General features: G+C 39.8%; 5 protein-coding genes across 5 annotated transcripts; 1 reads left to right on the forward strand and 4 right to left on the reverse strand.

The window, feature by feature from the left end:
* Nucleotides 1-11,683: 11,683 nt before the first annotated feature.
* On the reverse strand, nt 11,684-28,964 carry LOC143541629 (LEC14B homolog). Its single transcript, XM_077034403.1, has 10 exons — nt 28,580-28,964; nt 28,380-28,499; nt 28,221-28,298; nt 27,964-28,149; nt 27,751-27,828; nt 27,514-27,689; nt 27,290-27,448; nt 27,145-27,205; nt 26,967-27,044; nt 11,684-11,809 (listed from the first exon to the last, which is right to left on the reverse strand). Exons 1-10 carry the CDS (start codon nt 28,946-28,948, stop codon nt 11,684-11,686), a joined length of 1,431 nt encoding a protein of 476 aa, XP_076890518.1. The 5' UTR covers nt 28,949-28,964.
* A 17,697-nt stretch (nt 28,965-46,661) lies between these two features.
* On the reverse strand, nt 46,662-49,071 carry LOC143540572 (cytokinin riboside 5'-monophosphate phosphoribohydrolase LOG8-like). Its single transcript, XM_077033597.1, has 7 exons — nt 48,939-49,071; nt 47,670-47,767; nt 47,526-47,556; nt 47,352-47,451; nt 47,198-47,268; nt 46,976-47,119; nt 46,662-46,902 (listed from the first exon to the last, which is right to left on the reverse strand). Exons 1-7 carry the CDS (start codon nt 49,047-49,049, stop codon nt 46,822-46,824), a joined length of 636 nt encoding a protein of 211 aa, XP_076889712.1. The 5' UTR covers nt 49,050-49,071; the 3' UTR covers nt 46,662-46,821.
* A 32,980-nt stretch (nt 49,072-82,051) lies between these two features.
* LOC143542836 (sugar transporter ERD6-like 16) lies at nt 82,052-86,077 on the forward strand. The gene is made up of 16 exons (XM_077035324.1): nt 82,052-82,384; nt 82,655-82,717; nt 82,813-82,902; nt 83,742-83,801; nt 83,909-83,974; nt 84,060-84,125; nt 84,219-84,294; nt 84,375-84,439; nt 84,529-84,621; nt 84,719-84,799; nt 84,871-84,955; nt 85,051-85,097; nt 85,169-85,231; nt 85,317-85,490; nt 85,565-85,679; nt 85,772-86,077. Exons 1-16 carry the CDS (start codon nt 82,184-82,186, stop codon nt 85,885-85,887), a joined length of 1,461 nt encoding a protein of 486 aa, XP_076891439.1. The 5' UTR covers nt 82,052-82,183; the 3' UTR covers nt 85,888-86,077.
* A 13,374-nt stretch (nt 86,078-99,451) lies between these two features.
* Nucleotides 99,452-103,419, reverse strand: LOC143540583 (sodium/hydrogen exchanger 1-like). The gene is made up of 13 exons (XM_077033603.1): nt 103,113-103,419; nt 102,915-103,033; nt 102,065-102,162; nt 101,646-101,705; nt 101,319-101,560; nt 101,188-101,234; nt 101,051-101,117; nt 100,859-100,959; nt 100,692-100,793; nt 100,470-100,608; nt 100,303-100,365; nt 100,129-100,212; nt 99,452-100,031 (listed from the first exon to the last, which is right to left on the reverse strand). The coding sequence occupies exons 1-13, from the start codon at nt 103,344-103,346 to the stop codon at nt 99,690-99,692; spliced, it is 1,698 nt and encodes a 565-aa protein (XP_076889718.1). The 5' UTR covers nt 103,347-103,419; the 3' UTR covers nt 99,452-99,689.
* A 2,962-nt stretch (nt 103,420-106,381) lies between these two features.
* Nucleotides 106,382-111,765, reverse strand: LOC143542845 (serine/threonine-protein kinase PBL27-like). Its single transcript, XM_077035328.1, has 5 exons — nt 111,250-111,765; nt 110,850-111,055; nt 110,577-110,766; nt 108,438-108,826; nt 106,382-107,006 (listed from the first exon to the last, which is right to left on the reverse strand). The coding sequence occupies exons 1-5, from the start codon at nt 111,377-111,379 to the stop codon at nt 106,422-106,424; spliced, it is 1,500 nt and encodes a 499-aa protein (XP_076891443.1). The 5' UTR covers nt 111,380-111,765; the 3' UTR covers nt 106,382-106,421.
* Between the last annotated feature and the right edge of the window lie 28,552 nt (nt 111,766-140,317).

Consider the following 140,317-nt stretch of genomic DNA (forward strand, 5'->3'; position numbering starts at 1 on the left):
TTTAGCATTGATAATAATATTCAAACATGTGGTAAACTTGTCATGGCAATATATGATAGATAGCTCCTTAAGCCTTAAGTGAGCATCTTTGGCACTAAGGAGGTAACATGCGCATTTTAAAGTCTACCCTTTCCTAATGTCATGTCCCCTCAATGATGTCAATTTAAGTTGGCAAGTAGTTTCGTAAAGTAGAAAGATTATGATTGACTTCGATTTCTCAAATACCAATTCTAACAACTTCGGGTGGTTGTAGTTTAGTCACACAACCTCCCCTTGGTTGATTTATGTAGGTTATAATTACACATTCCATTAACATATGATTTCTTTAACTAGCATGATATCCCACGTAAAGCCATTTTCGGATTACCAAGACTTAGAGAAATACATCATAACTTATATCTCATCATTTCTAAGTATAATATAAGGATCCTTGTTTCGATAATGTATCAAAGTATTTCTATCTTTCAAGAATATGAATCGATCATGAACGATTGCCAATAGAATTGACAACCACCAACTTTGAATTAGTGATTTAAGATGGTGAAACATTTCTAATCAAAAGATAATTGTAATATAACCATGTACTTTACTAGACTACACCACATGTTTTGTATAATTATCAAATAAAACAAAGCTTCTTCATAGATTTTAGATGGTAAAGGGAGTTTAGCTCATAATGAGCATGATGATAAACATTAAGATGAATGATGATAACAAATACATGATTAAACTTGGAACAATCTAACCAAATGTAGATGAATCTTCCTTCTTAATGATGATGATGATGGTTGATGGTGATGACCTCCAAGGCTTCAAACTATTCCCTAAATCTTCTATGTGAGTTTTAGTGTGTGTTTTTATAAGAGAAAACCGAATAGAATTCTTTTCAATGCACACTTCTCAAATGACACCAAGAACCTCTATTTATAGGCTGTCTGGAGCTGGAAGCACGGCCCCGTGCTTTATTAAGCACGGTCTCGTGTCTACTGTCCCAGTTGCATGTTGTCAGATCTTACATGATGACTCACCACGGCCCCGTGCATTTTTATGACATGTGCCAATTTCATTTTGTCTTTTCTGAAAGGTGACCACGGCCCCGTGGTTGAGAGGCACGGTCCCATGCTTTTATTCCCAGTTTTTGTCTTTTCTTGTAGATTTTTGTCTTTTCTGGTGTTCAGAAGCATGGGGGCGTGTTTCTTTGTTTTTCTTCAGTTTTTCTTCATCTTTTCGCTTGTTTCTTCGTTTGGGGCTTGGTTTCACCTGAAATTACATTTTATTATGATAAGTAGTCTTTTATGCTATGTTATTTGATAGAAATTGCAGTTTTTAGAGATTATTTGATGCCGAAAAGATGTATAATTTTATGTATATCAGTGACGTTGGACAAGGTAGAGGTGGTCGGTTCCAACCCAGTGAAAATCAAAAGGAAAAAGGTATGGGTAGAGGTAAAGCTCATATCAGATGCTATAATTGCCTTGAGTATGGTCATTTTGTATATGAGTGCCCCAGGCCAAAACCAAAAGAAGAAGTGAAGATTTGCATCCAACACTATTTTGATGAGTAACTAGTCCATATCAAGATTAAGGGGATGAATGAAGGATTAATCTTGATAAAGGTTTAAAGTTTAAAGAGTTTGAGTTTGAGTCGATTTAGTTTATTAAATTAAGAATAAGTTTTGGTTATTATTATTAATTTATTTGGTTTCCTAGTTTAAGTCTAATTAGGTTTCTTGATGAGCAAGTCATAATTTTAGTATAAATAGATGGTTTAGGGTCATTGCATTTGTGTGGTTTTCGTTCTTAATAATATTGAAAGAGACTTGAGGAGTTCTCACAAAATATCGGTGTTGTTCGTGTTGTTCTATCCAATTAAGTCCAACACATAAGAGCCGGAACGGAGCCGTCTATCCTGACTCCTGTAGGTAATTCGGCTATCTCCTAGTTATGGTGGAACCGGTTCTCTGCTTTTTCGGCTCTCCAATACGTAGTCGATTTAGTCCCACATATAGATGTTAATTGGATTGTGTGTATACGTGTTTCTTAATCTGTGTTCCCTATACAAATGCATTCTCTGCCGAACAAGCTTGATTCTAAACCACTAGTTGGGTCTTTTAGAGACACATGAAGATTTGGTATATATATAGATATAATTATATAAATGCATGCATATTCATAATGGTGACATCAAAGATTTATAATTGTTGCCGGCGAGGAATGCACGTCTCAGAATACACAATGGCTGTGACGTTTAACACATCGATGGTCGCCCTTAACTAATTTTGCGATGGTACCCGAGGGAAGTCTATTTATGCAACATATCATTTGCATTCGTTTGAACAACTCAAGCATATGATCTTTCTTTCATAACAAACCTCATTTAGGGTGGGCAAGCTTAAGCATAAGAGTTAAGGTGACAAGCATTCATATTATTAAGTGAATTAATTACTATATGATAGGAGGACGAAATGTTTGTACTCATGGGTATCATCATGTGAAATTAGGGATCAAGCAGGCATTTTATATTAGTCTTCTATTGTTACGTAGCAAGAGAAGCCTGCTTATGTTGCTTCGGCGGCGTTTCGCCTTCTCTTCGCTCTGGACAGGAGCGCTAGTGGACACGGGGAGGGAGCAGGCGAAGCGTGTCGTTCGTAATGGAAAGATAGAGTTAGCATTGATTGGGAAGGAAGGAACTAGTAATCCATTTAAGAGGACTTTACCCTAGAAAAAGTAAAAGGGAGGGAAGGAACTGACTTTTTCTAACTCGGAATGATTTGGAAGTGCGAGATGCACTAATCGGAAAGAGACTCTCTCTTGACCTGACTTTCCCTATTGGCTTTGACTGCGGTAAGTAATTCACTCAAACCGATTCCATTTATGGATACTTGGAGGGTGGGAAAACTCTTTCTTTTATCAGGATGAAAGGCTTAGCCGCCTGACTCACTCCGGATAGAAAGATTGAGGGGGTCAGACACGGCGGAGACTTTCATTGAATATGGGATTGAGACTACGACTGGAATGGAATTGCTCATATAGTACTTCGTTGGCAAAGAGTTTACCAATAAGTATCTATCGGAAAATTTATCACTCTTTGTTGGTGTTATGTGTAAGTCAGTAAATAGTTGTAAATCAAATTACCCACATCCTATCGTAACGTTTAAATAGACGTTATTACATGTGACCTTTTAAACATGCTTATGTTATATCCTTAACTTTTAGTTATCTTTAAATATGGATATTTACGAATCAATTAAGTTCGTGTGTAAGTCACTTGACTTCTTTCCTAGATGCAAGGAATTGGATGGAGATTACGTAAATTAATTATTACCTAATTAGCGAATAAAGTGCAAGCACTTGGAAAAGAAGGATCAATCCCATCCAAAGAACCTAAAAAGAAATTTATGACCATGTGATTCTAAGTAGACAAAAAGACAAGTTGATCACGTACAAGTAATCTAATCCGTGAGAATATTTCATACTTTATGTCCAAAGAATGTGTCAAATGCTTCCATTATTTTATTTCAAAGATTCGTCATACCATATCACTTTGAATAAAAAGTTTATGGAAACAATACAATCAACAAGTGTAGTATTTGTAGTTAAATAATTATGGTTCTTAACTTCTTATACTAATTTCGTAACAAGCTTTCAGAATTAATATCATTAAGCACTTTAACCAAGATTTGTGGGAAAGATATCTGCTATTAAGTCAGATCGGATGGAAGAAGACATAAAACTTTACTTAAGACTAGATATAACGTTAATTTGTTACATACTAATAAATGTGAAGAAAATGTTAGATTCAAGTATTTGTGAGTATATAAATTCTATGAAATCCAAAGTACCTTTATAGTTTAATAAAAATAGAGACAGATGCATGAATAATTTCCAAGATCAAATTATAATATATAATCTTAAAGTATGAAAACGTGCTCCTATAGCACTAGGCCAGGGTATGGGCACCCCACCCACTAATCTTTGGACCACTCAACTAGTTCATATATCAACCCTACAAGGGTGGTGGCATTGTTCTCAAACCCATTCTACACCCTTACCCATTCTTTTTTCTCATTTTTTACAACTTTTTAACACACATTTTCGTTCACGTCATCGTCACATCATGTCATACCACAATCATTCCTAACGTTGCATCCTTGAGTTCATTTAATGAAAGAAAGGAATTGAGAGGAAAAACTTTTCCTTTCCTTCTCTTTCTTTCTCCTCTTTTTTTTTCTTTCATTTCCTTCCAATTTGAAAAGAAACAAATCCTTCTAAATTACCCGTACTTATTCATCTCTTTCTTTCCTATAATAAAATTCGGATACTCATTTTCTTATTTCCTTTCTTTTCTCTCCTTAAATGAAACACAGGAACACGACCGTTCTTTTCTTTCCTCCTTTAAATGAAACTCGGGAACACAACTTAAACCCTTGAACCATCCCTAAAAGTAGGGGTGAGCAATTTAACCACCATAACCGTTTTACCGAACCATAACCGACATAACTAAACCGAATTTAACAAATAACCGACATTACCAATGGGTTGGTTTTGTGAATTTTCAAAAACCGCCAAATATGAGTCGGTTTTGGTTAAAGATAATTCCAAACCCACCATAACTGAACCGACCGATTTATTTAACCAACGATACGTTTGAGGCTAACTTCCACCGAACATATGATCGGAATATACCATTTTGATGGAATTTCATTGTTGGATTATATGTTGCCGCTTTTTTTTTAAATATTTGGTATTAGTATTATGGATTATATATTCTTTTGGACTATGTAATGCCATTTTTTTTTAATAATTGGTACCAAACTTTTAGGCGTAGATACGTTGTTTTTAGGGGTTTATTGGATCGGATAACGGATTATTCGGGTTATTCGGTTCGGGTTATTCGGATTTGAGAATTTTTGGACCCTATCAGAATTCCGATTCGATCCGAATTAGGAATATTCTTATCCGATCCGAATCTATCCGAATTCAATTCGGATCGGATTCGGATAATATCCGAAAATTCCAAAATTATCTGAATAATCTGAAATAAGCCTAAAAAAATTTCCTAATTTTTGTTCATAACATTTAATAGTTTAGAATCACAATAAACATACAAACCGAAAAATACACATTACTCTTAACACAAATTTAAAGTTTAAACTTCAAATAATAGTCTAATTAATATAACCAACCAGAAAATATCACTAAAAACATTTTTTTTTATTCGGATTAAACGGATATCCGAATAATCCGAACAATCCGATTTTTTTAAAATTTCATATCCGAATCCGATCCGAAACCGAATTAGTTATTTGGATATTCGGATTGATCTGATCCGAATATCCGAATAAGAATTCGGATCGGTTTATTTGGACTTCGATTTCGGTTCGGATTTCGGTTTTATTCGGATTTCTGATTTCTTGAACACCCCTAATTGTTTTGGTTACTATTAACCGACCAAACCGACTCGTTATAACCTTCACAACCGAGTAACCGAAACCGCCATAATGGATCGGTTATGGTTATGGATATCCATTAACCGACATATCGGTTATGGTTATGTGTTTAGCTCAAAACCATCCCAAACCGACCAATGCACACCCCTACTTAAAAGTACCATCTCTAGGGGTGTTCATGAAATCCGAAAAAACCGAAATCCGAACTGAAACCAAAACCCGAATAATCTGATCCGAATAACTAATTCGGATTGGATTCAGATATAGATTTCAAATAATTCCGGATAGTTCGAATTATTGTGATATCTGAATAATCCGAATATATAACATGTTATTCGTGTATATAGCCAAGTCCATTAACATTTACAATAACCATATAACCATAACTTTATCATTTGTTCAATCAACCTAACACACCATAGGCAAAAATGTCTTAACGCTCCGTCGTTATACTCTCTAAGACTACTTAACTTCCATGTCCTTGTAGTGTTTTATTTTTATTTTCCAGTTTGTATCTTTATTTAATAAAACTAAAGTTTGTATATTTGTTATACAGATTATTCGGATAATTTCGGATTATCCGAATCCAATACGAATTCATCCGAATTCAATTCGGATCTGATTCAGGTCGGATAGGAATGTCCCTAATTCAGATCGGATCAGATTTCGAATAGAGTTCTGAAATTTCAAATTCGAACAACCTGAACCGAATAACCCGTTATCTTATCTGATAAACACCCCTAATCACAATTCATTTTTCAACCATTTTATTGTTTTTTATTTAATTAAATTAACTAAATTATTTTGAAATTAAAAAACTTAGATATAATATTAATTAAAATTAGCATTCTACTAATTAAAAAAATACAAAATATAAAAAAAACTCATAAACTTAAAAAAAAATTAAAAAACAAAAAATTGAAATTGAAGTCGAGTAGTGGTAAGTCGGTATCACATATATGATCACTAAGATTAATTACAAATCTATATGTGTATCTCGACTATGTAGTACCGTAATGAAGTCTTCATTGGCAACATTGTTGTTTTGAGGATCGGGTATGTATTTCGACGATATCGCTCTACCCTCATCCTTTATGACCATGTTGTGTAAAATAACGCAAGCGTACATGATCTTCCTTATTTTTGTTAGGATGCAAGGGTCGGGCTGATAATCGATTATACCCCATTTTGCTTTCAAAACACCAAAAGTCTTTTCAACGTCCTTCATTGCCGCTTCTTGTGCCTTTGCATACTTCTTTTTTATTTTGTTTCAATCGGAAAAGGTAGTGTATTGACGAACACCAACCATGCGAGTATATACCAACGACTGATGCTTCCTATAATCCCCAAAAATACATGGAGTCTGTCATGCGCCTCGTATAAAAGTTCTACATCATGACTAGTTGGTTTACGATAATATTCTTTTTATATATAAATTAAATATAGCGTTACAAAAGTAGTGTAAAACGCCGTGTGACGTTTTTTCTAACATAGCTTGTATCTATACCCAGTGGCAAATCCAGGAATTTTTCTCACAGGGGTTGGGAATTTTTATGGTCGGTACTAATACAACTGTCGGGTCGAATCGGGTCGGTCGAGTCGGGTCATATATATATATAAAGGATTACCAAACAAAATATTAGATAACAAATACATTAAAGTTGTTCTCTACGATTTTTCATTTTTTGAAATCTAACCATTACATCTTCTACTTTAACATTGATAAGCAAGTTTTTCTCAATGTAACAAATACAACTGTCGCTTAAATTTTCATCACCCATTCGATTACGTAAATTGGACTTCACATACTTCATCGCCGAAAAGGATCTTTCAACGGTTCCGGTTGCGACAGGTAATATGAGAGCTAACTTTAATAAACGATACACCAATGCAAAGGAATGGTGTTTCTTTGTTTGAAGCATCAATTGAACAAGACTTGCTAAACCATTCAAGTTTTTAAATCATGTATCTCCTTTCAAATTATCGATGTATGTTGCGAGTTCAACCGGGAGTCTTCTTTTATCACTTTCATCAAAATCATATGGGTACAACTCGACTAATCGTAATATTTTTGGAATAGAAAATGCCCGAAAATTATCACAAGGAGTTAAACAACTCAAAGAAACAAGTAAGTCGGATGTTACCTCGTTAAAACGGTCCCCAAACTCTTGGATTTGCAAATCTAGAACCGCATTGAAGCAATCATACTCATAATATTGGCGATTTTTCATGTTTGTCTTTTTTCTTGGCGTTAGTATGTTAATGTAGTCATCATCCATATTTACCTCTAGAATATAATGTTTTTCACAAAAAGAGCTAACCTTCTTCACAAACTTGTTATACCCCTCCAACCTAAAGTCTTCAAGTTTCCGCTTGGTTGAAGAAACCATTGAACTCGCGTTCACCAAATGTTGTTATTTCCTTTGAATACATTGAGACAATGAGTTTGTGACGTCTAGAATATGCAACATCAAGTGCAAGTAAAATACAAAGTCGTATTTTTTAATTTTCAATTGAAGTCCTTGCGCTCGGCTCATGATAGCTTTCGTCTTACCCGTTTCTTCAACATATTTAAGCACATCCATAATCATTGGATATAAAGTAACCAAACGATCAAGTGTTTTATAGTGGGAATTCCAACGTGTATCTCTGGGCCTTGTAAGAGATAGCTCTTGATTCAACCCACTTCCGGTAACCAAGACACCTCTCAAGTTTTTTTTTTTTTTTTTACTTTCTAGAAGCTTATCTTGTCATTTGCTAGACGCACAAACGACATTTGCTATAGATGCAACCATTTAAAAAAATCTCCAAATAGGCTTATGTTTGTTCGCAACACCCACAACAACAGGTTGAAGTTGGTAAGCAAAACAATGTATATAAAAAGCCGAAACATTTTCTTTTAAAATTAAAGCCCTTAACCCGTTGAATTCACCCGACATATTACTCGCGCCATCATAACCTTGGCCTCTAATCTTGCCTAAACTAAGTCCATGTCGGCTAAATAAATCATCAATAGCGGATTTTAAAGTTATTTGTGACACCTCGCATTTTCAGGTTAATTTCGTTAACACATGCTCCATAATCCTAGACGTTCATGCATAACATTTCACGAGTCGGTAACGAGTCACACACACACGAGTCCATCCGTACGAGTTGATGATAAATGTCGAACCCGATAGCGGTTACATTATAAACGATTATATATGTGTGTTACTTAATAAATTTCTTTACATGTGTATACTTGTTTATTTTAATATTAATAATAATAGTAATAATAATAATAACAAAAACAACATGTGCAGATCATATTCTTATCCCATACACGTTATTTAAAAAGAAAATTTCCTAAAAACCCTAGATCACTTATAAACAAGTTCAGCCGTTTTTGGGTGAAACCCTACAGCTCTTGGGTCTTTTGGGAAGCTTTGGGTGCATAGGAGGTGCTAGGGTTCGTGTTTTTCATAGAAGTTATCACTAGCTGTAAGTAACCACCTCTTAATTGTTGTTTTCTTGATTCATTGCGTGTTCTTGTGATGTTAAATGAAGCATGGTATGAAAAATATCTTTGATGTACCTGCTATATGACATATATGATCGTGGATTGATGATTTAGAATGTTAGGGTTGATGGAAACATGATTTATTTAGGGTTTATGTTAGATTAGATTCTGGACGAAATTTCACTCGCTTATGGTTTTACATGTAACTTGATGGAGAATGCTTAGTTTTGATCGATTCTTGATTTCATGACGTTCTACTTAGAGTCTAGTTTTCAAAAAGTTATAGTTTGTAATTTTTGGACGAGTTCTTGATAGTTTTTATGATTTTACAAAACCATATGTCGAATCTGACTGGTAAGGTGGGATTCTGCCCTACAATTCCGATGTTATAACTTAATGGTGACAAAGCCAAATGGGTTAATTACACTTCTGAAAGTTTCTACTTTGAGTCAGGAAGTTAACCCAATTGGCCTTGCTTGATTTAGTTTGGTTTGGAGGTCTAGCCAAACTTATACTTTTTATTGCGCATACTGAGTTAAAATCTGTACCTTCTGTGATGATCTGATTGTTGAGAATATTTTACACAAAGTAAAAATATAATAAAAATATATTGAGAAACCAAATTTATACGTGCTTCTGTGGTAATTTTTATGGAATTTATTTCAAAGGGATGTCTGGTTAAATAAATTAGTTTCCGCATGCGAGAATCTGTCTCGTGAGATTTTTGAACAGATTTGAGTTAATTGGTAACTGCTTTATGTTCGGATGATGTTGTGAGATAGGATGCATGTTAGTATAATTGGAAACAGTCGAAATTAATGTCAATCACCAACGAGTCGTCGGGTCAGGTCCATGTTTGTGTGTGTGGGTCGTTACGCGAGTCTTAAGGTGTCGTATTGTAAAACACATCCTCATAACTTAACGCTTGTACTAGGTATTGGTTAGGCGGGCACACTTTCTTTCGTTAAGCTTGTTCGCGGAATCTCTTCTGCATACTTAAGGTGAGTTCATACTTTTCATACATGTTTTCGGGAAGAAAACCAAACCACTTTAATACATGTTTTCGGGGAGAAAACACCAACTATCTTTCTTTTACATGTTTTCGGGGAGAAAACACATACTTGTTTTTATACTGGTTTTCTGGAGGAAAACGTAGTGGCATACTACGGATTTTTGTAATTTCTTATTTATATCACAAGTTTATACTAGATGCTTTTATATCACCGAAAGTCCTTACATTACTTTGAACCGATAGGATGGGATCGCGGGGATATATTAAGCAGTACTACTGGGTTTGACAAACCCCACTCGAGCTAGACGCGCTAGCACGGCTGTGATGTCGTAAAACGAGTGTTTTATTTACCTAACTATTATACGCCAGTGTCAGTGATAGACCTGGTAAAAAGGCATACATACAGTCAGCTTCGGTTCAACCGTCTAGTAGCTTGTAAATGGGCTAGCTACCCCGATAGAAATTTGAAATGCGAAAAATCTACTTAATCATATTATACTTGTTTTATTTTTATTATAACTTATGAACTCACCAACCTTGTGTTGACACTTGAGTATTGATACTTGCCCAGGTCGCTAGGTAGTGCTAGGGAGCACGTAGCATGCTGCTTGGAGTTTTTATTAATTGCATAAACTTCATTTCATATTTCTTTAAGATTTATGGGTTGTGCATGTTTGGGCACGCGTCACTTGTTTTAAAACTGGTTATCCTTTACGCTTCCGCAAGACTTTGAACTATTTGTCTTTTTTTTAAACTCGTGCTTTGACGAGAGTTGTTCCGTGTTTTAAATATTTTATGTTTGTTGGTTTGGTATGACGAATGGTTAAGATCCTAGTGTGTCACGCGCCTCGCGGTAAAACCCCGCTAATGGAAATTTGAGGGTGTGACATTATTGCCGACGTCTCCAAGACATGAACAAGCCCAATAAACCTTTCCTTAACCACCCCATATTAATCCACGTATCGAATAACCACGGACATTTGTTTCTTGTTGGATACATCACATGATTCATCAACTAATAAAGAGAAATAATCTTCACAAAGATCTTCAAAAATTTGTTTTAATACCTCTTGAGCAAAGCAATGTTTAAGATCTTGTTGAACTGTTGGACTTGTCATTTGGATATTCCCGGGTGCATTACCTAAAATAACCTTGCCAAGCTCTTCGTTTAGTTCTCCCATTAATTATAAAATTTCCAAGAAAAGCCCTTTATTTAATGAATCTTTTGATTCATCATGATCACGAAATGGTGCCCTAACTTCACTAGTCTTTTTGTAAGACTACTAGAAGCACCTAATCTAAGTCGATAATTCGACTTTTCCTTCTCACTATTTTTATCAACAAAATTTTGTATCGATTGATCTTGGTTAAGCAAATCTTCACCCATTTTAAAGGCTTTATTATGCAAACTATTAAACTCCCCTTGATGACGATGAACTTTATCTTGTCTAGTCCAACCGTTAAACCCCTCACTAATGAAAGCTTATTGGAGATTTTTAACTTGATCCTTGAACAAGTAGCAATGTAAGCAATAAACATGATCGTTTTTTATACTATACTCTAACCATCCCTTAAAATTAGTATACCAACTAACCGGAAAACGTCTTGAATCATTACCGATCATTCTATATGGAAATGCCACACCGCTTGGTTGACATGGTCCTCTTAGTAGATATGTTCTTCTTATTGCATCTCGTTGATTCACGTTATAACTAGAGATCGGTTAATAAACGGCAGGATCCGAAGGAAGATCATCCAATTCAACAAACTCGGGAGTCTTAGAAGACGATCCTTGATTACCTTTCTGTTTAAGAAATCTCTCCATTATCGGATTCATTATTCTTTCTTCCTATAAGATCAGAAATACAACAAACTTAGCAAGTAATCAAACTTGTCAAGTATCAAACTATTAACCTAAAATCACAAAATTCCCCCATTTTTTAACATAATCTAAACATCATTAACCTAAAAATCTTAAAGTCTAACTAAATTAGACATAAATTAAATGTATTATGTATTTATGTTATACCTTATCAGAACCGCAGAGCGTGAGTCACTGAGTTAGAGGAGGCAGAGCCGCAGAGGTTGCCAGAGGCCGATTTCCAATTCCAGACCTCTGATGAGCTGAGAAAAGACGAGCGGACAGGGAGGCAGAGTGCCTGGAGCCAGGGAGGCCGACAGAATGTTTCAGAATTCAGAGGGTGAGACTTGAGAGGCGGTAAACTGATTTGGTAAAACAAAATATTATTTTAGAATGGGTTGGGTATTGGGCTAAAAATTGAATCGGGTTTGAGTTGGGTCTTGGGCTTAAAATTGGATTGGATACTAGACTTATGGACTTATTGATATTGATAGGAAAAATTGTTTATATAACGTTTATATAATTATATTTATAAAATTTTCATTGTTTTTTTTATTACGGTTAGTCTCAAAATCTCATGGGGGTCGTCTTGAAATTACACAGGGTTCGGCTTCAAAATTTCACAGGGGTCGGGGTCAAAATTTTATAGGGGTCGGTCGGGAATTTTCGGTATATTAACATTAAAAAAAATTCACAGGGGACGGGGGACACCCCCCACTTACTAGTATGTCCGCCCCTGATCTCACCCTATACGTCGGCAGCAGCCCCACATGCAAGTTGTCGAATAGCGGACGTGTACTTTTGAGGGCATGAAATTCCCGATTTCCCCCTAGCATCATTACGTTGCTAAAAATATTCAAAGTTTTCCTCCAACTCGGCAACAATCCGTAAGAATAATGGCTGCAACATCCAAACCTTAGCCTGAAAATATCTCTGTTGAATTTTGGATCTTCGACAAAGTAGTCTCTCGTTAATTGTCAGTGTATGGCTTCGGAATCTCTGTATATATAACATCTTTTTTCTTTGGGTTGACGAATTGTCGCTCGTCAGACTTAACCAACAAATTTGACGACCGTTTGTTCATGATCAATCCGAGCTGGACAATGGAATACTAAAAATATCTAATTTTGATAACATGTGTAGAGAATTTTTGTATATAGAGTAGAGATTTTGATGTGAAGAATGAGTATTTCAGTTGGTTTAAAATTATCAAAATAAGTGTTTGTTGTTCAGACACTCATATCACCGGTAGAAGAGCATTGGAGGATGGATCAATTGGATGGGGTGTGGCAAGTGGCAACTACTTCGACCATCGACAACTTTTTTTCGGTACCGTTGGGGACGGGCAGTGTTCCGCAGGTATCGCACGATACCGATACCGATTATGTCCCTAGCCTCATTGCCACCCTAAGAACAATATAGAGAGCTCCTATTAGTACTGCTAGTAGCCGACATTTACCATTGATTGCACAACACATTAAGCTAGTTCACATATAAATATTAGGTTGATGGCTTTTATGAAGAAAAAAATTGTGTTTTTATACGGTATAACATTAAGAGGTTTGTTATTTGTTATTTGTTAATTGTTAAGATGAAAATATGCATTCAAATTATGCCGGATCCCAAAACGGTGAGCTTTGATTAATAAACATCCCAATTATGTCAAACTCGCGTGGAAGTCCACATATCGACTGCAAAACAAGGCGATATTAACTCGTTACAGCATTGTCGATGTCTCCAAGTTGATCGGCCAAGTCTTTTGAGTCGTTTGTAATAATCATCCAAAGAGGAGCATGCGCCAATGTAATTTATACCCATGTGCCACGTAGCAGGCTCATATACATACCAAAATATTAAGAACCAATATCGAAAAAAAGAAAATGAAATAAGGAATCAGACCCTGCAACGGCAGTTTTCAATTCTCAACCAGTAGGAAGAACTCGCTGAGCAAACGAAGAGGAAAGTACTGAGCAGGCAGAAGCAGTTCTCGATTCTCAACCAGTAGGAAATAATCATGAATCTCAAATCTTGATTGTAACAATGAAAAACTTGATACAAAAAATGCAAATGTAAAAAAATAAATCTCGTTAAATGAAACTCGAGCTACTCGTTTGAATTTCATAAGTGAAGACTATACTCTGAATATCTTTCAAAATGCAACCTCACAAAAAGTGGCCTTTATGGTTAATATTTACTAAATATATGACACTTGTTTCAAATACTTGCTTGAGGCCAAAGGAACTCATTCAACAGAAAATACACCTAATAATTCACATGCTAGTTGTGGGGTTATCATTGTTAATCGTTAAAGAGAAGATAGATTTGATTAGCATTTTGCCGGTTCAAGATGCTGTAGAAATGATATCAAATGGTTCAATGCTAACAAAAGATAACTAGTTTATATGACTATAATAGTTGGTAAAGAAAACATTGACCACATAGGCATACCGCATACAGCAGCAGGCATGCCACAAAACTTAAAAGTAGCAACACTACAACATGCATACAAAAGTATCCAACGACTGATGGACAAACAATATGGTGACGCTACATTAACCCATGACATACCTTTATTTTTAAGCACCTTCATGGGCAATATGGTCTTTTTGTTTAACTCAACTCCCAATTAGCAATCACCCCATCCCATGATGAGCTGCCAAGCATAGGACTAAAAGGATGCTGAAATAACACTAAGTGACCCGGTACAGATTATAGATAATCTGAGGGTTAAGTAATGTTTCCCACGAATGAGGTCTAGCTGAGAAGGCTGTCCTTCAGGAGACCTGCAAAACAAACACCGTAAGCTCGTCACTGAGAAGGGGGGGGTTCCTCCTTGTGACCACCCTCCGGCGTGAGAATCAGACTAGGTTGCTCTGAATATAAGTGTATATTAAGAGATTGCTAGATAACTGGATAGCAGATGATCTTACCATTCCAAGATGTTGGAGTATTTATAGCCGAAGGTAGGTTTTCTAGAAGGTACAGCCGGCTGAATAGTATCCCTGATCAACCAACAGTGGACTATGCACAGGCCATACTGGTTGGTGGGTAGGTTACGGCCAACAGTAACAAAGTCGGCTGCACTATTCCACCAACTGTATATTATGCATGTCCTTCTTACTGTGGATTGTACGCAGGCCATGCTGGTTGGTGAATAGGTTACGGCCAACAGTAACACTATTCCACCAACTGTAGGCCGCGCATGCTCCTTAGTAAGGGTTGGTGAGTAGGCAGCGGCTAATAGTGACAAACAGTACTAGAGGGTGCTCCTCCTCGTCCTGTTGTCGATGAGCTGTCACCCTGTGATTGGCTCATGGGCTGTTCTGGTCAGATCGTCTGTCCTATCCATACTTTAGTAGGTATGGTACAAGAGATCTTTCAGAATCAGACTGGCTCATTTAGGCGGGATTGTTCCCGCCTTGCTCATCCCTTCATGTGACTACTGAAGTAGCTAATGTCTTGTGCGTGTAGCCCTGCTGTCTGCGGGTAGCCTTTCCTGATGGCTTGTATCCGCAACTGCGGGAACAGGCGGGGTACTTCACCATTGGGAGGCTTTCCCTGCGTGTTCAGCTTGTGTACTGCGCGTAAGATCCTATGAGCATGGTGGGTCCTGCGGGGGCAGATGGCCTTTGCGCAGACGTCCCTGCTCCAGGTGAGTCTTGCGGGACCAACTGGTCTCTGCTGGGACCTACCTCTTCAAGTCCCCCCAGTCCAATGTTCTTCTCATGAATGTTTAATAAAGTGAGGTGAACTTTTGGACTTTGAGCAAGGGGTTTTGAAAAGGGTTTCTAGTTTTAAGGTTCTCCGTGAGGATTCTTCCCGCGGGTTTCCTAATGTCACTTGCAAAAATTCCCGATTTTTTTGCTTGATCTTTGGGTATGATGCGGGTAGGTATGTAACCTTCTCGCAAGTCAGGAGCGTTGAGTCTCACTTGTGTGGATTCTCCTTGAGGTTTTAGTGGTTTTGAACATAGTGATCAATTATGTTTAAACCACCAATTCCATCCTGGAGCCTCAAACAATGTAGTTCTCGACGTTCCCGCTATGCGGGGATGTTATTTCCGTTTCCACAAGCATTGCCCAGAAGATCCTTCCTGGTTTCAATTCCCTGCCGAGCGCTAGGTATGTGAAGGGTTTTGCCTTAACACTGTACCCGCGCTCGTCTTACGGTTACTTTACTTTCAAGGTACTCCTGGCGTCAATTCCCTGCGGGTGCTAGGTAAGTGAAGGGTTTTGCCTTAACACTGTATCCGCACCCGTCTTATAGTTACTTTGTTGCCGGGGTATTCTTGGCTTCAATTCCCTGCGGGTGCTAGGTATGTGGAAGGTTGACCATAACACTGTACCCGCATCCGTCTTATGGTTACTTGGTTGCCAAGGTAAGGGGTATTTTCCCGCTTACTTTTGAATCTTTTTGAATTTTGAAATTCGAAAGGTTGGTGAGGATAAGAACAATCCAAACATCTGAAACGTCGTGTGACGGTTTCTTCTGACTGTGTCAGGACGTGCAGGAAGTTATGGTGACGTGACAGAACATGGTCATTCCAGTCGCTTTTTCAGGCGCGTGGGCGTGTTTTTTCAGGCGCGTGGCCGTGAAGTTACTGGCACGTCCTTTCAACAGCTGTTGCCAGCTTGCTTTTTGCCACGTGTCATAGTTTCATTGCACTGTCGATTTCTCTCTCCTCCGCATTAAATTCACCGCATTAATTGCGATTACTATATAAAGGGGAAGAGGGTTATTTGCAATTCACACTTTCACCTCTCTTCTTCTTCTTAGTGATTTCCGGCAAATACTCCCCTTTTTCAGGCAAGCATTTTCCCGAAATCACTTCTTTCTGCAAAAATGTCTTCTCATGATGCTGAAGCTGTAGCCGACGATAGGAGTACTGCTGGCGAGTGCCAGTGTGCTCTACCTGTCGATCAGTACCAGTACATCGTCAGGAAGTTCATGCTCGAGTCTCTCGAGCCTGAGTTTCCTGAATCTCACCAGACTGTGTACGATGCCCCCAGTGGCAAGATCGGGGTATATGCTGCATTCTTTGTTTATGGAAACCTTAGGTTCCCATTGACAAAGTTTATGTACCGTGTCCTGGAGAGGCACGGGGTGCACCTGACCGAGGTGCATCCGATGGCGATTGCCAAGGTCCGGCACTTCGAGTGGGTGTGCCGGATTCTGGGTATTGAGCCCTACGTGGACCGCCTGATGACCTTCTATACTTGGAGGTGCGTCCAAGGGTGGTACACCCTGACAACCCGTATAAAGGGTTTAAAGATCTGCGTGACCGAGCGCAGTCTCCGTTCGTGGAAGCGGGAGTTCTTCTACATCTCTGCCCGCGCCATCCCCATTGCTATGAAGTTCAAGAAGGGCCAAGCGCTTCCGAGCCTTCACGCTTCCAGCTACCAGGAGGCGGAATGGTTCGCGAAGATATCCCGGGTCCAATCTCCGGTTTACCGGTTTGCGGAGTCCGGGATGGTGCTGCTGGGGATGAGCCGGGTATGGAAGGATGCGTCTCGGTTTCCTATCCTTCTCGAATACGGTTTGAACTCTATTCCTTATGGTATGTCTTGTCTTTCTTGCTGATATTAGTTTATTTTTCTAACTGTTTGTTTTCTTTCAGAGGGGAATAATTTGGAGTCGCTCCTGTTCCCGCGGGAGGCTGACCGTCCCGTACGGGTGGGCACTCGTGCTCTGGACGACAATGAGTTGCCCATCCTGGAGCAAACGGCGGATAGGTTTGTGGAGGTCTATCCGCCAGGCCAAGAGATCCTGAGCCACCGGCGGCCAGGTAAGGAGATATTTTTTCCAGAACCCCTCAATGCTGTACCCGCTGTTGGAAATCCTTACATCCTATCTTTTTCTGAGGAATCCGCAGATGGTCCTCCCCTTGTGCGGAAGAAGAAGACTGCTGCCGGCGTGAAGGGGAAGGAGAAGGCCACAGCTGATCCAGTGGTTCTATCTGACACGGAGTCAGATAGTGAAGAGGTGGCGGGGAAGCCCGGTGGTGAGAAGACCACTGCTCCGGAGGCTACGACCGTTACCTCCGGAGAACCAACGAAGACGACGGTGACCGGTACCAAGAGGCCGGCTCCATCGGGTTCCTCCCCGCCCGTCCGTACGTTCAGGGTCAAGAAAACCCGTAAGTATAATCATAATGCCTTTGTAGATTTGTCACTTCATAATTTTCTTTTAACACTTTCTTCTTTGTGCAGGCGTGGATGTTGACGCAATCCTGGGTGAAACGCAGGGGAGTACCTCTTCGCCAATGACGGTAGGCTCGGTCAGCCTTCCTGAGGCGTCGACCCAGTCGCCTGCGCTTGCATCCGCTGGTCCAGTTGCTCGTTCCATCGAGCCAACTGTTCCGGCCGAGATGACGTCACCGCCGGCCGTGAGTGCGATTTTTACAGCATCCTTCACGGAACCGGCGGTTACTGCTGCTTTTAAGGAGGCGGCGACCGCGGCGGAGACCACGACGGCGACCACGGCGGCTGCCACCATGCCCGCGCCACCGGCACCGACAGCCGGACCATCAGGTACGCGCAGGGCTTCCCGCCGATCTTTGCCACCTTCCCATCTGCCTGACCTGTTGGATGGATTTCCTTTAGGTTCAGGTGATGGGTTTGGCGGATATCGGCCTGTCATTGACCCTACAGGTGCGTAGGGTTCCTTTGTTTTTCCCCTTTTTTTTATCATCTTTTCCTTACTGTCTTTGTTTCTTTTGCAGTGTCGGATTCCAATGAAGTGTATGTTCCACGATGGAACATACGCCGAGGAACAACCCTTCGTACCCCTGTGGAGTGCGTGGACTGGGCTCGCCACGCTGCTCCTCATGGTGCGTTGGGGGAAGCCATGGCTAGCTACCAGGAGGGTAGGCTAACCAATGAGCTTCGGGTTCTCCAGGCCCGGATGCAGCCGCGCATCGAGCTGCTTTGTCGTGAAAACGACAAGTTGAAAGCAGCTCGCGCCAAAGACGTATCTGAAGCGCGTGCTCTCCGGGAGGAGAACCAACAGCTGGCGGCAGCTGCCGCCGCCAAGGAGAAGGCCTTCAAGGCCCTCGAGGTTGAAGTTCAGGCGCGACTCGAGGCCCGTTCCAAGGCTGCCCAAGCTGTGAATGAACAGCTTCGGCTGGCCAGGGAAACTGCGCGAAACGCAACCGAGAGGGCTGCCCAGGCTGAAGCCGTTGCTGAGCCTCTGCGTTTGGAGAATGAGGAGCTGAAAGGCAAATTAGAGGCTCTCCAACGCGCTCATGATGCCTTGGCAATGGAAGATGCCAAGAAACTCCAGGAAATCCTGGACCAGAGGGGGGTGCTTGACCAAACCGAGCGGAAGCTTAAGGGCGTCGAAGAGGCTGCCGCTAAGGAAGTTTTACTTGCCAACCTTAACAAGAGCGAAGCCGAACGCGCCCATACCGAAGCTCAAGCTGCCCTCCAATGGCTTCTTCGAGAAGCGTTGCCTCAGGTATGTTTAGATTTATCTTCACGCATTTCTTTTGTAAGAAAAGGTTCTAATACTTGTATTTTTTCTTTGTAGGTTGTGCGTCGGGTCTTTTCAGAGACCTCCTACGATGATGCTATGACCGCAGCCCTCAACGCTTCTCATGATGATGGGGAAAAGGCCGGCTTCATGCTTGGTCTAGGGTTTGTTGAGAAAGGCGTCCCGCCTTCCAACTTCCCTTTGTTCGATGTGGATACCGAAGCCATTTACGACCAAGCATTGAACCAATACGCCGCCTTCCCGCATCCAGTGGTGGAAAAGGTGGATGAAGTAGCTGTTGCTGATGATGGGTTAGCTGTCCTCAAAGCTTTCCTCGAACCACCCCGTTCTTCTGACGGAGCGGGTCCTAGTGGAGGCGGCCCTGAAGCTTGACCCCGAGGATCCCTTTCCATTGCTTAGACTTGTATAGATTCTCTTCTAGGCGGGTAGTAACCCGGCCACTCTTGTAATATATTATTGAAATATAAATCTTTTTTGCGTATAAGATTGTTATTTCCTTCTTTGGATTCCTTGCTTTATAAACTCATGATTTGCATACTTAGTTTAAGTTAGCAATTTTCCAAGTGTTCTAGAATAAGTTAACCTCTTGAACGTGGTTGATGATGGGTTAAAGTTTCGCTTCCTCTTCCGTGATTGTGCGGGTAGAACCGTCACTTGCACTTGGTAGGATGGCTAAACTTTAACCTTTATCTGACCTGCGTGCAGGTTTTCCTCATTTCTAAGTATTTAGGATAAGTTAACCTTTGAACGTGGTTGATAGTGGGTTAAAGTTTCGCTTCCTCCTTCGTGATTGTGCGGATAGAACCGTCACTTGCACTTGGTAGGATGGCTAAACTTTACCCATACCTGACCTGCGTGTAGGGTTTCCTTTTTTCCTTGTATTTTTTTTTTTTTTTTTTTTTTTTTTTTTTTTTTAGGATAACCTTTGAACGTGGTAAATGATAGTTTAAAGTTTTGCTTCCTTATTTGTGATTGTGCGGATAAGACCGTCACTTGCACTTACAAGGGTGGCTAAACTTTACTTACATCATACCTGCGTGTAGGTTTCCCTTATTTTTAACGTTGTGTTTATGCGGGTTTTGCCGCCTTCCACACGTAACGACTTCTCCCCCTTTATGGTAAACACCGGCACCCGCGGGGAGTTCATAAGAATAAAGGTAAACACATTATGAAAGGAGAATCATTTCCATTAGAAGTGGCTCTTGGCCTTTTCTTTACAAAGTATTGGAATTGATCTACATATAACATTTGCGTAATTGAGCTCCATTCCATGTTCTTGGGATGGGAGTGCCATCGAGCCTTTCGAGCCGGTATGCGCCCTTTCCCAGAACTTGTTTGATAACATATGGCCCTTCCCAGACTGGGGCCAACTTTCCTGGGCGTTCTTGGTTCGAAGCCTCGTTGTTACGCAGTATGTAGTCTCCTTCCTTGAAGTTGCAGAGTTTTACCCGCGTGTTGTAGTACTTTTGCATTTGTCGTTTGTAATTCTCTTCACGCACTGCGGCTAAATCTCTGCGTTCCTCGGTTAGCATAAGATCCAACCGTCTTTCCGCATCATTGTCTTCTGGCTGACTCAAGACCCTTGGTGAGGGTAGACCAATTTCGACCGGGACCATGGCTTCCGTGCCATAAGTGAGGCTGAACGGGGTTTCCCCCGTACTGGCCTTCTTCAGCGTTCTGTTTGCCCAAAGGACGTGCGGAAGCTCGTCCACCCAGCCGGATCTGTGTTTCAAAAGTCTTTTCTTGATGCCTTCGACGATGCTCTTGTTTGCTCTCTCCACCTCACCATTACCTTGCGGGTGTGCCACTGAGGTAAAGGTGTGGGTGATTTGAAGTTCTTTCAGCCACTGTTGTAGCTTCTTGTCAGCAAAGTTGGTGCCGTTATCGCTCACCAAATTCTGTGGAAGTCCAAAACGACAGATTATAAATTCCCAAATAAATTTTTTGATATGCTTTGCGGTTGTTTGGGCTAAAGGTTTTGCTTCTATCCACTTGGTGAAGTAGTCGATGGCTACCACTAGGAACTGAACATTTCCTGCTGCTGTAGGAAATGGGCCTGTTACATCGATGGCCCACTTCTGAAATGGCCACGAAGAAGTGACTGGAACCAGTTCGTTTTTTGGGCGATGCGTGTTAGGTGCGTAAAGCTGGCAAGACCTGCATTTTCTGATGTATGCCAGTGCATCCGTATGCATCCCCGGCCAAAAGTATCCCGCGTTGTTTAGCTTGGCTACAACAGCGCGGGGGCCTGCGTGTACCCCACAGATGCCTTCGTGTACTTCCCTTAGGAGGTAGTCGGCATCTTGGTTGTCCACGCATCTCAAGAGTGGGCCAAGAAAGTTACGTCTGTAAAGGATGTCATTGACGAGTTGATAATTCAGTGCTTTACAGCGTAGTTTTCTTGCCTGTGTTTTTGACTCTGGTAGTATTCCTGCTGCAAGGTAATTTATTATTGGTGTCATCCATGTTTCTGTATTGTTCTGGATGACACAAATTTCCTTGTGCGGGACTGATGGTGCTTCGAGGAGTTCAATGCGGATGTCCTTTCCCAAGTGGGTGAAGGCTAGTGATGCAAGCTTGCTTAACGCATCCGCAGATTTGTTTTCACTGCGCTTGACGTGTATGACTTTACAATCACTAAAATCACGCATAAGGGTTTTTGCCTGGGCGAGGTACAGGGCCATGGTGTCATTCACAGCCGTGTATGTTCCATTTATTTGGTTGGCCACCAGCATGGAATCCACGTGGGCTTCTAAGTTTTTCACTCCCATCTTACGCGCAATTCTCAAACCGGCCAAGAATGCTTCATATTCGGCTTCGTTATTCGTACTTGGAAAGTCCAGCCGAATAGCGTAAGTATATTCTTGGCCTGCTGGGTTGGTTAATTTTAACCCTGCGCCTGAACCCTCGTTACTGGCTGCTCCATCAGTGTAGAGTCGCCAGACATCGTTGACGTCCTGTGCTGGGGAGGGTTGAGCCTCCTCCTGGCACTCTTTTTCCCGCGAAACGGGGACTTCTGCAATAAAATCGGCCAAGACCTGGCCTTTTATGGCTGGTCTTGGCTTGTACTTAATTGCATATTCTCCCAATTCAATTGCCCATTTGGCTAGACGTCCCGATAATTCGGGTTTGCCTAGAACATTTAAGAGTTTGAAGTTGGTGAGAATGGTGATTGGGTGGCCCTGGAAATATCGTCTTAACCTGCGTGAAGCGTGTATAAGTGCTAAGACCAATTTTTCGAGGGTAGAGTACCGGGTTTCTACGTCTGTTAGTACACGGCTAACATAATAGATTGGCATCTGGATGCCCTTTCGTTCTACTAGCAAGACTGCCCCGGTTGCTCTATCTGTTGCGGAAAGGTATAGGATTAACTCCTCTCCCGCTTGTGGTGCTGTAAGCGTTGGAAGTTCGATCAGGCGTGACCGAATCTCCTGAAAAGCTGCTTCCGCTTCTGGTGTACAGCGGAAGTGCGTTTTCTTCAGGCAGTTTCTCAGTGTTGACACGAAAGGAAACGACTTATCCGCATGGTTTGCCAAGAAGCGATTAAGTGCGACTAGTCGCCCATTCAGTGTCTGAGCCTGTTTGATGGTGGTAGGTGATTCCATTTTAACAATGGCTTCGACCTTTTCAGGGTTCGCTCTAAAGCCATCTTTAGTAACAATGACTCCCAAGAACTTCCCTTCTTCCATCCCAAATGAACACTTGCTCGGGTTGAGCTTCATGTTTATCTTTCGGAGCGTGTTGAAAGTTTCTTCAATGTCTTTCAACATCGCCTCAGGCTCGAGGCTTTTGATGACCAAATCATCCATATAGACTTCCAAGTTTCTCCCGATTTGGGCATGAAACTCTTTGTCCATTAGTCGTTGGTACGTGGACCCTGCATTCTTAAGTCCGAATGGCATCATTTTATAACAAAATGTACCATCGGGCGTCCGAAATGCGGTTTTGTCCTGGTCATCAATGGCCATGTGGATTTGGTGGTACCCCTTATACGCATCCAAGAAGCATTTAAGGCGAAATGGCGCCAACGAATCCACTTTGAGATCAATTTCTGGTAACGGATAACAATCTTTGGGGCATGCTTTGTTCAAATCTTTGAAATCTATGCACATGCGCCATTGTTTGTCATTCTTCGGTACCATTACGGGATTTGCAACCCATGTTTGATATCTACTAACGCGTACGATGCCTGCGTCAAGGAGTTCCTTGACTTGGGTTCTACACGCGTTAGTTTGTTCAGGCCCCATTACCCTGCGCTTTTGTACGATTGGCGTAACAGCCGGATCGCATTTGAGCTTATGCTCCGCCTTACTTCGGGGTACACCAGTCATGTCAGCTGGTGTCCACGCAAAGATGTCAGCGTTTTTCTGCAGTAAGCGCTTGAGTAAGGTGCGGGTGGGATCAACAATTGTTGGTCCAATGGTAACGGCCTGGTCGGGGTATTTGCCATTGAAGGCCCATTTTTCCGGTTCAGTGATGGTTGGTTTAGCCTTCTTCGGTTTGGGTTTAGATGAGACAGATGCAATGCATACCTGGGGAATGCCAGAGATCATTGCTACACCCTCAGCTGTTGGCCATCCCATCATGCCGTGGACTGAAGATACCACGGCGTTGAATCTTGCCATCCCATCTCTTCCGAATAGGATGTCGTATGTGTGGTGTGGCTTTTTCATCACGACAAAATCCACGTCTTCTGTGCGTGAATGATTCCCATCAGTAAGAGTAACGGGGAAAGATAGGATACCCAGGGGTGTTTCTGTACTGCCATCAAACCCTTCCATTGAAGCGTAGACCGTTTCCAGGCGTTCCTTGTCTTCATCATCCAGCTTATCAAAGAACTGCCTGTACATCACTGTCGACGAAGCGCCGTTGTCAGCAAGAGTGCGGGAGGTGATGTAGTGCCCCAGCTGGCTTCTGATGACGATGGGGCCTTCTTTGTTGGGGCCTCCTGGCACTCGCGGGAAGCGCACCTCAGCTTCCTTCCACGCGCATGGTTCTATCACCTGTCTTTTTCTTCCTCTGACCTTGCCATGAACCATGTTGATGCTGATGTCGACGGGCTTTCGTCCGTTACCTCTGTACCGGTTGTCATTCCTTCCTCCCTTCCTGATCGATGCCACGAGATGTGCAAGCCTTCCATCCTTAACAAATGTTTCAATAATATCCCTCAAGGATGTGCACTCTTCAGTACCATGACCCTTTGTCCCGTGGAAATCACAGGATTTGCTTTGATCCGCATTAGGTTTCTGCCGGATCGATGGGGCTTTGGGCCATGGCAATTTTTCCGTGGCAAATATCTCCGTGACGCTCTTTGTGAGTGGCGTCCACCGGTGTTTTCGATTTGAAGGGTGTGTGTTGTCCCTTCCGCCAACAAGAGGGCGAGAGCTGGATGAGGTGTCAAAGTTTACCCTTGACTGCCAAATACCTAGCCTCCTCTTTTTGTTCTGCCGGGCGATCCGGACATTGTTCTCTCTTGTCCTCTGCGTGTAGAGGTGCGTACTCTGGGGAAGGTCCCTTCCCAGTTGCTTTTCCGTCTCGGCAAAGCGCTTTGCCGCCGTCATGATGGCATCCCATGTGGATGGCATGCCATCCTTACCCGTCAACGTGCGGATAAGTTCTGGGTATTCGGCGCCTTGGATGAAGGCGGCGCGAACCAGATCCTCACTTATGTTGCCGAGACTAAGCTTTTTAGAGTTGAAGCGAGTGATGAAGTCTAGTAAAGATTCATCCTCCTCTCTCACGCAGTTGAGGATCGTCCACTGCTCTTCAGTGTACTTCCTCTGTTGGCTGAAGTGCTGGCTGAACTTGTTCTGAAAGTCCGCCCAGTCATATATGTGGTGGATCGGTAAACGATCGAACCATGCCCTGGCTGCTCCGACCAGAGTCATCTGGAACATGTAGCACCACGTGGGTTCCGTCCAGTTGCTGACGGTAGCCCCCGCAATGAACCTGTTCAGATGGTCGTCTGGGTCGGATAGACCATCATAAGTGCCAATGTTTGACATTTGTTTGGCACTTCTCGGGGCGATTGCCTCCGCAATGTCTCTTGCGAATTTTGACCTTCCTGCATTTGTGGCAATTGGTCTAAAGGTTTTGGAGAAGTCACGCGGGTTTTTTTCCGCGATTGGTTTAAAAGCTTCCCCAAAATTCCTTTTTGGTTGGACGTCCGTGTCCTTACGCTTCCCTTTCGCCTTATGGCGAGGGTTCGCGTCGGTATCAGACTCCAACTCGTCTTCTGAGTACTCGCAGTCACTGCTCATATTGAGGTGTTGGCGAGTACTGGTGAATTCGTCAGCCTGTTGAGCTGAACGCAAGCGTTCATCCAATTCGGCTTGGAATTCTCTTTGCCGTGCTTCGGCCCACGCCTTCACTTGATCTAGTGTTTGGCGAGGGACCTTCGTTCGTTTTTCCAGTTGGGTATCGGTGAACCCCAATGGAATATTTACTCCACTTGCCCCGGCTTGGGTAGTCGGGGTAGTGTTCGTAAGGATTGTATAACCGCCGGTGTTCCCCCCAGTTGCTGGGGTGGTTACCGGGGTTTCTTGGTCAGTTACAGGCCTTTGGACCGGAGTAACGTTAACCATTTCTTCAGAAATTGTGAAAACTAAAATAGTTCTAGCTTTTATGCACGGATGGCGCCAATGAAGAAACACTAAGTGACCCGGTACAGATTATAGATAATCTGAGGGTTAAGTAATGTTTCCCACGAATGAGGTCTAGCTGAGAAGGCTGTCCTTCAGGAGACCTGCAAAACAAACACCGTAAGCTCGTCACTGAGAAGGGGGGGGTTCCTCCTTGTGACCACCCTCCGGCGTGAGAATCAGACTAGGTTGCTCTGAATATAAGTGTATATTAAGAGATTGCTAGATAACTGGATAGCAGATGATCTTACCATTCCAAGATGTTGGAGTATTTATAGCCGAAGGTAGGTTTTCTAGAAGGTACAGCCGGCTGAATAGTATCCCTGATCAACCAACAGTGGACTATGCACAGGCCATACTGGTTGGTGGGTAGGTTACGGCCAACAGTAACAAAGTCGGCTGCACTATTCCACCAACTGTATATTATGCATGTCCTTCTTACTGTGGATTGTACGCAGGCCATGCTGGTTGGTGAATAGGTTACGGCCAACAGTAACACTATTCCACCAACTGTAGGCCGCGCATGCTCCTTAGTAAGGGTTGGTGAGTAGGCAGCGGCTAATAGTGACAAACAGTACTAGAGGGTGCTCCTCCTCGTCCTGTTGTCGATGAGCTGTCACCCTGTGATTGGCTCATGGGCTGTTCTGGTCAGATCGTCTGTCCTATCCATACTTTAGTAGGTATGGTACAAGAGATCTTTCAGAATCAGACTGGCTCATTTAGGCGGGATTGTTCCCGCCTTGCTCATCCCTTCATGTGACTACTGAAGTAGCTAATGTCTTGTGCGTGTAGCCCTGCTGTCTGCGGGTAGCCTTTCCTGATGGCTTGTATCCGCAACTGCGGGAACAGGCGGGGTACTTCACCATTGGGAGGCTTTCCCTGCGTGTTCAGCTTGTGTACTGCGCGTAAGATCCTATGAGCATGGTGGGTCCTGCGGGGGCAGATGGCCTTTGCGCAGACGTCCCTGCTCCAGGTGAGTCTTGCGGGACCAACTGGTCTCTGTTGGGACCTACCTCTTGTGAGAGATTACAACTGCAATCTCTCACAATTTGGTCATGAAATTTGAGTCTTGCAACCTCAGCTCCACTCAACTGAAACAAAAAAAAAACATTAAACATAAACATAACCAAGAAAAAGATTATTTTTTGCAAACAAATTAAAATGGTTCACAAAACAAAAGTTAAAAGTTACCATATCATAAATATAAATGTGCGCATCAGCGGATCCAGTGTATATGTACTTCTGCCCCGTGCTGCAGCAGTAGTGATCAAAGATTACAATATATTAATATATTAACTTCAATCACGTGAAACCGGTAAATAAGTATAAAAAAAACCTGTATGATGGGGAGAAATAGCATCTAATGAGTGTTCGCAAGACTCTGTGACCTCTATATGTAGCAATAGATAAATCATTTGGATGTTTTCGGTTTCTCAAATGTGACGGGTATTCCATCCATCTATAATCCCATTCAACATGTCTAGGCATTACAACTCTGCATAAAACATAACATAAGTAACAGATCTACGATTATATATAAAAAAGATAGATTGACTATACCCGCGAGTATTTGAGGACATTTTCCTAATATCCCATAGTTTAATAGTTTGATCTTTTCCATTTGAAATGAAATATTTGCCATCTCCGTGACTATCAATGAATGTAATTCCTTCAAGATGTCCGGCAAGGATTCCAGATTCTTTCCCTCTTGTACCAAGACATCGCCTATCCCAAACCTAAAGTAAGTTATTAGTTAAATAATACATTGTAATTTAAAAAACATCCTCAAGAGTTTACCTTACAAAGGTGATCATCACTCCCAGAATATAAAACATGACCAGCTTCATCAGCAAAACAAACAGTGTTAACATCCGACTGCAATGTATAACATAAACAAATCGTTTAGGAATATCACCAATACTCAAAATCAAATCCACAAAAGTTTAACAAAAATACATTCTTTGATATTATGTAATAAGCATTTATAATATTTGTAATTTTGTATCATACCCTATGTGCTGGTATTCGAACGTTCAACTTATTGGCTGCAAGATCATAAACATATATTGAATCATCACTACTTGCAGCCACAAGTTCTCGTCCATCAGTTGAAAATTTTACAGAAAAAATCCCAAATGAATAATCATCATGATCATCATCATCGTGACCAGAAAAATCCAGCCCCTCATGTTTCTCCTGCAAAACCCCAAAAAAAATTAAGACAGTAGCAAAAAACACATAAGACACTGCAAAAAATATATATATACCGTAACATTTGCAACCGACTCAGTCATACTTGATCCAGTATCCACAATATGAACAATAGGGAACATACTTGAATAAACCTGCCCGATACGAAATTAAAACATCAAATACGTTAATGATTCATGAAAAATAAAACTAAGATGATACATATTATATATTACAAGGAAACGTTGATCGGGTGAAAGAGACGTGTCGGTGATCGTCCAACGCAAGCTTCTCGCACGGATATTTTTCTTAACTTTCCAATTGTTATCAACACTGTATATCTTAATATCACTGTCCTGTATAGAAAACGATTATAATCAAGATTACGAGATAAACAGAATGAAAAAAAAACTATAGATTAATTTGCACATTATACCTGAAATCCCGCAACAAAAAGAGTACCATCTGCCGAAAACTGTGAAACATAAGCACAACTATCCATCCTATCGATAACAGACGGGCCATTAACAGGCAGATATCTGTTCGACAGATGGCACCGGTCGGAAGACGTGAATCTCGACCTCCCGGTGTAATTACCTTCTCGACGGGCCAACATTTTAACCGGGGAAATGGGTAACTTTTCGAGTTTACCGGATGCCACTCGGGTAAATAACTTATGGGGTTGAGACCAAAGGTTTGTTACTACCGCAATCTCCGGTAAGCCCTCACCGGAAGCGGCCATGCCGCCAATTATACCGCCACCGTCTAACCCGCACTGGCGGACCGACTTTCTTAACCTGCTCATATCCTAAAGGGTGGACTCTCCTACATATATATATATATATATATATATATATATATATATATATATATACATAAGCATTAACAGCATTCAGTTGTGAAATTTGAAATTAAGTTACAGGTAGTATACTATTGCTGTGATATGATAAAATGATAAGCCCTAAATTCAAGTAAGCACAAAATAGACGAATTAATCGGGTTGGATGATCAATTACCTTGTTGTAAGGGCTTTAATTGGATTTGATAGAAGGTGAATTGTGTAGGGTTTAAGATTATGAAGCGATGGTAAAGAGGTGACAACGTGCGATTGATCAGATTATCGATGATGAAAGAATAAAAGGTGGGTTTTATTTTATTATTGATGAGGTAGGTAGTGTGAGTGTGATTTACATATACATATACATATACATATACATATACATATACATATACATGGATCACTTGGTGGTGGAGTTGATTTGCGGTCAGTCTCACTCTTTTGACTATAAAACCAAACTCTTGGTGGAAATTTGTGTCACCGTATATAATTATAGTTTTTTAACAAATGGGTGTGAAATCAATCACTGCATATCTGCGCATTTTATTTTTTTGCACTTTATTGACGGTATAATAGATGAAAAAGGATATGATAGGGCGGAAACGAGTACAATCTCTGCATACGATGCATTTGAGAGAAAGAATATCCCGGTTACAAATAGTCGGTGGGCTCTATGTGACTCAGGATATGAGTCGGTGGATCACATTCAGGGCCGGCCCCTTAGTATAACAAACCAAAGTTAGGACTATGGACCTGATGGTCGGGTAAAAGTCATGTATATTATTATATTATTTTTTTACTTTTAGTTTAAATATTATGTGGACTTTGTTACTTTAAGTGTGTTTATGTGTTTCAGGATACTTGACGTTAAAGACGCTTATCGGGATGAATTACAGGCTTGGAACGAAGATATAGAAGACTCATGATGATTGGCACGTTTTCCTATGCAAAATAAAAGAAGAAAATTATGAGAACGTGTCAGATATCCCTTAGCGCAACGCTAAGGAGCCCTGAGTGTATCCTTAGAGCTACTCTAAGGTCAAAGTTAAGAAATCAGGAAAGTAGACGTTAGCGCGGCGCTAAGGTCTCACCCCTGGATGTCAGCGCCGCGCTAAAATCCTTCATAACGGGAAAATTAACCTAGCTTTGATATAATCAGTTTTTAGCCTATTTTTCGACCTATCCATCATTCCAGCAACCAAGTACAAGCCCTAGGACGATTTTCCACCATCCTGAAGCCTCCGGTTCATCAGTTCATCGCATGCTTTCGTCCTTTCATCGGATAAGTGAATCCTTCATGATGCTAATGTCAGCTAAACCATTGTATTCACTTTAGGATATGGTTTTGTGTAAACTAACTTTGATCAGATTCTATGTTTTGAATTATTATAAACTTGATTGAATGTCTTTAATCTTGTTTTACATTATAAATTGATTGTTTAAACAGTTTATGGTTTTTATTATCAAACTTTGCATTACTTTTCTGGTTGTGTTCATCACATGTAGGGTTAGCTCTTATGTCATTGAACCAGTAATCGTTAGTCATTGCTTATAATTGATTTTCATACATTAAACTGGTAATTGGGTAAACCGGGGTTCAGTTGTGTCAACAATTCGGTTAGGATATCGTTTGTCCTCACAACCCAACTGTTAGGTTTAGTAATTACCGCGCTTTATGAATCTGTGATTAGTCGGTCATCACATTACCAGAACCTGAAGTTAATCATTCTCTTATAACCGTTTACAAACTTTTCCAAGTAATCGTGTTTTACTAAATCATATTTTATAAACCGCTTAACATCATTTGTCCGCTTAATATAATAAATAATAATTGCACTTTCCACTTATTCCCTGTGGAGACGATCTTACCTACCCACTTGTTATTGGTATTTAAGTCTTATAAATACTTGTTATTTATTATAGCACGACATATACATCAGGACCTTCAAAAATTTTGGGCCTCGGTTTCTTATAAAACGTTATATTCCATGTATATAATTATTAAGTTGATAATGTTTTCAATCACTTATGGTCTACTGTAGTGTTAAGATGTATTGTTTGTTTCGTGGACAGCCAAGGATCGAAATCTCCCTATATAGGGAAGGAACAAGCATTATTTCAGTAGTTATAAAATTAGGAATATGGATGGAAAATATATTTGTAAACATGTCCATGTTTAAATTGTCCATATGTTGTTCGCTAAATTTACTTTTAGGTTGCTTTTTTTTTAAAAAAAAATATTAAATATGGCCAAGCTTATGTTATAATGAGTCAACTCGACTAATTTGGTTTTATATTTAACTTATTCAATTTAATTAAATGTGAAGCAAAATAGCAAAAAATTGAAACGTACGAATCCAATTATTTTTTAAAAGGCCTCCATTTTTTACTCGCTTAGGGCCACCAAAATGGTTGGGCCGGGCCTGATCACATTTCTACCAGTTGTATGATTTGTGGTGGTGTGGGATCACATTACACGTTAGTGTAAAGTCCTTCTATATATGGGTTCACGGTTAGAGATTTGTTGGAACTCTTTAATTCTATTGCGATTGGCTTTGTCAAGGAGGCGTGTCATGTGATTGTGATTATGGCTTGTTTGGAGAATTTGGAAAGTTTTTTTAAAGAAAAGAGATCAACATTGAAGACATAATCAGGGATATAAAGTCGCCCAGATTTCTTTGATACAAGCATTGATATAAAAATAGACAAAAAGATTGGTGTAAATTTTTGTTTATGTAGGCCCTCTCTTTTTGTTTTGTTGGTGGCTTCTCTTCAGGTTGTGAGAGTCGCTTGTTGGTGTTTATAAATGTTTACAGCTTAAAAAATATATATACGATGATACGGCTCACATGATATGTTTAACTAATAAACAAATGACTTTATGTGACTAGTAACAAAGTCATATGACCTGAGTTTGTATCATTGTATTTCATCATGTCACACGACCCGTTCACTATTTTTCGTCTTATGATAGTATGATACTCTTCCTATTATAGTGTATACTTTTAGGGATGGTATTTATTTAGTAGATCCCATCTTTCTCATTGTAAATTTACTGTGAAAACATTAAAGTATCTCATAATAACATCTCTCTTTTCTAGTAAACTATTTGTCAAACAATCAATTAAAAAGTAATTAACTTACCTTAGTTATTTTTATTACATTGCTAATTAGAAACGTAAACATAAATGTTTCTAATTATTTTAAAGAATGTCTATTTCACTAAAATATATAAATAGAAAACTGTAAATATGAAAATATATAAATAGAAAACTGTAAATATGTTAATTTTTATAAATACAAATAATATTATTTATATTGTTAAAGTTAGTAAACATAATATGTTATAATATGAAGAAATGCAAGTCTAGTGGCCCCTCCATATGCCATCATAAAATATGTTTATGTTAATTTCATAATTTGTCTTTAAACTAATTCTATTTTTGTTTATTATTATTTTTAACGGGTGATGTTATTCATTAGGTGTTAATTTTGAGTCTTTAAGTGTGTCCAAAGTCGGATTTACACATGCAATGTGTTGAGTTTAACAAAGGTGATTGTGATGCTTGCTCAAATAAAGCATAGTTTAGCTATCTAGTGCACCCTGAGAAAGCAGTGAAAGCAAAACAAAACGATGTTGGTTATAGATTATGAGATTAGGTATGAAAGCAAAGTACATGTACTTATTTTCTTTATATTTGATTTGCATGTATGAGTCCTGACAAGACAACAAAAGGCAAAGAGAATCAATAATTTCAAGTGAAAATCAAAGCAGGATTCAAAAACAGATTGTTACGTATCTTACCATTTTACATAGCCATGTGAACCCCCCCCCCCCCCCCCCCCGAAGGCACGACATGGAAAAATACAATACAAAGACGTGTAAAGTTATGTAAGTTGGAGAAATCAACTCTCTAAACGCGTGGTTGAGTAATTATTTTTACATGGTTATATCAAATACAGTTACTCTACATGGATTCTACATAGATAAAAAATAAAAACACGAGCACATAATTCAAGTGTTTGCTATTACAACTCAAAACATGACTCTGATATTTTAAAATCACGTAGTCATGACTTGTGAATTTGTGATTGAATCATCCCTATAAAGGTTTCTTCTAAGTCACTGAAGAGGTAAGTCCCAGCAGAGCCCAATTGGACCCGCAAGACTCACCTTGAGCAGGGACGTCTGCGCAACGACCAACTGCTTCCGCAGGACCCACCATGCTCAGAGAATACCTTACGCGCAGTACGCCAGCTGTACCCGCATGGAAAGCCTCCCAATGGTGAAGTACCCCGCTTGTTCCCGCAGTTGCGGATACAAGCCATCAGGGAAGGCTACCCGCACTGATAGCAAGGCTACACGCACAAGGCACTATTGCTACTTCAGTAGTCACCTGAAGGAATGAGCAAGGCGGGAATACTCCCGCCCAAATGAGCCAGTCCGTATGCTTCTGGAAGATCTTTTGTACTATACCTACCAAGGTATGGGCAAAACAGACGATCTGACCAGAGACGCCCATGAACCAATCACAGGGTGACAGCTCACCGACAACAGTACGAGGAGGAGCACCCTCTAGTACTGTTTGTCACTATTAGCCGCTGCCTACTCACCAACCCTTACTGTGGGACGTGCGCAGCCTACAGTTGGTGGAACAGTGCATAGCCGGCAGTAAAGGAACAGTATACAGCCGACCTTGTCACTGTCGGCCGCAGCCTATCCACCAACCAGCATGGCTTGTGCATAGCCCACTGTTGGTAGAACAGGAATACTATTCAGCCGGCTGTACCTTCTAGGAAACCTACCTTCGGCTATAAATACTCCAACTTCTTGGAATGGTAAGGACATCATCTGATATCTCGTTATCTTATCTAGCAATCTCTTAATATACACTTATATTCAGAGCAATCTAGTCTGATTCTCACGCCGGAGGGTGGTCACAAGGAGGAACCCCCCCCCCCCTTCTCAGTGACGAGCTTACGGTGTCTGTTTTGCATGTCACCTGAAGAACAACCTTCTCTGCTGGACCTCATCCTCGTGGGAAACATTATTTAACCCACAGATTATCCGTAATCTGTCCCGGGTCACTTAGTGTTTCTTCATTGGCGCCATCCGTGGGACCAAAACTAGAACTAATTCTTAGTTTTTTCAAAATTTCTGAAGAAATGGTTAACGTTACTCCGGTCCCAAGGCCAGTAAGTGACCAAGAAACCCCGGTGACCACAACCCCAGCAACTGGGAACACCGGCGGTTATACAAATTTTACGAACACTACCCCGGTTACCCAAGCCGGGACAAGTGCAGTAAACAATATTTCACTGGGGTTCACTAATGCCCAGTTGGAGAAACGGACGAGGGTCCCTCGCCAAACACTAGATCAAGTCAAGGCGTGGGCCGAAGCACGTCAGAAAGAGTTCCAAGCTGAGTTGGATGAACGCTTACGTTCAGTTCAACAGGCTGACGAATTCGGCAGTACTCGCCAACATCTCAATATGAACAGTGAGTGTGAGTACTCAGACGATGAGCGGGATGAATCCGATACCGACGCAAACCCTCGCCATAAGGCAAAAGGGAAGCGTAAGGAAACGGACTTCCAACCGACAAGGAATTTTGGAGAAACCTTTAAACCAACGAATGCGGAGAGAAACCCGCGTGACTTCTCCAAAACCTTTAGACCAACTGCTGCAAATGCAGGAAAGTCAAAGTTCGCAAGGGACATTGCGGAAGCAATCGCCCCGAGAAGTGCCAAACAAATGTCCAACATCGGCACTTATGATGGTCTATCCGACCCAGACGACCACTTGAACAGATTCATTGCGGGGGCAACCATCAGTAACTGGACGGAACCCACGTGGTGTTATATGTTCCAGATGACTCTGGTTGGAGCGGCCAGGGCATGGTTCGATCGTTTACCGGTCCACCACATCTATGATTGGGCGGACTTTCAGAACAAGTTCAGCCAACAAAGGAAATATACTGAAGAACAGTGGACGATCCTCAACTGCGTTAGAGAGGAGGATGAATCTTTACTAGACTTCATCACTCGCTTCAACTCCAAAAAGCTAAGTCTGGGCAACATAAGTGAAGATCTTGTTCGCGCCGCTTTCATCCAGGGCGCCGAATACCCAGAGCTTATCCACACATTGACGGGTAAGGACGGCATGCCATCCACATGGGATGCCATCATGACGGCGGCCAAGCGCTTTGCCGAAACGGAGAAGCAACTGGGAAGGGATCTTCCCCAGAGTACACACCTCTACACGCAAAGGACTAGAGAAAACAATGTTCGGATCGCCCGGCAGAACAAAAAGAGGAAGCTAGGTATTTGGCAGTCAAGGGTAAACTTTGACACCTCATCCAGCTCTCACCATCTTGTTGGCGGAAGAGATAACACCCACCCTTCAAGCCGAAAACACCGGTGGACGCCTCTCACCAAAAGCGTCACGGAGATATTTGCCACCGAAAAACTACCATGGCCAAAAGCTCCAATGATCCGGCAGCGACCTAATGCGGATCAGAGCAAATCCTGTGACTTCCACGGGACAAAAGGTCATAGTACGGAAGAGTGTACATCCTTGAAGGATATTGTTGAAACATTCGTCAAGGATGGAAGACTTGCACACCTTGTGGCATCAATCAAGAAGGGAGGAAGAAATGATAACCGGTACAGAGGCAACGGACGAAAGCCCGTTGACATCAGCATCAACATGGTTCATGGTAAGATCAGAGGAAGAAAAAGGCGAGCGACAGAACCATGCGCGTGGAAGGAAGCTGAGGTGCGCTTCCCGCGAGTGCCAGGAGGACCCAGCAAAGAAGGCCCTATCGTCATCAAAAGCCAGCTGGGGCACTACATCACTTCTCGCACTCTTGCTGACAACGGCGCCTCGTCAACGGTAATGTACAGGCAGTTCTTCGACAAGCTAGATGACGAAGACAAGGAACGCCTGGAAACGATTTACGCCTCGATGGAAGGGTTCAACGGCAGCACAAACACCCCCCTGGGTATCCTATCTTTCCCCGTCACTCTTACGGACGGGAATCACTCACGCACAAAAGACGTGGATTTTGTCGTAATGAGGAAGCCACACCACACATACGACATTCTCTTCGGAAGAGACGGGATGGCAAGATTCAATGCCATGGTATCTTCAGTCCACGGCATGATGGGATGGCCAACAGCTGAGGGTGTAGCGATGATCACCGGCATTCCCCAGGTATGCATCGCATCTGTCTCATCTAAACCCAAACCAAAGATGGCTAAACCAACCATCACCGAACCGGAAAGATGGGCCTTCAACGGCAAATACCCTGACCAGGCCGTTTCCATTGGCCCAACAGTTGTTGATCCCACACGCACCTTACTCAAGCGCTTATTACAGAAAAACGCTGACATCTTCGCGTGGACACCAGCTGACATGACTGGTGTACCCCGAAGTAAGGCAGAGCATAAGCTCAAATGCGATCCGGCTGTTACGCCAGTCGTACAAAAGCGCAGAGTAATGGGGCCAGAACAAACTAACGCGTGTAGAACCCAAGTCAAGGAACTCCTTGACGCAGGTATTGTACGCGTTAGTAGATATCAAACATGGGTTGCAAATCCCGTTATGGTACCGAAGAATAACAAACAATGGCGCATGTGCATAGATTTCAAGGACTTAAACAAAGCATGCCCCAAAGATTGTTATCCGTTACCCGAAATTGATCTTAAGGTGGATTCGTTAGCACCGTTTCGCCTTAAATGCTTACTGGATGCGTATAAGGGGTACCATCAAATCCACATGGCCGTTGATGATCAGGACAAAACCGCTTTTCGGATGCCCGATGGCACATTTTGTTACCAAATGATGTCATTCGGACTTAAGAATGCCGGGTCCACATACCAACGCCTGATGGACAATCAGTTTCATGCCCAAATTGGGAGGAACTTGGAAGTCTACATGGATGACTTGGTCATCAAAAGCCCTGACGCAGAAGCGATGTTGAAAGACATCGAAGAAACTTTCAACACGCTTAGGAAGATAAACATGAAACTCAACCCGGGCAAGTGTGCCTTTGGAATGGAAGAAGGGAAGTTCTTGGGGGTCATCGTCACTAAAGATGGCTTCAGAGCGAACCCTGAAAAGGTCGAAGCCATTATCAAAATGGAATCACCTACTACCATCAAACAGGCTCAGACACTGAATGGACGACTAGTGGCACTTAATCGCTTTTTGGCAAACCACGCGGATAAGTCGTTTCCTTTCGTGTCAACGTTGAGAAACTGTTTAAAGAAAACGCACTTCCGCTGGACATCAGAAGCGGAAGCAGCTTTTCAGGAGATTCGGTCACGCTTGATCGAACTCCCAACGCTCACAGCACCAAAAGCGGGAGAGGAGTTAATCCTATACCTTTCCGCAACAGATAGAGCAACCGGGGCAGTCCTGCTAGTAGAGCGAAAAGGCATCCAGATGCCAATCTATTATGTCAGCCGTATCCTAACAGACGTAGAAACCCGGTACTCTACCCTCGAAAAATTAGTCTTAGCACTTATACACGCTTCACGCAGGTTAATACGATATTTCCAGGGTCACCCAATCACCATTCTCTCCAACTTCAAACTTGCAAACGTTCTACGCAAACCCGAGTTATCGGGACGCCTAGCCAAATGGGCAATTGAGTTGGGGGAGTACGCGATAAAGTATAAGCCAAGACCAGCCATAAAAGGCCAGGTTTTGGCCGACTTTATTGCGGAAGTGCCTGCATCGCGGGAAAAAGAGTGCCAGGAAGAGGCTCAACCCTCTCCAGCACAAGACATCAATGATGTCTGGCGACTCTACACTGATGGAGCAGCCAGTAACGAGGGTTCAGGCGCAGGGCTGAAACTAACCAACCCAGTAGGCCAAGAATACACCTACGCTATTCGACTGGATTTTCCAAGTACGAATAACGAAGCCGAGTATGAGGCATTCTTGGCTGGGCTGAGAATTGCGCGTAAGATGGGAGTGAAACACTTGGAAGCCCACGTGGATTCCATGTTAGTAGCCAATCAAATCAACGGGACGTACACGGCCGTGAACGACACAATGGCCCTGTACCTCGCACAAGCAAAAACCCTTATGCGCGATTTCAACGACTGCAAAGTCATACACGTCAAGCGTAGTGAAAACAAATCTGCGGATGCGTTAAGCAAGCTTGCATCATTAGCCTTCACCCACTTGGGAAAGGACATCCGCATTGAACTCCTCGAGGCACCTTCGGTCCCGCACAAGGAAATTTGTGTCATCCAAACCGGCACAGAAACGTGGATGACACCAATAATAAAATACCTCGCGGCAGGTACACTACCAGAGTCAAAAACACAGGCAAGAAAACTACGCTGTAAAGCATTGAATTATCAACTCATCGATGATATCCTTTACAGACGTAACTTTCTTGGCCCACTCTTAAGATGCGTGGACAACCAAGATGCTGACTACCTCCTAAGGGAAGTACACGAAGGCATCTGTGGAGTACACGCAGGCCCACGCGCTGTTGTAGCTAAGCTAAACAACGTGCGATACTTTTGGCCGGGGATGCATACGGATGCGCTGGCATACATTAGAAAATGCAGGTCTTGTCAGCTCTACGCACCCAACATGCACCGCCCGAAGAATGAACTTGTTCCAGTCACCTCTTCATGGCCATTTCAGAAGTGGGCCATCGATGTGACAGGCCCATTTCCTACAGCAGCAGGAAATGTTCAGTTCCTAGTGGTAGCCATCGACTACTTCACCAAGTGGATAGAAGCAAAACCCTTAGCCCAAACAACCGCGAAACATATCAAAAAATTTATTTGGGAATTTATTATTTGTCATTTTGGACTTCCACAGAATTTGGTGAGCGATAACGGCACCAACTTTGCTGACAAGAAGCTACAACAGTGGCTGAAAGAACTTCAAATCACCCACACCTTTACCTCAGTGGCACACCCGCAAGGTAATGGTGAGGTGGAAAGAGCAAATAAGAGCATCGTCGAAGGCATAAAGAAAAGACTCTTGGAACACAGATCCGGCTGGGTGGACGAGCTTCCGCACGTCCTTTGGGCAAACAGAACGCTGAAGAAGGCCAGTACGGGAGAAACCCCGTTCAGTCTCACTTATGGCACTGAAGCCATGGTCCCGGTCGAAATTGGTTTACCCTCACCAAGGGTCTTGATTCAGCCAGAAGACAATGATGCGGAAAGACGGTTAGACCTTATGCTAACCGAGGAACGCAGAGACTTAGCCGCAGTGCGTGAAGAGAACTACAAGAGACAAATGCAAAAGTACTACAACACGCGGGTAAAACTCTGCAACTTCAATGTAGGAGACTACATACTGCGTAACAACGAGGCTTCGAACCAAGAACGCCCAGGAAAGCTGGCCCCGGTCTGGGAAGGGCCATACATTATCAAAGAAGTTCTGGGAAAGGGCGCATACCGGCTCGAAAGGCTCGATGGCACTCCCATCCCAAGAACATGGAATGGAGCTCAATTACGCAAATGTTATATGTAGATCAATTCCAAACTTGTAAAGAAAAGGCCTAGAGCCACTTCTAATGGAAATGATTCTCCTTTCACAATGTGTTGATAGCTTTACCTTTATACTTATGAACTTCCCACACTGATGTGTCGGTATTCACCGCATAAATTGGGGAAGAAGTAAGTCGTTACGTGTGGAATGCGGCAAAACCCGCATAAACACAACGGTAAAAATTTCAAGTTTTAAGGAAAACCTCCACGCAGGTCAGATGTAAGTAAAGTTTAGCCATCCTTGTAAGTGCAAGTGACGGTCTTACCCGCACAATCACGAACAAGGAGGCAAAACTTAAACCTATTATCTACCACGTCCAAAGGTTGACTTATTCTGAACACTTAGAAAATTTCAAAGGAAAAGATGAGGAAAACTTCCACGCAGGTCAGATATAAGTAAAGTAAAGCCATCCCACTAAGTGTAAGTGACGGTCATACCCGCACAATCATGAAAGAGGAAGCGAAACAAACTTATAATTTGCCACGTTAAAAAGTTAACTTATCTAAGTACTAAAGAAATTGCTAAGTTAGATCAAAACATGCGTAAAATAAACAAGGCAAGGAATTAACACAATCTTTATTCCATCAAATTCAAATATTACAAAGATTGTTGGGTGCATACCCGCATACAAAAGAAGCTATACAAAAACAAAAATCTACGCTAATGGTGGAAAGGGATCTTCAGGATCATGCTTCAGGACCACTTCCACTTGGACCCGCACCATCAGTAGAGCGTGGCGGTTCAAGGAAAGCTTTAAGAATAGCTAGCCCATCATCAGCAGCAGCGACTTCGTTTACCTTCTCCACCACCGGATGCGGGAAGGCGGCATACTGATTCACTGCTTGGTCATAAACAGCTTCAGTATCCACATCATACAAAGGGAAGTTGGAAGGTGGGATGCCTTTCTCAACAAACCCTAGACCAAGCAGGAAGCCGGCCTTTTCCCCATCCTCATGAGAAGCGTTGAGGGCTGTGCTCATGGCATCGTCATAAGACGTCTCCGTGAAGACCCGATGCACAACCTACAAAAAAAAAAAAATAAATACAAGTATCAAAACCTTTTCTATTTACAAAGAAAAGCGTAAAGACATGAAAAGCTTACCTGAGACAACGCTTCTCGAAAAAGCCATTCCTTGGCAACCAGAGCTTCTTGGAGGGCGGCTTGAGCTTGGTTACAGGCGCGTTCGGCTTCACTTTTGTTGAGGTTGGCAAGCAACACTTCCTTTGCAGCAGCCTCTTCGACGCCCTTTAGTTTCCGCTCAGTGTGGTCAAGCACGCCCCTCTGGTCCAGGATCTCTTGGAGCTTCTTCGCGTCCTCCATCGCCAAGGCATTATGAGCCTGTTGGAGCGCCTCTAATTTAGCTTTAAGTTCCTCATTCTCGAGGCGTAGAGGCTCAGCAACAGCTTCAGCCTTGGTGGCCCTTTCAGTTGCGTTCCTAGCAGTTTCCTTAGCCAGCCGAAGCTGTTCGTTAACAGCTTGGGCAGCCTTGGAACGGGCCTCGAGACGGGCCTGAACCTCAACTTCAAGGGCCTTGAACGCCTTCTCCTTCTCCGCAGCCGCGGCGGAGAGCCTCCTATTCTCCTCCCGGACAGCCCGCGCCTGAGCTACTTCTTGAATGCAAGCTGCTTTTAACTTGTCGTTTTCACGACAAAGCAGCTCGACGCGCGGCTGCATCCGGGCCAGGAGAACCCGAAGCTCATTGGTTAGCCTACCCTCCTGGTAGCTAGCCATGGCTTCCCCCAACGCACCACTGGGAGCTGCGTGACGAGCCCACTCCACGCACTCCACAGGTGTGCGAAGGGTTGTTCCTCGGCGGATGTTCCATCGTGGAACATACACTTCATTGGAATCCGACACTGCAAAAAACAAAAAGCAGTTAGGAAAAGATGATATATATAAAAAAAAATAGGCCAAAAGAACCCTACGCACCTGTAGGGTCAATAACAGGCCGATAGCCGCCAAACCCATCACCTGAACCCAAGGGAAATCCGTCCAAGAGGTCAGGTAGATGGGAAGGAGGCAGAGGTTGGCGAGAAGCCCCATGCATACCTGAAGGATCGGCCGTCGTTGCCGATGACGGAGGAGGCATGGTGAAGGCCGCCGCGGTCGCCGCTGCGGAGTCCGTAGCAGAAGTAACCGCCGGCTCAGTGAAAGATGCAGTAAATATGGCACTGACAGCCGGCGGTGATGTCATCACAGCTGGAACAGTTGGCTCAATGGAGTGAGCAACTGAACCAGCGGAAGCAGGCGTAGGCGCAGCCGCCTGGGTCGTCGCCTCAGGTAGGCTGACCAAACCTACCGTCATGGGCGGGGAGGTACTCCTCCCCGCTCCACCCTGGAATGCGTCAACATCCACGCCTGCACAAAGAAGATAAGTATTAGTGATGGAAAGCTATGAAGTTAAAAATAAAGTTTGTACTTACGGGTTTTCTTGAGCCTAAAAGTGCGGACAGGCGGGGATGAACCCGATGGAGCCGGCCTCTTCACGCCGCTCACCGTTGTCATCCTGGGCTCTCCGGAGGTGACAGTCGTCGCAGCCTCCGGAGCGGTGGTCTTATCACCACCGGGGTTCCCCGCCACCTCCTCGCTCTCGGCCTCTGAGTCAGACCGAGGCACCGGATCGGCAGTGGAGGCCACCTTCTCCTTCCCCTTCCCGCCGGCAGCCTTCTTCTTCCGCACCAACGGAGTACCATCTGCGGATTCCTCATCAGAACATAAGATTAAAGGAATTCCAGCAGAGGTTTCATCAATGAGGGGTCGAGGGTTGAATAACGCCTTACCTGGCCGCCTGGCGCTCAGGATCTCGTGGCCTAGCGGGTAGACCTCCACGAACCGATCCGCCGTTTGTTCTAGGATGGGCAACTCGTTCTCATCTAGAGCACGAGTACCCATCCGAGCAGGACTGTCAGCCTCCCGCGGGTACAGGAGCGACTGCAAGTCGTTCCCCTCTGAAATAAAAGAAAAGCAGTTAGAAGACAAACCTATATAAACAAAGTAAACAGAGCATACCGTAAGGAACAGAGTTCAAACCGTATTCGAGGACGATCGGGATCTTTTGCGCATCCGCATCCTTCCACACCCGGCTCATCCCGAACATCACCATCCCGGACTCCGCAAACCGGTAAACCGGAGATTGGACTCAGGAAATCTTTGAAAACCATTCCGCCTCCTGGTAATTGGAGGCGTGAAGGCTGGGGAGAGCTTGCCCATTCTTAAATTTCATGGCAAGGGGGATGGCGCGAGCGGAGATGAAAAAGAACTCCCGCTTCCACGAACGAAGACTGCGCTCGGTTACGCAAATCTTCAAACCCTTTATACGGGTTATCAGAGTATACCACCCCTGGATGCACCTCCAAGAGTAGAAGGTCATCAGGCGGTCGACGAATGGCTCAATGCCCAGAATCCGGCACACCCACTCGAAGTGGCGAATCTTCGCGATCGCCATCGGGTGCACCTCGGTCAGGTGTACACCGTGCCTCTCTAGGACACGGTACACAAACTTTGTCAACGGGAACCTAAGATTCCCATAGACAAAGAATGCAGCATATACCCCGATCTTGCCTCTGGGGGCATCATACACCGTCTGATGGGGTTCAGGAAACTCAGGCTCGAGAGACTCGAGCATGAACTTCCTGACGATGTACTGATATAGATCGACAGGCAGAGCACACTGGCACTCGCCAGCAGTACTCTTGTCATCGGCGTACACCCCAGCCTCCTGGGCTGTAGCCTCAAGATCGTGAGACGACATTTTGCAGATATGAAAGAAGAAAACGATTTCAAGAGAATGCTCGACTGAAAAGGTGAGTATTCGCCGGAAATCGTTTTGAAGATGAAGAGAAGTGAAAGTGTGGATTACAAAGAACCCTCTCACCCTTTATATACTAATCGCAATTAATGCGATGAATTTAATGCGGAAGAGAGAGAAATCGAATGTGCAATGAAACTATGACACGTGGCAAAAACCAAGCTGGCAACAGCTGTTGAAAGGACGGGTGCCATTAATTTCGCGGCCACGCGCCCGAAAAATCGCGCCCACGCGCCTGAAAAAGCGTCTGGAATGACCAGGTACTGTCACGTCACCATAACTTCCTGCACGTCCTGACACAGTCAGAAGAAACCGTCGCACGACGTTTCAGCAATTTGGACTATTCTTATCCTTTCACCAACTCTTCGAATTTCAAAAATTTCAAAAAAATAAAAAGATTCAAAAGTAAGCGGGAAAATACCCCTTACCTTGGCAACCAAGTAACTGTAAGACAGGTGCGGGTACAGTGTTAAGGCAAAGCTTTTCACATACTTAGCACCCGCAGGGAATTGACGCCAGGAATACCTTGGAAGTAAAGTAACCGTAAGACGAGTGCGGGTACAGTGTCAAGGCAAAACCCTTCACATACTTAGCACTCCGCAGGGAATTCAAACCAGGAAGGATCTTCTGGGCCATGCTTGCGGAATCGGGAATAACATCCCCGCATGGCGGGAACGTCGAGAACTATATTGTTTGAAACTCCAAGATGGAATTGGTGGTTTTAACATAATTGATCACTATGTTGAAAACTACCAAAACCTCATAGAGAATCCACACAAGTGGGACTCAACGCTCCTGACTTGCGAGGAGGTTACAAACCTACCCGCTTCATACCCAAATATCAAGCAGAAAAGTCGGGAATTTCTGCGTGACATTAGGAAAACCGCGGGAAGAATCCCCACGGAAAACCTTAAAACTAAAAACCCTTTTCAAAACCCCTTGCTAGTCCAAAAGTTCACCTCACTTATTAATAATTCATGAGAAGAACATTAGACTGAGGGGACTTAAAGAGGTAGGTCCCAGCAGAGCCCAGTTGGACCCGCAAGACTCACCTTGAGCAGGGACGTCTGCGCAACGACCAACTGCTTCCGCAGGACCCACCATGCTCAGAGAAGACCTTACGCGCAGTACGCCAGCTGTACCCGCAGGGAAAGCCTCCCAATGGTGAAGTACCCCGCTTGTTCCCGCAGTTGCGGATACAAGTCATCAGGGAAGGCTACCCGCACTGATAGCAAGGCTACACGCACAAGGCACTATTGCTACTTCAGTAGTCACCTGAAGGAATGAGCAAGGCGGGAATACTCCCGCCCAAATGAGCCAGTTCGTATGCTTCTGGAAGATCTTTTGTACTATACCTACCAAGGTATGGGCAAAACAGACGATCTGACCAGAGACGCCCATGAACCAATCACATGGTGACAGCTCACCGACAACAGTACGAGGAGGAGCACCCTCTAGTACTGTTTGTCACTATTAGCCGCTGCCTACTCACCAACCCTTACTGTGGGACGTGCGCAGCCTACAGTTGGTGGAACAGTGCATAGCCGGCAGTAAAGGAACAGTATACAGCCGACCTTGTCACTGTCGGCCGCAGCCTATCCACCAACCAGCATGGCTTGTGCATAGCCCACTGTTGGTAGAACATGAATACTATTCAGCCGGCTGTACCTTCTAGGAAACCTACCTTCGGCTATAAATACTCCAACTCCTTGGAATGGTAAGGACATCATCTGATATCTCGTTATCTTATCTAGCAATCTCTTAATATACACTTATATTCAGAGCAATCTAGTCTGATTCTCACGCCGGAGGGTGGTCACAAGGAGGAACCCCCCCCCCCTTCTCAGTGACGAGCTTACGGTGTCTGTTTTGCAGGTAACCTGAAGAACAACCTTCTCTGCTGGACCTCATCCTCGTGGGAAACATTATTTAACCCACAGATTATCCGTAATCTGCCCCGGGTCACTTAGTGTTTCTTCAGTCACCGACTGCATTAGCATCCACGGCAAGAAAAGCCGATTCTTATGCAGATATTTTTTTCTTATAATTGACTTTAAAACTATTTTATTTATTGCTATGGTTGCAATCGTCCCTATAAAGGCTTCTTCTAGGTCAACGACTGCATTAGCATCCACAGCAAGAAAAGTCAATTCTTATGCAGATATTTTTTCTTATAATTGACTTTAAAACTACTATTTTATTTATTGCTATGGTTACAATCATCCCTATAAAGGCTTCTTCTAGGTCAACGATTGCATTAGCATCCACAACAAGAAAAGTCGATTCTTATGCAAATATTTTTTCTTATAATTGACTTTAAAACTATTTTCTTTATTGTTATGGTTACAATCATCCCTATAAAGGCTTCTTCTAGTTCAACGACTACACTAGCATCCACAGCAAGAAAAGCCAATTCTTATAAAAATATATTTTTTCTTATATATAATTGACTTTAATGTTATTTTTTTTTATTGCTATGGCTTTCATGTTTTGATAAGAGTTTTAGTTCATGCAAATAAGCAAATGTTTTCTTTTAGACCACGTCGTGAAGACGACCTAGTATTATAATGCTACATCATTTTACAAATTCGACAATCTCGTTATGTTAGGCATACATCATGGCATGAGCCTTAGACTATCCCTATTCACAAACTAACTCAACCCAATTTTTATTATAAAATTAATTTCTCTTTCTTTCAACTACCCAACTCAACTTAACCCAAACTTTCCTTTCTCATTAACAACTCAACCTTCACTATTATTTATTAAATAAACATATAATTTATGATTGTTGTTTTTTTATTAAAAGTAATTAAAAATATAAAAAACAATAATTTAATTTAAAAATAAATAAAACATTTGTTTAAAAAATAACTTTAATCTAAAAATTCTTACAAACCAATAGAATGAAGACATTAAAATTAATACTTTTTTTATACTTAAAAATACATTTTTTAAACGAACTCTGTTTTTAATAAAATTTATACCGGTGTGTTCATAAAAAAACACCGAACACGACTTTGTTTTTATTTTTTTTAAAAAACTTAATTATTAGACGTTATTAGAAAAAACAAGATTAGAGCTAAAACTAATTATTGTAAAAGAAAAAAGAAAAATAAATTAAAAATGCATCCATTTATATCTTGACATGTGGCACAAACCAAACTTGCAAACTATGTTGTGCTCACAAACGGTTTGCTCCACAACAAATGGTTTTAAATTATTTTTTATTTCCAAACAGTGTTACAAACTCATACTAGATTGCTAATGAGAGTGGTCTTATCGAATTTGTGTTATGTTGTAATTTACCCATACTCAACTCAAGACATAACAATGAAACATACGGTAACTGATCATTTATAGCACAATCAAACCCACACTAATAAAGAGTACACAGAATTGAATCTGCTAATAAGCAGAACTTTATCACACAAAGTTAATGTTTTTAATGTTTCAATTCAAGAATCAATATAAAACTGGTACCTATCAAATGAAGTGAAATCAATTTGGATTATAATTCCCCAGTTGCTCCATCTGCCAGCTCTCATGAGGCGCGACATGTTCATGCTCAGGCGTATATTGCTGTACCACAAAATTAACGTAAATAAACAAACATAAAACGGGTGTCATAACATGATTCCAAATTTCTCAATACCTCCATTTTAGTCAACAACTCTACTGCATTCGAGGCTGATAAAACGATGTCTCTAGCACTTGGCTTGATGAACCCTTCTTTGACTCCAGTGTCAAATAGCGCAAGCAAATTGTTGTAATATCCATCAACATTTAGCAGGCCAACCTGGCAAATAAAGTTTGTATTTTTTCTAGTTTATGTATTTGACCCGTTAGAGATGTAATATAGCCTGAAACAACTCACGGGTTTTTTATGAATTCCAAGTTGTGACCATGTGATCATCTCTAAAACTTCCTCCATGGTTCCATAGCCTCCTGTAAACACCGAAACCATCAATAGTTGATTACGACTTTTATGTACAAAAATCAACAAAATTCGAACATATTTATAAAAATACCAGGAAGTGCAATAAACGCATCGGCTTCTCGCGCCATGTCAGCTTTTCTTTCGTGCATATCTGATACAATACGTACCTCTCCAACGGATTCACCAGATATCTATCAAGATTAGCAAAATGACGCTTAAATAACTTTTTAACTGCTCGCAATTTATAAACTAAAACGCAAAATACCTCAAGAGGTACAAGAGCTTTCGGAATAACCCTGCATGTGAATTAGCAACAATGATTTCATTAAACTCATTAACGCGTTTGAATGACAAAAATCACCAAAAACTCGACATGGAACCAGAATTAATGTTTTGAGTATGTTATTACCCGAGAACTCGACAACCACCATCATAAACTCTCTGAGCTATCATACCCATTAGACCAATACTTCCACCACCATATACCAAGCTTATCTTCCTACTAACCTATAATTAACAAAATAGTCACAAAGTTTAATCAAGAAAACAATTGATGAAAACATCAAGATCTAATTTTTATAAGAAACCAAGTTCTAAGAGGCATTTAATCAAACAGTTGGTGTGCAAACAAAAACAACCATCAAAATACATGAAGAGGTAGGTCCCAGCAGAGCCCAGTTGGACCCGCAAGACTCACCTTGAAGAGGGACGTCTGCGCAAAGACCAACTGGTTCCGCAGGACCCACCATGCTCAGAGAGATGAAGACCTTACGCGCATACGCCAGCTGTTCCCGCAGGAAAAGCCTCCCAATGGTGAAGTACCCCGCCTGTTCCCGCAGCTGCGGATACAAGCCATCAGCGGAGTCTACCCGCACTAATAGTAAGGCTACACGCACAAGGCACTAACTCAATAATTCAGTAATGTCACATGAAGAAGGAATGAGCAAGGCGGGAATACTCCCGCCCAAATGAGCCAGTCCGTACGCTTCTGGAGGATCTTTTGTACTATACCTGCCAAGGTATGGACAAAATAGACAAGATCTGACCAAAGCAGCCCATCACAGGGTGACAGCTCACTGACAACAGTACGACGAGCAGCACGCTCTAGTACTTAATGTCACTATCAGGCGCTGCCTACTCACCAACCCTCATCGTGGCACGTACATAGCCTGCAGTTGGTGGAAAAGGAATAGTACTCAGCCGGCCATGTCACTGTCAGCCGCTGCCTACCCACCAACCACCAGCATGGCACGTGCGTAGCCCACAGTTGGTAGAAAAGGAATATTATACAGCTGGTTGTACCTGCTTGGAAACCTACCTTCGGCTATAAATACTCCAACATCTTGGAACGGTATCATTATCTTATCATATACTATCTTATACCATCACATATCTTATATGCTCTAGCTATTTCTCTTAATATACATTTATATTCAGAGCAATCTAGTCTGATTCTCACGCCGGAGGGTGGTCACAAGGAGGTACCCCCTTCTCAGTGACGAGCTCACGGTGTCTGTTTTGCAGGTCATCAGAAGAATAACCATCTTTGCCGGACCTAACCCTCGTGGGAAACATCTACTTGACCCTAAGATTATCTGTAATCTGCCGGGTAACTTAGTGTTTCTTCAATACAATAATAATAATAATAATAATCCGTAATAAAGAGAAATCAATTAACCAATTCATCTCCCAATTGAGTAGCAGCAACACTGTAGACTTCACGATGACCCGGATGACTTCCACAGAAGACACAGATCGTCTTGAACTTGCTGATTGAACCCTCTTCCATTTCTCACAAATATTAATATTAACAAACTCTATTGAGTTTTTATTTGATCACAAAAAGGTAATCAAAGCAATCTTGCATACTGCAATATAAGAATATCTTTTGAAATAAATAATAATAAAGATAAAATTTGAGTTTTGAAATTTAAATTCTTTTTAGGGAATATGTGACGTGGTGAAACCTTAAAAGAATGCCCGCATGCTTGCTAGATTTAATATTTCAACACCTCTTTGGTTCTTTTAAAAGAACTAGACGAGTGTCCGAGCGATGCAGCGGGTCTTTAAACGCGGAATCTATTAGTCACATAATAATTATGAGTGTTCATGGTTCGGTTTAAAACCTTGAAACTGTTTAAACTGGTCATCGGTTTGGTTTCCCGGCTGGGTTGTTTACTTTCAGTCTTTTTTTACTTCATTTATCCTTTCAAGTATCATATTTTGACTTAGTTGGAATTGATGATACAGTTATATTAATAATCATTTTAAGCAAATTTTATTATCAAAGCTTAAATTCTTAAACCAAACCAGAACCAGACCGTTAATTACAGTTTTGTTTCAATTTTTAATGGTTTAGTTTTCGTTTATATACAATCAAAACAGGCATTGAACACCCCTACGTAACATATTAACTTTTTCAATTGAAAAAATTATAATAATATTATATACAAATTAAAGAGAATAAAATACTCGTTTTTATGGTGCAATATTTTTACAAAATTATTAACGTATGAAAAACTTATTGTCGTTTAAAAATCGTCGGTGAGAAGTTGGTTTAAAATTGAAACTAAAAACATGATGTGGTTAAAGATGAGGGAACAAACTTGTAAGTTGAGTGAATTGTGTTTAAAAGACAAGTTTACCCTTAATTACACATGTACTTCATGCTTTAAGTGTTATAAATTACTTAAAAATAAGTGTCTTAATTTACCCTTGTTTGGTGTATTATATATAGTATAGATATTTGATAAAAAAAAGTAAATAAAAAAAAAAGCAAAACAGAGTGATTTGATGATCTTTTGATGTTACTTGTTACCCATCATTGGCACGTAAATCTTACTCTAAAATCACATCTCAAAAGCCGTAATCAAATTTTCTTTTAACTTTTTTTATATTTGTTTATTATACTTTTTAAAGCTAATTAAATAACTCGTGCGTTAATTTGAATAATAATAATAATAGGTTTAATATTATAGTTGTTAAAAAGTAAGACTATGTGTAGTGACATAACTAAAAAATGAAAAACATCTCATCAAGTAACGTCTGAACAAGCTCCTTGCCCTTGGTGCCCTAGCCAGAGGCTTGGCTATCAAAAGATGGCGAGGTGGCTCTGGATACTACCCCATTATAACCAGTCTAATATATTTATAGTATAACATAAATTTACGTAAGATGTCATGTTAAGTCTTCCAAAAGATGAGGTGAGCATAAAATCAAGTCATTGTGATTAGCTATCTAACCTCAAAAGTTATGTCTTCTCACGAACTTAAAACCATCCTAAATACAACCACGCCCCTCCCTTATCCCCCTCCCTCTCTCTCCCCCTTTCCCTCTCCCCCATTCTCCCATTTCTCCCCCCCCCCCCCTTTCTCCCTATCTCTATTCCCTTACCCCTCGGTCCCTCCCTCTCTCATTCCTTCATTGACGTCTATATGTGTTTATGTATTCTTGAGTTCCACTTAAGGGAATGAAGGGAAAGAAAGGATATGAGTGTGTAGCTAAGTCTTTTTTATGGAGAGAAAAGAAAAAAAAAAGATTGTGTTCTCGGGTTTTATTTAAATGAAGAAAAGAAAAGGAGGGAAAGTGATGGGTTTGGTGGGACATGTTTCCTTCTATGTTATAAAAAAAATATTGGAAAGATAGAAAGAGAAAGGGTAGGAAAAACTTTGCTTTTCTTTCTTTCCTCAAGTGGAACTCGGTAAACGAACTTTGGGGTGGAAACGATAATGGAAACAATAATAAAAAGGGTGAGTTGATGATCTTTTGATGTTAGTTATTCTTAATGGGATTGGCCCGAATCAAACCTTGTATTTGGTGTAAATATTATTTCTGAATGAATGCAATAGGAATAATAGACGACATATATAAAACCTAAAGTTACAGTTTGATACCACCTAGAATACTAGGGTTACAAGAGCCGCCTAATATTATATTGTCTAACATTCACCCGCAAGTTGAGGACGGGGAACGACCTGCAACTTGGACCTTAAAACTAGAAAACGTTGAGATGGTAGTGGTTTCGTAAACACATCAGCAATCTGATCTGTTGTCGAGATGAACTGAACTTTCAGCTTGCCTTCAGCCACCTTTTCACAAACAAAATTAAAATCGACCTCCATATGTTTCGTTCGAGCATGAAACACCGGATTAGCCGAAAGATATGTGGCTCCAAGATTATCACACCAAAGCGTGGGACTGATTTTGTGACAATCCCGAGTTCATTGAGAAGAGCTTCAAGCCACGTTAATTCAGCAACAGTGTCAGCAAGAGCCTTGTATTCAGATTCAGTTGAGGACCGGGAAACAGTTCGTTGTTTTCGAGCGTTCCAAGAGATCAGATTCGATCCAAAAGAGATTGCAAATCCCCCCGTGGATCGGCGGTCATCCAGACAACCAGCCCAATCCGCATCCGAATATGCCTTGAGCGAGCTAGGCCACTGAGAATCGGTGAAGGCATGAAGAGTGGATGCGGAGTCATGGCGAATTAAGAGACCAAAATGTGAGGTGCCTTAGAGATAACGAAGAATACGTTTGACTGCCAACCAATGATTTTCTGTAGGGGCATGCATATATTGACACACTTTGTTGACAGCATAATGTCCGGCCGTGAGAGAGTCACGTACTGAAGAGCACCGACGGATTGACGATATTTAGTGGCATCGGTCATTAGAGCGCTGTCACCGAGAGAGAAAACGTGTGAACTACTCATTGGTGAGGGGACTGATTTACAATCCGCTAAACCTGCCTTAGTGATTAGCTCAGAGATGTACTTGCGTTGAGACAAGATAATATTTTTGCCATTCGGAACGATTTCAATGCCCAAAAAATAATGCAAGTCCCCTAAGTCCTTAACCGCAAAGGTGGTGCTAAGCTTACCGATGATATCATTGATGGCGTTGACATTGTTGCCTGTTACAATGATATCATCGACATAAACAAGCACATACACAAGAACTCCCTTGGTCTTCAGAATGAATAATGATGGATCGGTTTTAGACCCAGTGAAACCGATAGACTGAAGTGTATTTGAAAGCCGAGTAAACCAGGCGCGCGGTGCCTGCTTGAGCCCGTACAAAGATTTATGGAGTAGACACACATGATTGGGCTTGTCTTTGTCAACGAAGCCAAGCGGTTGACGCATGTATACGGTCTCGTCTAAATCACCGTGTAGAAAAGCATTTTGGACATCTAGTTGTCTCAGAGGCCATTGGTTGCTAACCGCCAAAGTGAGAAGTACCCGGATGGTAGTTGCTTTAATTACCGGACTGAAAGTCTCTTGATAATCTGTTCCAGGCTGTTGACGATATCCTTTCGCGACAAGGCGAGCTTTAAACCGAGTAACCTTTCCATCTTGATCCTTTTTCAACCTGTAGACCCACTTTGAATCAATAATAAGTTTTTGACAGGAGGAACAAAAGACCATGTACCCTTTTTAGCAAGCGCGGTAACCTCTTCCGTCATGGCATTACGCCATTCCGGATACTTGTTGGCGATGTTAAAGGAAGAAGGCTCGGAAAGAGAGGAGTGAAGAGAAGTATAAAATAAGGAAGGAGAATAACGTTGGGTAGGTGTAGGATTAGGCCGAAGATTGGCAGGCCTTGAATGTGGGGCTACCGGCTGCGGTTGAGGAAGAGGGTTAAGAATGGACGATTGTGTGGAAGGTTGTTCAGGTGGTGTTGGGTTTGGAACAGTAGTGGGGATAGGCTCAAGGGATTGGGTCATGGGTGATTGGGCTGTGGGTGATGGGTTTGTTTGAGAATGGGCCATGGGTAAAGAGTCATGAGGTTGTTGGGCCGATTGGGCTAGGAAGCCCGGAGGAGAGGTAGGGGCGGGAAAATTGGGAGCTGGGTAAGAAGAGTAATACGGATCAGGTTTGGGAGAGGGATTGGATTGTGGTGCTGTTTCAAAAGGAAAGTGATCTTCATTGAAACGCACATGGCGTGCAATGTAAATACGATCAGTGGATAAGTCAAGGCAGCGATAACCGTGATGATTAGGACTATAGCCAAAAAGATGCATGGGGTGGAGCGAAAATCCATTTTATGTGGATTATAGGGACGTAAGTAGGGAAAACATTGACACCCGAAAACTCGTAGAAAAGAGTAATCAGGAGGGCGTTTGAAAATGTGTTGAAAAGGAGATATGTGTGAGTTAGAGCGGGATGGCATTCGGTTTATGAGAAATACCGTTGTTTCAAAAGCAAAGTGCCAAAATCGTTGTGGAAGGTGAGAGTGAGCAAGGAGAGCAAGACCCGTTTCCACAACGTGACGATGACGGCGTTCAACAATACCGTTTTGGGCACTTGTGTGAGGACACGAACGCCGATGCACGATGCCAAGAGAGGATAGAAGTGAAGAAAGGTTTCTAAATTTTGGTATTAAATTGTCGTTCTACCATTGTGATAAAGGATTTGAAGATTGGATAAACATCAGAATTCTGGGCAAGTGGAAAGTACCACATGTAACACGTGTGGTGGTCAACACATAACAGAAAATAGCGATGACCATCATATGACAAAATGGGTGCGGGTCCCCAAACATCACAATAAATCAAATCCAAGATATTATTACTGCGAAAATTAGAAAGGTTGAAAGACAACTTAGAAGATTTCCCTAATTGACAGGGAGTACATAAAGACGAACAAAGTTTATTCAAAACAGGTAATGAAAAAGCAGAAACAATAGAATGAAAAACATGAGCATGCGGATGTCCAAGACGGTTGTGCCAGATGGTTGATGAAGCTTTAGTAGCAGTGAATGAGACACGTGGAAGAGACTTCAATGTAGGAAGGCGGAGTGAATATAAACCATCTTTAGTTGGATTCGCGAGTAGGATATGTCGTGTAGACTCGTCCTTCACAACAAAAAAAGATGAATGAAATTCAAAGAAAACATCATTTTCGGTACAAAATTGCTGGACAGATAACAAGTTCTTTTTGAGTTGAGGAACATGTAAAATATTAGAAAGATTTAGTGTTTTGTTTGAAATGTAGATTTTAGAAGAACCAATATGAAAAATAGGGAGTGGATTACCATCACCAACGTGGAGTGAGTCATTACCAAGGTATGCTTCAGAGTTATCCAAGTTTGCCAAATCTGGACTAGCATGACTATTGGACCCCGTGTCAGGCCACCAAGGAACACCGCCTGATTGAGATCCATTGTCAGAAATGGCAGAATAGTTAGCTTGTGGTTAAGATCGGTTGGATGAGTTCCCGGGTTGTGTTGGGCATTGAGATGGAATGTGGCCGATTCCACACCGGTTGCAATGTCCGTAGACCATGTTTTGTGTTGAAGCCCAGCCAAATTGTGGTGATCGAGTAGAAGAATTCCGATTGTCATCGCGGTTACGCGAAGGGTTACCACGATTGCCATTTCCACCACGATAGGATCCTCGCTGATAACCGCGATGTTCAGCTCCACGGTTTGAATAAAAAGCATGCGACTGTTGGTTAGGAGAAGCCGAAAGATTCAGTTGAAGCCCTAGTTGCGATGCAAGTTGTTGCAGCGATTGTATTTGAGATGGCTGAATAGCGTTAGGACGAATTAGTGATTCATGGTGGCCGGTTGCTTCAGTAAAAACCTAGGGAACATCTGGAGAGGCTCGGGAGTACGTGAAGTCATGATCAGTGATGAGACCATGCAACTCAACAAAGGTAACCGGTGGAACCCGAGTGAGGAGACCCGACTTATTCTGAGCGAAGGCCAGATATAGCAAGAATCACAAGTTCTTTATCTTTAATAGGCTCATCTATATTTGCGAGAGCAGTAGCATATTCTTGAGCACGTGCAAGATACATTGTAGGAGTTTCATCTCCCTTTTGTTCAATTCGTAGGAGTTAAGTACAAAAAGAAAACTCACGAGATGGATTGGTTGGTCAATATGCACGGGCCAAAGCAAGCCAGACTTCACGAGACGTTGTTCCTTGTACATGTTGGAATGATGCTTCAGAGATGGTGGAGATTATGATCATTCGGACGTGTGCATAGTTTGCGATCCAATGAAAATAACTAAGGTTATCAACAGAGGCGGTGTCAGTTGTGGCTGCAGTTTTTGGTGGTGGACATCTGATGGTTCCATCCACATAGCCGAATAGGTTGTTAGTAACAAGAAAAGGTTGAATCATAGTTTTCCAATACCCGTATTTTGTGGGTGAAAGGCTGAAAGCGAATTTGTGGGAATTATGAGCAGTCTTTTCGACTGTAGAGAAGGGCTGTATCATTGCCATTAGGAAATCCGAAGATTGCAGGTGCAAAAGAGAAAAGAAAAATCCGATTGGATTGAAGAAGAAGATCGCCTTGGTGACGGCAGGTTTAGGGTTTAGGAATGATTGGCTCTAATACCAATCAAACCTTGTATTTGGTGTAAATATTATTTCTGAATGAATGCAATAGGAATAACAGACGACATATATAAAACCTAAAGTTACAGTTTGATACCACCTAGAATACTAGGGTTACAAGAGCCGCCTAATATCATATTGTCTAACAGCCCGTAAATCTTACTCTAATATCCATCTCAAAAGCACTAATTATTGTCGACACATTTTTGTGATATTTGTTTATTATACTTGTGAAAGCTAATTATATAACTTGTGCGTTAATTCGAAAAACATTAGGTTTAATATTATAGTTAAGTTGTAAGAGTTTGTGGTGATTTAATTAAAAAGTGAAAAACCGACACTGTCAGATATGCATAGGGCTCTCGGTAAGGGTGGTCGGTGTGCTTCTTTCTATTGTTTAAAGTTTAAACTATCCTAATACTCGACCAATTATGCATTGTCATCTAAGCTTTACCTTAAACTACTATGGACTACCCTAAAGGGTGGCACCACTCTTTTCGATCACCCTTAGTTATCTTTTTTGTTAATCAAATAAAAAGTAACGTTTCTAAATTTTCTAATTTGACAAGTTGTAAAGGAATGTTTGGAAATTGCAAAAGTTACGGAAATTGCAAAAGTTGGTTTTCGACTTGTATCACTTGCATTTCAAAGCCGAGAAAGGCGAATTGTGGAGTGGTTGCAATATTCCCAATGAACCATGATACCAGCTACCACCCCCACCACCGTAACAGGGTAGCGTCCAAAGGAGCTCCTTACCCTTGGGACCCTAGGAAGAGGTTTGGCTAGAAAAGATGGAGAGGTGGCTTGGGGGGGGGGCACTTTCCACCATAACTGGCCTAAGACATTTGGAGTATAACACTAATATACATAACATGTTATGTTAAACTTTTTCCAAGGGTGAGTGAACCCAAAATCGAGTTCACGTGAACAATTATTTAACCTCAAAAGTTAGGCATGCTTGCTAACATAAAACCATCCCAAAAATACACTCTCTCCCTCATCCTTTCACTAACCAATAAGGACGATGAGTCCAAAAGAGGGCGTTTATAACATCCTAGCCAAATCCCACATCGGCCATGAACATGAGTGATAATTGGTTCATAAGTAAATGTTCTGACTCTTAAATCACCAACACGTTTTGAGCTTAATGCTAGTGGACGAAAGAAGAGCTTTACAGATAAACGTGTGCATGTGGAGTAGTAGCAGGATGGGTGATCTTTTGAGAAGTCTACACTGGGGAAACCAAAAAACAAATCTGTAAGCTCTTCGTGGGCAAAACGGACAATATTTGTGGTCCGAGGGGCTGGTTGTTACAAAAATTCTACAGAAAAATCTACAAAACTCTATATGGATTCTCCATCTTCTTTATATTTTTACAACCAGCTTTTTGGGAATGTCGATGACGACGCGGAGGAAGATTCGATTACGAGTGTTACGCTCGCATAAGAGTGTATGCAATCTTTTCGTTTTGCTCTACACACGGGCTTGAAAATAGAATATATTGAACAAAATCATTTGGGCGCGAGCGCTAGTTTAATGGCATATTACTTCAATGACCTGCCAAAATACAAGAACCTGAAGATTTTCAGTCGTCGCTTTCGGATGTCTAAACGTTTATATTAGCGCATTACCAAATATTTGGAACGCGAGTTTGATTCAGCAAAAACCAGACTCACGGGGGACGCTAGGATTCACCGCTATTCAAAAGTGTACTTCAGTCACCTGCTTGTTCGTCTACGGAAACACGGCTGAAATCACGACGAGTACTTAAAAATGGCAAAAAAAACATGAGACATGTTGGACTACTCTTTAATATGGTTTTAATTAACAATTTAATATAGGATTAATAAAGCTATACGCTTCACATTATTTGAGAAGACCAAATTGGAACGACCTAAAACGAATTTATGAGCCGCATGCCTAGGTACATGGTTTACCTGGCATGATTGGGAGTGTAGATTCTATGTATTGGGATTGGACTATTGTCTAACGGCATAGCGAGTTTAATTCACACGTGGTGACCAAAGAGAACCAACGATCAGTCTACAAGAGATTGTTTCACATGACTTTTGGGTTTGCTCGTTCTTCATTGGCATTCACAGGTCCAAGAATAAATAAATGTTTCGGAGGGGTCGCCGTCATAGAGGATTATGTGACAACTGCCCGATCCGACCCGACCCAGGTACCCGTTTTCTGATCCGATTCTCTTTATGATTTAATTTGTTTATTTAATCTTTGTAAATTTAACATTTAATAAATTATATATATATTTTATATTACTTACTAATAATAATAGTTACCTTCCCGCCGTCCCGCCTCTTCTTCTCTCTTGTCGCCGTCCCGCCTCTTCTTCTCTCTTGTCGCCGTCCCGCCTCTTCTTCTCTCTCGTCGCCGTCCCGCCTCTTTCTCTCTTGTCGCCGTCCCGCCTCTTCTTCTCTCTTATCGCCGTCCCGCCCCTCTGCTTAACCCTTGCGCCTTGAACTCTCTTTTTCTCTTAACTCTTTGCTTGTCCTTTGGTTCTTCCCGCCTAAGGATGTCTGCGCAGCTCCACGCGCCAGACTCCTTACAAGGAAGCCTGCGTGAAGACCAGTTGTTCCTGCGATACGCGAGGCGAACTGTTCTCGCAGCGCGCTAAGAATTGTAGTTCTTCTCGCAGCGCGCTAAGAACGGTAGTTCTTCCCGCGACGCGCTAAGAATTGTAGTTCTTCTCGCAGCGCGCTAAGAATGGTAGTTCTTCCCGCGATGCGCTAAGGATTATAGTTCTTCCCGCGGCGCGCTAAGGACTATAATTCTTCCCGCGGCGCGCTAAGGATTGTCCTCTGTCTACCTTCGCCCTCGCGCGTGCGCTCGAATCTTCTCGCGCTAGACCTTAAGTCTTTTCTTCTGTTTTGGTCAGCCTGTATTCTTTTGCTATCTTATCTTTTGAACTCTTTAGGTCAGTTACAACATCTATCCGAAAAGCCACTTTCGGCGCAGCATGCGCACCAATCCTATTGGTTGACAGAAAAAGTGACTGACATAATCTTTTGATATCTTCTTTTGCATGCCTTGAACAGTGTTTTCTCTGACGCCGCCCATGCTTTGACCTGTAATCTGTCAGCTTTTCCCCATCCCCTGCAGCTGCCGGCATATCTTTTTATATCTTTTGCTTTTGTCTTTTTGTACTTTTATATCTTTTGCTTGATTTGATATGATATTTTCCTCTTTTTAAGGGATTGTGTTCCCTAGGGTTTCCCTATATATAATGCTATTTTTCTTGTTATTTAACACTACACACACAAACACTTAAACTCTCCTTTGCTCTCTTCTCCTTGCCCTCTGCCGTTGTTCCTCAGCCGCCTCCTCTCTCTGCCTTCGTCTTTTCCCTTGTCCTGCCCAGATTTCCGGTAATATATATTATATAATAATTTGTTAAAAGATACATATTACTATGCTAACATATATTCAAGGCATAAAACAAATCGTTAAACCAATAAACTTTTATTTATAGGTTAACTTGTGCTTGTTTCTTGCATTATCTTTCAACACACCTTTTTCAGGTGAGTAATCTCGTACCTAATCCCTTTTTATTTTTAATGTTTTGGGATGTTCATGTGTTCGTACAAACTTGAGTCTTAAACTTGTTTATGAACTTTTGTCGCGCAAAACCCCATGTGTTATGGACGTAGACTTGGCTGTTTATTTGTATGTGTGGATCATTAACCGTCTTGTCGGCCTATTCCGCAGTTTTCATGGATCCATTAGATGAACACGGGAGAACTATCGTTTATGATTTCTCTTTTGTTTACACTTGCACAGTTTTCTTGTTTTTGTGCTCAATTGGGAGCACAGATTGAACTATGAGCTATGATCTAAGGCTTGATCCCGATCTGATTACACCCTTGTTGAACACCAGTTATACACATGATGCGCGCAGATATTGTTATCTATTTATATGTATTACACTTGATTTCTCACCGACACGCAAGTGTTGACGTTTTATTTTAACACATGTTCAGGTTTGCTGTAGCTGCTTTTGGGAATCTCTTGGACGCGTAGGATGTTTTCTTTTTGTTTGGACCTAGATTAAAATGTAACAAGATATATTATGTTATTTGAATATTTTAAGTTATGATATGATTTATGTTACTTTATGTCATGTTCTGCGCGTGCGCAATGAAATGTATTTATTAAATATTGACACCCAAATAGTGTCGCGAGTAATGAAACAATACGTGGCGCCCCGATGTATAATCCGCCATCGGTCGGGGTGTTACAGATTGGTATCAGAGCTCCGTGACTTTAGGATAGGTGGTTAGACGTAACGGCCTAGAATACCTAAGAGTCCCTCCTCGCGCATGAGAAATATCTCATGTTTGCGCGCTAATTGTTATTTACTCGATATTTATAAAATATGCTGGCGCATACGCAGCACTTGATTTCATGTTTTATTCGCGATCTTTCGATTTTTATTAAATTTCAATTTATTTCTTTACTTACATATTCGTTTGTTGTGGAGATTGAAAATCCGAGAAGTCATGGTGGTACATGAATAGTTGATTTTCAATTACCATTAACTTTATGTTTTAAATTGAATATTTGAAAAGTCATGGTGATACATGAATTGTCAATCTCCAATATTTATTTACTCGATATTTTAAATTGAAGATTTGAAAAGTAATGGTGATACATGAATGGTCAACCTTCAATGCTCATTTACTCGATATTTTAAATTGAGAATTCGGAAAGTCATGGTGATGCATGAATTGTCGATTTTCAATTCGAATTCTTTACCTGTATTAAGTTTGCATTTTACTTCAAAATTTGATAGCATTTAACTCCGCGAAACAAGCTTTACGACGATATAACTTGCGCTAAAATGATTTCCCATACCAAGATATTAACAAAAATTAAAACTTTTATAGAATGCCTCCGCTATCTCGCCGATTTCAGAGGAGAGAAGCAGCGCGCAGACGTAGGCAGCAACGTTCCCAGGAAATGGCCGCCGCGATAGCCCAAGCCTTAAACCAAAATAATCCCAACCCCTCCGGATACAATATTAAATCCTTTAATGCGGGTAACCCTCCGAAATTCACCGGACTTGAAGGAGCCACCGTGATGCTCCAGTGGCTCGAGAAAATTGAAAACACTTTCCTCCATACCCAATGCCCTCCAGACCGACGAACCTTATACGCCTCAAGTGTCCTAGAATCAAGGGCGCTTACTTGGTGGAACGGAGTAGCTCACGCGCGTGGCGCAGAGGCTGCTTCTAGCATGCTTTGGGAGGAATTCAAGGAAATCTTGACGCGAGAGTTCTGCCCTCCCAACGAAGTAAAGCGCCTGGAGGAAGAGTTTTGGAACCTGAAACAGTACAGTGGCGAAGCGCGCGAGTACGCGACGCGCTTCCACGAACTTAGTTTGCTTGTCCCACACCTAGTTACCCCTTCCCGCCGAGCCATCGAGAAGTTTCTTGGGGGTCTCCCCATGGAAATTCAAGATTCTGTATGGGCCAGGAACCCAGCAACCCTCTCTGACGCCATCGAGTTGGCCGCTGTGCTCAGCGACAACCATGTCAGGGCAGGAACCCTGTTCCTGCGGGGAGCTGAAAAGACCAAACCCACCAAGACTGTCCCAGAACCAACAGAAACCAAGCCAGAATCCTCAAACCGTAACAACCTCAAGCGCAGGCGCAAGGCCTATGCGCTTACCAGCCCGCCCATTGTCCAGCAACCCGCCTACCAACTCCTAGTACACGCTCCTAACCCACTGTCAACTTACCCAACACCCCCTGTAGTCCACAACTACGCCTTAACCAATCCCGCACTCCCTGCCCCGTCAACTAAGAAACCCTACACAGGAAACCAACCCTTTTGTCCAACCTGTAGACTTCACCACCCACCTCAAGTCCCGTGTCGACTTTGTCACCGATGTGGCCGCGCTGGTCACAATGCGGAAAACTGTAGAGTCCTTCCCTCCAACCCAATTGCGCAAACACCACCAACCTACCTGCAGAACCCACAACCAACATACCCTAATCCACGACCCAGGTCGTGCTATAACTGCGGTGATCCCAGTCATTTCCGGAACGCGTGCCCGAGACTACAAGTTCAGATTACCCAGGCTAATCCGGTTAACCAAATTTCAAACCAAGTGACGCGTGGCCGAGCTTTTAATATAACCGCGCACCAAGCGCAAGCGAATAATGACGTGGTTAATGGTACATTTTTACTTAACGGACAATATGCATCCATACTTTTTGATACTGGCGCCGATAGAAGTTTTATTTCTCGCGCATTTGAGCAGAAACTTGCGCGACCGCGCATAAACTTAAACGAAAACTTTTCAGTTGAATTGGCTAATGGTGAAACTATTTTAATAAACTCCGTAATCAAAGATTGCACGCTTAACCTTAACGAACATGATTTCCTAATCGACCTCATTCCTATGCCGCTTGGAAGCTTTGATGTTATTATCGGTATGGACTGGCTCTCGCAAAATCGCGCCGAAGTAATCTGCGCCAAGAAGATGATTCGCATTCCTCGAGAAAATGGTGATCTGCATATCTACGGCGAGAAACCATCTAACGGTCTTAAACTAATGTCATGCACTGAAGCCCGAAGACTTTTGCGGAAGAAATGTGTTGCATTCTTAGCCCATGTGGTCAAACCCGATGAACGAAAGAAGAAACTTTCTGAAATCCCCATCGTGCGTGACTTTCCTGATGTCTTTCTCGATGATCTTTCTGGTTTACCTCCCGCTCGGGAAGTCGAGTTTCGTGTTGATCTTGTCCCTGGTGCTTCCCCCGTAGCCAAATCTCCTTATCGTCTTGCACCCGCTGAAATGCAAGAATTAGCAAGTCAACTTCAAGAGTTGACCGATAAAGGATTCATTCGCCCTAGCTCTTCGCCATGGGGTGCTCCGGTGTTGTTCGTTAAAAAGAAAGACGGTTCGTTTCGCATGTGTATTGATTACCGCGAGCTGAACAAGCTCACCATTAAGAACCGGTATCCCTTACCGCGTATTGACGACCTCTTTGACCAACTCCAAGGTGCCTCTTGTTTTTCCAAAATCGATCTCCGTTCTGGCTATCACCAGTTGCGTATCCGCGAAGAGGATATTCCCAAGACTGCTCTTCGAACCCGCTATGGCCATTTTGAATTCTTGGTCATGTCCTTCGGTTTAACCAACGCACCCGCCGTTTTCATGGATCTAATGAATCGGGTGTGTAGGCCTTTCTTGGACCGATTCGTGATCGTGTTTATCGATGACGTTTTGGTGTATTCCAAAACCAAGGCCGAGCATGAGCAACATCTTCGGTTGGTGTTGCAAAAGCTTCGAACCGAGCAACTCTTTGCCAAACTCTCCAAGTGTGAGTTTTGGACGGATGAAGTACAGTTTCTTGGTCATGTTGTAAACAAGATGGGTATTCATGTCGACCCATCCAAGATTGAAGCAATCAAGAACTGGATTACGCCGTCTACTCCTACCGAAATCCGTTCCTTTTTGGGCTTAGCTGGTTACTACCGGCGATTTATTTCGAACTTCTCAAAGATCGCTTTGCCTTTAACAGCTTTAACGCACAAAGGCAAACCGTATATTTGGGGCTCTAAGCAAGAAGAAGCTTTTCAGACGCTTAAGCATTTGTTGTGCGAAGCTCCTGTTCTAGCGTTACCTGAGGGTACTGATGATTTTGTCGTGTATTGTGATGCCTCCAACCAAGGTCTCGGTTGTGTACTTATGCAACGAGGCAAGGTTATCGCTTACGCATCAAGGCAACTCAAAATTCACGAAAAGAATTATACGACTCACGATCTCTAACTTGGTGCAGTTGTATTTGCCTTGAAAATCTGGAGACACTACCTCTATGGGACTAAGTGCATCATCTACACCGACCATAAAAGCCTTCAGCACATTTTTGATCAAAAGGAACTTAACATGAGACAACGCCGATGGAACGAACTCATCAGCGATTACGATTGTGAGATCCGGTATCACCCTGGTAAGGCTAATGTGGTAGCCGATGCGCTCAGCCGTAAGCCCTGCCAGCTTAACTGTATCTTGCCGCGCCTGCAGCTTCACTTCGCGCCGATTCAAAGCAATCTTGAATCACGCATTCGTGACGCGCAGCGCGCATCCATCAGCAATGGCAACCTTCGCGCCGAGTTAGCGTGTGGCGCGGAAGCGCATTTTGTCCCTAATCTGAGTGGAATTCTCTGCTATCTAAATCGCATCTGGATTCCCAATGATGAGAATCTTCGCACTGTCATACTGAGTGAAGCGCACAGATCTCGGTATTCTGTTCATCCTGGTGCTGACAAAATGTATAAAGATTTGCGCCTTTCTTATTGGTGGCCTGGTATGAAAAAGGATATTGCTGTGTTCGTAGCTAAATGCCTAACTTGTTCTAAGGTAAAAGCTGAACATCAACGCCCATCTGGTTTGCTCGAACAACCTGAAATTCCTATGTGGAAATGGGAAAGTATAGCAATGGACTTTATCACCAAGTTACCCTTGACCGCAAGCAAACATGATAGCATTTGGGTAATAGTGGATCGTTTGACCAAGTCTGCACACTTTCTGCCCATTCGTGAAACCTACCGTGTTGAACAACTTGCGCATCTGTATGTCAAGGAAATTGTCTGCCGTCATGGTACTCCTTTGAGCATCATATCCGATCGCGATGGCCGTTTTATATCTCGCTTTTGGAAATCTCTCCAATCTGCGTTAGGAACTCGTTTGGACATGAGTACTGCATATCATCCTCAGACTGACGGACAGTCTGAGCGAACCATTCAAACCCTTGAGGATATGCTTCGATCTTGTGTTCTTGATTTTGGAGGTAATTGGGATTCACACCTACCTCTGATCGAGTTCTCTTATAATAACAGCTATCATTCCAGTATCGGTATGGCCCCATTTGAAGCACTTTACGGTCGAAAGTGCCGTTCACCGATTTGTTGGAGCGAAGTGGGTGAAGTTCAAATCACAGGACCCGAACTAGTTCAAGAGACAACCGATAAAATCGCCAAGATCCGTGATCATCTGCTGACTGCCAGAAGCCGACAGAAGAGTTACGCAGATCGCAGGCGGAAGCCTCTCGAATTTCTAGTTGGTGATCTTGTTCTCCTCAAAGTGTCGCCCTGGAAGGGTGTTGTCCGCTTTGGGAAGAAAGGTAAGCTTGCACCTCGTTATGTTGGACCATTCAAGATTCTTGCGAGGGTGGGAAAAGTTGCCTACAAGCTTGACCTGCCGCCCGCGCTCAGCAATGTGCATCCAACTTTCCATGTATCCAATCTCAAGAAATGTTTAGCTGAAGAGAACCTCCACATACCACTTGATGAAGTTCAAGTTGATGAGTCTATGCATTTCGTTGAGAAGCCTGTTGAGATTATGGATCGCGAGGTAAAGCAAACCAAGCGCAGTCGCATTCCGATTGTTAAAGTTCGTTGGCAGTCCAAGCGCGGAGCCGAGTTCACTTGGGAAAGGGAAGATCAGATGAAGATCAAGTACCCGCACCTTTTTTCTGCGCGACCTACTTCGAGATAAATTTCGGGACGAAATTTCTTAAAGTAGGGGAGACTGTGACAACTGCCCGATCCGACCCGACCCAGGTACCCGTTTTCTGATCCGATTCTCTTTATGATTTAATTTGTTTATTTAACCTTTGTAAATTTAACATTTAATAAATTATATATATATTTTATATTACTTACTAATAATAATAGTTTCCTTCCCGCCGTCCCGCCTCTTCTTCTCTCTTGTCGCCGTCCCGCCTCTTCTTCTCTCTTGTCGCCGTCCCGCCTCTTCTTCTCTCTTGTCGCCGTCCCGCCTCTTCTTCTCTCTCGTCGCCGTCCCGCCTCTTTCTCTCTTGTCGCCGTCCCGCCTCTTTTTCTCTCTTATCGCCGTCCCGCCCCTCTGCTTAACCCTTGCGCCTTGAACTCTCTTTTTCTCTTAACTATTTGCTTGTCCTTTGGTTCTTCCCGCCTAAGGATGTCTGCGCAGCTCCACGCGCCAGACTCCTTACAAGGAAGCCTGCGTGAAGACCAGTTGTTCCTGCGATACGCGAGGCGAACTGTTCTCGCAGCGCGCTAAGAATTGTAGTTCTTCTCGCAGCGCGCTAAGAACGGTAGTTCTTCCCGCGACGCGCTAAGAATTGTAGTTTTTCTCGCAGCGCGCTAAGAATGGTAGTTCTTCCCGCGATGCGCTAAGGATTATAGTTCTTCCCGCGGCGCGCTAAGGACTATAATTCTTCCCGCGGCGCGCTAAGGATTGTCCTCTGTCTACCTTCGCCCTCGCGCGTGCGCTCGAATCTTCTCGCGCTAGACCTTAAGTCTTTTCTTCTGTTTTGATCAGCCTGTATTCTTTTGATATCTTATCTTTTGAACTCTTTAGGTCAGTTCCAACATCTGTCCGAAAAGCCACTTTCGGCGCAGCATGCGCACCAATCCTATTGGTTGACAGAAAAAGTGACTGACATAATCTTTTGATATCTTCTTTTGCATGCCTTGAACAGTGTTTTCTCTGACGCCGCCCATGCTTTGACCTGTAATCTGTCAGCTTTTCCCCATCCCCTGCAGCTGCCGGCATATCTTTTTATATCTTTTGCTTTTGTCTTTTTGTACTTTTATATCTTTTGCTTGATTTGATATGATCTTTTCCTCTTTTTAAGGGATTGTGTTCCCTAGGGTTTCCCTATATATAATGCTATTTTTCTTGTTATTTAACACTACACACACAAACACTTAAACTCTCATTTGCTCTCTTCTCCTTGCCCTCTGCCGTTGTTCCTCAGCCGCCTCCTCTCTCTGCCTTCGTCTTTTCCCTTGTCCTGCCCAGATTTCCGGTAATATATATTATATAATAATTTGTTAAAAGATACATATTACTATGCTAACATATATTCAAGGCATAAAACAAATCGTTAAACCAATAAACTTTTATTTATAGGTTAACTTGTGCTTGTTTCTTGCATTATCTTTCAACACACCTTTTTCAGGTGAGTAATCTCGTACCTAATCCCTTTTTATTTTTAATGTTTTGGGATGTTCATGTGTTCGTACAAACTTGAGTCTTAAACTTGTTTATGAACTTTTGTCGCGCAAAACCCCATGTGTTATGGACGTAGACTTGGCTGTTTATTTGTATGTGTGGATCATTAACCGTCTTGTCGGCCTATTCCGCAGTTTTCATGGATCCATTAGATGAACACGGGAGAACTATCGTTTATGATTTCTCTTTTGTTTACACTTGCACAGTTTTCTTGTTTTTGTGCTCAATTGGGAGCACGGATTGAACTATGAGCTATGATCTAAGGCTTGATCCCGATCTGATTACACCCTTGTTGAACACCAGTTATACACATGATGCGCGCAGATATTGTTATCTATTTATATGTATTACACTTGATTTCTCACCGACACGCAAGTGTTGACGTTTTATTTTAACACATGTTCAGGTTTGCTGTAGCTGCTTTTGGGAATCTCTTGGACGCGTAGGATGTTTTCTTTTTGTTTGGACCTAGATTAAAATGTAACAAGATATATTATGTTATTTGAATATTTTAAGTTATGATATGATTTATGTTACTTTATGTCATGTTCTGCGCGTGCGCAATGAAATGTATTTATTAAATATTGACACCCAAATAGTGTCGCGAGTAATGAAACAATACGTGGCGCCCCGATGTATAATCCGCCATCGGTCGGGGTGTTACAGATTACATCTCTGTTACCAGTCGCTTCGATTTGGGCAAATGATAACTATTACCCTCACGATTACTATTTGGGTGATGGAATGTATCCAAAATATTCAATTATCATGAAAACGTTTAGAGACAAAATCGATGAAAAATAGGACTATTTTAAGAAAGTACAAGAGTCTTTGTAAAATGACACCGAGAGGTGTTTTGGGGTTCTTCAACAGCGTTGACATTTTGTAAAAAAAATCCATGTTGCTTATCAACGTTTAAAAAAACGAGAAATGCTATGTATACGGGTATCATATTGCATAATATGATTATCAAAGACGACGGGAGGGCAATATGTCCAACTTACATACCCGACGACGATCCGAAACGAACTCAAACAACTGTGGAGGAAAGATTGGTAAACACACATTTCCCGCGTTCAAGGGAAATACATGCCTTATGTTTGATTTAGTCGAACACGCTTGAATGGTTCGGCCCATTCGAACCAAAGGTGAAAATGAAAATGAAGGTGAGTCGTTCGATAAAACGAACTAAAACATGAAGACGAAGATGAGGACAAGTAGTATTTATGTGTTTCTTTTAGATTTATTTTCAACTTTAGTGTGATTCTTCAATTTTTATTTTGTTTTTAAAATTTTAATGTAGCCTTTTAATTTTAACATAATTTTTTATGTAATGAATTATTATTTGTTTTGTTTTTATTAGAAGAAAATAATCGAATGATGATTTCAGGACAGTTTTATTATCACGCTACTTTTTGTAAAGTTGGTAATTGATGACCGGAATGCTATGTGTGTATAACTTCCCTATATGCTTAGTTACCATTATGCTAGACTAAGAACATGACATGACAAAAACATTGACTCTTGGTCATAAAGGGGACACATGTTGGTATCGACCTTCCCCCAAAGACATCACATGAGGCCTTAAAGAACAATATTACAAGTACTTAAAAAAGGCAAAAAGAAAAACAAGTACTTAATAAACCTTTTCTTTTCTATGAAATATATTTAAAGAGAATGTACTATCCCTTAGTAATATAAAGTTTAATCACGTGTACATAAAGCTTCAATTTGTTGTCTTAGTTTACATGTTATGTATTTTTCGAACAGCAATTTACATGTTATGTATTATTATATATATAATATATTGTAGCAATTAATATAGTATATTAAATATACCTATGATAATTTTAATGTATTTTTAGCATATTTGTTGGTCCGACATTGGACGCTTGAAATTATGTAAGTATGGCCAAATATATCATATTTTAAATACATGTACGATGTATCCGTACCATGTTCGAAAGAAACGACGAAAAATCCTAAGTTGCCAAGCTGTAATATTTATATAATACAAAATGACAAAAGCAATATAGTAGCATTACATCATTTATAATTAACTTTTCTAATAAAGAGCTACAATATCAATAAAACTAATAGCAAGATGCTAGACAAATTAGCATAAGGTACAAAAAGAAGTTAGAGCACAACACCACTCTAACTAGACAAGACACTGTACACAACTTCGCAAACACTATAAAACCATACGTCTATACCATTTGTTTATGCGTATTTTTGTTATTTTTAAAAATTTGTAGAAATAAAATAAGTGAAACTAATTAGGATTTTTTTTAACCCAAAAAGCAATTTTCATTTAACTAAAAAAGGATCCGGTTGCAACAGAGAGGCAGGTAAGCGGGCAACAAGCTGCGCCGCCACCCCTTTAGGATTGGAATTTTCTTTTTGTCGCATTAACCATAATATTGAAGTTCGTTACCGTTTTTAGTAGTATGATACATATTTGACACATAAATCAAAGAGAAAGAACAAGAGTTTTCTTGATTATTTTTTTTGGATGTCTTTTCATTCATATTGCACATATACGGATTATACAAGAAATTTCGAACATAGACTAGAAAATTGGTAACCCACTACTAACAATTTTGAGGATTAAAATAATCTTAAACAAAACAAAGTAATGCATAAATGAAAATTGTTTGTGAAAATAAAAGGGACGTGGGTGGGTGGGTGGTGCACAATGGCGAAGCTTGGGCGAAGATGTCGAGAGGGCCGGACGAATATATACATATAAAAATATTGTAAACGGAGGGGGTCAGGATCAAATTTTCGGTTGAAAATGGGTTAATTTGCACTACGTATTAAAAATGTCGGACGAAAACTGGTAAATTTACACTATTGCCCGGAAAAACGCAGGGGGGCCAAGGCCACCCCTGGCCCCAACTATGCTTCGCCACTGGTGGTGCAAACTATCCAATAGGTTATGGATTCCCTACGTGGATCAGGTTAACCCACTGACCCGACCCATTAAGCTCTCCGGCCCATCATTTTTAACGGCAAGGAAATTTGAATCTCCACCCGTATGGCTGGTTATTAGCTAGGCTGGCCGCTCTCGTAGTTGACCTTCTGTCTCATTAGTTAAGCTGGAGGTAATGTTTGAGGCTTGAGATCTTTATGGGCAGTGTCATTGTTGATGATGGTGATACTCGGAGACTCAGACATGAAGCATCAAAATCATTATGAGCGGTTGACATATCGTTTTAAAAAGATTTACTCGAATATTAGTAATAGTTCCAAACGTTATTAGAAAAAGTTAGCCTGACCATGCAACGTGTGTTTATCATTTTCTTGAGTTTTATAAATATCACTTTATCTAAACATAATGTAACATCCCAAAATTTCGATCAACAATAATAATAATATTGTATATTGACTCTTTATGACAGAAAGGTTTACTTGAGTTAATAAATAACTAGTAAAATGATAAAAGGGAAAGATAAGTAGGCTAATTAAATAGAATTAATCATGGACTAAAAAGGAAAGATGGACCTTAGGTCCATGGGCTTAAGGGAGTATAAATACCCTCTTAAACCCTAAATCTTTCCATTTCCATCCATCTTATCCATTTTTCACCTTAAAACACACACTTAAGCCAAACCATCTCTCCTTAGCCGCCGCCCACCATCCGAATCCAAGCCAAGCATCATAACTTAGGATCTTCAATCATACAAGCAAGATAACAAGTCCAAGATCGTATATCAAGCTAGCCGTAACCTAGAAACATCAAAAAGGTGTGTTCTTTACGTTTAAAGGTTACATTTTTATGAACGATTAACCTTGAAACTTGAACATAGATTAGATAGGGTCTAGATGTTTCATAAAAATACAAACTTGATGATTAAAATGGACTTAATGAACTCATGACTATATACGGTTCTTAAAGAGAAACCCTAGATCTAGCTTAGAACGTTTTGACACTAACGCCTTGTTCTTGAGTTTTTTAACCAAGGAAAGGAGAGGAAAGGATAAGAAAGGGAAGGGGAAGGAAGGAAATTTATTTTAATTAGGTGTGTTCTTGAGTTGGAATGTAATTAGAGGAAAGGAAAAGATAACTATGTTAAAAAATAGTTATCCTTAGTAATCATCCCATTTTTGAGAGGACAACTTTTTGGGAAAATGCATTAATTTAATTCCTCCTAACTCCTCATACTCCTTTCCTTTTCATCCTTAAAAAAACTCAAGAACACCCATTTTTTAACTATCCTTAGTTTTCCTTTCCTTTCCCTCCTTTAAAAAAACTCAAGAACAGGGCGTAAAGGTTGAAACTTTATACCTAGATTTGGTTGAAACTTGACGATGGAATGATAAAGAAGGTAAAACAGTTAAGGAAATGGGATATAGATGATTGAAGGTGTAATCATGGACGTTAACGGTTATTGAGCCTAAAATGGACTCAAGAATAGTTAGATGAACCAGAAACATCCAACCTGGGGGTTCTCGGCCAAATTTGAGAATTTTCGGTCAAACCATATGGTTCTCGGTCAACACAAGACCCCGGTCAATGGGAGATCTCGGTCAACGAGAGTTCTCAGCCACTTAGTCTTCGGCCACTGAGTTCTCGGTGACAAGGGTTTTCGGTCAACGCAAGCGTTCTCGTTCAAACATGGGTTCTCGGTGAGAACTGGGGTTCTCTGCCCAGAGTTCTCGGCCACCTAGGTTCTGTTTGGTTTGGGCCTAGACCCAGTTGGGCCCAGAAGAACAGTTGGACTGACTTAATTAAGCCCATAAGATGCTAAGCCCAACTTAGAGAATAAAATAATAATTTAAAACTCTACTAAAAAATGTGTTAAGACATTTAATGGAAATAAAATTTTCCCAAGCTGACCTGACAGCTCGACCTCAGCCAGGGGCTTTGCCCCTTGGACCCTGCTAGGGGCTGCCGCCCCTAGACCCCGCTGCCAGGGGCGCTGCCCCCAAACCCCCGTTCGTTGTGGGTTATATAAAGATAGAAATACGATATGAGTAGTAATAGTTATTTGATACATGTAAATATTATACAGTTAGCCGTGCACAACTCAAGAAGGGAATAACTATTAACGGTGAATGTAACCACATTCAGGTGAGTTTCTAGCCCCATTTCTGTGTTATGTTTTCGGGGCTGAGTGCATACTCGATGTGTTTGTTAATACATTTATCCTAAGTGATAAATTGTCACACCCTCAAAATCCACTAACGGAGTTTTACCGTCAGAGGGTGTGAACTGGCAGGATCGGAATCATCAGTTATAATCAAACCATAAAATAAAGTTTCAAAACCATGAAAACGTTTACGAGTAATTTAAATGCGGAAGCGTAAAAACCTTTAATCAAAAGTTGCGTCACGCAGGACGACTTAAAACCAAAGATAATCGTTAAAAATAAGTTTGCAGGACAAAGCGTTTTCAATCAATGCATGTTCCTAAACCGCGCACCCGCCTCGGCTACCTGAGAATAACATACTAAAAGTGTCAACACAAGGTTGGTGAGTTCACAAGTCATATAAAATAAATCGTTTAGCGTTTGCGTTCAGCGTTTTACGTTAAGCGTTTTGCGTAACCACGTTACGGCGTTTTGCGTTAAGCGTTTTGCGTAACCACGTTACGGCGTTTTGCGTTAAGCGTTTTGCGTTACTAGATAGTGTTATGTCAAATTATATATCGCTAGGTAGCTAGTCTATACAACAAGTATTACTAAGTGTTCGACACCGAAGCTGACTCGTTTAGTAAGTGCCTTGTCACCAGGTCCTCCAGACCATGGTACGTGTTAGCCAAAATTACACCCGCTCGACCTCCAGTCGAGTTTAGCGTTGGGTGGGGTTTGTCAAACCCAGTAGTACTACTCAACAGTGACTTGCTATTCTAAATATTAACCGGTTCGATGTGTAGGACTTCAAATATTTCGTTTGCCACTTAGCCTTTACAAGTGATATATAATTTATAACAAAATTTTAAATGCGTTGTGGAGTATGTTATCTCCCCCAAGTGAAAAACGTTTTAAAACAGTTTAAAGAGGGGAAAGTGAAACTCACTGTTTGCGAAGAATTTCCCAAAATAAATCACCAAGATGCGCGTCACCGAAAAACTCTCTCTAACGTTCTAAAACAACAAAGAGATTTTTCTAAGTGTCGGAATATTATCGAGTCTCTAGACCCGGCACATAATACCTATGCACATAACATGTTTCGTGTTTCGTTCGTGAATCGTGTGTGACTTTAACAAGTGTTTTTGTGACACATCACATGTGTAAGCAATCATATACGTGTCATGTATTCATAACGTACATTACTAGCAATTTTTCCCGTAAGGGCATTTTGGTCAACAAATAACAATTAACTAGCCATTATTCCCCGCAAGGGCATTTTAGTCAAAACACGACAATTATCTTGCAATCATTCCCCTCAAGGGCAATTTGGTCAAGACACGATAATAAATTAGCAAGTTTCATATTTCATGCATTTTCACAAAACTCAGCAGCTAGTTTTCACCGAGACAGAAATCCTACTAGAAAGATTGTACTACTTCACCGATCATAGCATCTAAATTAATTTACCAAAAATCATCAAAGAAGCACATATATCTTAGGTTTCCAGAACATATTTTATTACATTTTTATTCCTCATAGTTTTCTCACAATCATCAAATCATTACAGCAAACTCATAACAGTCAGATTCATGCACAACAGAATGTTATTTGAAATTCCCGTTAAACGAAAAATCCAATAAATGCAAGACCACTTGGGTTTGGTTCCTAACTCAATGAGTCAACTTCCAGAAGTGGAACCAACCCAATTGGTCTCGTAGTTCATGAGATATAACATTTACAACATAACCTAACAGCAGGTCTAACAGCTCAGCTTTGCACAACGTTTTTATAAAATCATAAAAGTTAACTTCTACTTGTCCAAAAATTACAAACTTATACTTTATAGAAACTAGACTCAACCTAGTTTACTGCAGTACCCACAATCTCAACCAACTTTCAGGTTTACACTTCGTTACAGTCACTTAAACATCGTATACACATTCTGTCCAGAATCTGTTTGCATCCAAACTCAACATAATAACAATCTATGAACTATCATGCATCCATATAACCCTCTAGACCCATAAACACTATCCATGCACATCAATTTCACATTACATACAAGATTAGGGTTTGTGTTTGAACTCAAATCAAAGACACAACAATCACCATACAACAAGATTCAATCTAGTTATCAAATCATCATCCAAATAACAACAATCATGTTAGCTATGTACATACTCAAAATCGGCAGCCTAGGGTTTGTTATTAACCCAACAAACATCAAAATCAATCAACAAGAATGTAAAGGATGATCAATTATACCTTCCTAGCACCTAGTTCTTCAATCAAACACTTGATTTGAGGGTTGTATGTGTGTATAAGATGGACGGCAGCCAAGGAGCAAGGGGATGAGAGCTCCGATCGGGGTTTTTGGGTTTAGAATAATAATAAGTTAGGGTTAAGTTAAGGATATATTTATAAACACACAAGTTACACTCAAGTCCCTCCACTTCTAAGTTTTACTTTTCTAGCCTAACTAACTTGTTTTCATCTTGAGTTAACGTTTATAACCATGTTATCACATAACACATAATTATCACATAATTACTGTTTTGACGTTTTTCGTTTATTCATCAATCGTTTGCGTCAACTCGTTTGCGTTTCGGTGCAAATCCCGAAAGACTACACATGTAGTAAGTGTTAAGCGTCATTTAAACCCTAGTTTAAATGTAATGAAGTGTGCGTTATAGATTTAGTGATCTTAAGTTTGAATTGACGGAGTTGAGTTAACGGAGTTAACCTGAAATTGACGATTGTCACATCATTCCCATGTTAAAAAATCTTCGTCCCGAAAATTTGAGTCAAGTCGTGATGAGTGTCTGAAAGAGTAAGAAAAAAAATTTCAGTTTGTCATATAAATATATGCCTTACGTGAATATGAGAAAAGTATGAATGATTGCTTGTCAGCACGTGAACGATATTCGGATATTGCACGTTTTGTCAAGTTATAACGTTATGTTAAATGATGATATGATATGTATGATATATGAATGAATGTAAATGAGGTAACGAAGAGGGACCGAGACCTAATAATACTCGAGGAAGGAGGGATCGAGCCCTAATAATACTCGAGGAAAGTAGGGCGTAATGCTCTTTATAACGTAAGAAACGAATGTAAGTAAAAATGAAAAAAAGATATGAAAGTATGAATGAAAGTATGTAAGTATATATATGTATTGTACGTTATGTGATTAACTAGAACTCACTCAGCGTAGCTGACTTTTAGTATGAACGCATGTGAGTAGGATGAGGCAGCTCGCTTGAGGGGACACGTGGCATTGAATAAGAGGCTGGCATCGGAAGACCCCAGAACGTTTAAGTTTAATGTTTGTTTATTTTGAAAGACGAGATGTTGTTTTAAGACAAGTTATGGTTTGTTATGTAATATTTTATGAAAGTTTTTAGATTCCGCGTATGTTTTTATAAACTCTGATGAATAGAACTATGTTGATGAGTAAATCCAACGCCCAAGTGTGAGACACCGGTAACGGAGCCTTACACATAAGTACGAAACCATATTATTTTAACACCAATAAAACAATATATAAGGGTATACGTATCTCGAACATGTTAACTAGCTATGACAGATTTCATCACTACAAACTCTTTTACGTGTAACAGTTATAACTATGTTTGTTTAACAGTATGTATCATGTTCATGTATGTGACCATTATCAATAATATACAAACACAAATTTATAATGATCATCTTTATCTAGACCACACGCCATGATATGATTAATCAAACTCGTACTAAGAAATTAGGCGGGCATTTAATATATATCGATCTTTCACACATCTGTCATCATGTACATGCACAAATTAAAATCATTTTGACAAGCCAATCAGCTTTAGCTCAAGTGACATTAGAGTGAAAGTAAAGATTTGGACTGTTGATAATAAGGTCTCAAGTTCGAATCTGATCCCAACCGGATTTTACCACGGTAGACCTTCAGACAACGGGTATTCTCAGAAACTAGAGATGATGGACTTGGGCTACCTAGCATGTCTGCGATCTATGACGTATATGGTCACCTTTTGTCATTGAGTTAAGCCATTATACTCGTTGGTTGTTAACAAAAACAAATTATTTTTTTTCATTTTGACAAGCAATACATAAAAGTTTGTTTTTTGTTTCCTTGGTTAAATTAGTTTCAATCATATACACATATCATGATTCTGAACTGTGAATGTTAAAATATTTGCATTACAAATATAGCGTCAAGTTATTCTACAACGGGTAACAAAAATAAGAAGTGTGAGAAGCCATAAATAACTGACATGTGTCAAGTGGGGACCAAAAGAAAAATGGTATAGAGGTAATTGTACACATTTTCTCTCTCCACATGAAAGACACATGTTAATACCCCCATCATTTTAGAACGTTTATAAGTTTTTCGTATGATCTTTTTTTTTTAAAAAAAGCGTTTTTTTATCTTAAATATGAGTATGATTTTTGTTATATAAAATTTAAAATAAAAATCACGTCATTGTGTCTTTTTTCGTAATTGTGTCTTTTCGCACACCATTGTGTATTTTCGCTTATCATTGTGTCTTTTTTCGTCATTGTGTCTTTTCGCACACCATTGTGTCTTTTCGCTTATCATTGTGTCTTTTTTCGTCAATGTGTCTTTTCGCACACCAGTGTGTTTTTTCCCACACCATTGTGTCGTTTCGCTTATCATAGTGTCTTTTTTCGTCATTATGTCTTTTCGCACACCATTGTGTCTTTTCGCTTATCATTGTGTCTTTTTTCGTCATTGTGTCTTTTTGCACACCATTGTGTCTTTTCGCTTATCATTGTGTCTTTTTTCGCCATTGTGTCTTTTCGCACACCATTGTGTCTTTTCGCTTATCATTGTGTCTTTTTTCTTCATTGTGTTTTTCCGCACACCATTGTGTCTTTTCGCTTATCATTGTGTCTTTTTTCGCCATTGTGTCTTTTCGCAAACCATTGTGTGTTTTCGCACACCATTGTGTCTTTTCGCTTATCATTGTGTCTTTTTTCGTCATTCTGTTTTTCCGCACACCATTGTGTCTTTTCGTTTATCATTGTGTCTTTTTTCGCCATTGTGTCTTTTCGCTTAACATTGTGTCTTTTTTCGTCATTGTGTCTTTTCGCTTATCATTGTGTCTTTTTTCGCCATTGTGTATTTTCGCAAACCATTGTGTCTTTCCGCACACCATTGTGTCTTTTCGTTTACATTGTGTCTTTTTTCGTCACTGTGTTTTTTCGCACACCATTGTGTCTTTTTGCACACCATTGTGTCTTTTCGCTTATCATTGTATCTTTTTTCGTCATTGTGTTTTTCCGCACACCATTGTGTCTTTTCGCTTATCATTGTGTCTTTTTTCGCCATTGTGTCTTTTCGCAAGCCATTGTGTCTTTCCGCACACCATTGTGTCTTTTCGTTTATCATTGTGTCTTTTTTCGTCAATGTGTGTTTTCGCACACCATTGTGTCTTTTCGCTTATCATTGTGTCTTTTTTCATCATTGTGTTTTTCCGCACACCATTGTGTCTTTTCGCTTATCATTGTGTCTTTTTTCGTCATTGTGTCTTTTCACACACCATTGTGTCTTTTCGCTTATCATTGTGTCTTTTTTCGAAATTGTGTCTTTTCGCAAACCATTGTGTCTTTCCGCACATCATTGTGTCTTTTTTTCGTCATTGTGTTTTTTCGCACACCATTGTGTCTTTTCGCTTATCATTGTGTCTTTTTTCGTCATTGTGTCTTTTCGCACACCGTTGTGTCTTTTCGCACACCATTGTGTCTTTTTGCTTATCATTGTGTCTTTTTTCGCATTTGTGTATTTTTTCGTCATTGTGTCTTTTCGCACACCATTGTGTCTTTTCGCTTATCATTATGTCTTTTTTCGTCATTATGTCTTTTCGCACACCATTGTATCTTTAACATGAAACGTAAAACACAATGGTGAATACGTATAACACAATGACCTAAAACATAAAAAACAATGATAAATACGTATAACATAATGACCTAAAACATAAGACACAATGGTGGATACGTATACCACAATGGCCTAAAACGTAAGACACAGTGGTGAATATAATGACTTGAAACGTAAAACACAATGGAAACAACATATTACACAATAACACAATGAACAACAAAAAAAACACAATTAAAACACTCATTAATTTTTTTTATTTTTATATAACAATATGATACTCATATTAAAGATAAAAATACGCTTATTATTATGGTGAATTTTTTTTTAAAAAAATAATGTCGTATGAAAAAGTTATGGACATTTTAAAATGATGGGGGAATCGACATGTGTCTTGCATGTGGAGAGAGAAAGTCAACAAATGTGTGTTATTACCTTCATGCCCTTTCCATCAATTTTTATTTATTAAATTAATCTCACCCATTCAAATCTAAGATAAACGGACATGATTTTCTTCTCACGCTTCTCATTTTTGTCGTCCTTTGTATTTTAACTTTACCCTACAATTATATAAGAATGTAAATTTATTGTTTATGACTAGTTATAAAAATTTAGCTATTTAAATTTTAAATTGTTAGTATTAGTTAATCCCAAGAAGACAAATTTTGTTAAATTTAAAAACCTTTCCTAGGGAACGCTAGGACTTAAGAGAGTTGGTGTAAATTTAATTTTTTGAAATTTCCGTTAGTAATCTTAGTTTGTGGTGACTTATATGTTAATCTTTAGACTTGTTGCTTTCTTGTTAGAAGTTACCGTAAAACCCTCGACTCCTCCATATGGTCTAAGGCATAATCCCATCACACGTAGAAAAACGTATGAATCTTTCTAGAATGGGTTGTATCTAAAAAGGCAAGCTACATTTGTAGACAAAAGTCATGTCATAGCCTCATAGATTAACATAACTATCTGAAATTTTTTTATTAGTTTGATTGATTTCAAGTTAATAAAACTAAGAACGGTCAAAGTGTCTAATCCCACTAGCTTGAATACACGAAAACTACATTATTAACACTTCAAATTGCAACGTCGGTTGCAATAAAATATATTAGCTTTCTTATTCCATAACAATACTTTATTTATATTTGGTCAATTATCGACATCTGGCTGGGTAAAGGTACCACACCTTCCCGACTTTGCTTCGGTAAAGGAGCTACTGTATTATCCGGTGAAGCTTAAAAGGAAGGATGATGAATGCATATTAATACAAGCTATCTATATGGTGACGTATTGGTTGATTTGATGAACGAGGAAGGATAAAATATTCAAAAATATGCCAGTATTGGAGGACAAGGTGGTGATGGATATCAAAACAACCTCTTTCTTACGGGTCATGAATAAGAGTTGAAGATCAAGTGTTGATTGGCAAGATTGGCGCATGTTCAATTATGTTAACTTTTTTTTGTAATTGTTTGGTTGCTTTGCTTGTTTCTTGCTTCTTCTTGTTCTAGTTGTCTCTTTGTTTGTATTGACTCTTGTAAGTTGTAAATTACGAAGTTGCGCCCTTTTTGGGTTTTAGTATGTTGGCTTTAAAAAAAAGGCAACTTAATTCAATTTTTCTCTAATTATCGTTATTAGTATAAAAAGTTCTAAATACACACTTATATTTATTTTTAATTTTTCCATATTTCAAAATAAATTTTTATTGAAGTCGAATTGCATTAAAAATAAAGTAGATTTTTTTATGTTGTAACAGAGTTTCGCACATGATTGGATTAGTAATTTTGACAAATATGACTAAGCACTTCGACTATCTGACGATAGTGGTGAATGATGAATTCCATGTGAAGATGAACATTTTTTTACAAAGTACCACTGCTATACCGCACCACACCGGTATTTATTTTTAAGGTTTTTGATCTTGATATGAACTTATGATTTATATTTCTTGGTATTGTTTAGCATACCAAAATTGAACCAATATCATATGGTCATAATTTGTGCAATATTTGGATACAGTATTTTCGGTACCAATTTGGCATTTGCATTACCAGTATTGAATTAGTAATGTACCGAACCAATACCAACTGAACAATATCGATACACATATTGGTATACATATTTTATGGTTTCAGTATGATTCGGTTTTAATATTTTTTGGTATCTTTCACGTACAGTTCAGAGCCGGTACCATACCGCTTTAATCATAACGATATTCAGTGTGCTTTTTTTAATCATTTTTGTTTTTTGTTTTTTACGGTACAGATTTTCTCCTTATTTACATGGTTAATTTTCTGCAACACTAGCATTTTACGATTTTTTTAGGTAATCTTTTGTGAGCAATAAGATAATATATAGGTTTTCCGCTACATTGAACGAGTAAACCTTAGTTATCAATTTTCAAACCCATATTTTTTTTAACCCGCTATCTGTGTAATAGCCGATGATAACAAATAATATATTTACATGTTAAGTAATTACAATCTATAAAGCTTATGGTATAAGACCTAATGCAAGGGTGATTAGGGCAATTTTATCTTTTGATATACAATTTCTGCATTTGTCCCTAAAAAATTTGCAAATTTTAAAAATACTTTCCCTCTTATCTTTACTCGTACATTTATCTTAAATTTCACTCTTAAGCCAATAAACCCCCCATTCTCCCGATTTTAACAACCATAATGTTTTCATAAGATAATTTTAAAAAAACACAAAAAGAAGCATTTTAATTATTCTCTTTAATTTAATTATAGTATTGCCTTACTTTTTTCCGGTTAAAAGAAATTTAACATGTTACATGATTAATGGGTGTATGTTCTTAGTTGAAGTTGAATCTTGTGAGTAGGGGTGTTCAAGAAATCCGAATAAAACCGAAATTCAAACTGAAACTGAAACCCAAATAAACCGATCCAAATTCTTATTCGGATATTCGGATCGGATTCGGATATGGAATTTTAAAAAATTTGGATTTTCGGATTATTCGGATATCCGTTTAATCCGAATAAAAAACATGTTTTTAGTGATATTTTTTGGTTTGGTATATTTAGACTATTATTTGAAGTTTAAACTTTAAATTCGTGTTAGGAGTAGTTCGTATTTTCCGGTTTGTATGTTTATTGTGATTCTAAACTATTAGATGCTATGAACAAAAAATAGAAAAATATTTTAGGCTTATTTCGGATTATTTGGATAATTTCGGATTTTTCGGATATTATCTGAATCCGATCTGAATTGAATTCGGATAGATTCGGATCGGACATGAATTTTTCTAATTCGGATCGGATTTCGGATAGAATCCAAAAATTCTCAAATCCGAATAACCCGAATAATCCGTTATCCGATTCGATGAACACCCCTACTTGTGAGCACCACTCTAGTCGGTTTATATATAGTGGATAACAAGTACTTTTAAATATAGAGAAAGTCAGTTACATAATTATTTTATATATTACATTCAAAACATTACTCACAAATAAATTATCGTCGTGGTTTTGGAGGTTTTGGATTGGGATGTAAATAAGTTGAGTTGAGCTCAAGCTCGACTTGTTCTGACTTACGAAGGCTCTAGCTCGGCTTGTTTCGAGCTTTTTTTTCAAAGCTCGAGCTTAGCTCGTTTATCATTTATTAATTAGTTTATATACTTTTCTTTTGAGAAAAACCCTAAACAAGACTAAGCTCAGCTTGAGCTCGTTTAGTACCTTAAACGAGCTAAAGGTCGGCTCGAGCTCCACTGTGATGTGTTAATTTAATAGATAGAAGTCCAAAATAGGTAAACTTAAAATTTAAAAATAATGAAAACCCCTTAAGGTATTATGTATTATCATAAACTATATATAGAAATACAAATAAGATAAAAATACAAGGAAACATAATTAAATACAATTTCACACAATCTTCAAATTATGGTAATGACATAATGATCAAAATTTAATAATATATTCTATAATATTCTCTAACAAAAATTACACAACGAGTGTTAAATAAGGATCGACGAGCCCAAACAACTTCTAATACAAGGCTTGAGTTATAACTCAACAACTAAATGCGTTTTATTTTAAGGCTTGACCTTTGCTGAAAACTAAAAAAAACCCGACTTATTTCAAACTTTTTATCAATCCAAACTCAAGTAACCCAGTCAAAATAATTGTTGTTTGTCTCCCTATAAAAACATATTATGAACTTTCTAAATATAAAATATATATTAATTTATTAAAAAAGTAATAGAGAGGTCGAGAAATGATGATGGCAAGAAAAATCCAACATTCAAGTGACAAAGGTCAACATCATCGTCACTGGCTGGAGGCGGGCGTACACGTAAATCCACGTCAGATACAGCTTCATCCCACGTGGAATATATATCTTCATCTTCTTCTTCACTCTCTCATGCACCCTCTATATCTATATATACACTCATCATCTCCCATGTATCTATCTCTCATCTAATCATTATTGCATCTTAATATCCCATAAATAAATATCATGTTCCCCCACTGGGGCGAACTCAACTAATCACACCAACATATCTCATTCATCTGTGTTGTGTCGTATTTTTTAATTAATCCATGGCGATTACGGAGCACAGGGATATCGAGAAAGGTGATAACAAGGGGCTCGAAGATTTGATTGACCCGCTTCTTGATGATGGTTTGAAGAAAGTTGATGATGAGTGTAAAGAAGAAGAAGTTGAACAGAATTATTCGATTTCGATGGTTCTTGTAAGCACTGCTGTTGCGGTTTGTGGCTCGTTGGAGTTCGGATCCTGTGTAAGTTAAACTGTTAATATTTATTTTGTTAATTCGGGTACTCGGTATTGGTCCATGGTGTTTTTCGAACGTTGAACGTGTTTATGTTTGTAGTTTGTACTATTTCCAAAAATAAAAAAAAAATATATTACTTTTTGCAAATTTGATTTAAAAAATTTAAGAAAGGATATCCATATGTGCACTACTAATTTGGGTAGTTTTTTTTTTTTTTTTTTAATTGGATTTGGTTAAAAGTAAGGTGGCTGTCTCTAATTGGTAAGTGTTTTGCAGGTGGGATATTCAGCTCCTGTTCAAACTGATATCAGCATTGATTTGAACTTATCTGTTGCAGAGGTTGGTTTTATCATACATACATATATGTTCTTTGTTGTTTCTAGTGTTTTGTGATTGGTTAGATTGTGATATGAATGTAACATTATTTTTTGCAGTATTCTCTATTTGGTTCAATAGTAACTATTGGTGCCATGATTGGTGCAATAATGAGCGGTAATATTGCAGACACAATTGGTCGAAAAGGGGTATGAGATTTGTTAATTTTTGTTTACTTTTTTAACTTTTTCTCTATCTACTTTTGGGTGGCTAAGAAAAAAGATAGAAAAAAGTTGTATGGTGGGACAAGGATCTAAAATACGAGCTGGCATTTGCTGTCTCACTTTTTACGTCTCCTCTTTGTCTCGTTTTGCAGTAAATAGTTGTATGGTACTATATAACGCGTATTGTTATATTGTACGGTACAAGTCTACAAAGAAATATAAAGTTTTCATCAATTTTATTGTTTTGGACTGTAAATATCTACACATGTAATTTTTAGGTCACATATCATAAGTATGAATATGTTAATTTGTTTTTATTAATATCATTTCCAATAAACAAAATGAAACATGCTCAAAATACTTAGAGATGTTGCTTCCTATTATTTATTTATTTTTTCTTTTTCATAATCTAACAAGATCTTTTTAATTTAATATTAAAACTTGTGTGACGAGCAAATATATTATTCCTAAACTTTATTTGAAAATACTAGGATAGCCCAATTCTTTGACACATGTGTTTAGGAAGTTTATATTTTATTTGTTGTTAAGTGACAGCAAAGTTAAAAAAATACTAATTTTATTATATTATAGCCTTTCAACAATTGACAATAGCCTTAAATTATTAAGCATGTGGATGAGTCATAAGTGTATGACCATCATTCATAAGCATGCATGCATATTGCATTATAATAAAGAGAGAAAGACAGAAACAACCTTTTTAATTTCTGGTTATACTGTCATAAACATGTGTTTCTATTGTACAAAAATACCTACAAGAAGAACAATCTCTTGATTCTGTTTTATATTTTATTATTGGAAAACAGGCTATGGCGTTATCAGCTGTTTTCTGTATGGCAGGATGGCTTGCAATCTTTTCCTCAATGGTAAATTACAAACTATTTGCTATTTTATGACATAACAACAATTCCACATATTTTTTTGTTTTGTCATGTTTATAACTTAACTTTTGGTGATATAATGCTTCATTTAGGGGTCTATTTTACTTGATACGGGTCGGTTTTCCACCGGATTTGGCATAGGGATTTTCTCTTTTGTGGTAAATGGCCAATACTGTATCACGTACACTTGATGATTATATGTCTACAATTTGCAAGAATGTTTATATTGGAATTTATAAATAGGTTCCAATATATATTGCTGAAATAGCTCCAAAAAATCTGCGCGGAGGGCTCACTGCTCTCAATCAGGTTAGATTCTAAATTGAAAGAATGTTTATATTTGACAAATACAAAATAGTTTTCAATATAAAAAAGAGATCATTTCTATGTTAATTTTTGCAGCTCATGATTGTTACCGGTTCGTCTATATCATTCTTGTTGGGAACTGTTGTTTCATGGAGAACATTAGCATTAACCGGTATGTAGAGATTCTAAAATTTAAAAAACAAACAATGTTCTTATGATAAGTCCAAAAACTTAATGTTTATTAATTCGCAGGACTCGTCCCCTGCATTCTTCTGCTTGTTGGCCTGCTGTTCATTCCCGAGTCCCCTAGATGGCTGGTACATTTTAGAAACTTCAAGAGAAATAAGATGTTTTAATGAATTATTGCGTAAGACATAATAACATTATATCGATGTTTTTGTTTCAGGCTAAGGTTGGATGTGAGGCCGAATTCCAAGATTCTTTACGCAAGCTTCGTGGTGCGAAAGCAAATATTTATGCTGAAGCTGATGAGATACATGTATGTTACTCACTTTTGTTGTTATGTTTTTACAATGTTTTTTCTGTTTATTTTTTAAAAAGTACCAGAAGTGGCTAACTGTTTTTATGTTGTATAGGAGACTATATTTACCTTTCAAAGTCTTCCTAAAGTTAGACTGTCGGATCTAATCGATGCCAAATATATCAAAGCAGTTATTGTAAGCAAACGACGATTTTCCTTTACTTTTTGGATAAAAATTAAAAATATTGACACACGCAAGTGTTTTAGATTGCTGTTGGATTAATGGTATGTCAACAATCTGGAGGAATCAATGGAATCGGATTCTATGCAAGTGAAACCTTTCAGACTGCCGGTACGCCTTCTTATTTGTTTTATAAGCAAATTCAGGTTTTATAACTTTTTATGCATAGATTATTAGTTAACTAACTCGAAAACTGTCACACTCAGGACTTGCATCAGGTAAAGCCGGAACTGTTGCTTATGCCTTAATTCAGGTTTGTCAGATTCAAACCAATATACGTTCAATTCATATACGTCTCGTTAACACTGTCATTGTTAAATACAGATTCCTGTAACGATGCTCGGTGTGGTATTAATGGACAAGTCAGGAAGAAGGGCTCTCCTTCTGGTATGTCCCTTTGACTTTCAAATAGTCCACGCAGAACGCGTTTTTCATGAATACTAATTACTGTTTTTGTTCTCCTTTTATTAAGGTATCTTCATCCGGGACATTTCTTGGTTGTTTTCTTGCTGGAACTTCATTTTTCTTCAAGAGTCAAGCTATCTTCCTTGAGTGGGTCCCGCTTCTTGCGGTTTCTGGTGTTCTAATATTCATAGCATCGTTTTCAATCGGGATGGGAGCTGTGCCTTGTTTAATCATGTCCGAGGTAACCATTGTTTAGTGGTTAACTACTTAACCACATCACAACAGTCTGGTTAACATGTTCCTTGTGGTTTACAGATATTCCCATTGCACATAAAAGGTGCTGCGGGAAGTGTAGCCGTGCTAGTGAACTGGTTTGGCGCGTGGGTGGTTTCATATAGTTTTAATTTTCTCATTAACTGGAGTCCTGCCGGTACTAATTACTTATCAATCTTTCGGTTTACTAACTAATCTTGTTTTATATTCTTGATCTAAATGAGACTGATTTGTTTTGTTTTAAAGTAGGTACATTTTGGTTGTTTTCGGGTTTTTCTGTTCTTACAATTATCTATGTAGCAAAACTAGTGCCCGAGACAAAAGGAAAAAGCTTAGAAGAAATTCAAGCGTCTATAAACAAGTAATGGTTGCATATGATTTGTTGTGTTGAGATAAAAAGGTTGTAGTCGTCGTAGGTAGATTTATTATTAATATTGTAATGTGGCGATTTGTAGTTAGTGCACTAGTTTTGATTGTCTAGTTAATGTAGTAATCTATCTCATTTTTTTTATTTTTGTATAAAATTTATGTGTATTATTGCATTACCTTTTTACCGAGTTTCTCTTTTTGGGCATTGAATTGTAAGGCCCCGTTACCTGTGCCCTACATTTGGTCGTTGGATTTACTCATAAACACAGTTCTACAAATCAATAAAACCTTCGCGGAAACGTTAACTTCAATCATTCGTTACAAAACATTTGATCTTTTTTTTAAAACCATAACATAAATCGTCATATTAAAACATCATTTCTTCCATCTTCAGATGTCAGCCGTTCAATCCATGCCATGAGCCATCCTCATGCTAGCTTGTTATACCTATTTACCTGCGTGCATACTAAAAGTCAGCTACGCTGAGTGAGTTCTAGTTAATCAGGTGACATCCAATACATACACATATCATACATACATACATATGTATCTTAACCTTGTATAAATATCCATAAGAGGAACGTCACATAATATCTATTAAAAGAATCATGGCTAAAGCCCATGCTATATATTTTCCATAGAAGGACACTCTGTATAAATTATCCATAGAAGGACACTCTGTATACTTCCATAGAAGGAACATCCTATATAATTCCATAGAAGGAGCATACTATATATTTCCATAGAAGGAACATTATGCTTTCCATTAAAGGAACACTATGCTTTCCATTAAAGAAACACTGTACTTTCCATTAAAGGAACACTATATATATTATCCGTAGAGGAAACCATATACATAATTTATTTTTTAATATCCATATAAGGAGACAATCACTATTCTTGGCAATACATGCAATATCCGAAGATCGTTCACGTATCAACAAGCAATCATCCTTACATGTATTGCTACGTTCACCGGTATTAGTAAATCCTTTCTTTAGCTGGCACTGCAAACTGTATAACGATTACGCGTTTCAATCAACTAGCATTTTCCATATCGTACTTGTAGTCTAATTATAACCCTCAACGAACGGGGGTCCGAGGGCAGCGGGGTTCTAGGGGCGGCAGCCCCTAGCGGGGTCCAAGGGGCAGAGCCCCTGGCTGGGGTTAATTCGCTATTCCATTAGGATTACAAATTATTATCTAATTTGCTAACTCATTCTCTATAACGAATTAAGCCTGATTCGTGGTCTAATTCGCTATTCTGGTTCGTTATCTCATCACAACTTGATTCGCCGTCTGGTTCGTTATCCTCACATAACGAATTAGCAAGTAACAAATCACCTGATTCGTTACTTGATTCGTTATGCTAATTCGTTATCTGAACATCATCTGATTCGTTACCTTAGCATAGCGAATGAGCATATAACGAATTACCAGATTCATTATCTTATCTAACGAATGGATAGATAACGAAATAAGAGCTCATTCGTTATCAAGTCTCACGAATTGGGTCCCATTCGTTATGAACGCGTAACGAATTGGTCAATCACAACGAATCATCTATGTTCTTATCCAGACTTTGACTCAGAGGTCAAAGTCAAAATTGATAAGAACATAAACAGTCAATCTATCTCAGATCTTCAATTAAATCTTCATTTCTTAACGAAATAGCATGATTTAGGTACCGTGGGAATCGTCTATGCAGCGCCTACAAACCCCAAGGGTCCAATCATCCAAATATTCATGTTTGTAGGGTGCGATAAGCATATATAGTACGGGTTTATTTAGGTTAACAATTAACCTATCAAGCGCTAATCAATTTCAGTAAGTTTAGATTCGTTGGATTCGTTTTTATCATACTAGATCAGATCTGAGATTTCCAAACGAATTCGAGTCTAAATGAACGATTTCTAAACATAAACGTACCTTACACGAGTCGGTTCAACGAACACGGTCTAGTCTTTATGTTGTTTTGGTTCGTCACAATGATCTAGCATCAACGGGTTCGGGTTTTCACCTTTGGATCTTGGCTCAGGTTAAAGGATGGTGTTTGTATGTGTTTCTCAAGGTGTAGGCTATGGTGTAGTGATAGATAATAATGGAAAGGATTAGGGTTTAAGGGGTATTTATACTCCCTTAAGCCCATGGACCTAAGGCCCATCTTTCCTTTTTGGTCCATAACCAAATCCATCTACTTAGCCTACTTGAACCATCTTATTATTACGTCATCATTTCTCTACCAATTCTAGTAAACTTTTCCATCATTAACGAATAATACATTAAATATTATTCTTGGAAATTTCGGGATGTTATAAGTCTTCCCTCCTTAAAGAGGTTTCGTCCCCGAAACCTAGCTTATTCCTTGTGAAAGGAACACTTCCTAATCATCTTTGCTTTCTGGGTTATCATTCTTACTCCTGAATTGTAGTCGTCGAGTGATGTTCATGTGTTTTAGCCATTAAGGTAGCTTGTCATTGAGGCCCTCGATGTACCAAGTCTCGTCTCGATCTTCAAGGGGCTTTGTCCTATATCATGTTAACGCTAATGCCTAAGACGACACTTTATCACAACACACAATTTATCATGACTAACATGCATTCAAGAAAATTCATACCATAATTAATAAACACCAGTCTAAACTTCAACATAAAACAACACGCATCGAGTCATCAATAAGTTACACATAGATTTAATACTTATGGCTAGCATCTAGCCTTCTTGAACGGTCTTTTCTAAGCGTACGGAGGAAACTGTTAAACCTCAAGCATTCTTCTCTGCTTCATGTCCTTCCTTTGGCTTCCTGCAATCCCTTTCTAGGTTTCCACGCCCTCCACAGTTGTGACACCTATGATGATCCTTGCACTCCCAAGAGGAATGTCCTGCTCTTCCACACCTGTAGCAAACACCTAATCCTATTCTGCACTCTCCCAGGTGTCTCTTCCCACATTTTTCACAAGCGGTGAACTCCTCCTGCCTTGCCTTCTTCTTACGTGGATCCACCTCATTGGCTTCATTTGGTTCTGGGGTTGGGTTCTTTTTCTTCGGTTCCGTCTTCTCCTCTTCACAGATGGCAAGGTCCTCATAAACCATATCGGCGAATTCTACGGCCGAGTCAAATGTTGCGGGCTTACTAGCCTTAACCAAAGTGCGAACATTCCGCGGAAGTCCTCTCACGTAACACTTGATCCTCTTAGCTTCGGTGTTCACCGTGTCAGGTACCAACCTAGACATGCGGTTGAATTCAGTAGTATACTCCCGTTGTGTCATCTTTCCTGCTTTCAAGTTCAGAAACTTCATCTCCACTCTTTCAACTTCGGTATCAGCGCAGAACCTCTTCATCACCAACTCCTTTAGATCATTCCATATCATCGCCTTAACCTCTTCCTGACCCTTCCTCTGCTCAACCGTCTCCCACCAGTATAGGGTCGGGCCGGGTTTCAAAACACTGCTACCATTTTTGCCACTTGGAAATACCATAGCCCTTCTCACCTTTTTTTCATCCAATTTTCATATATGGTCCTTATCTTTTAAGTCATTTCAATATATGACATAGACAAAATGGCAAAAGACGTCCTTTATGTTTACACGATTTTTCAGTGGATGTCCTTTGGCAAACTTAATGACATAAAACATCCTTTATGTTCAAAAAACGTTGCACGGTTCGTCCTTTTCACTAACGAGGGTTAGTTTTTCTCATTAAATCCAGTCATGTGCACCTCATGTGAGGGCAATTTAGTCTTTTTACCCCCTCAGGGTTATTTGTGTAATTGACTTAAATTTTGGGCTTTAAAAAAAATTCTTTTTTCACCCATCTTCTACCCCATAAATAACACACACACACACACACACTCTCTCTCTCTCTCTCTCACATACACACACACCACACTCCCAGCCATTATTTTCCAGTTCAAGGCCACCACCACTACCATCTTTCATATCCAATGTAACACCCTGGCTAAAGCGGAATACACTCGGGTGCGACGTACAGATTGCTCAAAACACATGTGACACTATTAAGTGACAATAATACCATTAATTGATTTAACAACAAGTACACAAGTTTGAAAGTAAGAGAAATACCAAGGAAAATACAATAACAATTAACAACTTGTCCATTTATTAATATAACCTAAGTTTCTAGTGTCTTCTCCGTTTCATTCTCTAATAATTGTACCTGTAACATATATATAAAATAAAGTCAACTAAATGAATAGTTGGTGAGTTCACACAAGTTTTTATATACGTACATAAAAATCATAAAATTCCATGCATAAGCGTAAATGAGCAAGTAAGATCCTTTTCAAATGGGATTGTGCACCAGCGTACTCAGATAAGCGCAAGTAAGGTCCTTTCCAGTTGGGATTGTGCACCAACATACTCGGATAATGAGGTCATTTTTCAATCATAACAACAAATGTATTGAGTGCAAAGGGGGGCGTATGATCATACTATATTGAAGTAATCCATGTGCAAGTAATTTTGAGCAAGTAACAAGTAAACACACAAGTCCATTTAGCGAATTGTAGTTTGTAAATAATGAATAAACGAAATTGTAATTTGGATAGGATATATATGTTACCCCTAAAAGTAGTAAAAGAGTAAAAAGGGGCTGTGAGAAACTCACCTTGATGTTGAAGACAAACTTGAAATAAAACGAAAAGTACGTAAATGAAATCGAAACAATTGAACGTCACGAACTAGAATTAAAAGCATAAAAATTAATATTAAGTTACTACTTATAAAATGTAGATATTCATAAAAGCACTATAAGTATTTTCTAAGCGATTCCTAGAATCCTTAGTATCCAAACAATCCCACATATTATTAAAAGTCTGACCAAAGTTTGACTTTCGCTGACTTTTGACCAAAAGGTCCATGTTGTTGACTATTGACTAAAAATATTGACCATTGACCAAAATATTGACGCTGACCCTAAATGTTGACCAACGACCAAAATATTGACCGTTGACCCTAAATGTTGACCGACAACCCGTTGGTGGCTTTTGACCAATTATCTAGACTTAAAATAATCATAAGATATTCATAGTCGCAACCTAACAATCGATCATGTAATTTGCAGTTAATCATTTTTCATGCAACCCTATGACTAAGTCACACTTTTACCAATTTCATTTCTCATAAGTAAGACCAAACATTTAGTCAAATAATTTCAAGTTGACCAATAAAGTCAAATTCCAATATAACACAACAATCTTTGTACAAAACTACAACTATTTTTACCAAACAACACCCTAGATAAATTTGGACAGGTTTTAAGTCACCAAAACCTATTTTTCTAACAGCCGAAACATGCAAATAATTTACCAAATAATTCTCACAGATACTTTCAAGTATTAGGAACAACATAAAAGTTTCTTGTATATTTTCAACACTCACAAACATCATAAAAATTCATACACTACAGCAACCTATTTTCAGCTACCTTATCAGCACAACGGAATGTAAATATTTGCTAAAAATTCCTTATATGTCCAATTGATGCAAGAACAATTGGATTGGATTCCTAATTCAATTTATAGCATTCCAGAAGTGGAATAACACCCATATCTATTTTCAATCTCATGTTATACAATTTACAACACAACACATAAAATTTCTCTTTCAATCAGGATTGCAACCCGATTTTGAATTAATAAAAACTAGTCAAACAAAGTCCAAAAATTATGATTCTTGACTTTTTGAAAACTAGATTCAAAGTACTTAATAATAGTATCACAAATCACTCATAAACACCAACGTATCATCAAGTTATACAATCTACAATCTAAAACACAGAATCTGTCAACAAGAAGATTCAAACCAAAAGTCACAAAAATCATGATTCTTATATCCTTATGATCTTTAATCATCAAGGAACCTTTTTTTTATAACCAAATCTCATGTATTTCATTATTTTACTGATTTATAAAATAATATTTATGTACAAAGGGTTTTCATATTTTCTTTTATGACAAGACACACAATTTCTTTTAAAACCATCAACTTGATCATCTTTTTATTTCTTATGGTTACATGTGTTTGGATACTCAATCTCACAATCCCAAATCAAAGAAACGTAAACAAAATATATATTAACCATGCTTACTTACTTGCTTAATCAATGCTATATCACTATTTGTTCTAAGAATCACCCAACTTGATTATGATATATTGAGACTGTTTTAGAAAAATAAAATGTATGTGTGTGTGATGTGATATGGACGAACAAAAGGAAGAAAAAGAAAAGTTATAAACTTAATTGTTATTTACTCATCATTAACACAATCATTAAGACATAATTAATTTTATTAAACTTTAGGTTATGTCAGTTTTTATTACATGTGACATGTTACATTATATTATAAACATTTTCTAGTAACCATATGTTGTGTACTAGTCTTTTTGTTACTTGTCATGTAATATATCATAGGTTATGTTATTTTAATCATTCACTTCACCTACAGCATATAAGTATACAACAACTAATCATATAGCATGTAACACAATTTCACCCACCATATATAATACATGTAACATATCATGTGTGACAAATTTATTATAACCTATCATATATAATAACATGTGTGACAAGTTTATTATTCTAGTTATCAATAACTAGTTACTCTCACTTAGATCACCAACGACACCACTGACTCAATGTATGCATACATGACACTATATGCATGGGAGTTCATTAACTTAGTTAACAGAACTAACTGGGTTTACTGACACAGTCAACATGATTTAGCTGAAAATGTTGGGTGTCACATCGGGGATTAGAAATGTAGAATGTATATTTTATTATGGAGTTGGATATTATAATATGTTTTTATACATATTATAAATAAAAACCGAAAATTTAAAACGGGTCGGATTTTCGGGTTTGAAAAGTAACGAATGTTACATCCAACATCATAGCCACCGTCGCCGGAATCACCTAATTATCCCTCTCTCTTATCCTTTTGTCTCTACACCACTAGGATAGCGGACCCCCTGCCACCGCACCCCACCCCCGCTTAGAACCGAAACCACCCACCAGTCACCAACAAACTAGTTCCGGCTGCTTCTTCCCTTCCGGCCACTTTGTGTTTTCTAGATCTGAACCCTTTCAAGCTTTGTCTGGCACAACGATGGACGCTCTTAGCCGGTGGTTGTTTGATTTAGGGGTAATAAACCGTTGAAGTTGATTGGTCAGGAAGGGGCTTCTATGCGGCAATATTTACAATATCTTTGATTGATTGGTGAGTGGTTGATTTTGGTGGTTTGGGTATCGAATGAGTGTCGTATGATGTTTTACTCAACTTGATGTTGCATAAAATCGGAAGAAGAAGGATGGCGTTGGCGTTGGTGGAGAGCCGACGATGCTGGAGAGTCTGCCGGGGACGATGGTGATTAGTGGTGTGTGTGTGTTGGGGGGGGGGGGGGTGCCTGGCAGTCGTGATTTAGGATAAGAGAGTTAGAGATGGAGATTGTGTTTAGGGGAGAGAGATTTTTAGTTTATATAACGGAGGTCAGGCGGAGGTAGTGGATGGAGACGGAGAGGAGGAGGAGGACGGCGGCGATCAAGGCGTAGATGAGGGTGGTGTAATGAGGGCGTCGACGGGACCGGTAGGTGGTGTTTACGACAGGTGGTGGTTACGGAAGGTGGTGGTTACAGCAGGTGGTGGTTTTTACGTCAGGTGGTGATTACGATAGGTGGTGGTGGTTACGGCAGGCGGTGGTTACAGCAGGTAGTGGTTGTTTGGTGATGGTGGTTGTTGAGAGAGAGAATGTGAGTTTGTGGTGATTATGTTTTATATGTTTTTACAATATAGTTTTGATTATTAAATTAATTGTAAATTTACAAATATACCCTCATGTGCATTGCACATGACCAAATTTAACGGAAATACTTAACTGGGTTAGTGTCAAAGGACGTAACGTGATAGAGTTTTAAGCATAAAGGATGTTTTATGTCATTAAATTTGCCAAAGAACGTCCATTGAAAAACCGTGTAAACATAAAGGATGTCTTTTGCCATTTTGTCTAGGTTTAGTATTCCAAGTAAATCCATTACTGCATATAATAAGTATTCTCCATATGGATTGACAATAGACGATTAGTAAATTTTGAAGTGTTAATTAAAGTGTTTATTATGGTTTATATTCATAATAATAACAACAAACATTATATTCATAATATGTGGAATGAGAACAATCGACTTGGACTAAACCCGAAACCTAGAATTCGGACCCAAGAATCAACCCGAATTACTTCGGTTCAGGTTCGGGTTAGTATTTTCTTGGGTTCGAGTTTCTCAGTTCCGGTTATTTTGGGTTCAGGTACGGGTTTTCTTGGGTTGGGTTTCATGTTACAGGTAAAAGTGACAGCCCTACTTTCAACGATTATAAATAAGAATCACTACCTTCACTTTATGCAACTTTAAATCTTCTAATATTCTTCTAACTCAGAATAATCATTATTATTTGAACATGATTTTAATGTTAGTATGCATTTTTTATTTTCCTGGCAATTACATTCGTATGAAATAAACAAATCTTTGTTATATTTAAATTTTTGGTTTTTATGTTGCTTGATTATACAATTTTTAATTGTAAAATATAAAGTCAGTTATAAATTTGCCATACACAGAATATTAATGACAACAAATTTATCATGATCAATCAATTTCAAATTGTAAAGATTTTAAGGATGATTATATCACCAAAGTTCAAGTAATAGTTTTTGGGATAATCATATATTTTTTTGGATAAACATGAACAGATTTTCTCAAATGACATCATATTAATTGATTTAAAGCTATGATATTTTATGTGTATGAATATTTTTTTATTAGTATCATGGATATGTATTATCATTCATCTAGAGTTGGTATGTACTTGGATAACTATTTTTTGTCACACGGACAACTATATATGGCTATGTCAAGAGTTATAAGCAGGCCTATATGTTACTTTGTTAAGAGTTACAAGCAGACATGAACTAAAGATTTTTAATTTTTGATAAACAATGTATACTTGCTAATACAATCACAAATGTAGTGTAAAATGAAGTTTTTACCTATTTGTAACATATTTGTGTAATCTTAGTTATGTAATTTCTGTAATTTTAATTTAATTGTAATTGTATTAGCAATATATGATCAATTTGTTGACTGTATTTCACTTAATGGTCAAAGTTTAAAATTTACAACAATTACCCGAGTAATATACGGGCCTCAAACTAGTATTCAATAAAAAAAGTCATCTCATGTTAAGGATTTGGAAAAAGGAAACACCATACCACATGGAAAGATGTAAGAAAGTGGAAGCATTCCACATAGGTATAAATAAGAAAGATAGAATCCATCTCATATGGAAAGTGGCAAAGAAATGGAAGCACTTTATAAGGATGAAAGTTTCCATAGTAATATTCTTTTATGCCAAGCATGCACCAAGTGGTCCTAGCAGAAGGTGCGGAGCACCCGACTCGCACGGGCTCGGGCTCGGACGATGGCGATGGCGATGACGATGGCAACGTCGAGGGGCGTTGGACGCAATGTGGCGCTTTGATGGCGCACTTTGCACTTCGCACGCTCGGATCGCCGCGAGCCGCTTGTGTTAGTATTTTTGAACAATGAGAGTTAGACCCGGACGTGACAAACTACCAAAAGACAAGGAATAAAAAATGAAAAATTGTATTCAGGGGCCCATCGCGATACTCGATGAGTCCTACCATAAGGCCATCGCTATACGCGATGGTCCGTTATGACACACCAACGCGTGTCACATCCGGGTGACACGTGGCACTCTCTGGTTATAATGAGTCATCTCTCTACCTCGGTTTCCGTGCCTCGACCCGATAATCATCACCTCATAAACCGTGCCACATACCGACGACACCTCGAAGTTCGTGCCTACCTCGTAATGCGTGTAAAGCTTCGAAGTTCCGCCAATTAAAGTCTTAGTGCGCGACATAGAGTAAAAGTGTTGCTCGTACAAGTTAGGCATATAAACTTCGTATACCCGCACAAGATAGGGGTTCTGCCTAAGTTATTATTTTATTATTATATGGATAAGACCCTAGTCGGGAGTATAGCGTAGACCTTGATAAAGATTTATATATATAAAGGTTAAGATAAAATAATTTTTCTTTAAACTAAGAAAGATAATATACATGAGGATATAGTCAAAATAAAAAACATAAGATTTTGTAAATAAAGGTTATAGACAAATAAAGTTTTTTCTTGAAGAAGAAACATGTCATAGACATTTCTTCTTGAAGAAGAAACATAGCACAGGATTAGCAAATAAAGGGAAATATTTTAGATCTAAATATTTTATTCAAACAAAAGATTAATCAAGGTTTAAAGCTATCAAAACCAGACTAAAGGTCTGTAGCCGGATTAAGAGACGATCCGAGTGTTTAGATAAACCTATCTTATTATAGGTCAATCAATCATTCATTCATAAAGGTTTTCAAACGAGATCACCACATCATTTAGAACAAATAATCACAGGGTAATACGTTAAACCTTTTTCAATCAGTGAAGATAAACGGGTGGTTTATCTTAAACAAAGTCAGTCAAATAAAGATTTAAGGGATTACGTGATCTCTATTTTATACAAGATAGAAAATAAAAGCAACTCAGATAGAGTACACATGTGTCTGGATCCAAACATAATTAATCTAGTCTATCAATCAAGGCTACGTGGCTGCAGACTAAATATCATAATAATAGTTCTCCAATAGGCGTCAGTTCCCGGAGAATCGTAATTGTGTGTGTATGGCAGTGGCACAATCCCAGAAATAAGAGATGTTTCTTATAGGTCAATCAATCATTCATTCATAAAGGTTTTCAAACGAGATCACCACATCATTTTGAACAAATAATCACAGGGTAATACGTTAAACCTTTTTCAATCAGTGAAGATAAACGGGTTGTTTATCTTAAACAAAGTCAGTCAAATAAAGATTTAAGGGATTACGTGATCCCTATTTTATACAAGATAGAAAATAAAAACAACTCATATAGAGTACACATGTGTCTGGATCCAAACATAATTAATCTAGTCTATCAATCAAGGCTACGTGGCTGCAGACTAAATATAATAATAATAGTTCTCCAATAGGCGCCAGTTCCCGGAGAATCGTAATTGTGTGTGTATGACAGTGGCACAATCCCAGAAATAAGAGACGTTTCTGCCGAGTGTGCTCAAGAAAACTATCTTGTCAGTCAAAGAAAGATATAAAATGTTTTTAGAGTCAACGATTCACCAACATATCGCTGACGTATTTTTCCTAACATTTCAGGAAATAAAGTTAGTATAGGTAACAAGGAATTAGTGTCATTCAAGAAGATAGACGCTCACAAGGTAGAGATGGCTCAATTTTAAATCATTAAAATATTATAAACAATATTTAAATATGATTTATAAAATTTAACCAAGGTTTATAAATTAAATACTCGGGTATTTATTATCTTAGAAGCTTTCCAAATAAATTAAATATTTTATTATTATAAATAAAGGTTTTTAATTAAATTGTTATTTCAAAAGTATATTAAAATTTTATTATAAATTAAAGACTTCCGTTAAACTCTAACACATTTACAAAATAGGTACCAACTGGTCACACGCCTATGCCCTAAGTCGGGGTGTGACACATAGGTGATTCCTTTTCAAAAATTACAGGAGAAGGCCTCGTAATTAATTTTCCAAGAGAACAAGATGTACACAAAGAAATCTTATCTGATTGTGGAATCCTTTGATATCTCGATGGATGCCCGTGAGTGTTTTCAATTATTATTTTCATCATTATATATCATATATAGCCTAATTTGTCATGCCATAAATTAAATGTCTCATGATCACAAAAGTTTTCCCTGACTGCCATATGTGCATGAGGCGCATTGATATGTGTAAAGTGTAAACCAAAACGGAGCATTTGTAGTTTTTCCTAAATATGATCTTTGCTAATGATATGCAAATATTTTTCATTACCAACAATCATTGACTAAGTATCATATTAATTATGATATATGTTTTTGAAACTCAACAAATTTTTGTTGATTTTGAGGAAACTAAAACATTTTCTATTATGAGTTTTATACCATTTGGTAATGCTAACATAACTTGAATCGATGATCCGGGTTATAAAAAGAGAAGGGTCGTCAAGAAAATATAATTATTTGGTTTTGAATTATTTAATTACCAAGAAATTCTGATATGACTTAGCATATATGGAAAGTCTAACAATGAAGCAATAGGAATGTGCCAAGTGTTCAAAAAAAAATATTGTGTTAATAGTATAGGTAGATGAGAATGAATATTGAATGATATCCGTATTAGTGTAGCTAATCGGGTATGAGTTATAGAAATCAAAAAATGGTCGCGTGTGTTTTGTTTTAATTGAATTTAATTTAGAATTATAATTATTAAAATTCTAAGATTGCAAGTTATTTTTTGAAAATATTCAATTAAACCAATAGTATGAGTCCTGATTATTTGAATTTTTTTTTGAATTATTTAATTGGGTAGAAAATCAAAGAAATGGTTGTTATATATGGAAGTAATAAGGTTGGACCAATAAAAAGAGGTTATGTGTCCATAAACTCTATTGTTTTAATAGCATATATAAACTAGATGATAAAATAATCATTTTTAATTTGTTAAAGTAGTTGAAATGTGGTGTCTTTGCTGTCGGCAAAAATTTTGGTATACAAAAACTTTACTTCTATAGTAACAACTTGATATGCGTTTTTGATATAAAATGATTGGAGTTGGTTATTGTGTAACATTTTTAGCAAAAACAGAGGGGTTGTATTTATCGGCTGTTTAGTGTAAAGGCCAAAATGACATCCGTATAGTTTAACTAAAAAGGTGAAAAATATGTTATGTGATGTCACTGTCACGTAGGTTTCGCTTGAAAAAACGTCCAGGATCACTAAAGTGTGATGGTTTGATATGGAAATTAAATAAAGAAAAAACATTTAAAATAAAGTGAATACGGTTTAAAATTTTCATTTTACAAGAAATTAAATGAAAAGTCATCCCGGCCCAACACCAGTTTTTCTCCCCACGCCTGCACGAGCTGCACCTAAAAGCGCCCATCCGTAATGATGTGTTGGGCGTTGTTATACTGAGATGGAGGTGAAAGTTGCTCCATTATAAACGGCCTTATTTATCATATTCTCCTGTAGAAAATCTTAATCATATAATTCTTTGAACACAGTTTGACTCGATAACAATTACACAAACAAATTCAATTTTACCAACAAATCTCAACTAAGATACAACAAAATCAAAAGAGTAATGTGCCATTTCTATCCATGAGGCTTGATCACTTACATAACTTGTCCAAGGCTCTTGCCATTTTTGATCAAATTATTAACTCCGTCTATATTCTAACGTTAAGTCACGGGCATTTCTATTTTTTACCTATTCGGAGGAAAGACAATTACATGTTTAACCATTTGAATATACTTTATTAAAAAATGTGGTATATCATTTTTAAGAAATTTGTCTTTCCAAGCCCACTTAATCACTTTAGCTTGAGTCCAAGCTTCTTATCATCAAATCCAGATTCCTTTCTTTTTCTGGTATAACAGCAATATTCATAGACATATTTAACCAGATATAAAAATAACGAAGACTCATGTTGTTTTAGATATATAATTTAAATGAAACAAACAACAATATCCAAATTTCAACCTCATAATTACAAAAACCAAAACTGGATTAAAATATCCAAATCTTCAACCTCTACAAAAACAACATAAACTTTCAGCACCAAGGTATTCAAAAGCCTCCTTTTTTTAGCTACCACCTTCCTCAGGGATCAGATTAGGAAGACTTTGTTCTGTAGGCGATCCCGGAACATACGGTACAAAACCACGACCACCAAAAACCGGACGCATGAAGGCATTATCAAACTTTCTCCAGTAATAGTGAACTGTGTGAGATGGTTTTGACAGGAACACCTGTAAAGCTGACTGGTAACCGGCATGATCAGCTTCTGGATCCCGCATATTTCCTAGAAGAGGAACATTAATGAAAGCTTTTGGGCTTGTTGGCTCAGAGGACTGCATTCGAGATATGTTTCTCGATGATGGTGGCAGCAGCAGTCTCACTAGAGGCTTAGTTATCAATCCAAATACCTGGAACAATTTACAAAAAAGTTAAATTATAAAAACATGAATTGTTTCTGTATATGTAAAAAATATATAATGTCAAATTAAAAAAAAAAAAACTTACCATTGTACTAAAGAGAACAACGGTGATGGTACTTGTTATCATGATCGCGTTCCCACGCAAATGTGTATGACCCGACCTTGTGAACTGCGACGTTAAGAAAGTAAAGTTGTTTAAATGTGATTTTGCTATTAAAAGATATTATTAAACTTTAAAAGTTAAAACCATAAAACTGACCTGGTTATAGGCAAGGGCCATAGAAACAGCACCTCTCATAAGACCGGCCCACCAAATCAAAACCTTAAAAAACAAAAGTTAACATTAAAACGGTGAGGATTTGTTTAATTGTTTCAGATTTGTGTTATACTGAATTAACATGAGGGAAACGTGTAACGAGTTCATACCTGCTGCTTACAAGTGATTTTTTCTCTTTCGTTATTCTTTGTCAAGTTGGATAAATATGATAACGGGAAAACAAAGCATCCTCTTCCAACCAAAACCAATCCCAATAAAATAGAACTCACTGCCACTGATGTTCCCGGGCTGACAGTTAAAAAAACAGTGATTATTATGACCGGTAACAAACAACGTATATAAAGTTAATTAACTTCTTTAATAAAACGTACGTGTCTTGTACAAAGTGCCACTTTTCAATGTCCAATGCATCCATGCCAACATAAAGAAAGATAAATAGCTCTGAAATGAACGATAATGTTGCAAAAGCGTGCCTGAAAGAACAAGTGAGTACATACAGTTGAACTAATCATGTTTAGCTTGTTGATTTGTAACATACTTGGTTGTGACTCTTGATTTCTCTGTGACATTATGCCAAGTGTAGTGAGACATCACAATTCCACAAAAGAAAACCGTAAGAATGCCACTCAAATGAAACAACTGCAAAAAAAAGTGAAAAGTTTTAAGGTTATCTAACCGTACAGACGATAACAATAAACTTTACAAAGTTGAGCATAAAGAAAAGTCTTACTTCAGCTAACATGTATGAAAGGTAAGCCATTAATATCATGATGGCAACTTCTCGGTCCGTTGAATGCCTAATATATAGCAAACCAAATAAGGTATGAATATTCTTCAACTAAATATCATCATTTTTAATAAATATACCTTCCAAAGTATAGTGTTTTAATGACATATGCACTTAGTAGTCCAGCCTGAATAGAAGTAAAAAGTCACATGATTATGCCTTTCGATATAGCTTTTAAATAAAATGGAAATATGTAAGCATGTAGACGTACGCCAACTCCTAGAACTGTGCTTGTGACAAATAAATAAAGAAAATCTCCAAGTAAATGAAACGCATCACTCGTTGTGATCCGAGAAAAATCAAAGTGTTGGACCGCATTGAAAATCACAACTGATGTAGCATCATTCACAACGCCTTCACCGAACACCAAACTGTATAATAAAGGGGTTTCATCTTGATTGAGCACCTGCAAAGTGCAAACAGAATCTGTTGCAGAAAAGATTGCTCCTAATGCTGGAACAGAACAAGGTTGAGAATATTAGCAAATGAATAAATATTATAAAAATGTTATGAAATAAAAGAGTTTAAGTCATGAAACCTAGAAAGTCTCCTAGATCAAGAGAACCGACATTCATTCTTTTGAAAATTTGTGTAGCCCCTGTAAAGAAGTTATTAAAACTAGTTCAGATTGGTAAACCATGCAGTATTCCTAGATACGACATTAAACGAAGAAAGATATTCACGTAAACATAATTAAAGTCAACGATTCCCGTTTCGGGATATGGAATTCGTAATTGATATCCCCTCCTTTTATAAAGGTTATGAACCAAATAGGTCACATGTGTTTGTTGCAGATATAGTTATGATTTGAACATTTGAAATTTAAGCAATCTAGTATAACTAGCAATTTGAAAATGTCAAAGATCAACCAAATGTAGCAATTCAACAATTCTACATACCTTATGATAAAAATAAATAAAGTGAAGATGCATTTAAGTTAAGAAGTTGAGAGTGTACCAAACGATATGATGGTGAAGGATATCACGGTACCAATAGCACCAAATAGCACAATGGTCATGAAGTTGCGAAAAAACTGTTTCTTCTTCACTTGGAACCTGTTAATATATCATTGCAAAGATAACAAGAACAAGGTAATAACTAATAACCATGAAAAATTAAGAATTTACAAATAAAACAGCAACTAAAAGATTGTGCACGTACGTAGTGGTCACGAGCAAATTATTTAAAACACAAGATCAAATTTTAACACACATGTAGTTAAGGGTCAATTGACAAATGCATATTTCATCCATATGACATCATCATATGGTAGACGATGTAAAATTACCAAGTGAATATCACAAACCCTCGACCAACCTAACTTGTCGAACACACCAAGATTTAAACACCACTTCGACTCTTTTTTACATTTTGAAAACAAAAATTTGATACAAGAACAATTAACCCTAACAAGCCTTAGGAAACACAATCAAACTCAAATTTAGATTCAAACTATAATAACTATTAGTTCCTAGACTTTAGATCTCCAAACCGCCCCTTCAGATCTTCCATACGACCCTTCTTTGTTCGACATTGAAACAATTTCAATATACCATGCAAAGTGAATCCAACTAGTTGACCCGCAACAAAGATCATAACTATAACTTAAAAATCAATTATTGCTAACTAATAATACAATTTCTAGTTAAAATTCCATTTCAATTTAAAGCCGACATTACTCAATTAATAAACACTCTCCTAATCTTAAATTCTTGTTATGCCTAAATCCTAACGAACCTAACCGAGCACCGACTATAATAACTGTAAATCTACAAATAAGCATTAAAAGCAAATAAATTAAACTCACCCGGCATTAAAGATAATCGGCGGAAGAAGATAAATGAAGAACAAGTCTTCACTAAACACAAACAAATGTGAATGTTTTCCTCCAGTACTTAATAAAATAATAGCTCCAGTGCATAGACCCTACAAATACAAAACAACAATCAAAATTCAAATAAAACAAATCATTTCATTATAAATCTATTATCACAAACACACTTACAATCAAAAGCGCGGTGATCGATTCATTCATCCAGCGGCTCTCCTCCAACAAATGGCCGATGACAATACACGCGCAAAGAAGAGCAACAAAAAGGTTCATATTAACCACAGCAGCATACTCAGATGCAGCCAGTGAGGTAGTGTTCATCTTGGCCATCAATAACCCTAAATCCGGCAACATTGTGTCCAATCTAACAAATCTCAACACACAAACAATATAAATCTGTTTAATCATATATTCACATAACCTAAAGAAACAAATACATGCAATATTATTGAATCAATGATTTTAAATTACCAAAATGTGACAACAATAGATGGATTTGAGAGAGATGAATCGATGTGTGACTCAAAATGTGAAGGTTGTATGTGAAATGTGAAGGAACATTAATGTTAATATTAATATTAATAATATTAATAATAAATATTATTATTATTAGGTTTCAAATGATGATGTCACGAGAAGAACAAGAGGGAAGGTGTTTATATATATATGGAGGAAGGAGGGACAAAGTTTAAATAATGTTCGATAATTTAGGACCTTGTAGTATTTCACTTTTTTAAATTTGGTCCTAAATATTTAGTTTTGTCAAATCATATTTTCAATGTTTATTCCATAGATAAATAATATAAAAATTGGTGAATTGAGTTTTGGGAAAATATGAAAGTATGAGTGGTAGATTGTAAATAATTGTGTTTCGAGATATTGTCTATTAATTTCAATATTTGTTGGTTTTAATTAGTTTAACAAAAGTTTTCTTACATTATTCAATTCCTTAATTATATAGATTTATTACATCTTTTGGATAACTTAATGTTATTTCTATATGCATCTAAAATATTAACCTTAAATTAAGCTTAACTTATTTAACATTTGTAATTACTTTTAAAATATGAACTTGTGTTGTGATAATGTTAGTTTTAATTTGTGTGTTTTATAAAGTTTGTTACAGCTATTAAAAAAAGTAAGATCGAGGGGGTAAGACATGACGGACAGACGGAGACTTTCATGAACTTGTGTATGTTTACTCTTTATTTTTTATTTTTTCATATAACTTTTATCACAAGTTTTATGTATTTGTATTTAGGTAAATATAGAGAGTATGATATTGTGAAAGTAGTGGTTGGAATTTGGAAAGGTGATAAATGGTTGGTGTGTGAATGGGAAGACGGTAAAGAGTTGTTAAAACAAATAGGAGGACTAATAAAGGAAGAAAACAAAAGTTGGAGGACTCTCTAGTAAGTAATAAATTGTCTATACGAGGATACACGTGCAAGAATCCATTTTTGCATGGTGACCACTCATTGGATGGTTCATACTTTTGCTCTCACTCGCTCACTTTTTGAGGTATTTAGGCACCAACTTTGGCCTTCCTCACACCACTTTTACTAAGTCTACACTTCTAAATCACAATATTAATATTATTAGTACCCTCCACAATCAAGTGTTTTTCATGTGATTCAAAAATATAATTATTAAATAGGTGTAGTGTTATAAATATTTATTGTTTTTGTTGGGGGTAGTTTGATAAATCATAAAAAGTGTGTTTTAAAGAACTATTGATAAATAGGTGTTGTTTTAACTCATTATATTTATATTTTACCAATAAATTATATATTTTTAACATTTTATACCCTTTTTACTTTTTTTTTTAGTATTAGGCTATGTGTTATACTCATAATAAAGGCATGACCGGTGCTTAGATTAGATGGCACCGTGGTTTAAGATCTTTTCTTTTGTCATTTTCTTTACTTTTCTTTTGTTTTTAGTGGGTGGTAGGAAATGCTTAATGCTGAGTTGTTGCTAATGCAACTGACATACTAATTTAAATGATAATTTGTTTGGTTTGGATTTGAAAATAGTAGCGTACCCGTATCCAAAATCAGTAAAACTGGGTATCAAGTAGCATACCGCATTTTATGACAAGGGCAGCGGTACGAGTACTTCGATATTATACCACTTTGTTATTTTTTTACAAATCTCCACTAAATTTGGTATCGGTATCGATACATGTATGAATAACAAATAAGCTGAAATGGTCCGAGTATCGGTACAAGAGGGGTTCCGAATTGACTAAATTGGTATGGTATTGGTACAGTACCAGCATTCAGTAAACTATAATGTCAAAACCACAATACCAAAACAAATAAACCATAATACCAAATATACCCCCCTCCCTTCTCTTTGAATATGCGCACGGGTTGGGTTTCCCAATAAAACTATACATATTTCAAACGGGTACCGGGTACCGAAATGCCCGTATCCCTACCCCGTTAGTAGCGAATACCGAATGTCTAAAATCCCGGTACCGATAACGATACCAATACGTGGGTACGGGTATTCGGTAAAAAAATCTCATCCCTGAATCATAATTTTCAAAGTTAGATAATTTTCAAAGTTAAGACTGAAAACCGAAACTAACTTATATAAAACATTAATCATCTAAATCAAATAATAAACAAAATATGCTTCAAAGTAATTGACGGATTGACACATTAACAAGTTTAACTCAGTTACGATCTTTAACTCATTCAAGACATAAAAAATAGAAACCAAATAGGCTCAAACAACATCACCTATAAATCCCACTTGGCTAAAGTGGTATTCATTTCAAGCTTACGGGTTCACGCGTTTACCCATTTTTACCATTTAACGTCTTTACCTGTTCATAGCATAAAAACTAAAAACCAAATATAGTGAAGTGTACAAATGAGAACACAAACTCAAACGAATAGCGAGTACCGAGTATGTGAGACATTGTACAAACTACAAACATACAAACAGCCGCAAAATCCGAACGTATCATTGGTTACAGTACGAAGAGAAAGGATCGGTACAGGAGAGAACCGTACCCTTTCTACTTCAGCCATAGGGTTTCAAAAGTACAAAATCCTCACCACATAAAAGGCTTGGCAAGAAACCGAGGCTAACCTACCAACACGATTGATCTGACTGTAATACGTGCTTCGGCTAGAAATGTATACATCCATATGAGAGATCATTACATATCATATAGATGCAAGTATGCACATTGTAGTACAGTACATAAAAAACAAACATCTATTCAAATATATATACCTACAACAACAAATACAAATGGATACAGACAGACACATCTCAGTTAACTCAAATCCATGATATAATTACCAACAGTCAAACCAAATATCAACTTTTTTTTACAAAAGTCAACCAGCACTTTCCCTTTTTACCCCCAACCAACATACCACATAACAATCAGCAAGTAACTAACTAACTTGCTCATGAAAAAACACAAACACATGATATTAACCAACCTTAAACTCCATCACATCACTCATTTGTAGCATCAAAACTACCACCAGTACCACCACCCATTGTGTTTGTCCTCTTTCTGTCCCTCCGATTCTCTCCCACCCAAACTTTAGCCTCCGCCACCGCCCGTTCTCTATCAACATCCCGGTTCCTAGCCCGACCCGTATTCACAGGACTATCCTTTTCACAATCAGGGTCATCCACCAAACCCCATTTCCTACCCGACCCGTTACTGCTTTCACCGTTTCCGATATCGGGTCGAGTACTAATTTTTCTGTAATCGGGTGAGTTTTTGCCGGTAGAAGGGGACCCGGTGTCCAGACCAGCGTCGACACTAGGGTTCCTAGTCCGGGTCCTGGGAGTGCCTGACCCACTGCCTCGGGCTCGCTCGGTGCGGACCGCTTCGGGGTCGTAGGGCTGAGAGGCTAAGTAGGTTAAAGCGGTTACAACGTCACCGATTAGAGGACGTGTAGCGGCTTGTTCTTGTAAACACATTGCTGCCACTGCAAGTGCTTGGTAAAGTCCTCTCACTGGGTAGCGTCCTTGTAATAACGGGTCAGCCATTTTTGGGAATTTCCTCCGGTCTTTGAAAAGCGGTCGGGCCTACAAATTATTACAAGAAAATGGTGAAATACGATCTCCAGTGAATTCCAAAAAACTGATTATTATCCTTCTTATTTAGGGGTGTAAATGAGCCGAGGCCGGGCTTGAGCCGAGCCGAACCAAGCCCGGCCTCGGCTCGGGCCTCTGATCGTTTATTACTTACTAATTAATCTATATGCACTTAATTTTACTTTTTAATCTATAATTCAATTATAACTTGTATATATAGCATTATATATGTTTATTTTCATCATAATTTATGTATAAATGTATAATAATAACTATCATACAAATATGTATAATAATACTGAATAATAATTATATAAATAATAGGTTCGTTAAGGCTTGTGAGCCAGCTCAAGCCTGATAAGTGAAGCTCGGCCTCATGCTCGTTTATTAAATAAGGTACTTTTAAGGCTCGAGTTCGCTTAAACTCGTATGTATTTGATCTTTAAGCGAACCAGACTCGAGTACCTCATGAGCGGCTTGGCTCCGTTTACACCATTTTATTCTTTTCGCGAGGTGGCAAACTGAGCGGTTGGTATATTGTAAAGCATGTGTTAAAGTTGGTAATTTTTAATTTAAATCAAGCCAGGTTGAAACAGGTTATCTTTAATAGTCGTTCATGTTGGTGAAAGTTGGTTTGACCCGGCAACACTGTACCTTTTTCCAAAAAAAATAATAATAATGTATTTGGGTGGCGAACTGGCAAAGCTCCCATGTGTTGTAACTACTTAATAGACATCTGAGTATGTATTTGGTTTCATTTATACCAGTTCTGGTGAATGATAATGAAACACGTTAATTACTTTGTAAAAGACCAACAAATATAGCCTATAACACATTGACATCTAATCAAAGGTATACTCATCTTTTCAAAATTTTAAAAGGCATTTTTGTCATATGAAACCAAATACATACTAGAGTGTGCAAGTGGCCTATAAAATACTTTCACTATATAATAAAATAAGTTGAATAACTGGCTACCGCATACATTATCTCAAAGTCTTATAGATAATTAATATATTAAATATGATTATAGAAACTACATTTAAACAATAATCTGACTATGTGTTTGACCCATAGGAAATAAGATGCAACTTGACTCTTAAAAATATAAAAAAGTGAAGGTTCGTAAATTTACACACACATACAAAAGTACAGGGTCAAATGGGTCGTCCAGCATCACCCGAAAGTGTATTTTAAGACTTCAGTGCATAAAGCTCCTAGCTTTTTTAAAAAGAACATTTGCTGAAATAATATTATTCTCATCACAAGTCCTTAGTTTTTTTAGTTATAACAAATAGTATTTTGACTCATAAAACATAAAAATGACTCGTTTTTACGCGTTTCCCATCCCTCCCATTTTACCACCTCTACATGTAGATTTGACAGTTGAAACTTGAAAGTTAATTGCGATATAAAACTTACCCAAGCAACAAGATTATGTTCTCCAGGAGCACGGGTATTGTCAATGGCTTTTCGTCCAGTAATAAGTTCAAGAAAAACGACACCAAAACTGTAGACATCAGATTTTAAAGTGAGTTGACCGGTCATGGCATACTCGGGAGCACAGTAGCCATATGTGCCCATAACCCTGGTGGAAACATGTGTTTTATCGCCTACGGGCCCAAGTTTCGCAAGTCCAAAATCAGAGAGTTTAGGGTGGAATCCTTCGTTAAGAAGAATGTTGGATGATTTTAAGTCTCTGTATATGACAGGCGGGTTTGCTTTGTCATGTAAATATTCCAAACCCTTGGCCGCACCAGCAGCTATTTTCATCCTTGTGTTCCAGTCTAATGGTTCATCTGGTGGAAGATCTGGAAAAAAAAACGTATTATGACTGTATGTTCTAAGCAAGTTTGTTTCAAGTTCATATGATACATATATGAAGTTTAACAGGTAAGAAATAATTCCATAGCACTGAAAAATCTTGAAGTTTATATAGCATGGGTGTAAACAGGCCAAAATCGCTCGTGAGTTGCTCAAGATCAGCTTGCTAGAAGCTCGTGCTGAGCAGAGCTTAGAGGAGCTCAAGAGGTAAAAATGAGTTTCTTTAACAAACGAGCCCGAGTCAAAGCTTCACTTGTTGACCTCAAGCAGGCCCAAAGGTTTAAACAAGCCTACTATTCAGTATTCATGCAACTTTTATATAATATAAAAATATATCTGTATAATAATTAATATCGTATATAGAATTATGATAATAAAAAAATGTAACTATAAATTCATATAAACTAATTAATAAATAATCAACAAGCCAAGCCCGAGCTTGAAAAACTACTCATGAGCCAAGCTTGAGTTATAGAAATAAAGCTCGAAACGAGCTCTTGTAAACTAAACGACCCGAGCTCGAGCTTGAGCTTAGGTGAGCTCTGACTCGGCTCTCCATGATTACACCCATACTAAATAGTATGCGAAAAGGGATGCCATGAGCATATTTTCTTATTCATATTTTGTATGTTAATTATGCAAGATGTAACAGATATGAATAAACAAACAATGAGACGTAAACTGTGCGCGTGTGCAATGAAAGTTATCCAGATTGGGTTCCTCGTATGTCTCCTATTAAATTTTGACTACCAAAGAGAAGTCTTAACTTTTTAACTAAAAGATAATAACACTCACGAAGGCCTATAGGTGCTAGGTGGCAGAATGGGCGGGTCAGGACGGATTTACCCAAAACACATCGTCCAAAAAATATTAAAATGCATGATATGTCAAATCTGATTATAAAATTGATATTATTTCAGTATTAACCTTATTAACTAAGTTATTTATTTTACCCCTTTGACCCATTAGAAATAATGCATAATCCGAATCGAATTGCTATCCTTACTGAGGGCCAACTAAATAATACAACAACCAATGTTGCAGATTTCCAATAGAAGTATATTCCAAACAGAAAGAATCAAGTGAAATATCCAAAACCTATTTTCTTCTCTAACTTCACTAACGGTTATATATAGCAACATGACGAAATAAATAAATAAATAAACATCATGGATGATAGAAAATAATGAAAATACTTATAGAAAAAGTTCTCTAGTTGTTCTTATCAACAATTAAACGACATTAAAGTTATGCATGAATGCTAAAGCAGGATAGCATGCCTACAAAAGCTGTTAATGAATTTAATGATATTAAAAGTCTATCCATTTTCTATTTCTTTTTGTCAGTGGTGTGTTTTTAGCATTTACATAAATATGTTAGTCATTAATAAGAAAAAAGAATTTCGTCAAGTACAATGATATAAAATGCTAAACTCTCCACATGTGTTACATTAGACACCAACTCTACTTCAACACTACACGTTGACTCATTGTTATAAGTTCTCTAAAAAACGAGTTCAAACCAGGTCTCATATGCGGTAATTTGGGCTTTGATGACTTATGAGTGCATTTGTATGCTTACTAGTGTTCAACTTAGAAAACAATGCCATATCATAGTTTCATCTACTATGCGTATGTCACATCTAGAACTTTTTAGTAACAAACTTAACGCCATTGAAAACATTTCTAACGAATAACGATGCATAAAAAAGTAAATGAACAAAGAAAAGAATATGACCATGTAAATGATCCTCGAGCGATCCCAAAGGCATAAACTCATAAACAAGAAGGCGTTGATCTCCATCCGCACAATAACCAATCAAATTCACAAGATTCGGATGATGTAACAAGCTAAGCATCAAAACCTCCACCAAAAACTCTCTATTCCCTTGAAGACCATTTCTATCAAGCTGTTTCACTGCAACCACCTGTAGCAAACTTACTTTCGTCATTCACGATAATAACAATTAATATTAATATTACAACACATGAATTTCAAAATGTAACTCACCTGTCCCGTGCTATCCAAACGACCTTTATAAACCCGCCCAAAACCACCTTCTCCTAACAACGAATCGGGCCTAAAATTCTTGGTTGCTGCAGCCAGCTCACGAAAAGTAAATGTTTGCGCTGCAATGTTTGCAGGCGGTGCGTCTTTCGTAACCGTTTGTTCTTTCTTAGGATCCAAATTAACCTTAGATTGAGATTTTGATTTTCCTATCACAATTATAAAACAAAAAACACAAAGCAGATCTTCAAATTACATTCTTGAACCATCACATTACTCCAAACCAATCCAAAATCAAGAAAATCAAGAATCTAACCAACTCAACAGATCAATTCCAACCCACAAAAATTACACTAAAAAAATCAAAACTTGATGATGAAAAACTGATTAATTACTTAATTACCTGAACTAACCCTACTGACATGATTCAATTGATGACCAGCTGAACCTTCTTTCCCAATATCCTTCTTCACCACTTCTTTCACACCATTTGCTTCGTTTGATGACCCAAAGCATGGAAAACACCCACCCATGCCAAAAAGATGCAAACCCACTAATTATTTCAGATAGGTATGTGTAAAAACACCTCCTTTTGCAATAATCTTGAATACCCACAAATTATTTCAGATGGGTTTTTCTAAAAACACTTCCTTTTGCAATAATCTTGAATACCCACAAATTATTTCAGATGGGTAAGTTTAAAAACACCTCCTTTTGCAATAATCTTGAATACCCACAAATTATTTCAGATGGGTATGTGTAAAAACACTTCCTTTTGCAATAATCTTGAACACACACAAATTATTTCAGATGGGTATGTGTAAAAACACCTCCTTTTGCAGTAATCTTGAATACCCACAAATTATTACAGATGGGTATGTGTAAAAACACCTCCTTTTGCAATAATCTTGAACACCCACAAACTTACACAAAAAAAAAAGATTTAACTTTCTTGGTCTAAACAGACCCAAATCAAAAACCCATGAATAATTTGAGCTGACCGATCATCAACAGTAAGTAACAAAAGTAGATCAACAAATTGAAGAAATGTTGTTGTTGTTGCAATAATAATAATAATAATAATAATAATAATAATAATAATAATATCTTGTGGTGAAAAAGAAAAAGAATGGATTTTTGGGTGGGTTAATGTAATGTAAATATGTAATGAAATGAAGAAGAACTAGGTGAAGTAGATAGTAGATATTATAGTGTCGAAATCTACGGTCATGGGTTTGGATTTGGATTTGGGTTTGGGTTTGGGTTTGGAATACGAGCAAATTACGGGTTCGGGCCATCATTAACGGCTCCGGTGGGTTTTGTGATGGGTGGGTGGGTGGGTGGGTGGTGGGGTCAGCAAGATGTATGTGTGTATGTGCTTTCATACTTCTTTTAGTTGTTTGTGATCATGAGATTTAGAATATGTTTTAATTGATATGTAAAAGTTTGTTAAGTATATAGTTTTTTAAGTAAAAGGAGCTAGAGATTGGAAATATATGTTGAATACTAAAGAAACAGTAATCGACCCGGGCAGATTACGGATAATCTGGGGGTTAAATAGATGTTTCCCACGAGGGGTTATGTCCGGCAAAGATGGTTCTTCTAGTGACCTGCAAAACAGACACCGTGAGCTCGTCACTGAGAAGGGGGGGTACCTCCTTGTGACCACCCTCCGGCGTGAGAATCAGACTAGATTGCTCTTGAATATAAGTGTATATTAAGAGATTGCTAGAGAAGATAAGATGTGATAAGGTAATGTAATGTGTCCATACCATTCCAAGGTGTTGGAGTATTTATAGCCGAAGGTAGGTTTCCAAGAAGGTACAGCCGGCTGAATAGTATTCCTGTTCTGCCAACTGTGGGCTACACACATGCCATGCTGGCAGTTGGTGGGTAGGCAGCGGCTGATAGGGACCAGGCCGGCTGTGTACTATTCCTTTTCCACCAACTGCAGGCTATGCACGTGCTATGACAGGTTGGTGAGTAGGCAGCGGCTAATAGTGACAGGGGTTGGTGAGTAGGCAACGGCTACTAGTGACCAGGCCGGCTGTGTACTATTCCTTTGTCACAGTGAGCTGTCGCTGCTTTGGTCAGACCTTTTGTCCATACCTCGTCAGGTACAGTACAAAAGGTCCTCCAGTAGCGTACGGACTGGCTCATTTGGGCGGGAGTATTCCCGGATTTGGGCGGGAGTGTTCCCGGCTTGCTCACTCCTTCTTCAGGTGACATTACTGAATTATTTAAGAGTTAAGTGCCTTGTGCGTGTAGCCTTGCTGCGCAGGTAGCCTTCCCTGATGGCTTGTATCCGCAGCTGCGGGAACAGGCGGGGTACTTCACCATTGGGAGGCTTTTCCTGCGGGAACAGCTTGCGTACTGCGCGTAAGGACGTCACGTCTCTGAGCATGGTGGGTCCTGCGGATCCATTTGGTTTCTGCGCAGACGTCCCTCTTCAAGGTGAGTCTTGCGAGTTTAGCCTTTGCGCAGACGTCCCTGTTGAAGGTGAGTCTTGCGGGTTCAACTGCGCAGACGTCCCTCTTTGAGGTGAGTCTTGCGGGTCCAACTGGGCTCTGCTGGGACCTACCTCTTCAAGTCCCCCCAGTCCAATGTTCTTCTCATGAATTGTTAATAAGTGAGTTGAACTTTTGGACTTAAGCAAAGGGTTTTGAAAAGGGTTTAGTTTTAAGGTTTTCCATGGGGATTCTTCCCGCGGAAGTCCTAATGTCACATGCAGAAATTCCCGACTTTTCTGCTTGATCTTTGGGTATGATGCGGGTAGGTCTGTAACCTCCTCGTAAGTTAGGAGCGCTGAGTTCTACTTGTGTAGATTCTCCATGAGGTTTTGGTAGTTTTGAACATAGTGATCAATTATGTTTAAACAACCAATTCCATCTTGGAGCTTCAAACAATCTAGTTCTCGACGTTCCCGCTATGCGGGGATGTTATTCCCGTTTCCGCAAGCATGGCCCAGAAGATCCTTCTTGGTTTCAATTCTCTGCGGAGTGCTAGGTATGTGAAGGCTTTCGCCTTGACACTGTACCCGCACTCGTCTTATAGTTACTTTACTTCCAAGGTATTCCTGGCTTCAATTCCCTGCGGGTGCTAAGTATGTGAAGGGTTTTGCCTTGACACTGTACCCGCACCCGTCTTATAGTTACTTGTTTGCCGAGGTATTCTTGGCTTCAATTCCCTGCGGGTGCTAAGTATGTGAAGGGTTTTGCCTTGACACTGTACCCGCACCCGTCTTATAGTTACTTGGTTGCCAAGGTAAGGGGTATAGTCCCGCTTACTTTTGAATCTTTTTTGAATCTTTTTGAAATTTGAAGAGTTGGTGAAAGGATAAGAACAGTCCAAACTGTTGAAACGTCGTCCGACGGTTTATTCTAACAGTGTCAGGACGTGCAGGAAGTTACGGCGACGTGACAGTATATGGTCATTCCAGACGCTTTTTCAGGCACGTGGGCGCGAGTTTTCGGGCGTGTGGCCGCGAAGTTTAAGGCGCACGTTTTGTCAACAGCTGTTGCCAGCTTGCTTTTTCCACGTGTCATAGTTTCATTGCACCAGCGCTTTTCTCTCTCCTCCGCATTAAATTCATCGCATTTATTGCGATGAGTATATAAAGGGAGGAGAGGATGCATCTCAACTCACAGTTTCACCTCTCTCTTCTTCTAAACGATTTCCGGCGAACACTCTAACTTTTCTGTCGAGCATTCTCCTGAAATCGTTCTTCTTTACATCAAAAACATGTCTTCTGTTCATGATCTTGAGGCTACCGCCGAGGAGTCTGACGTGTATGCCGAGAATCCGTCGTCTACTTCTGATAAGGACGATAAGAGTACTGCTGGTGAGTGCCAGTGTGCTCTTACCGTCGATCTGTACCAGTACATTGTTAGGAAGTTCATGCTCGAGCCTTTCGAGCTTGAGTTTCCTAAGCCTCATTAGACGGTGTACGATGCCCCCAAGGGCAAGATAGGGGTGTATACCGCCTTCTTCGTGTATGGGAATCTCAGGTTCCCATTGACGAAGTTTGTGTACCGTGTTCTGGAGAGACACGGTGTACATCTGACGGAGGTACACCCAATGGCGATCGCCAAGATTCGCCATTTTGAATGGGTGTGCCTCATTCTGGGCGTGGAGCCCCATGTCGACCGCCTGATGACCTTCTCTTCCTGGAGGTGCATCCAGGGGTGGTATACCTTGGTCACCCGGATCAAGGGTTTGAAGATTTGTGCTACCGAGCGCAGTCTTCGGTCTTGGAAGCGGGAGTTCTTTTACATCTCTGCCCGTGTCGTCCCTATTGCGATGACATTCAAGAACGGGAGAGCACTCCCCAGCCTTCACGCCTCCAACTACCAGGAGGCGGAATGGTTTGCCAAGATTTCCCGGATCCAATCTCCGGTTTACCGCTTTGCGGAGTCCGGGATGGTGATGCTCGGGATGAGCCGGGTGTGGAAAGATGCTGGGGCGGAGACGCCACAGATCCCCATTGTCCTCGAATACGGTTTGAACTCTATCCCTTACGGTATGCTTCATCTTCTTTGCTGATTTAAAGTTTTCTTCTAACTGTTTTTCTTTTGTTTTCAGAGGGAAACGACCTACAATCGCTCCTGCATCCGCGGGAAGCTGGTAGTCCCGCTCGGATGGGTACCCGTGCTCTTGATGAGAACGAGTTGCCCATCTTGGAGCAAACGGCGGATCGGTTTGTGGAGGTCTACCCGCCGGGCCACCCGATCATGAGCGTCACGCGGCCAGGTAAGGAGTTATTTAACCCTCGCCCTGTGAATGCTCAAACCTCTGCTGGAATTCCTCTAATCTTGTCATCTTTTGATGAGGAATCCACAGATGGTCCTTTCTTGGTGAGGAAGAAGAAGGATGCTGGCGCGAAGGCAAGGCGAAGGTTGTCTCTACTGCCGATCCGGTGAATTGGTCTGACTCAGAGACCGAAAGCGAGGAGGTGGCGGGGAACCCTGGTGGTGGTGAGACAACAGTCTCGGAGGTTGAGACAGCTGCCACTGCCGCGCGACCAAGTTCTACAACGGTGACCGGCGTGAAGAGGCCGGCTCCGTCGGGTTCGTCCCCGCCGGTCAGAACCTTCAAGTTGAAGAGAACTCGTAAGTATAAATTAATCTTACCCGCAATTTCTTTCCGCCATTGTTTTTAATATCTTGTCTTCATGCAGGCGTGGATGCTACCGCATTCCAAGGTGATGCGGGGAGGAGCAGCTCTGGACCCATGACGGTAGGTTCGGTCAACCTACCCGAGGCGATGACCCAGGCGGCTGCGCCTGCTTCAAGTGTTGGTTCAGTTGCTCACTCGGTTGAGGCAACTGTTCCAACTGTGACGTCGTCTCCGCCGGCTGTCAGTGCCATATTCACTGATTCCTTCACTGAGCCGGCGGTGAGTTTTTCTGCGGGCTCTTCCGCAGCGGCGACCACGGTTGTGAGTTCACTTCCGGTGAGTTCACCTCCGTTGGTTCCTACGACGGCGGCTTCAACCGCGCCTTCGGCACCGGCGACCACCTCGCCACCGGCCGTTTCAGCAGGTATGTTTGGGGTTGGGGCGTCTAGCCAATCTCTGCCTCCTTCCCATCTGCCTGACCTCTTGGATGGATATCCGTTAGGTTCGGGTGATGGGTTTGGCGGCTACAGGCAGAGGTGCACAAACCGGTTTTTTTAAAAAAACCGGTTCGGTTATTAACCGGACCGGTTTTTTTTGGCCCGGAAAAAAACCGGTTCGGTTAATAACCGGACCGGTTAATAACCGGTTTTTGTCTGTCAAAACCCTAACCGGTCTAACCGGTTAGGATCGGTTTAGAAACCGGTTAGAACCGGTTATTAAACCGGTTTTTTTATTAACCGGTTTTTTAATAACCGGTTTTTAGGTTAACCGGTTTTTTTTTTTTTTTTTTTTTTTTTAATAACCATTATTTTTTCACAGTATAAACAAACCGGTAACTACAAGGCAAACCGGTAACTACAAGGCAAAACGGACTGACCGAAGCCATTCTTTGCTTTCGTTGTTAGGGTTCTTTGCTTGGAAGATGAGTATGAGTGTGTGTTGGTGAATGTGTTTTCAACAAACCAAAGATTAAAAACACATAACTTTCATTTATAGTTTTTACATTAAAAATACAAACATTAAATCGTTATCGCATATTCGTAACTCAAAAATACAAACATTAAAGAATGCTTAGACACGATTACATGAACAACTTGCTGTTTCTTACTCATTATTTGCCTCCATGTTTGCTGTTTCTTTAACTAATTTTCTTCGCTACCCGATCCCGAGCTATTTCTTAGGTAATCGTCGTACGCGGCTTCTTCATCAGTCATTGGTTGAGTGTGTCCTTCATTGACCTCGTCTTCATACAAGCCCGCTTCATACTCCATTTCCCCCTCGAGTGAGCGTTGATGTTGTGCCCTATCTAAAGAGTCCAAGTAATCCTTGTAGCAAATCGACATCTCTATAGCTGGTGGAGTGAGTCGAGTCCTCTTAATCGATATAACCCTGCCAGAAACAGAAAAAGCAGACTCCGAAGCTACCGTGGAAGCTTGGACCGTTAGTAAATCTTTGGCCATGGCGGCGAGGATCGGAAACTCATCCTCCTTACCTCTCCACCAAGCCAGCAAATCAAGACTTCTAAATTCATCCGGAGTCATGTGTTTCACAAAGTTGGTACCACCATACCTTCCAAGTTCACTGCTTGGGGTGTTTACCTTTTGACGTTTACCGGCGTCTTCCCAAATCATGTAGTACATCCCCATTTCAAGGTAGGTTTGGGATTGGGATTGGGCAACAGCTCTTAACGAGTCATGAATTTGGGAAGACGACCCGTATTTTGTAAGGTAGACATCATACATGTTTGACAAGGTGGTGTTGAAAGCATTCTTTAAAGTTTGGCTATAATAGGGGTTTTGATCGTCGTTTAACTCTAGCTCATCACAAATTTTTTCTATTAAAGCTTCAACACCACCAACATTGATGCAAGGGTTTAACGCAGCAGCACATGTCAAAACAGCGGGTAGTTCTTGAAAATATTTTCTAAATTTTTCTTTCATTTTTACACCCATATCAAAATAAGGTGCACCCCTATAATGAAGTTCACTCAACTTTGTGCACATGACCGCAATTTTTGGTAAAGTAATGGGGCTTGTTGGATAGTAAACCCCGGATAAACTAGTTGTGCAAGATTTATAAATTTGAAGGACCTCCGTAACGATCTCAATCAATAACCAGTTTCTAGGATCGTACGGTGCACATTTACCCCTACTTGACAAAATTTGATGAAACGCAATTAATGATTCTTTTTGTTGGATGGCTTTCTCAAACATATTACAAGTCGAGTTCCATCTTGTTGGACAATCCCAATTTGGCCCCAACCATTGACAATTAGCTTCTACACAAAATTTTTTGTATCTTGAAAATGTTTTATTGTTGCTAAAAACATCTCGTAACATTCTTTTAAAATTGTTTCTTTGCGTTTCGATCACGTTTAACCCATCTTGCACGGCCAAGTTGATAATATGTGCAATGCATCGGCTATGAAAAAACGCTCCATCACAAATAGGTTTATACTTTAATTTTAAATGGCCAACCGCGGCCGTATTGTTGGACGCGTTATCAAACGAAACTGAAAAGATTTTATGTTCAATCTTGTATTGTCGAATGACTTTATCCAAGATTTTAAAAATATTTCTACCCGTGTGCGGGTAATCAAACAATAGAAACGCAACGGTTCGTTTCATCATTTGCCACGACTCGGGGTCAACCCAATGAGCCGTCACACAAATGTATGAGTCGAGCGAACCATGAGGTGCCGACCACACATCCGTTGTTAAGTTTACACCAGTTTGAAAGTTTGAAAAGTATGAAATTAGTTCGGATTTAGCGTTTTTCCATGCTTTAAGACAATCTCTTCTAAGGGTCGAACGACTTACGTGTTGGTAGCGTGGTTGAACATAGTTTTGCATCATCTCCGTGAATTGAGGGTTGTCGAAGTGGTTGAAAGGAAGACCTTGTTGAATCACAAAGTTTGAAAACTTTTGACGTACCGCTTCAAGGTCGTACGTAAACACCGCTCCTTGATTCGTCATCTCCGGCTGCGAACTACTTCCCGATTCGTCCTTCAAGGCCTTGCAAAAGGGCCTTTGTACATGCGCTTTTAAAGTGGAGTTTGCATCTTTGCCATAAAACTTCAAACAATGTTTGCATCGAGCTTTTTGGCTACCGTTAGACATTTCGCATAGGTCGAAATGTTGCCAAACATCATGGTTTCGTTTCGTGGGGATGACCCGAACGACCGTTTCTCCCGTGTTCGAGGCACCCATGTTGACGGATGAAGCAGCACTTTGGGAGGCCATGATAATCGACTACGAAATAAGAGCGTATGGAGTGGTAATGTGGTATAATTGAGCGTGAGATAACAAAATAATCGCGTATGAAATAAACGTTTAGAGCGTTTGGAGTTGTATAATCGAGTGTGATCTAACCAATACCCAACCTAAACTATATATAGATGTTTGTGGGGGTAAAATGGTAAAAAAAAAAAAAACAGTCAAAAAAAAAAAACGGGCATATAGCCGTTATACAACGTTCAAAAACCGGTTTTTAACCGGTTAACCGGTTATGGTTTCCACAACGGTCAAAAACCGGTTTTATTTATAAACCGGTTAACCGGTTTCTCCATAACCGGTTATTAAAAAAAACCGGTTTTTTCATTAACCGGTTCGTTAACCGGTTTTGGATCTAAAACTTGTAACCGAAATACGAACCGGCGGTTTGTAAACCGGTCAAACCGGTTTTTAAAAAACCGGTTTTCGTAAAAACCGGTTTCCGGTTTAAACCGGCAAACCGGTTCCCCAACCGGTTTTTTTGACCATCTCTAGCTACAGGCCTGTCGTCGACCCTACAGGTGCGTAGGGTTATTTTGGCCTGTTGTGTTTTTTTTTATCATCTTTTCCTAACTGCTTTTTGTTTTTACAGTGTCGGATTCGAATGAGGTGTTTGTTCCGCGGTGGAACATCCGCGGGGAACCACCCTTCGGACGGCTGTGGATTGCGTCGAGTGGGCGTGCCACGCCGCCCCCAGTGGTGCACTGGGAGAAGCTATGTCGAGCTACCAAGAGGGTAGGCTGACAAACGAGCTTCGAATTCTCCTTGCCCAGATGCAGCCGCGCGTCGAGCTGCTTTGTCGTGAAAACGACAAGTTAAAGGCGGCTCGTATCCAAGATGTAGCTCAGGCGCGGGCTATCCGGGAGGAGAACAGGAGACTCTCCGCCGTCGCTGCGGAGAAGGAGAAGGCCTTCAAGGCCCTTGAGGTTGAAGTTCAGGCCCGTCTCGAGGCCCGTTCCAAGGCTATCCAAGCTGTTAATGAACAGCTTCAGTTGGCTAAGGAAACTGCACGGAACGCAACTGAGAGGGCCACCAAGGCTGAAGCTGTTGCTGAGCCTCTACGCACTAAGAATGAGGAGCTCAAAGCCAAATTAGAGAGGCTCCAGCAGGCTCATGATGCCTTGGCCATGGAAGATGCCAAGAAGCTCCAAGAGATCTTGGACCAGAGGGGGGTGCTTGACCACACTGAGCGTAAGCTAAGGGGCGTCGAAGAGGCTGCAGCCAAAGATGTGTTGCTTGCCAACCTTACAAAGAACGAAGCCTAACGCGCCCGTAATGAAGCTCAAGCTGCCCTCAAGGAGGCTCTGGTTACCAAGGAATGGCTTCTACGAGAAGCGTTGTCGCAGGTATGCATAGCTTCATAATATCTTTACGCTTTTTTTTGTACTTAGAAAAGGTTTTGATACTTGTATTTTTGTTTTGTAGGTTGTGCATCGGGTCTTCACGGACACATCATATGACGATGCCATGAGCGCAGCCCTCAACGCTTCTCATGAGGATGGGGAAAAGGCTGGCTTCTTGCTTGGTCTAGGGTTCGTTGAGAAGGGCATCCCGCCTTCCAACTTCCCTTTATATAATGTGGATACTGAAGCTGTATATGACCAAGCAGTGAACCAGTATGCCGCCTTCCCGCACCCGATGGTGGAGAAGGTGAACGAAGTTGCTGCTGCTGATGATGGGCTAACCATTCTCAAGACCTTCCTTGAACTGCCACAGCCAAGTGATGGTGCGGGTACAAGTGGGTTTGGAGGGAGTGGTCCTGAAGCTTGAACCTTTAGATCCTTCCCACTGTTAGGATAGGTTTATATCTTTGTATAGATTTATATTCTTGTAGGCGGGTAGATACCCGGCCATTCTTGTAACAGTTGAATTTTTATGGAATATAAATCTTTTGTGCGGGTAGGACCGTCACTCTTGATTTATAAACGTTATACGACTTGCTTATGCATATTATAGTTTAATTTGGCACTTGTTTTGCCGCATAAACAATATATGATTCGCTTGTGCATATTTTATTTAACTTAGCAATTTCTTAAGTACTTTGGATAAGTTAACCTATCAACGTGGCAGATAATAGGTTAAAGTTTTGCTTCCTCTTTCGTGATTGTGCGGGTAAGACCGTCACTTGCACTTAGTAGGATGGCTAAACTTTACCTATATCTGACCTGCGTGGAGGTTTTCCTCATTTTTTCCTTGAAGAGATTTTCTAAGTGTTCTGAATAAGTTAACCGTTCGACGCGCGGTTGTCAATAGGTTAAAGTTCAGTTTCCTCTTTCATGATTTGTGCGGTTAGGCCCGGCACTTTCATTTAGTGTGATGACCGAACTTCACCTATGACTGACCTGCGTGAAGGTTTGCCGTTTTTTATGTTTATGCGGGTTTTGCCGCCTTCCACACGCAACGATTTCTTCACACTTATTTATGTGGTGAAAACCCATATCAGTGTTTTGGAATAAATTAACCGTTCGACGTGCGGTTGTCAATAGGTTAGTTCGGTTTCCTCTATCATGATTTGTGCGGGTAGGACCGGCACTTTCATTTAGTGGGATGACCCAACTTTACCTATAACTGACCTGCGTGAAGATTGTCATCTGTTTTTTGTGCTTACGCGGGTTTTGCCGCCTTCCACACGCAACGATTTCTTCACACTTATTTATGCGGTGAAAACCGGCATATCAGTGTTTTGAATAAATTAACCGTTCGACGCGCGGTTGTCAATAGGTTAGTTCGGTGTCCTCTATCATGATTTGTGCGGTTAGGACCGGCACTTTCATTTAGTAGGATGATCAAAGTTTACCTATGACTGACCTGCGTGAAGGTTTTGATACTTATATTTTCTTTAGAAATTTGTCGTTTTGTGTTTATGCGGGTTTTGCCGCCTTCCACACGCAACGACTTGCTTTCCCACTTATGTATGCGGTGAAGACCGGCATATCAGTGTGGAAAGTTCATTAAGTATAAATGTAAGACCATCAGCGTCAATGTGTTAAGGAGAATCATTTCCATTAGAAGTGGCTCTGGGCCTTTTCTTTTACAAGTTTGGAATTGATCTACATGCAGACTGTGTAATTGAGCTCCCTTCCATGTTCTTGGGAGTGTCATCGAGCCTTTCGAGCCGATATGCACTTGGTTCGGAATCTCGTTGTTTACGCAGTATGTAGTCTCCGACATTGAAGCTGCAGTTTTATTCGTGTTTTCCCCAACTGGGGTTCTACACGCATTAGCCTGCTCAGCTTTCATTACGCCACGAGGTGCGTCAGCGTCCCATCTCTGACAAATGCTTCGACGATATCCTTCAAGTCTACGCATTCCTCGGTGTTGTGGCCTCTTGTCCTGTGGAAGTCACAGAATTTGCTCTGATCAGCGATGTGACGCTCTCGGATTATTGGAGCCTTTGTCCATGGGAGCCTCTCGGTGTCGAATATCTCGGTGACGCTTTTGGTGAGTGGCGTCCATCTGGAGTTCCGGTTCGACGACTGCATGTTATCCTTTCCGACTAACCGAGGGTGCGAGCCGGATGAGGTGTCAAAGTTTACCCTTGACTGCCAAATGCCTAGCTTCCTCTTTTTGTTTAGTCGGGCGGTAAGGACATTGTTTTCTCTTGTTTTCTGGGTGTAGAGGTTTGTGCTCTGGGGAAGATCTCTACCCAGTTGCTTTTCCGTTTCCGCGAAGCGTTTAGCTGCTGTCATGATGGCATCCCATGTGGATGGCATGCCATCTTTACCCGTTAAGGTGCGGATGAGCTCTGGGTCTTTTGCGCCCTGGATGAAAGTAGCGTGAACAAGATCTTCGCTAATACTACCCAGACTTAGCTTCTTTGAGTTGAAGCGAGTGATGAAGTCTAGCAAAGATTCATCTTCCTCTCGAATGCAATTGAGGATTGTCCATTGCTCTTCGGTATACTTTCTTTGTTGGCTGAAGTGTTGGCTAAACTTCTGTTGGAAGTCTGTCCAATCGTAGATGTGGTGGACCGGTAAACGGTCGAACCACGCTCTGGCTGCTCCAACCAGCGTCATCTGGAACATATAACACCACGTGGGTTCCGTCCAGTTGCTGACGGTTTCCCCTGCTATGAATCTGTTCAAATGATCGTCTGGGTCAGATATACCATCATAAGTGCCGATGTTGGGCATCCGCTTGGCACTCTTCGGGGCGATTGCTTCCGCAATGTCCCTTGCAAACTTGGACGTTCCCGCATTTGCAACAGTTGGTCTAAAAGCTTTGGAGGAGTCACGTGGGTTTCTACCCGCGTTTTTTGGTTTGAAAGTTTCTCCAAAATTCCTTCTCGGTTGGAAGTCCGTTTCCTTACGCTTCCCTTTCGCCCTATGGCGAGGGTTTGCGTCGGTGTCGGATTCCTCCGAATCATCGTCCAAGTACTCGCACTCATTGCTCATGTTGAGCTGTTGAGTGCTTCCGAATTCTTCAGCCTGTTGGAATGAACGTAAGCGTTCATCCAACTCAGCTTGGAATTCCTTTTGACGTGCTTCCGCCCACGCTTTAACTTGATCAAGTGTTTGGTGGGGGAACCTCGTCTGTCGTCTTTCCGCCTGGGTATCAATGAATCCCAGGGGATGATTATTTACTGCACTTGCCCCGGCTCGAGTGACCGGGGTAGTGTTCGTAAAATTTACTGCACTTGCCCCGGCTTGGGTAACCGGGGTAGTGTTCGTAAAACGTGTGTATTCGCCGGTGTTCCCCCCAGTAGCTGGGGTTATGGTTACCAGGGTTTCTTGGTTACTCCCTGGCCTGGGGACTGGAGTAACGTTAACCATCTTTCCAGAAGTTTTGAAAAAACTGAAAAAGAATAAGTTCTAGCTTTATGCACGGATGGCGCCAACGAAGAAACACTAATCGACCCCGGGCAGATTACGGATAATCTGGGGTTAAATAGATGTTTCCCACGAGGGGTTATGTCCGGCAAAGATGGTTCTTCTAGTGACCTGCAAAACAGACACCGTGAGCTCGTCACTGAGAAGGGGGGGGTACCTCCTTGTGACCACCCTCCGGCGTGAGAATCAGACTAGATTGCTCTTGAATATAAGTGTATATTAAGAGATTGCTAGAAAAGATAAGATGTGATAAGGTAATGTAATGTGTCCATACCATTCCAAGGTGTTGGAGTATTTGTAGCCGAAGGTAGGTTTCCAAGAATGTACAGCCGGCTGAATAGTATTCCTGTTCTGCCAACTGTGGGCTACGCACATGCCATGCTGGCAGTTGGTGGGTAGGCAGCGGCTGATAGGGACCAGGCCGGCTGTGTACTATTCCTTTTCCACCAACTGCAGGCTATGCACGTGCTACGACAGGTTGGTGAGTAGGCAGCGGCTGATAGTGACCAAGCCGGCTGTGTACTATTCCTTTGTCACAGTGAGCTGTCGCTGCTTTGGTCAGACCTTTTGTCCATACCTCGTCAGGTACAGTACAAAAGGTCCTCCAGTAGCGTACGGACTGGCTCATTTGGGCGGGAGTATTCCCGGATTTGGGCGGGAGTGTTCCCGGCTTGCTCACTCCTTCTTCAGGTGACATTACAGAATTATTTAAGAGTTAAGTGCCTTGTGCGTGTAGCCTTGCTGCGCAGGTAGCCTTCCCTGATGGCTTGTATCCGCAGCTGCGGGAACAGGCGGGGTACTTCACCATTGGGAGGCTTTTCCTGCGGGAACAGCTTGCGTACTGCGCGTAAGGACGTCACGTCTCTGAGCATGGTGGGTCCTGCGGATCCATTTGGTTTCTGCGCAGACGTCCCTCTTCAAGGTGAGTCTTGCGAGTTTAGCCTTTGCGCAGATGTCCCTGTTGAAGGTGAGTCTTGCGGGTTCAACTGCGCAGACGTCCCTCTTTGAGGTGACTCTTGCGGATCCTACTGGGCTCTGCTGGGACCTACCTCTTCAAATACAATTTATATGGCTTTTGACTCGTGTTAGATGCTTTAATTATCTTAATTAATATTATACACTTTGTTTTAAAATTAATTGTTTCTAATTGTATCTTGTATACTTTTTTTCTTGTTTATTTTACTTAGTTTGAGTTCAGTTTAAACGTACCAATATACATATATATACATGTAACATCCCGAAATTTCAAGGTAATATTAATTATATTACTTAATAATAGAGGGAAAGTTTACTCGGGTTATCAGGATATAAATAGAGTAGGAGTTGGTATGGGTCGGGCTAGTGTTAGGTAATGGATATGGGTTATGGACTTGGGTTATGAACGAAGGAAGGAGAGTCCATGGGCTTAAGCCCATGATCCCTAATATAAATACCCTTAACCACCATTTCTCACATATTCCATACACACACTCAAAACACACACATTCTAACCGATCAAGATTCGAAGCCGAGACCCGAGATTTTGTTGATAGATCTGAGTTGGTAAGTCAGCCGTGCACAGCTGAAGAAAGGGATTACGATTAACGGTGAACGTAACCGTGTTCAGGTGAGTTTCTAGCCCCATTCCTTGTTATGTTTTCGGGGCTGTGTGCATACTCGAAGTGTTGTTAATACATTTATCCTAAGTGATAAGTGTATGTCATATGTGATATGTGTGATAGATATGAATGATTGTTTGTCGGTACGCGAACGATCTTCGGATATTGCGCGTACTGTCAGGTTAAAAATAAAGGTACGAATATTATATATCGTAGATGTATGAATATTTCAAATGAATACTTGTCGGGGCGTGAACGATCTTCGGATATTGCACGTAACGACAAGGGGTATGGTTGTTAAATGAATGAGGTAAAGAATGCCTAGAGTGTTCTTATGTTATAATGTAAGTATGTGTATTTAGGTACACGAATGGCATGTGAGTTCTACGTTCGACATAGTAAGTTAGGATGGCAAATCCCTCTAGCTTCTGTCGGACATAGACTCGGCTGGTGATGGCGTAGTTAAGGACTGCGAGCCTTATACGTGAAGTAGATGATATATGTAAACGTAGATAAGGACTGCGAACCTTATACGTAATGTAGATAGGTGTCAGCATAGGAAAGGACTGTGAACCTTATACGTGCTGTATTTGTAGCATAGGGGAGGATTGCGAACCTCGTACGTGCTATGAATTAGGTTGCAACATAGGGAAGGACTGCGAACCTTGTACGTGTTGTGGATGTATGTCAGCATAGGAAAGGACTGTGAACCTTATACGTGCTGTATTTGTAGCATAGGGGAGGACTGCGAACCTCGTACGTGCTATGAATTAGGTTGCAACATAGGGAAGGACTGCGAACCTTGTACGTGTTGTGGATGTATGTCAGCATAGGAAAGGACTGTGAACCTTATACGTGCTGATTTTGTAGCATAGGGGAGGACTGCGAACCTCGTACGTGCTATGAATTAGGTTGCAACATAGGGAAGGACTGCGAACCTTGTACGTGTTGTGGATGTACTATGGTATAGGGAAGGACCGCGATCCTTGTACGTACCATAAATGGTGAACATAGGTAAGGACTGCAAACCTTGTACGTGTTCACGACCTTGAGTACAGGTATAGACGGTGAACTATGAACGTACTCTCGGTAGACTGAGGTTAGTGATTGTAGATATGTATGTATGTATGGTAGCAAGTATGTATGTAGAACAGAAGGGTAACTAGTGAAGTATGGATATGTATCTACGGATATGTATGTATGTGTATGTATTGTATGGCGTTCGATTAACTAGAACTCACTCAGCGTAGCTGACTTTTAGTATGCACGCAGGTGAACTGATTATAGAGTTAGCATGAGGATGACACACGGCATGGATTGAACGGCTGGCATCTGAAGAAAGAAGTAAAGATGTTTTAAATATAAAGTTTTGTGTTATGGTATCAAAGAAAAGATTTAATGTTTTGTAACAAATGATTGATGTTTTATATTCCGCGAAAAGTTTTAATAAACTCTGATTTGAAGAACTGTGTTTATGAGTAAATCCGACGCTAAAGTAGGGCCACCGGGTTCGGGGCCTTACAAGTTGGTATCAGAGCAAAGTTCGAGAGATTTAAGCATCCTACATGCTTAGACTCGAACAGAGTATGGGATATAAGTAAGAAAGGAAAGAAGATGCCAGTTCAAGAATGCCATGTGTCGCTCAAGCAAGATCAGTAAAGGTAAAGTGTATGATTAAATGATATATGTTAATGAGAAAGAAAAGATATGTGAACAAAAGGGATAGGAATAATTGATTGTTGATTTGACTAATTGCTTAAGTAGAACCAGCACAAATAGACTCATAAAGGGAAGTGTATAGGACACGGAAAGCAATGTGATCAGCTAGTCACAGCTGGCCACTGTTATTACCTGTTAGCCTTGTTATCCTTGTACTATATAGTTCCTTGAGTGAGGATGTTTGTGTTGTCCCTTTTAGAATACTAATGGCTGGAGCTGGAGAATTTATGGGAACTGGGGGTCGCACTGGACGTCGTGGCAGGCCTCGTCTTGTCCAGCAACCCTCGGTAGAAGAAGCTTCCCACACCGAAGATGAAGGAAGCGCAGCTGGAGGAGACCAGAACAACAACGAAGAAGTTCAACTTAGCCCTGCAGTTCAAGCAGCCATTGTTCAAGCTGTAGTTGCTGCTGTGAAGAACCTGAATCCCGAAGGATCTGCTGGAAGCCGTGAACGAACTGCTGAAGGGGCGGGTGGTGATGGTAGGAAGGATGGGGAAGGAGAAAGAGGGGCCTCGAGTGAGGATAAGTCTGTGAAAGTCGATGACAGGAGAAGAGGCCAAGGTGGGTGCAACTATAAGTCCTTCAAAGGATGCGACCCGCCAAAGCTGACTGGTTTGGGAGACGCAATCGCTACTCTCCAATGGATAGCCACAATGGACAAGGTTATCCGCATTAGCGAATGCCGTCCCGACCAAGCTGTGGGTTATGCTACTCAGTCATTTGAGGAAGAAGCTATGTATTGGTGGGAAGGTGTGGAGCAGAGAAAGACTAGGGATGAGATCAAGGCGTTGAGATGGGACGATCTGAAGGAGTTGGTGATGAAAAAGTTCTGCGCAGATGCCGAGGTTGAAGGGACGGAGATGAAGTTCCTGAATTTAAAGGCCGGTATGATGACGCATCGTGAGTATACTACTGAATTCAACCGACTATCTAGGTTGGTGCCTGATATGGTTGACACTGAGGTCAAAAGAATCAAATGTTATGTGAGGGGATTGCCACAAAAAGTCCGCATGTTGGTCAGGGCAAATAAACCTGCTACTTTTGACTCTGCTGTTGAACTTGCAGAAGTGGTTTATGCTGACCTGGCTGAGGACGATGTGGTGGTGGGGGAAAAGAAGGAGAAGAAATGGGCTACCTCTGCTAAGCGGTCTGGCGAGATGGTGACAACAACTGATGAGAGGAAGGCCAAGGTTGGGAACAAGGATGCGTGTAAGACGTGTGGGCGAGTGCACCCGGGGGAATGCAGGATTGGGACAGACAGGTGCTATCGGTGCGGAAAGGGTGGGCATTACTCTCGAGACTGCCCTGATCGTCCAAAGTGCTACAAATGCGGAAAAGCTGACCACATGGCTAGGGATTGCAAGGAATCAGGGGCGGGAGGTGCGGAACGATAAAGACTTGGGGAAACTGCAGAGAGGAACGCTTGATGAAGGAATAATTGTTCATGCAATGGTTTTATTAAGTTGCTTTTGCTTAAAGACTTGTTGAGTGTTAAAGTTTAAAACTTATGGTTATCAGTGACGTGTAATATATTGAGTAGGTTATGAATGATTATTATGTTATGATGAAATGTTGTTTTAGACAATAGTGTTAAAAGTACTAATCAAAGCCCTTGGAGGTATGAGATGAGTTGTGGTACATCGAGGGTTTCATGGACAAGCTACCTTAAATAGCTAAAACACATGACCACCATTCGATGACTGCAAAGTCGGAAGTAAGAAGGATAACTCAGAAAGCGAAGGCGATTCAATAAAGTGTGTAAATATAAGAAGTTTTCCTTTTATAGGGAATAGGTTAGGTTTCGGGGACGAAACCTCTTTAAGGAGGGAAGACTTGTAACATCCCGAAATTTCAAGGTAATATTAATTATATTACTTAATAATAGAGGGAAAGTTTACTCGGGTTATCGGGATATAAATAGAGTAGGAGTTGGTATGGGTCGGGCTAGTGTTAGGTAATGGATATGGGTTATGGACTTGGGTTATGAACGAAGGAAGGAGAGTCCATGGGCTTAAGCCCATGATCCCTAATATAAATACCCTTAACCACCATTTCTCACATATTCCATACACACACTCAAAACACACACATTCTAACCGATCAAGATTCGAAGCCGAGACCCGAGATTTTGTTGATAGATCTGAGTTGGTAAGTCAGCCGTGCACAGCTGAAGAAAGGGATTACGATTAACGGTGAACGTAACCGTGTTCAGGTGAGTTTCTAGCCCCATTCCTTGTTATGTTTTCGGGGCTATGTGCATACTCGATGTGTTGTTAATACATTTATCCTAAGTGATAAGTGTATGTCATATGTGATATGTGTGATAGATATGAATGATTGTTTGTCGGTACGCGAACGATCTTCGTATATTGCGCGTACTGTCAGGTTAAAAATAAAGGTACGAATATTATATATCGTAGATGTATGAATATTTCAAATGAATACTTGTCGGGGCGTGAACGATCTTCGGATATTGCACGTAACGACAAGGGGTATGGTTGTTAAATGAATGAGGTAAAGAATGCCTAGAGTGTTCTTATGTTATAATGTAAGTATGTGTATTTAGATACACGAATGGCATGTGAGTTCTACGTTCGACATAGTAAGTTAGGATGGCAAATCCCTCTAGCTTCTGTCGGACATAGACTCGGCTGGTGATGGCGTAGTTAAGGACTGCGAGCCTTATACGTGAAGTAGATGATATATGTAAACGTAGATAAGGACTGCGAACCTTATACGTAATGTAGATAGGTGTCAGCATAGGAAAGGACTGTGAACCTTATACGTGCTGTATTTGTAGCATAGGGGAGGACTGCGAACCTCGTACGTGCTATGAATTAGGTTGCAACATAGGGAAGGACTGCGAACCTTGTACGTGTTGTGGATGTATGTCAGCATAGGAAAGGACTGTGAACCTTATACGTGCTGTATTTGTAGCATAGGGGAGGACTGCGAACCTCGTACGTGCTATGAATTAGGTTGCAACATAGGGAAGGACTGCAAACCTTGTACGTGTTGTGGATGTATGTCAGCATAGGAAAGGACTGTGAACCTTATACGTGCTGATTTTGTAGCATAGGGGAGGACTGCGAACCTCGTACGTGCTATGAATTAGGTTGCAACATAGGGAAGGACTGCGAACCTTGTACGTGTTGTGGATGTACTATGGTATAGGGAAGGACCGCGATCCTTGTACGTACCATAAATGGTGAACATAGGTAAGGACTGCGAACCTTGTACGTGTTCACGACCTTGAGTACAGGTATAGACGGTGAACTATGAACGTACTCTCGGTAGACTGAGGTTAGTGATTGTAGATATGTATGTATGTATGGTAGCAAGTATGTATGTAGAACAGAAGGGTAACTAGTGAAGTATGGATATGTATCTACGGATATGTATGTATGTGTATGTATTGTATGGCGTTCGATTAACTAGAACTCACTCAGCGTAGCTGACTTTTAGTATGCACGCAGGTGAGCTGATTATAGAGTTAGCATGAGGATGACACACGGCATGGACTGAACGGCTGGCATCTGAAGAAAGAAGTAAAGATGTTTTAAATATAAAGTTTTGTGTTATGGTATCAAAGAAAAGATTTAATGTTTTGTAACAAATGATTGATGTTTTATATTCCGCGAAAAGTTTTAATAAACTCTGATTTGAAGAACTGTGTTTATGAGTAAATCCGACGCTAAAGTAGGGCCACCGGGTTCGGGGCCTTACATATATATACATATACTTTTTTTCATATCATATCATGTATCTGATTTGAAGAACTGTATTATATATATACATATATATAATCCGACGCTAATTGTATCTTGTATACTTTTTTTCTTGTTTATTTTACTTAGTTTGAGTTCAGTTTAAACGTACCAATATACATATATATACATATACTTAAATTATTATTATTATTATTATATATTAAACTATTAAAAATATATGTTAGACTGTAAGACCACATGTATACCATTATCACCATTTATAATGTCTAACTTTAGCTTAATTTAACATACGCTAACAAAAAACCTCGTACACATTGTACCATTTTGAGTCTTTTTCAAACATTAATACGTGTATCGTGTGTACAAACACTAAACCACACTCTTGCGCATAAGCCATTTAAAACACAATTCAAACAAATAGAAAAAAGATCTTAATACATGTGTAGTGTAAGCCTAAGGGGGTGTCACCCCATTGTCATATCATCACTTTTCGTGGCACTAAAGGGCGCTAAACACCGTTACATGCTCGCGTGGCGGTGCCAAGGGTAAAGGCGCTAGCAAAATGGTGGTGTTAAAATGGAAGAAATATGTAAGCCAATCAAATGAAACATTGAAATCATATAGCTATGACTGACACCCTCTTAAATAACCTCCACACGTAATCATCAAAGTTACAACACAACAGTAACGGGACTACGATAAAATGTTGGCTAGAGGTATGTTTACGTAATTGCATTGGATTTATTATTATTATTATTTATGCAACACTAAAAGTTTTAATATAATATTTTTTTTTATTTAGAATTTAGTTGGTATTAACAATATATGTTACAAGTTACAACACCGTATAACATATTTTAGTCATCAAATGTATCTTATCACGTTATTTGTGTGTGTGTGTGAACAATGGAGGGTAGAATAATTATGAAATTTGTGCAAATCATAATGTTTCCTTTGTTTTTAAGTGTACTTTTTAAACATGTGCATATATAAAATTAGACCACAGATTTCTATGAGAAGAATAGAGAAACATACAAAAGGGATCATAATGATGTTTTCAAGGATTATAGTATTTAGTATATGTAGGCTGGTTTAATTTTTATTATTCACTTCAACAACGGTTTAATATATATCATTCATTCTGACTTTATTTTTAACAAATGTATACATGACTGTCTCACGCCCTGCTTGCGGTGCGCGCATATAATGTATATATGTGTGAACCCTCGGGTGGACAAAAGTAAAATTGCACAAATTTTGACGTTATTTTACTAATCTCGTGAAAATAACGTTAAAAGTGGCGGAAGGTTAATCAGGCATCATGTGGTGGCGTTGATAGCCGAAAGACAAGGGCACATGCACCGATCAGCCGGTGTCCCGATGATTGAGTGCTATGTGCCTTATGTCCAAGGCTTGATGCAAAACTACTATCAAGCCGGGGGTCTCACCGGAAGCAGCCTCTCTATCTCTATGGGATAGAGGTAAGGCTGTCTACATCTTACCCTCCTCAGACCCTACCATAGCATTGCTATTGGTGGGATATACTGAGTACGATGATGATGATGATGATGATGATATACATGACTGTATCATTTGTATTATTCACTTCAACAACGTTTTGATTTAAATTTTTTTAAAACAATTCCCTCACGTTCATTAAGGTTTTCATATCTACATCCACCGCGGCACCGCCATCAAAACTACCTCAATAACATGTGCCAACGTATGTGGCAAATCCACAAACCATGCATATGATTAGGGATTTAGGGTCTAATACAAGATAGACGATTATATTTTGTGACATAGCTATATAACCTACCACTTAACCATAAAAAGTCCTATTTAGGTTGGTCGCTATGGGGCGCTAATGGCTGAGGTGGCAGGCGGCGATGGGCGCGGAACACCGCAGTGGGGCGCGGTGGTTCCTTGGGCGCCGATGCTTTGATTGTTCAAACGGCCGGCGCGTTTGGAGAGGTTTGGTGGGTCCCCCCCCCCCCCCCCCCAACGTTCATTTTGAACGGCTAGTTTTTTTTTTTTTTTAAAAAAAAACTAGTTATTTTATTTATAAATACTAACTCATTTTATCATTTTATATTCAAACAAATACCAAATTACTATCAAATTTGATAACAAAAAACTCTCAACTCTCTACCATGAATCATTTCTCAAATTTCACCGGCTCGAGCTCAAACCCGAACCCAAACTAGAACACGAGCTCGAGCTCAAACCCTAACCAAAACCCGAACACCAACCCAAACACGAGCTTGCACTTAAAGAGTTTCGCGAGGAAAAAAAACACTCGAAAGAGGAACTCAAGATAATACACGAAGAAAGAAAAGCGATGCATGCGGAATACAAAGCCATGCATGAAGAAAGAAGGAAGGCAAAATCGGAGCGGCAACGAGAGAAGGACTTCAAGCTCCTCGCAAAGGATCTCTCGCATCTAGATCCGGCCACGCGGGCGTTTTTGGAGAAAAAGAAAGAAAGGATAATGGCAAAATACGCAAACGAGGCCTCGGACGCCGAAAATTAGCTGTATTTTTTTTTCTATTTGTATGTTTTTTTTATGTTTTTTAGTTTAATTAAGTTTGATTTTATTATTTAGTTTAATTTAGTTTGTATTTTATTATTAAGTTATATTAAGTTTGTTGGTTTTATTAAATTTATAAAAAGAAAAAAAATTAAGGGGCTTCGAAGCCCCCTCACCATTAAAGGGCATCTTTGGGGTGGGGCAGGGGCATCTTTGGGGTGGGATGGGGCTTTGAAGCCTCCAATGCCCACGTGACACTGACATGGCACTGGGGAGGGGCTTCGAAGCCCCTCACCAAAGAGGACAGTCTTACATTGTGATCCATTTTCTATCACTATCCCTTTTGCAGCTACCGTCATCTAGATATGTTGCATTTTACATGTCATCTCGTAAAGTTTGTCATTATAGGGACCTCATTCATCAATTATATATTTAACCATCTTCCGTTTATGTAACCTTTGTTCAACCTCTCAACATCTCTCATCATCTCATATTATGTGTTTCGTAGCTCTCATAAATCTCCCAAGCTCAAAACCTTGTAAAGTTGTAACAAAAATATATTTAGTGTGAGATATTAGGCATGCTAATATATATTGATATTAGTTTTTATCCCTTGTATTCAAGGGCGTAGCCACTTGTTAGTGAGGGGTGTCCCCCGTCCCATGTGAAAAAAAAAATTTAGTGTTAATATTTCGAAAAATTCCCAACCGACCCCTGTAAAATTTTGACACCGACCCCTGTGAAACTTTGAAGCCGTACCCTGCATGATTTTGAGACGACCCGCATGAGATTTTGAGACTAACACTAACAAAAAATACAATGACAATTTTATATATATAATTATATAAACGTTATATAAATAACTTTTCTTATCAAATTTGACTTTAATATTAACAAGTCCATTAGTCAAATATTCAATCCAATTTTTAAGTCCAAAACCCAATTCAAACCCTACTATATTTTTAGCCCAAAACTCAATCTCATTCAAACTTCTAAAATTTATTTTTTTACCGCCTCTGCTGCCTCACTTCGTCCTTTCATCTCACCAGTCACCACCTCACCGGAATCGGATATTCCGACCAATCTCACGTCGTCCTTGACATCTTATCATATTCACACAATCTCACGTCCACTATTGCACTACAAATTGTTTCCAAGTTTCCAACAGGCAACAAACCTCACGTCCACTAAAATTGTTTCCAGCCTTCTAGGTATAACATAATACATTCAATTAATGTCTAATTTAGTTTGGCTTTTAGATTTTTAGGTTTATGATAATTAGACTATGTAAAAAAACAAACATGAAAAATCGCCACTATTATGAGTATGATTGCTTCAATGCGGTTCTAGATTCGCAAATCCAAGAGTTTGGGGACCGTTTTAACGAGGTAACATCCGACTTACTTGTTTCTTTGAGTTGTTTGACTCATTGTGATAATTTTCGAGCATTTTCTATTCCAAAAATATTACGATTAGTCGAGTTGTACCCATATGATTTTGATGAAAGTGATAAAAGAAGACTCCCGGTTGAACTCGCGACATACATCGATAATTTGAAAGGAGATAAACGATTTGAAAACTTGAATTGTTTAACAAGTCATGTTCAATTAATGGTTCAAACAAAGAAACACCATTCCTTTGCATTGGTGTATCGTTTATTAAAGTTAGCTCTCGTATTACCCGTCGCAAACACAACCGTTGAAAGATCCTTTTCGGCAATGAAGTATGTGAAGTCCGATTTGCGTAATCGAATGGGTGATGAAAATTTAAGCGACAGTTGTATTTGTTGCATGAGAAAGACTTGCTTGTCAATGTTAGGGCTGTCCAAACTACTCGCCGCTCGTTCGCCGTTCGCTCGAATTTTGCTCGAAAAATGCTCGTTCGATTTCGGCTCGGTTCGGTTTAAAAGCAATCCAAGCACGAGCAAAGCCTCGAGTTTTTGCTCAAATTATTTTTTATTTATTAGTTTTATATATAAACTTTATGTATATATATATAAAAGTATACTATTTTTTAAAGTTTTTAAAATTTCTCTCTTTTGTGTTGAATTCAAAGTTCAAATTTAAACAATAGCCACTCGTTTTATATATGTTTTGTTGTTAACTATGAGTTTTAGACATTTTAAAGGTGAAAGTTTAGACAATTTAGAGTTGAAAGTCTTGAATTAATGATATTTTGAAATTTTAGAAATTTAAAATTGGAAACTTTGTACGAAATCAAGCAAAACCAAACCGAACCAAGCCGCTCGGTTTCAAAACCAAACCAAGTTCAAGCATAAAGATATCGCTCGTTTCTTTAAATTAAATCCGCTCGGTTTGGCTCGCTATTAAACCAAACCAAGTATGAGCATGCCCGCGTTCGGTTCGGTTCGGTTCATGAACAGCCCTAGTCAATGTTAAAGTAGATGATGTAATGGTTAGATTTCAAAAAATGAAAACTCGTAGAGAACAACTTTAATATATTTGTTATCTAATATTTTGTTTGGTAATCCTTTTTTATATATATGATCCGACTCGACCCGACCCAATTCGACCTGACAGTTGTATTAGTACCGACCATAAAAATTCCCGACCCCTGTGAAAAAATTTTCTGAATCTGCCACTGCTTGTATTACTGGGGTTGTTTAACATTTCGTTTCTAATATTGTAAAGACAAAATAGAAAAATACGTCCTTTACGTTTGATTGGATTTTCAGTAGACGTCCTTTATCGAAACAAATAGCAGAAGACATAATTCATGTATCAAATCTCTTTCAACTTACATCTTTTGACACTAACTGAGTTATTTTTTCTTGTTAAATCTGGTCTTGTGCCTTCCACATGAGGGTATAATTGTAATTTTTTATGTAGTCAGTAATTAAAACAAAAAAATAAATTGTATATAACTCTCTCTCTCTCCCAATCTACACTCCCGTCCATGTTTTTCCGGTTCAAGCCACCACCACTACCATCGGTCAGATCCAACACCATAGTCACCCTCGCCGGAATCACCTCATTATCCTTCTCTCGTCTCTCTCTCCCCCATCTCTCTTTCTCTCTACACCACTAGCATAACCGAACCCTAACACACTACCCCACTCGTGCTTAGAGCCAAAACCACCCATCAATCACAACCAAACTAGTTCCGACAGCTCCTTCCCCTCCGGCCACTCTGATTTTTCATCTTAACCCTTTCAATCTTTGGCCAGCACAACGATGGTCATTCTTAGTGTCACAGCCCCTGACCCCTATACCCCAGGAGGGGAGCCGTGAACATTGACTTGTGGTATCGGTGTTTATTAAATTATTTTGCAGCGGAAAATTTCGTCAGAACCGTAGTTAGGAAAAATGATCAGAGTTATAAAAACACCATGATTATTATTATGATAAACCGGGAATTTAATCCCTTTTGATACAAACATAAGTTTTATAGGGTTAAACCCTAATTTACAAAACACGTTTCTTTATTCTGGTGACAAGCCACTTATTTAAGCTGGAAGCCCGCAGGCATCATTCCTTTGTCTCTAACAAGTCACCTGAAACATGTTTAAAATATTTGATCAGCAAGAAATACTGGTGAGTACATTCATTTGTAAATGACACATTTTACAGTTACAACATTAAGATGTTTTTACACCTGTCTGCTTACAAATTACCGAAAGGTACTTATCACTCGACCGTATCTGTGACTGTGGTCATATTACTTATTGACTAACACTTGTCCAATAAGTAACGTGTAAAAGCCCAGTAGGCAAGCCTTGTATACAAAACCCCACAATACCAATAGTAACCATCCCGTAAGTCTACAGAGACTTAATCACTGTAATGTATTTAAAATACTTTAAAAATATATTTGAAAACATTTAGACCATCTGCCATGAGTTTTATAGGTTTTGAAATCGTCATGACAGTGTCGGAAAAACAGTTGTCTCAAGCAAATGTGAGTGGTACAAAAACTCGAATGTCTCACCTTGCAAGTTTATAATTAAAGAACGCCTCTTGGTATTAAGCACCTAGAATAAGCACAATGTAGTATACCTAGATTAGTATAAAACCAATAATCATAACAACAATCACGAGAGTAGAAACTTTACACGATGGCACGATGTCTTACCTTAACAGGCAGAGCTTTTGGGTTCGTGTATATTTCTTTCGATCGGATATCGTTACGATACTCGGGTATTATACCGTTATCTTAATATATATAAGTATATGTGTGTGAAATTTCAGAGAGAAAGAATAAATTTTGAGCGAGGAAGAATGTCTGATGATCAACCTATTTATAGCTGATTTTGGTCTCCGTCGCGGTACGCGACGACCATGAGCAAGGGCGTCGCGTATCGCGAAGAATCTTTATAGCTAAGCCGAGTCAGCCCTAGGCCTGCTACGTGGCACGCCACGTGGCAAGCTACGTGTTCTCTGCGTAACCTCCACGTCGTGCTACGCGATGGGTAGCTATATCACAGCTCATCGCGTATAGCTACGCCGCCATATATTTGGATAAGGTTACACGTCATCGCGGTACGCGATGAGGCTAACCCAAACCTGTCGCGTATCGCGATGAGAGACAAAAAGCGCCACATTGCGCCCATCGCACTTCGCCCGAGCCCGTGCCCGAGCCCGTGAGCGTGCGCTGTAACAACGTGAAAATTTCGAGTTCAAAGTATCAACTTTTCAAAGTCTAGGGACTAAAATTGCCAAAATTTCAAAGTTGAGGGTTTAAATTGAAAATTCTGATTTCCTGACCCATCGCGCTACGCGATGAGTCAGAGGAGAGCCCCATCGCGTATCGCGATGGGGTACCTAACACATGTTGACACGTGTGCCACTGGTTATCGCCACGTGTCACCACGTGGCAACACTGCTGCCACGTGGAGCGGTTCCTGCCACGTGTCGACACGTGGCAGGCCTACGTTGTGAGTCAGCAGACCTATATTGCGATACGCGATAGGTCTGCTAAGGCACCCATCGCGTAGCGCGATGGGAGCCAAATTTTTGTCTATAAATAGCAGCCATGGGCTGCTCATTTCCACATCCCAAATCAGTTGTTCACTCTCTTACTAGCCTCTCTCTACAACCCGACAATCATATAAACGATTTTCCTCGATAAGCGTGCCACGATCTTTTGTTTGTGTACAACTGTTTTCTCGAAGTTTGTGCCACCCTTCACCCTCATTCATCAAGAAGGCGTTGTTATGGCAAAGAGTCCCGAAAGACGTGCCGACGAGTGTTGAAGTTGGCATATCAAAGTTGATCGAGAAAGGTAAAGTGGCGTCTGAGTGTTGCCCAATTCTCTAGAGTTTCTATATGCCACTTAAGGTTAGGTGTAATATCGAATTCAATATAATTTAATATTATATTCAAGGCTTAAGCCTTAAGTCGAGGATATACTCGACACCTCGATAAAAGAAAAGAAAAGAAAACATAACAAAGAAATGAATGAAAGAATAGATATTGAATATTGTGATAACATATATATGTGTGTAAGTATATATGTAAATATTCTTTGTTATGAAATTTTATTTATTGAATAAAGAGTATTCTTAAATAATGAAAGAAAAAGAATACGTTTCTTGGAGAAGAAGAAACATCAGGTTTCTACATAAACTAAAGGTTTATAACTTACTTTTAAACTAAAGGTTTTCAAGTAAATAAGAATTGAACTAAAGGTTCAATCGAGGATTGAGATATAAGACTAAAGGTCTTAAGCCAGATCGTGTATCCGACTAACAAATATTTATACTCGTACTATAGGTGCGAAATAAAGAAAGGGAAAGACCCTTGGACGGTGAGTGAAGCCGATCCTAAAGAGACAAGGTGAATACGCCCCCAAACTTTTACTTAATTTAAAATGAGTCCAACTTGTTTTGTGAAATTGTTTACAAGGACTATGTGTTCCTAAAACCATTATAAATAAAGGGTATGAACCTAGCCCTCAGGCTGTGGTATACGTATGTCTGGATCCTTACATAGGTGGTACTATGCGATGTATGGGCATGATCGCACCACCCTTGGTCGTAGGATGCTCTCCTGCAGGGAGTACGACCTTAGGTGTATATTTACGGGTACTTAACTAAGTCGAACGCTGCGGTGTTTGCTGAGGTGACCTAGCGTAGAGGCTCATAGTTATAATGTGTTATTTAACTTTGTTATTCCTAAGCCACGTTGGGCCGAGGCAGGCGTAGTCTCGAGGGGTAATAAAGTAAAAGAAATATTTTTGTGTCAGCATGTTCACCAGCATTCGTTGCTGACGTATTTTATTACATTTTGCAGGTGAACAAATCTAGAGCTTGGAAATGACAAAGTACTAATATCCGATGGCTCGGATTTCTTTTGTATAAATTAAATATGGTGGTTTTGTAAACATAAACAAGTAATCTTTTGTTAACAACTTAAACGGGTATTTTATAATTCCCGTCTTTTGAATGTATATATAATAATTACACTTTCGATCCTTAAAGTTTTATAAGTCTTCCGCAAATTTACGCACTCTGGATTATTTACAAACACGATACCAACTTATGGGTCACACTCCTAGGCCCTAGATGGGGGTGTGATATGCGCGTTCGGGTGCTTCGCACCCTCCGCTAGGACCACTGGGTGTGTATGTCTTACAAGAACATTAACATATGAATTTTCTTTCTTATAAAGATCTCACTAGTTACTATAATCTAGAGATGTGGGACAAGAAACTTACAG

This window comes from Bidens hawaiensis, unplaced genomic scaffold (assembly GCF_021521415.1).
Source record: "Bidens hawaiensis isolate Kalapana, Puna unplaced genomic scaffold, B.hawaiensis_p1.1 tig00000820_1, whole genome shotgun sequence".
In the NCBI taxonomy this organism is placed as follows: Eukaryota; Viridiplantae; Streptophyta; class Magnoliopsida; order Asterales; family Asteraceae; genus Bidens; species Bidens hawaiensis.

Excerpts from the sequence above, each read along its gene's own strand:
- LOC143540583 (XM_077033603.1), bottom strand. The coding sequence starts at position 103,346 with ATGATTAAACAGATTTATATTGTTTGTGTGTTGAGATTTGTTAGATTG. Across the intron at positions 102,163-102,914 it reads CCGATTATCTTTAATGCCGG|GTTCCAAGTGAAGAAGAAAC; the intron begins GTGAGTTTAATT and ends ATATATTAACAG. Across the intron at positions 100,794-100,858 it reads AAATCAAGAGTCACAACCAA|GCACGCTTTTGCAACATTAT; the intron begins GTATGTTACAAA and ends TTGTTCTTTCAG.
- LOC143540572 (XM_077033597.1), bottom strand. The coding sequence starts at position 49,049 with ATGGAAGAGGGTTCAATCAGCAAGTTCAAGACGATCTGTGTCTTCTGT. Across the intron at positions 47,269-47,351 it reads TGCGTTTATTGCACTTCCTG|GAGGCTATGGAACCATGGAG; the intron begins GTATTTTTATAA and ends CGGTGTTTACAG. Across the intron at positions 47,120-47,197 it reads TTGGAATTCATAAAAAACCC|GTTGGCCTGCTAAATGTTGA; the intron begins GTGAGTTGTTTC and ends TTTATTTGCCAG.
- LOC143541629 (XM_077034403.1), bottom strand. The coding sequence starts at position 28,948 with ATGAGCAGGTTAAGAAAGTCGGTCCGCCAGTGCGGGTTAGACGGTGGC. Across the intron at positions 28,150-28,220 it reads AGTCGGTTGCAAATGTTACG|GAGAAACATGAGGGGCTGGA; the intron begins GTATATATATAT and ends GGGGTTTTGCAG. Across the intron at positions 11,810-26,966 it reads GTTGTAATCTCTCACAAGAG|GAAGAAAGAATAATGAATCC; the intron begins GTAGGTCCCAAC and ends CTGATCTTATAG.
- LOC143542845 (XM_077035328.1), bottom strand. The coding sequence starts at position 111,379 with ATGGGTGGGTGTTTTCCATGCTTTGGGTCATCAAACGAAGCAAATGGT. Across the intron at positions 110,767-110,849 it reads GTTTGGATAGCACGGGACAG|GTGGTTGCAGTGAAACAGCT; the intron begins GTGAGTTACATT and ends AGTTTGCTACAG. Across the intron at positions 107,007-108,437 it reads AACATAATCTTGTTGCTTGG|GCCCGACCGCTTTTCAAAGA; the intron begins GTAAGTTTTATA and ends AATAATTTGTAG.
- LOC143542836 (XM_077035324.1), top strand. The coding sequence starts at position 82,184 with ATGGCGATTACGGAGCACAGGGATATCGAGAAAGGTGATAACAAGGGG. Across the intron at positions 82,385-82,654 it reads CGTTGGAGTTCGGATCCTGT|GTGGGATATTCAGCTCCTGT; the intron begins GTAAGTTAAACT and ends AGTGTTTTGCAG. Across the intron at positions 85,098-85,168 it reads TTGCTTATGCCTTAATTCAG|ATTCCTGTAACGATGCTCGG; the intron begins GTTTGTCAGATT and ends TGTTAAATACAG.